Source organism: Salvia miltiorrhiza, chromosome 4, assembly GCF_028751815.1.
Source record: "Salvia miltiorrhiza cultivar Shanhuang (shh) chromosome 4, IMPLAD_Smil_shh, whole genome shotgun sequence".
NCBI lineage: Eukaryota > Viridiplantae > Streptophyta > Magnoliopsida > Lamiales > Lamiaceae > Salvia > Salvia miltiorrhiza.
Window position 1 is genome coordinate 20,056,019 of NC_080390.1, and position 144,179 is coordinate 20,200,197.

A 144,179-nucleotide genomic window follows, 5' to 3' on the forward strand; every position below is an offset into this window, starting at 1 on the left:
TCAAAATTTAGATTTTTTTTTATAAAATAAAAATAAATAATATTAAATTATGTTATTATTTCGGATATTTATATTGCTAAATTTTTTTTTATTTGTTACCACTAAGTTGTGTATTCAGCTAAAACTAATCTTAAATTTGTTTCCACTAATTTAGAGATTCTAATTCTGCTATAATTAATCCTAGATTTGTTTCCACTAATTTAGATATTCTAATTCTACAATAATTAATCGTAAATTTGTTTCCACTAATTTAGGGATTCTAATTCTCTCAAAACTAATCCTAGATTTGATTACCTAATTTAGAGATTCTCCTAAAAATAATCCTTTCAACATATATTTTATTTTTCGATAATTATTTTGTATTTTTTGAATTGTATGTACAATTATACATTTGTTCAGTTTGGAAACAATATAATGGGACATCGGTCGAAAAAATAAATAACATATACTAGGATTAAATGTATTATAATAATGCAGTAAACGCGATATAATAATAGGAAATAAATTTTAATTAATTAATATAAATAAATTAGTGAAGGTTGGAAAAAAAATGTGAATACGATGTGATTTTGGTTGGAAAACTATATACATTTTAGACAATGTATTATAATATAGTATTAAACGCGATATAATAATAACAAATAATTATACTCAATGAAATAGAGTTGAATTAATTAATTGAAATAAATTAGTGAATTTGAAAAAAAATAAAATTTAAAACTATATTACATATACTTTATTTTACTATATTATAATAAAGTATTGTAATCGATATGATGATAACAAATTGAACCACGATCGTGTGAGTAACGAAGTCGAAATAGTTATACTCAATGAAAAAAAATTAATTAATTAGTTGAAATTATATAACAATATACTTGAAGACCATATATTATAATATAATATTAAAGTCAAAATAATTAAACTCAACATTCATCAAATTTAATTATATAATTGAAATATTATTAAAGTTGGAATAAAAAATAAAGTATAGTCAATCGTATGCAAAGATTTTTATTGGAATCTATATAACATATAGTTGAATACAATGAATTATAATATAGTATTAAACGAGATAAAATAATAAGAAATAATTATAGTAAATGAAATTTAGTTGTATTAATTAATTGAAATAAATTAGTGAATTTGAAAAAATAAAATTGAATCATACGGTGGTATTTTGGTCGGAGAACTATATAACAAATATTTGAAGACACTGTATTATAATATAGTATTAAGCACGATATAATAATAATTTTTCGCAATGTAATAACTATATACAATGTAATAAAGTTGAATAATATAATTGAAATAAAGTTTTGAATTTTTTAAAAATAAAGTATACGCAATGAAATAAAGTTTAAAGAATTAGTGATTTTGAAAGAAAAGAAAAAGGGTTAATGGTTGAAAATACCCTTTTTCATAGATAAAACCTAAAATGTACCCACCTATTTTAAAACATACAAAATGTACCCACTTTGGACAATTTTGCCCTTCAGCTATTTCCACCCTTTGTTTTGCTATGTCCAAGAATTCTCTTTAATTCATTATATGCATTAAAATTGGGGTTTAAATGGTATATCGGCTGGAAACTTTCCTCGTGCCCTGATAGATTACCTGGTAATCTGGGTCTGGACTGTGAGACAACGCCACGTACCTTTAAGCAAAAAACAGTGTTAAAGATCCTTGTTTAAAATGGTATCAGAGCGGGTTTTTATAGAGGGATTATATAATTTTTAGTTTATTTTATTTTTAACCCATGTGGGAGGAGACTCCATTAAAAGTTTATGGATCCGGACGAGTGTCCGAGATGTGTACCATACAGGAATACTCTCCAACATTTGGAGAGCGAGATTACCCGTCTACTAGACGGACTCCACTGGAACAATCGAGCCCTCGTTACCAACGTACGACGAGGAGAAGCTGTCGAGATTATTCGTGATATTATCACGAGTATCCAATTCTACCATGAGAACCTCATGGGACTCGCCGCCACCAGAACGGCGATTGAACGAACCAGAGACGAGGCCCATCAATCACACGATTGATGGAACAAAAAGACAAGGCGGGAGTAGCTTATCCGAGCTACCACAAGATCGAGCCAGACTCTTCCGACAACGTCAACTTGCGGGAGATTCAGAAAACGGTGGAATATTACGGCAACAAGCTGTATGAACTACCGATGGAGATAAGCAGAATATCACTCAAACAAGAGGAAATCCTTACCCTCTTGCGTGATATCCAGAGAAGAATGGAGGAGATCGAAAGGCGAAAACCATGTTCCGGAAAAATTCGGAATCAATGGTCCAAAGACCCGACGTCTACATCTCTATTCGATGCAAAACCTAAGGAGTTGCAGCCGGAGGACATAATCCGAATCATGAAAGGCAAATATCATGAATAGCCTTGACAGAATCGGATTAGAAGATCTACAAGAGTTAGCAGAATCTTTTGCTAACCTCAATATGGTAGATCTAAAGATGAACCAAGGAGATGAAGGCCCCAAAATTGAGCCTCAAGAAGAAGAATCGTCAGGAAAAGGGTCAGCCCAAGACGATGCAAGCCAGTTCCAGCGAACCCGACGACGGAGGCCTCAGATGCAGAATACTCCAGTTGGAAAAGTCACGCTGGAACCAGTCCATCCATATGGATTGATCCTCAACCTTGACGAAGCCAGCTTCAAAGAATGGGAGGGTCTCATCGACGAATGGGCTTCATCATTGAAAGTCGTAATCGCCACAATTGATTACGATAAAAAAGAATTTGCCAGAGTCTTCGAAGCCAGTTTGGCAGGAATGGCAAAACAATACTGGGACAAACTTACGGTTCCAGTAAGGGAAGAAATGTTTAGTAGTACATCCATGTATGACATCATCAAGGAAATTACTAAACAGGTTAAAATCCATTTCTTAGGAATGGGTTTTTTCGAAGGATCCGCGGAGGAGAAGCGCAAGAAATATCAACAGGCACTTCACAATCTGAGATTGATGGTGCTGGAGCCAAAAGCTCTCGACGAATTTCTGCGCCTTTATACCCTATATGTCCATATGGGGGAAGTTGAAGATCAGACGGCCATGGACCTATTTTTCCCAAAATTTCCAAGTCCATGGAGGGAAATGCTCATCAAGGAGTATGTTTCACCTGGAACATATCCCCTCGATAGTGCTTCAAGGAGGATGTCTTATGTCCACAAAAAGCTGTCCGAATGGTGCCAGAAGGCAGCGGACCAGAGGAATCTCAAGAGATTGAGGAGACTCAACAAGAAATCCCCATTGATGTGCGACAACATTGATCTTCCAACAGAGATTGGTGCTGAGTTGTTATATCAAAAAAGGAGCCGAAAGAAACATAGGTATCAACCCTATGAAAGAAAGTCCAGAAGAAGTTCTTGGAAGCCAAGAACTATGTGGACCAGACAAAAGGCACGCTCCTACAAGTCAGGCCAACGGAGCGGACCATCCAGAAACCGATTCTCAAATCAAAAGAGAATCCCGGCGAGAAAAACTTTCAGGCGCACTCAAGCCAAAGCAAATGAAAGTTTCAAGGATTGCAACTGCTGGACGTGCGGTGCAAAATGGCATATCTCTACAAATTGCCCAGACAACAAGATGAGGAAATTCGAATCCACACCGGATATCGAAGACGCCATCTACCACCAGGATTTGATACCCGTGTATCAATTCGAAAATATATCCTCTGATGAGAGTATATATGAGCAAGAGGAAATCTTTAGTTCTGAAGATTCGGAGACGTCCGATGGATCAACCGGAGCCGAGTCAGACTAAAGAAGAGCACGAGGTTCACCACTCCCAGCAGGAGGATCAGAATGGATTTACTAGCCATTTCCTGATTCCACAAAAGGAAGTGGTGAAGCAGCTCGTGAAAAAACTCAAGAAGGAAACCGAAGAGGTTCAAACCTACCAAGGGTTTTCCAATGGAAGATTGAATCGAGTTTTAAATAGCTTGATTCCAACCAAGAGGAAGCATCATGTCTATTTTGGCGTCACAAGCCAAGAAACGGCGCTTCCAATTGAGATCACAAGCAACCAGGTGGAAATCCAGCTGGTTCCGGCCGAAGATATTAGGAAGGATCTCAGGAAAATGAAGCCAGAAGTCGCAAGTACGATGAAATGGATTCATATTGGAGCAATTCAATTGGTGCTCAAATCTTCCCTTCTCCCAGGGACAGACCAGCCAATTGACGCCGCACTTTGCGATAAAAGGGTCAGAGATGCCAGAGAATCAGTTATTGGAGCTTTTTCGGGCAATCTCTATGCCAAGAAGATTATAACCGAGTTTTATCCACAGATCGCTTATAATCTACAGGATTCATCCTTCAGCCGAGCCCTGACTCTCTATCAGGACTACAAAAAGAAGGAGTACATGATAGATGGAAACAGGCCATACTCATTGACTTATCAAGTCTCGTATGCCCTATCAAATTCCCATCATACGGAGTTATTTCTGGGAAAAGAATTTATTGAAATTCCAGAAATATTCAAAGAAGTTGCTAAGGCAGCCCCTCCAAACCGAGTGGAAATTCCCCAAGCCAGGGAAATTGATATCGATGTTGGAGACAAACCGGTACTTAGCCATACCCAGAGTCTCAGACTGGGAACACCCAGGCTATCATTTCAAGGAAATAGGCTAACTTCAGGGCCTATAACAAGAAGTTTCTCTCATTCCTATGAGAGAAAGGCGATCCAGGAAATACCAGTTCCAGACATAAGGGTCAAATTCAAATGTCCCGAAGGATGGAGGCAAGTTTCCACAAGAATTGATACAACAAGAATGGAAAATAAGTTTCCTTGCAGTATGTTGTATTATCTGGCGAATCCAGGCGATAACCGATATATCGGAACTCTGGAGGTTGGAGGTTTTGAAATTCAGACCGAAGGCCAAGCCGGACAAGAAGCAGACGTCCTGATCTTAGGACCCAATTTCCTTGACAAATATAAACCATGGTCATGGAAATCAGGAGGAATGGAGATCACCATTGGACACCAAAGAGTGACGATCCAATGACCAGCCCATTCTCGATATACATCTCTGTAGGGATGTTATACGAGAAATACAAAGCAGAATATTTTGCTGCTTATGTGGATTCAGGAGCAGGAATCTGTACAGCAAAGCGAGGAGTCTTTCCAATAGAAGTGGAAGAAGATCTACCTCGAATTGCAGGAAGGGATTTCTCCAAGAAGATTTTACTCTTATCAAAAGGAGTAAAACAGACGGAAATATTGATCGGCGGAGCAGGTCAGACACCTTGGTACAAGGTCAAGACTCCACCAATTTATTTCCATGATACCGGAGCAGATATATTATTCGGGAATAATTTTCTACAAAGCTTCAAGAGGTATATTCAAGACAATGAAGCCAGGAGACTAGTGTTCACAACCAATTGTGACCACAAAATCATTGTGCAAAGGCTCAAAGAAGCTTTTCATCGCTCGATGCCAATCAACTTTCGCAGCAAGCGTGGTGATGATGGCAGACTCCGGAGACCCCAAATGAAGGATCAAAGGAGATTCGGAGAAGTTTTGCTCAAATGCAGAACTGAGGGATTCCCAAATCTCTCTGAGGAAGAAACTCAAATCCTCAAAGCATCCTTGATATCACACAAAGATATCAAGGAAGAAGAACAGGTGTCCATTGCCGACGTCAAAAGGAGAATCCAGAAGTGTTACCACGAGGATCCTTTGGCATGGTGGGACAAGAACCAACTCAGAGCAACCTTGAAAGTTAAAGCTGGAAAGGAGTATGAGTTCGTAAGGTTCAAACCTATCCTGATGAATCCTCAAGATCAACAGGATATGACGAGTATAATCAAGGAACACCTTGATTTAAAGCTAATCGAAGGAGGAAGATCACCCTACAGCAGTCCGGGATTTCTGGTGAGAAATCATGGGGAGATCAAGCGAGGAAAACCAAGATTGGTCATTAATTACAAAGGGATTAATGACATTCTTGAGTTTGACGGATATTTCATCCCAAGCAGAGAACACCTCATTAACTGCATCCGAAGTGCAAGGGTATTCTCAAAGTTCGATTGCAAATCAGGTTTTTACCAGATTCGCATGGAGGAAGAGAGTAAGAAGTTCACAGCCTTCTCAACTCCACAAGGACATTATGTCTGGAATGTCATGCCAATGGGGCTAGCCAACGCGCCTCAGATATTCCAAAGAAAGATGGATAATCTCTTCAAAGATTATTCTTCGTTTATGTTTGTTTATATTGATGACATCCTTATTGCATCAAAAAACATTCATGAACATGTCAGGCATCTGGAGATCTTTGCGGATGTTTGTCAACAAGAAGGACTGGTACTGTCTGAAAAGAAGGCAGTCATTGCTACCCAGAAGATGTAATTTCTGGGAATTGAGATCGATGAAACTGGGATAATTCTACAAGATCATATTGTGGAAAAAGTCCAGGGATTTCCGGAAGATCTCAAAGAAAAGAAGCAACTCCAAAGCTTTCTCGGAGTTGTTAACTTTGCAGGAATGTTTATCAAAAATCTTGCAGAGCACCGGAAAGTCTTCAGTCCACTTCTGAAGAAAGATGTTCCGTTCATTTGGAAGGAGGAACATCGGGAGGGTATGAAAAAGTTAAAAGAGATTTACAAAAATCTCCCAAAGCTTTCAATACCACAAGACGAGGATGACTTGGTCCTCTATACAGATGCAAGTGATTTTTGGTGGGCAGCAGTGCTTACAAAGATCACTCCTTATGGAGAAGAACCTTGCAGATACTGTAGCGGTCTCTTTTCCGATGACGAAGCTGTGCGATGGCACATCAACGAGAAGGAATTCTTTGCAGTGCGAAAGGCGTTTAAAAAATGGCCGCTTTTCTTACTTGCTAAGAAATTTGTTTTGAAAGTAGATAACACTAACGTTAAAGCTTTCTTAACAAAAAAGATTGAATCTAAGCCTGAAAAATCTAGATTGCTTAGATGGCAAGCCGAATGTCAATATTATGATTATGATATTGTCGTTTTGAAATCTGATCAAAATGTTCTTGCAGATTTCCTTACAAGGGATGGAGCTCCCTGAAGTGGAGGCCATCGAAACAATACAAGGGCAGCTCTTTGCAAGTCTAGAGCTGCTACAACAAGAATGGCAGAAGTGTGTACTACACACTAAACAAGCTGGAAAGATACAAGCGGCTGACGAAGCCCAAGTATCCAACCAAATCGATGATTGCTTCATGAAGATGTTCAATCTTCAGGAAGTACTCAGCAAGCCGCTCTTGCGCGTTGTCCGTGAAAACCGGGCTAAAGCAATGCTTTCCGTACAGGGCGGATTACCTGTAGCAGGGGATTCAAGTACCCCTAGCACAAGTCCTGAGAGAATGGCTTTACAGCCGGACGCTCGAGGAAAAGATGTTGTTAAGGGGTCACTCCCTGAATCAACATGTCAACCCACCACCTCTGGGGTAAAAGAGGGAGAGATCAATCTTAGGCCGATGACTGGCCAACTTAAGGTTGATACTAATTTTGTTGACATTTCTCCTTCTTGGCAGATTTATCAAGACAGATGGGAGAAACTCATCACGAGAAAGGGCATTAATCCGGGAAATTGCCGGGTTGATGTTGCAGGGAGATACCCTAGGATTTGGACAACTCCGGGAGCCAATCCAAATCACATCAAGGAATGGTATGAGTTTGGGGCTTTGGCCTCAGTTTATACCACTGCTCCAGCCTTCAACGAAATCAAGGGTCTACCCAAGTGGATCCAGAGAACGGTGTTTGAAGCCTGGGAGAACAACGAGTCCCTTAAACGGGGAGACGTTCTGGAACTGTACTTCTTCAGCGCAGCACCAGAACCTGTCGGAAAAGGAGTCTATGAAGCTTTCCATTTCATCAAGCTTCGGAGACCAGATACAGGAGCCTTGAACCGGATAAAAGTTCCTGATTTTCAAGTCCCAATCGCCTCAACATTCACGGAGGATCAAATCTCCATGAGACGAGCATGGGGGCTATGGGTCTGTCTTACAGAGATGGACAAAATGAAGTCCAGATTCAAGTTCTTTCAAAGTTCTGATCTGGGAACGTTCCTGGTAAACACAATGACAGGGACAACAACCGAGTTTGCCGAAAAATCTTTCGAGAAAAAGAGGCAAACGATATGGGACAACAAGATTGCGGGGAGCAAAGAGACTCGTCGCAAATTCTGCAACATGGCTCATTCGGGCCAGTGGATCGAGAAAATCTGCGACCAATGTTCGTCGCAGAAGGAGCCAGAATTCGGCAAAGGTTTCTTTCCGAAACCCGATAGAAGGAGGTTCCGGTCTGATGAACACGACAAGCATCAGACTCCAAAGGGGAGAACCCCTCGGGCACCAAAAAAGTAAGGTGGCCGACAAAGCAAGGTGAATCATGTGATTCACAGCAAGGAACGCACCCACAAAAACGTCAAAAGTGGGTGGAATGACAGGAGGACCACTCAGCGCTCCAAGACAAATGTGAGTGGAAAGAAAGCAGCCGGCCCTACCAAGCATTATCACAAAGCGATAAAGCAAGGGCCCAGCACATGTGACAACACCAACAAGTGTCGGCAATAATGGCCTACAAAAGAAGGTGGCTGTCAATTTCAAGCAAGCTGGCCACGAAGAAAGCATCCGAGGCCAACTACCAAGCAATAATAGAGGATATCAGACCTCTATAAAACCACAAGTGCTGGAGAGAAGAAGGGCATCGGAAAATTCACAACATTTTCACACACCACTTCCTCTCTCTAGAAAATTATCTTTGTAAATTTTAATTTTGTTTTCAAAGTTTTTTTCATTTAAGTTTAGTTTCCTTTTTATTTTTATGTACACAAGAATTAGCTACTATGAGTAGCTAAAACAAGTTAGTCTCCTCCTTGGGGGATATTTTATGAAATAAAATTAATTATTATATAATTCCTCTATAAACGCTTTGTTTTTGTCCAACTATTCCGGGTTGAGTAAAAATATTTTCTTTATTTTTCCAACATATTATTTAGTCGGCACTTAGTGAAGGAGAAGGGTTGCAACCATCTCTTGCGAGTGTGTGGTTGGTGCGTGCCGGGGAGGCAGACGAGCCGTAAAACGCAACAAGACCGACTCCTGAAGAAGACCAGTCGACGAAGGTATAATGTTGGTTTAATTTAAGAATTATTTTGAAGTGTTTACGGAAGCATGTTGGGCCTGTTTACTGTTTAAAAACATAAATGATTATAATGAATTTTAGAGAATCATTTGTTCAAAGGTTGAAGTGTATATTGCTCGACGCACTCGACGTGCTCGTCTGTTTGTTGGCGAGCAATACACCAGAATGTGCATAGGGGTATTATTGTCTTAAATGGGTAGATTTTATATGTTTGGTAAAGGGTGGGTACATTTTTGTTTTTGTCTTTGAAAAGGGGTACTTTCCATTTTGCCTCAAAGAAAAAATAGGGAGGTTGCGCGGTAAACTTTATAACATACACTTGAAGACAAAGTAGTATGTTATAGTATTGTAATTGATACAATAACAAGAAAATTGACTACCATAGTGACAGTGTGAATAGAAAAGTCCAAATAGTTAATCTCAAAGAATCATATACTTGAATAATAATTTAGTATGAAACGCGATATAATAATAATGAATAATTATACTCAATATAATAAAGTTGAATTAATTAATTGAAATAAATTAGTTAATTTGGAAATAAAAAATTAAATAAAATCAACCATGAATCATAAAAAAAATAAGCTTATATGTCTTGCTTAATCGTAAAAAAAAAAAAAATGAACTACGATTGTGTGAGTAACGAAGTCAAAATACTCAATGCAAACAAGTTTAATTGATAGTTGAAATTAATTAGTGAATTTGTAATAAAAAAGAATGAATCATATGATGGGATTTTGCTCGAAAAAAGTATATATAACGTATACTTTATTAAAAGCGATATAATAATAAGAAAATGAAATATTATAGGGTGAGTAATGAGAAAAAATTAAATAAGATGAATCATATGCAGGGATTTTGATCGTAAACCTATATAGCATATTCTTTATTTGAATATAATATAAACAAGTATTGTAATCGATGTGGTAATAGCAAAATGAACCACAATTGTCTAAGTAACGAAGTCAAAATTATTATATTCAATGAAATCAAATTTAATTGATTAGTTGAAATTATATAACACTATAACAATATACTTAAAGACCATATATTATAATATAGTATTATAGTCGAAATAATTAAACTCAACATTCATCAAGTTTAATTATATAATTGAAATAATAAAAAATTATATTATTAATTAAATCCGATATAACAATAAGAAATAATTAAAACTCAATGAAATAAAGTTGAATTAATTAAATGAAATAATTTAGTGACTTTGAAATAAAAAATAATATTCATGAATCATACGATGGAATTTTGCTCGGAGAAATACTATAGTGTGTCTAATGAACTCGTTTAACTATACTCAATGTAATCAAGTTGCATAATATAATTGAAATAAATTAGTGTGAATAGCAAAGTAGAAATACAATTACTCAGTGATTCATACGTAGGGAAATCGCGTGAAAAAACTGTATAACATATACTCCCTCCGTCCATGAAAGAACTTCCTAGGAGGGAGTGACACGAGTTTTAAGAAAAAATATTGTTGAGTGTATTGAGAGTGAATAAAAGCTAGTTGAGTGTATTGGAAGTGGTGAAAGGTGTTATAATTAATATTGGGAGTTGTGAAAAGTGAAAAGTAAGAGGATTATAAGTGATGGGGTATAGTCCAAAAATAGGTAGGAAGTTCTTTTGTGGACGTCCCAAAAAGGAAAGATATGAAGTTCTTTCGTGGACGGAGGAAGTATATTTTTTGAATGTGTTACATTTTTTTGTGGAGAATGAGAATATCTAAATTAGTGAAAACAAATCTATGATTATTTTTAGAAGAATCACCAAATATATATTTTTTTTTAATTTGTTACAACTAAAGAAAGGAAAAAATCCACTCACACTCTAGCTCCTAAGGTGACTCGAACCCCCCGACCTATTGGTTGGAGGGGAAGCGTCTTACCAACAGACTGCGCTTCATCGTCAAGAATCACCAAATATATAGGAAACAATATATTGAGTATATTTATCAACGGATAATTAGTGGAAACAAATAAAAATAACAAAATTTATGCAATATAAATATCCGAAATAATAACATAACTTAAAAAATAAATATAGTACTTATTTTTATCCGAAATTTTATTTTTATCTTATAAAAAAAAATCTAATTTTCAAAAATTAAAAAATAATATCCGAAAACAAATATAGTACTTATTTTTTTAAGGAGAAACACAAAATCGGTTGAAACAATTTAATAAAAAACAAATAAACACAAAATTTAGGAGTAATAATTTTTGAAAATAAATAAATAATATTAATTTAGAAAAAAAAATATTCGAAAACAAATCTAGAATTATTATAACAAGAAACACTAAATTATTGGTAACAAATCAATAATAAATTTAAAAACAAATAAATCAATAACAAAACCGAAAAAAAAATATATTCGAATTATATAATTTATAAAATTTTCTGAAATAAAAACATAAAAATAAGGAAACAAAGTCTTCAAAAATTAAGGAAACAAAATGGAAGATTTTGTGAAAATTAGAAACAAATTAACTGAAAAAAACAGGAAAGAAAATGGACGAAAAATAAGAAAGAGAATGGACGAAAAAATCAAGGGAGAGAGACTAATTTCAGATATATATACATGGGAAAAATCAAGGAATAAAACAGTAAAACCAATAAACCCCTAAAATCGGCCCACTCGCTACCCACCAAAAAAATCGATTTTTTACCAGGTGTTCAGTACACCTGGTGTCCGTTTATCACTACTCATCTTATATTTATAGCAAGTTTATCACTACTCCTCTTATATTTATAGCAATTGGGTTGACCATCTTCAGCTTGAATATGTCGGGGTCCGGATCTGGATTTTGAATTGAACAATCATACCTCACAAATTCAAATATCCCCAGTTCCCTCCCATTCCCCAATCCCTAATTCTATCTCCCAATTCCCATTTCCGATGGCCGACCAGCCGCTCAAACCCCCAAAACGACCCCGACCGACCTCCGAAAGGCAATGGTCTCTCTCCGATTTCGACGTCGGCAAACCCCTCGGAAAAGGTAAATTCGGCAGAGTGTATGTCGCTCGCGAAATCAAGGTGAATTTTCCTGTCCCACTTTCACCTTTAACCATGACCATCACCTCATCGTGCGTGAGAATTTAGCTTCTGTGTTTGTTTTTTTGGGTAGAGCAAGTACATCGTGGCGTTAAAAGTGATATTCAAGGAGCAAATTCAGAAGTATAACTTGCAGCACCAGTTACGGAGGGAGATGGAGATCCAAACCGCCCTCCGCCACCCCAATGTGCTGAGGCTTCACGGATGGTTTCACGACGACGACCGGATTTTCTTGATTTTGGAGTACGCTCACGGCGGCGAGCTCTACAGAGAGCTTCGAAAATTGGGGCACCTCTCCGAGACACAGGCTGCTACGGTAAAACTATCGCTCCCTGCTCTGCTGTTTTTGTGCGCATCTGCATTTATGCTGTTCATATTCTATTACTGTTTTGAAGCTTTGTTGACTAATCTGCCTTTTGTTCTTGGTGTTTTAATTCTGTTAAATCAGTACATAGCTAGTCTCACAAACGCTCTGGCGTACTGTCATGAAAAGCATGTTATTCACAGAGACATCAAGCCAGAAAATTTGTTGCTTGATCATGAGGTATGGCTTGCTCTCAAAGATGGATGCATGAATTGGCATTTACTAAGCTAACTCATCACGATTATGTTAGTTAATCTATTTACTGTGAGTTTGTTTGTTACTTTACCACTTCACCCATTCGAAGCCGTGCCTTGCTTAGTTCTTAAACAAACTGATCATAATATTCTTATGTCTTTAAGCGCAATCCAGAGGTTATAATGAAAATCGGTTTTGGCTTGGTTGATTTTCTAGCTGCTTGTGAAGCTTTCTCATGGGTTGAATCATATTCTGAAGTCATATATACATAAAAGAGGATAATGTAGCCTTATACAGTGCAAGAAAATCATTATATCCTGCTTCATGGCTGTGAGAAAACTAGTAATCCAAGCAGCAAAAGTTGAGTTCTTTGAACTGCTCCTTCCTCTCTGTTCCATGTGGTGATGGAAAGTGTAGAGTTGCATGATATGTTTGTGAGAGAAGTAAAACAACTTGAAAAATGAGCTTATGAAAAAAATCTCAATAAACAAATTAAATTATGTCTTTGAAATTATACCAAATTCTGTATCACTTGTAGGGTCGGCTGAAAATAGCAGATTTTGGTTGGTCTGTACAGTCCAGAAGCAAAAGACACACTATGTGTGGAACCTTGGACTACTTAGCACCAGAAATGGTGGAGAACAAAGCGCATGATTATTCTGTTGATAACTGGACATTGGGCGTTCTCTGCTACGAGTTCTTATATGGTGTCCCTCCATTTGAGGCTGAAAGCCAGAGGGATACATTCAAAAGGTATGGAACAGTTTCTTACCCTCAGCAGGTTTCATTCAAAACTTAGTAATGAACTATATTCAACCCTGTAGGATATTGAAGGTTGATTTAACCTTTCCTTCCACCCCTGAGGTTTCAGAAGAAGCTAAAGATCTCATTAGCAAGGTAATATTGTTTCTCACTTTCACATAGGACGATGGTTTCTTTATTTTTCTTCGCTTCTTGATTGCGCAGCCTTTTCGTGCAGCTTCTTGTGAAGGATTCATCAAAAAGGCTGTCTCTTGAGAAGATCATGGAACATCCTTGGATCATGAAGAATGCCAATCCTTTGGGGATCTGCCCAAATTAGCATTATGCAATAATCTTTTTGCTATTTTGACTCAACTGACATAATTCCAAGTTCAATGAGAAGATATAAAATCACCAACCTGTCATCTTCGTACTCATTGAATTGAAGAGATAGGATATGACACTTTAATGTTTTGGCTTGTATTATCTATTTTGAATGTGCCATTGTAAAGTCTGGATTCAGTTTCACTTTTTGCTATGTACATAAAGCACTAGTCTTTGCCTTCAATACTTCAATACATCAGTTGCTACTAAAAGGTTTCATTAACTCTCTCTCTCTCTCTCTCTCTCTCTGTATTAAATCTATTGACAAGAGTTATGGAAATGAAATACTCCATGTAACAACCACAGGCCACAGTGCGTTTCTACTTATTCACAAAGTAACACAAAAAAACCCAGCAAGTCAGGTATAAGTTATCCTTGGATACCAATAAGCACTACCAAAATACATACACCAAAACCTTAATTCAATCTAAATCAGCCAGTTTCTCAAAACTAGGGTTGATATAATGTCCTGTTACTGCAAATTTTCCACTGATCTCTAGCCATGGTGAAGGGAGTTGTTGCTGAGACAATAGCTAATGTTTTCGTCTGTGATGGTCGTGGCGTCGCTGGTGCTGCTATTAGAATCATTGCTTGTGCCACGCTGAGGGCTTGCTGGTACTGTGTTCAAGTTGATGCCGCTGTCAAGATTTCTAGTTATGAGACAGGATGCTTGAGCTTTCGAAGCAGGAGTCGGTTTAGAACACCTCGAATATTCAGGCTTCACCACGAGCCTCTTCGCCCCTCTGTGCATGTGTGCCTCACAGTACTTCTGGTTGTGGAGGGCGTTTCGCCTGCATTGCCATTTCTTGCCATCTGTTCTCCGGCATCTCTGTACTCCTTCCATGGTTCCCGACCCCAGCCCGATTTTGCCTAGCAAGGAAAGGATCCCAAACTTAGCATGACTACAACAACCACCAACACAGTTTGTTTGTACAGACAACAAGAAGCCTAAGATTGGAGCAATCTTATGTGAAGTGTAAAGTGTGTAAGTATCTACTTCTCATTCTAAACAAACCTGCAGCATTAAGAACACTCTTGGGAGACAAACCATATCTCAGAGAATTGAAGCCCACGTAGTTGTTTCCGACTACATTCTGCTTCCTGCAACTCAAGTTTATAGGATTGGCATCATCAAGACTAAACTTGCCATCACCATGATCACCTCCACTGATCAAGCAGTTAGCCCTCGAACTAGAACAGGTGCTCGGGGCATAGTTGAGACCGATGCTATTGTTGGCTAATATTGCATCATGACTCCCATAAACAGCTGGGAAACCACTTCTATAGGTGTAACGGGGTTGGCTGGGACCGAGATCACTCTGGATAGAAACAGAAACTCTATCATCTACATCAGATGCAACTAAAGACAGTATTGGCATCCTAGTTTCATCCGAGGTTCGATGATTATTAGGAATCGGTACTCTCTGAACAGGTTCCACGTGCTTTCTTGAACATTGACGACCCCGGTGCATGTGCCGTTCGCAGTATTTCTGGAGTGGAACCACATTCTTGCTGCACCTCCACTTTCTTCCATCAGTTCTCCTACATCTTCCTGGTTCAGAATCCATCACACTGCTATGATCAGACTTCTCAGGGCTGAAACAGCTTACTGAAAACAATGCAACACAAGAAAGACGAATCAAAATCTTAAAAAATGGCCCTTTATCTTAGTTGATAGAATAAGAAAAGACATATAATGTAGCAAACCATGAAAGGAAAGACAGCATTAAAGATATACTACCAGCAAGATTCAGAAACTGCATTAATTGAAATTCCAAAATAGACAAAACCACTGCATTGAAAGACAGAAGCAAATCCAGATCTCCATTTAGAAATTCTGATGCAAAACTGCATAGCAAATTTGAAATCACTAATTCTTCTTTTCTCAGCCTCCTAACTTGTAACTGCAAAACCTATGAGGGTGCTTGTTGGAGAATTTGGAATTCTTGAATTGGATTCTGTGGTAACAATTAGCATTTGTCATAGAATTTGGGACAAAAAACTTTGTACATATCAGGAAGTATTCATTATAGAAAGATGAGTTTCACAGTGAGTCGGTACGATCATGCGTAAAAGGCGAGATACAGAATGTTGCTTTCCGAAATTTTGAAATTGGGAGTTCAAAGTGGCATTCCTTTTTTCACGAACCAAACACATTCATGGATATTTTGAGATCAAACAGGAATCAAAGTGAAGGCGATGAAAAAAGCCATCAAAGGAAGAAGCAGAGATTAGTAGTTATTCACAAAATAAACAATGAAAAAAATCACAAAAATCCCATATGCCCAAAGAAGAAGAAGCACTCACAGTGAGAGGTGTTGTAAATGGCAGGGCCTAAAGAATTAAAAACACTCATCCAAAGGTGAAAAGCCACCGGAAAACCATAGGCTATCGAATTATAAATACAAATTTGGTTGCACAGCTCATCAAACTGCTCACCGCTCAACAAACGCTCCCTTTTCAACTCTCCTTCACTTGCACTTGTACACCTCCCAATTTCGAGATCGAGATTAACCTTGTTCTCAGCTGCTAGCAATCCACCATTACTTTCACCTTCATACACACAAGCCCATCAACATTACAAACAACCCGAATCTCCCAATTTGTGTGTGTAGAGAGAGAGAGAGAGAGAGAGAGAGAAAGGAGGGAGGAGGAACCTGGAAATGCAATAGCAGTAGCAGTAGCAGTGAGTGGTTGAGAATACATGGACAATAAATTTCACATTTCCGGGAATTCCAAGAAAGGGAAAAGGGCAAAGATTTCAGGTCAATTCCAACAGTGGGAGCTCTGAATTGCTCTGAAACCTCAACTGTAGGGAACAGGTGTAAAGCAGCTCTGAACACACAGCACACGCCGTTTCACTCGCATACATATACATTATACACACACACACGCGTATAATAAATAAACACGAGCCAGAGAGAGGGGTGGATGTATGATGTGTGTGGGAATTGAATAGGGAAGAAAGAAATGCCAAATTGGAACCGCCTAAAATAAAGAATAGAGACAAGCACCACCCCTTCTGCGCGCGCGCGTGTCTGTGTTGTGTGTGAGAGAGATGCAGTAATGCTAGTAATTGTAAGAGTTTTGTCATGTCAGCTTTTTGGCAGGATTCAAATAATATAATAATTCTTTTTTTTCTAGAGATGGAACAAAGGCTTGTTTGGTATAGAGATAAAATAATACCAAAAACATACTATTTCCTTACCCTCTCCATCCTTTTGTACAAACAATGTCTTATTCAGACTAGACGATGTTTCCACAAATAAATTAGTTACGTAATTTCTCGCATTCGTATGAATGGATAACAAATAAATTAGAGCATCCCTATATCCAGTGTTCCATAATTTTATGTGTGTCATTATATCTCATTTTTATAGTTATTATTTTAAAAATATTTTTTATAAAAATAAAATTTATTATAATACTATAAATTATATTTAATTTTTATTTTAAAAAATAAAATTTTGAAAAGTATATACCATAATTTTGAATTTATCAACTTATTATTAACTAATAAAAGTGAAATTAAATGATAAAAAATAATTATATACCCTAGATTGATGGAATAAACCCTAATTAATAATCATAAAATTAAACTAAAGCATACATAGTTGAAATTGAAGAAAAAATATATAAAAAAATAAACAAAATTTAAAATGGGACACAAAGTGGAACATTAAGTGTGGTACACTGAATCTCAATCCTCCGTGCTAGGGGGCTCGGTGATCGGTACGCACCGAGCTCGGCCTAATCCCCCAAGTACAGCGCCTCACTGGCGCGCTCTCAGCGTGGGCGTGTGCCCCGGATACAGATAGCATTTTGATTGGACGTGTGCACGGATCGATTCAATTAAATTTTTTTAATATATTAAAAAAATATATAAATTGAAACATCTAAATTTTGAAATTTGACCGATTACTTTTTTTTGTGAACGGTTGTATTGATTTTAATTTTTTTATTCCTTTTTTTCTTTTATAAATATTACTCCCACCGTTCCAACGAAAGCGGTGCGCTTCTTTTTGGTACGGGATTTAAGGAGAATAAAATTATAGTGTAAAAGTGTGTAAGGTGTGTGGGACCACGTTGTTTGTAGTGTAAAATTATTACCAATAAAAGGAAATGCACCACTTTCGTTGGAACGGTTTAAAAAGGAATACACACCGTTTTCGTTGGGACGGAGGGAGTATAATTTTCTCACTCAATTTCACACAACATTCTTCTTTCTTTTAATATTTTTCGCGGACGGCAAGCATGGTGAAACGAGCTCTCGAGGCTATGGAAAATATGGTGAAAGTCATGGATATTTTCTCTCAAACTCAACGTGACCCCGTGAAAAGCATCATCATGGGCAAGGACACCTCGCAAATGAATCTCGACGAGTTGGAGTTGCACTTGATACAGGTTGAGGACATCAAACGTCATAATGACATAATTTAGATTTTTATTTTTAATGTTCTTTTATTTTTAATTAATTTAGAATTTTAATTTTATGTTAATGTAATTTTAACTTTTAATCAACGTTTTAATTTTAAGGAAATTTATGTTGTTAAATTTAATACTAATTTAATTAAAAATAATACTCCTTCTGTTCCACCAAAAGTGGATCGTATTCATTTTTGTGTCATACCAATGAAAATGAGTCGTTTCATTTTTTGATAAAAAAATAGAAAATTTAAGACTATTAATAAAATTAATTACACCTTTATTTTTCTTAATCACCCTAATTAATACTCATCCCTTATTTTGGAAATTATTTTTGAATTTTTTTTTGAAATCTTTAATTATCGATATAATTAAATATATTTAATACACTAATAATAGCTTCTCAAATTCCGTGCTAAAAAAAACTACTTCAGTTATGATGGGATGAAAGTATTAAAAAGAAAAATAAAATTTAAGAGCCGGATGAAGGCCCTGTAAGGGTAAATAACAGATGTTTTGGGCGTTATGCATTCACAACATTGCTAAGAGTTTTGTTAGGTAACTAACAATTTGCTCAAAAAAACTAAAATAGAGGAAACTTTTTTTAAGTTGTAAGAATTTATACAATCTTTTAAAGATAAGTCATATCTACTATTGCAAGCAAATCTTATATTCAAATATTGTAAAGGTATGAATCCCAATCTCTCTAGCCTCCCCCACTGAAAGAAAAACAAAACTTAAAATATCTTAATGTTGTTTTCTTTTTTTCTTTTTGTTGCTAAATGAGAAAGCACAAAAAGAAGTCACAAATCCTTGAAAAGGAAAATGAGAGAGAGACGTCTTACTGGGCTTCAAGTGGATCCTCTCTGTATTTAATTTCGAATCTATGAAGAAAAGGAAGTTTCAGTTTAGTCGTTTAGTTAGATTTAACTAAGATCTTTGAAATTTCGCGTTATTTTGCTCATTTGATTCGAATTTTATTCATAAATTGTAGTTGAAACAAACTGAAGGCTATGGGCCTTCTTTTTATTGGAATGAAATTGTATGAATGAATTCATTTGTACCATTAGTGCCAAGTGTTGGCGCGACAAATCTTGGAACAAATAAATTCATTTGTACTATTCGTTTCAAGGTTTATCGCACCAACAGTTGACACGAATGGTATAAATGAGTTCTCAAGGTCACTCACACCAACACTTGGCATGAATGGTACGAATGAGTTCTTTTGAACCATTCGTGCCAAGCACGTGATCAAATGGCATGTCAGGATGCTGCGTGTCAAGATTGGTACAAATAGTCCATGTTTGTATCAGATCTAAAATATAACTGAACAAAAGTATGCAAAATACAGTTGAACAAAATATCATGATTAGATATGATATAAAAAAAGTATTTTATTGGAGAAACACAAAAAAATATCTGGTTAACAAGTATTTGAATGAAGAAGATGATCGAAAAAGTATAATCAGAGATAATAACAGAGAAACTCACGTCGCCAAATTTAAATAGAGAACATGACCGAAAAAATATATATAAAGAAGAGAACAAATGTAATATAAATGTGACCAAATGAACGCTGCCTTCGCGAGAGAAAATCAATGTGTTGTCTTTGGAGAAAAGAACTGAGAGAAAAAGTAAATAATCTAGAGAGAGTTGCGTTTGAATAAAAAAGGGAAAGGGCGGGGGAGAGAGAGAGTAACATTCAGAGAAGAGAGAGAAAATCTATAATGTAACGTTGAAGGATAAATAATGATATTTTCATCCCTTTAACACAAAGTTGACTAAAATTAATTGAAATTAAGTAGATTGACAACTATTGATTTCCACTAATATCCCAAAAGGACATTTCACATCATTAACACTAATTATGACCCCGCCGTAGTTTATAACAACAATAATAAATGATTGACCTATTTAAAAATATTCGAGCCTGAGCTCTACTATCATATATCGGGTAACTAGCTTCGTAATAACCCTTTGTAATTTATGTTAACTAGTTTCTAACTCCTCTATTTTTCACGAAATATCACTTTACATTATAATTTATAAAAGAAATTATAATAATTATTATTATATATTTGAGTAAGGTTTTATTATCTTAAATCATTGGTCGTGATGTAGCATGATGATGAATTAAAATAGTGAGGTTAGTATAGTAATTTGGTCATCCACACTCGTATAAAATCAATGTACTCACAATTAAAATGTGATTTTATTATTCGTATTAGTCTTAAACATATATGACATACTCACTAATTACCCAAATCCATTTGAATGTATAAATATAATAGTTACAATAGTTAAATATTCATCGCCATAACAACCCGAATTTAATTATATGTCTCAATAAACTCAAATATTTTAATATTAATAATAAATAGTTAAATAAAAATACATGTGAGATTCAAATTTAATAATACTCTCCAATTTTTTATTTCATTCATGAAAGTATATGTAATATGCATCTAAAATTACATATTGCAATAAGAACTTTAATTTAATACGAGTCCCATTTTGAAATAGCCATTTTGAACACTAAAACACAATATTAGGCCACGCAGCTAGAAAACACAAAATTTGACCATTTTTTACGTTTTAAGACAATTTTGCCTTTAATTAGGGCGGATCAGATTCGGGTTTGCGCGTGGGCTAGGTACACTTGACACTATTAGTGCCAAATGTACCAACAGAAAAAAAAAACTAAAAAAAAACTAAGTAAATTGGTACTTTTGGCACAAATGACAATATTAGTGCCAAAAATACCGAGAAAAATTTAAAAATGAAGTAAATTGGTACACTTGACACTATTAGTGCCAAAAGTACCAACAGGAAAAAAAACTAAGTAAATTGGTACTTTTGGCACAAATGACAATATTAGTGCCAAAAATACCAACAAAAATTAAAAAACGATGTAAATTGGTACTTTTGGCCCAAGTGGTAATATTAGTGCCAAAAGTATCATTCGATGATTAAACCCTAAATGAGGAATCTGAACCCTAAATGGAGAATGTAAACCCTAAAGGGGAATCTAAACCCTGAATGAGGAATCTAAACCCTACGGGGAAAGTGTTCAAAATAGTCATATAACTGTAGTCATTTATATAAGACAAGACAATGTATCAGCACAAGTATATGACACTATTGACACTAATATAGTCACTAGTACCATTCGTGCAATTTACTTGAATTTTTTTTTTTTTTTGGGTACTTTTGGCACTAATAGTGTGTTAGGTCCTGGGGGGTCTCGAATAGGTGTATGGGGGGGGGGGGGAATACACCTATGGGCTATTTTCACAAAATCCTCAATCAGAGGGATCTCAAGATAGAGATCTAAACGAAACTTTACACGCAAACAAAGACACCTGTTGACTGAAAACAGTTTTGACCAAACAGGGTTGACGACTGATACTGAACGCTCTTCAGTAAGGAGTTATCAGTTAAGTTACTGGAACTTAACTGATGCACTTATGAGCTTCAGTCGAGTTTGCTAAAACAGAGATGATAACACTCTTCCTGACTATCAAAAGATAGATCAGTCAGACTGATATCATACGCAGCGGAAATTAAACTAAGTTTCGCAATAGCCTCGGTTGAGCACGTTGTTGGTCTTAGGTTTCTCTTTGCCGTTAATCAGTATTCAGTTTATCAATTGAAACAACACAAGTAGGAATGTAAAACTGAAAGCGATAAACAACACAGAGGCTTTTACGTGGTTCGGAAAAATCATTTCCTACATCCACGGTCGGTTGATCAGACCAACAATCCACTCCGCAAGTGCTTAACAGGTGCACTGCAAACCAAACCGTATGCTTGCCGGGTGCACACAACCGTACCACTGAAGAAAACCCTTCTTCAGTACCCACGCTTCACTCGCGTCGGATTTCTCTTGCTTAGCACAACCCGCACTAAGACTCTTAGAGACAGAAAACCCTTCTGACCTCCGAATCACTCAAAACACTCAAATCTTTCTTTTGGAAAGGTGGTTTGAACGAGTACCAACTATACTGCAAAGAACAAGTTCTTTGTAGCAAGTTTGATGGCTTCTGGGTAAACAGAGGTTTGCCTAAGGTCTAAGAGAATGTATGTAATCAGCAGTGACTGATTTTGGCTTTGGAATTCTCTTCTTCGATTCAAGCTTTGGGGAGGTTAAGCTTTAGGCTGAGTAGCAATTTTGGCAGAGCTTCAGCTTATGTCGTTGAAGCGGTGAAGATTGAAGTTGATCCTCGAGCGCTATTTGTTGGAGAACTCTTGAATAGATCCGTTGGTGTAGAACGTTCTCAAGATTTCTTCCGTTGGAGAGCAATTCGAATTTGGGCTGAGGCTTCAATCTTCGAGGTTCCTTGTCTGGTGGAAACGGCTCTCTTGAGGGACAGGAGATGTGACGTCTCTGAAAAAGTAACCACCAAATAGGAATGACCTCTGCAGAGATAAGATCCTGAGATATCTGCATTTAATGCGGCTGTACTCTTGTGAGTACGTGGCTTCCTTTGAACGTTGGAAGATCAGTCCGAGGAAGAATGATCAACTGATACTTGACTTTAGTATCAGTCTGTGGCACGCATTAAGTAATCAGTTCCAAACTGATTCTTCAACTGATACTTCAGTTGGTATCTTCAGTCTTCAGTCTTCAGTCCTTCGTCCTTCAGTCTTCAGTCTTTAGTCTTCAGTCTTCCGAACCGCATACTAAACTAGAAACGAACTCTAACACTTGAGTTTAAAACTGTTCTAGTCTATTACAATTAAGACCTATGAATTTTGGTATCATCAAAACAAGGATTAGGATATTCCATAAGATTTCCAACATAGTGCCAAGTGTACCTAACCCACACGCAAATCCGAATCTGGTCCGCCCTAATTAAGGGAAAAAAGTCCTACAACGTAAAAAAATGGCCTGATTTTGTGTTTTTCAAATTAGTGGCCAAAATTTGTTTTTCCTTCTTCAAAATGGTCACGCAGAAGTATTGTTTCTGTAAAAAATGTGTTAGAGTTATTGTAACTCTAAATAATTTACTAATTTTATGAATTAAAACCTTAGTTTTATCTTCTTCATTAAATACTTTTAAAAGAATTAATATAACTATATATATTGCATATTTTCAAATATTTCAAAAATAAGAGAGAAGAAGATTATTTATACTTGTCAAAGATTGGATCGAATATTTTTTGTCGACGTACTCTTTCTCTCTCTCTCTCTTACTGACGGCGTACTCTTTCTTTTTATCTCTGACAGTCTTTTTTTCGAATTTTTTGTCGTGTTCATCAACATTCTCATTTTATACATAATTCAGTGAAATATGAGTTCAAAGAGTTCCAGATCTATGAGCAAATCTAGATTCAAGAAAATATCGAGCGAAATTGTATGAATTCGTTCCATCCGGACCAATATCTGTCATGTTAGCCAGAGGAATGGATGATCCAAATCTATCCATCGATACCATCCATTCTTGGAATATAGAGATCCTTCGGGCATATGCACATCATGAATCGTATAAAATTTGTCATTTCATATCAATATCAAGTGTACCAAGTTGTACAAAAGTGGGTGGACTTTGTTGTCGTGCTCTCGAGGGATAAGTCATTTTTTTGTTTTTTAATGTCAAATTCACATGTCGACCATGTACTGACGGATAAATTTGTGAGATTTGATTTTATTTTATTTTGTGAGATTTGTACTTGTATTTGTAGTCGAATTTGTTATCAATTGAAGAAGATGGATAGAATTTTGTTTCGAATTTGTGCTATTTTTCAAATTAATGTCATATATTTCGTTTATTTCAATTTTATGTCGCGCAAGCATATGGGACGAATGATACGAATATTTCATTTCGCACATTCCGTCCTAAGGTCTGTTCTTGACAAGTGTTGGAACGAATTATACGAAATGACGTCGTATTCGAACCATTCATCCTAATTGTTGTTGTGCCAAATATTGAGACGAATAGTACGAAATTACCTATTTGCACTATTCATGCTAAGGTCTTTCTCGCTTGTGTTGGCACGAGTAGGCTATTTCGTATTTCGTATTTCGTATCATTCGTCCCAACATTTGTCACAATAAAAATAGTACTTGAGATTTGGAAGAATGGTACAAATATGCTATTTCGCACCATTAGTTCCAAACACTTGGCGCGGCAGAAAATGGGATGAATGGTACAAATGTGCTATTTTGTACCGTTCATCCCAATTTCATTCGCGCCAAGTGTTTGGTATGAATGATTCGAATATGTTGTTTCTTAATATTAATGCATGTTACGCCAAGTGTTGGAACGAATGGGTACAAAGTGCAATGCAATACAAAAAAATGCTAATAGACAACAGTCAGAAACCGTTGTCTATTAAGAAATCAACTATTGTAAATGAAAGTATAGTTTATTGAAGGGCGGTCATAGACAACGGTCGAAAAACCGTTGTCTATTCTCTGATAGACAACAGTCGGAAGACCGTTGTCTATCAGAGAATAGACAACAGCTGGGCGTCCATTGTCTATTCTCTTACAGACAACCATTGTCTATATTACAGTTTTTATTTTGTATTTATATTTAAATTTTTTTGCCTTCTCAATGATGCGAAATAACATATTCATCTCATTCGTATCAAGCAATTAGTGTGAAAGACATTATGATAAATGGTACGAATATGTCATTTTGTACTATTCATCCTACAAAAATAGCGGAATAAAAAACAATAGACTTATAGTTTGTTATAACAAATCCAACTATAATTGATGAACAAAATTCGAATCAACATTTTATTCATTTTCTTCAATTTTAAAAAAATATAGTTACAGATCGTATAAGCAAATTAACAAAAAATAACACAAAATCTAGCTAAAATTCTATTACGAATTGGTTCAATGGCGCAGATGAATTCTTCTCCGGTTAGACTATGTTTTATGTACCCTTTTTGCTATGAACGATATGAATTGGTCTTTTCTTATCACTTGATGAAAGAATAGGAATGCGTCACTCAACGGTGGAGGTAAATCCTAGGATGGTATGGGAGCATTTTCTTCTCCCTCGTAGCACGAATGGTGGTGCTTATGGCCGAATTGACGTCTTGATACAACAAATCCTAGAATGAATGGTACGAGAATTCGTAACATTTCAATCTACATCTTCTTAAATCTGAATTTGCATCTCATAACTATCATAGATCTGCAACTCCTTGAAGTGCTGAAGCTTATTGGGCAGAGAGGGGCTCGTAGGAGAGAGAGCAACGTAAGAGAGAGAAATTGAGAAAGAGAGATAGTAGCGGTTAAAAGAATGAGTACGAAAATAAGAAAAAAAGACAGTTTGTACCTCAAAGAGAGAAAAGGCAGGGATCAAACACTTAATTTTGGTTATAATTTATTAAAACTATGTTTGGAGACAAATGTTAATTTTCACTATTTTGTATGGCTAGTACTGTAGAAACCTCGCCTCTTGTAAATATCTCAATTTTTTTACTTAATTATCTGGCATAACTAGGTTTCAGAGAGAGAAGGAGTGCAAAAATAAGGAAAAGAGAGAGAACCAGTGTTTTTTGTACATACAAGAGAGAAAATGTAGAGATGATTCCGTTCAAAACACTTAATTTTTGTTATAATTTATTAAAATTATGTTTGTGAACAACTATGAGTTTAATTTTTTTTAAGTCCATTATCTTAAGGCGGTTTGTAAAAGTAGGCTAATATTTTTCGGACTTGCAAACATAAGCTAATTATTTTAAATTTCGGCATTCGTGAGCCACATTTGAACCCAATCGGGCTACTTTGAGCCACATTTTGACCCATAAAAGTGGCCTATAAATGCCGAATTGGGCCCAAATGTAGCCCAAGAACACAAAAAATTAAAATAATTGGCATATTTTTACAAATTAAAAAAATATTGACATTTTGTTCAAACCGCGCTAAGATAGTGGACTTAAATAATTTTAAACTCAACAACTATTAATTTTCACTATTTTGTATGAGTAGTGTAGAAATATCCGCTTAAAAATATCTCAAATTTTTCCTTAATTACCACATAAGGATAGATATGTACTATATATATTTATTAGGGTTAATTGCCCATAAAATACTGAACTTTCGTTCAATTCTGATTTTGCACACAAACTTTGAACTGTAGCGTGAAAATTACTAAACTTTAGATTTTATCTGTTTTTGTTACTAATTCAAATTCCCGTCAAATATCAGGCCAGTATGACGTGCCAATATTTGACGTGGCGTATTTATTGCTAATTTCTTATTAATAAAAAAAGAACACAAAGTAAATAACCAGAATTGTCAATAACTTAATATATCAAATCAAATAATAGTATTTTTTTTTTAATTCTCAAGTTTAAATCAATTTTTTTCTAATTCACTATTACACAACTGAGTACTCCAATATATAAAATAGAAGTCATTCAAATAGTATAAATATATATAGTTTATAAAAAATTAATCTTTAGATAATGAAAATTTAATAAACTTTATTACTTAGCTAAATAATTTTTTTTATATATTAAGTTATTGATAATTAAAATATTTTTTGGCTGACACACTAAATTCGAAGAATTCCCTTACTATTATTGAATTTATTCAATTAATTAATTAAACTAAAAAAACTACTATTATTTGATTTAATATATTAAATTATTGACAATTTGAGTTATCTACGTTGTGTTCTTTTTTTATTGATAAGAAATTAAATAAAAATAATTATTTTTCCAATTAATTGTCACGCAAGAATAAATACGCCACGTCAAAATTAGAACACCATATTATATATTAACTCGGTATTTGGCCAGAATTTGGACTTCCTTGCTGCAAGGGGAGTTCGAGCATGGGCATGAGCGCAGGTGTTCTCGGCTGGGGTTGACGTGATCTGAGTCCGAGTTCGTTAGGCATATAGAACGGCTGGTACGTTCTGCTGGGTTTTGGGTGGTTCTCTGTTTTTTGTTTCGGTTTTTTTGTTTGCTTTCGCTGCGTTTGGGAGCTGAGCGGCTTAGGGGTGATGGTTAGGCTGGAACTTCTGAAGCTGTCTCTTTTCCGCTCCCTCACAGTCTCTGTTAGACGAGCACTCTTTTTCCCTTTTAAGGATTTTCCCGTTTGGGTTTGCCTTAAAAGGGTTTTAATGAGGCTCGGCCCTTAGTTTACTCCTCTGTGTTCTCAAGGGTTTTAGGTCTGTTTTCTTTTCTTATCTTTTTTAATAAAATCTCATTTAATTAATCATGCCACAATTCAAAGTTTGTGTGCAAAATCAGAATTGGATGAAAGTTCAGTATTTTATGGGCAATTAACCCTATTTATTAATTGTGTATAATAAAAAATAACTAAAACATCTAATTATGTACTATATATATTATGTTAATTTATTTCTATTTACTGTTTATAATAAATTAAGTTGAAAAGAGAAAATGACTTTTGATGTACTTCTATCAAATCAAATAAGAAAACAATTGTATTTTTTTTTGTGAAAACATATGTAATTTATGAATTATATTAAGAATATCTCAAAATGAGACGAGACATGTTGAATGAAACAGCCAAAATTAAAAAGTAGGGCGTTTCATATATGAGGGAGATAATAATAGTAATAATAATAATAATAATAATAATAATAATAAATTCCTAGGGCAACAGCCGAAAGGCTTGTACTTCAACATATATGGTATTGTACTAGCTTTTGTAATGTGTTGTACTGAACTATTAACATAAACAAATTAAAATATGAACAAAGGTAATGACGCGATATACATTTTTTATTCATGTACTAAGAGGCAACATGTCGACATCATAAGATTAAATTTCTAATTTCTACTAATTATCCTCTTCCCAATTGACTTTTATATTTAATTTCATAATTTTTGTAAGAAAAAAAAAGCATACATAAACAGAGAGATGAAAGGGAAGTATGATTTTTTGATTTGGACATCTCTTCTCTCCTCTCTCATCTTCTCTAGACTGTGTGCATCATCCTCCATCCATTTAGACCTCCTTTCACGTTTATCAGCATTTTCCTGTCTTCATTTATCATAAGCCCTCCAGCTTTATTAGTTTTTTTGAGGTTAGTTATATATCTTGTTTTCCCTTTATAAACCTATACATACACACACGTATATATATATGTATATGCTTGTTGAACGGTGTTTGTTTTCTTAGATATGTCATCGATCATAACAAAAAGGAAAAAATAAATATCCGACTCTAGAGAAATTCCTCAACACAGTTGAAGATGAATCAAGTTGTGAGGAACATATATATAGCAGCTTCAGATATATAGCAGGGTTCAATTAGGGTTTTTTAATTTATTTTCTTTTACTTCTTTTTTTTTTTGCCCCCCCTCTTACTCAGAGGAAGTCTACTGCATCGGAGAAACACTGAGATCCGATAATAATCAACACATGGGGTGAGGAGGGCCAACCCAACTTTTAAATTTTTCTCTTTTTTCTCTCTTAATTATCAAATTTATTTAAAAGCCCTCATCATCAATGAACCAATTTACTTTGAAATATATATTGTCGAAGAAATAAAAAACATAACTTCCACCAGATATTTTTTTCCGTCCCGCTTCTAAATGCCTGCCATGTCCAGATCTGAAGAGTTGAAGTAAAGTGGAAAATAATCAAGACGTACAATATATAAACTATTGTTTTTATATGTGTTTTCTTATTCACATTCTCTCAGGAACCCTAGAGTGATTTTTGGGTGATAAATTAAATCGGAAACATTATGGAGGAGTGGAGGCATCTGGATGATTCATGGATACTAGAATCTGGTGTGGGCCCATCTCAGGCAAACAATAATGCAATTTCTAGTAGAAGTGGCTCAGGCTCAGCAGCAACACAAGAAAAGAAGAATTTGAAGAAGGCGAAAAGCAACTCAAAATGTAGAAAGAGATTTAGCAGTGGAATTGATGAGAGTGCAGAAGAAGGTGTGAAGAAGCTGGACCACAACGCAAAGGAGAGGATTCGAAGAATGAAGCTTAATGCATCTTACCTTGCTCTCAGAGCACTGCTTCCTGATTCCACAAGATCAAAGGTGACATTTATCAATTCAAATGCATTCATTTTATACATGCAATAACGTATTCTATTTATGATAGGTAGCCCTAAATTATACGGTGATTAATGCTTGAGATTGAGTTTTCACATACCACATAATATTTTCTACCTCTATATATGAACTCATTTAATATAAAAACTAACAACTTTGCACTTAATCGATAGAAATATTGCATATAAACTAACTGCATTTTCATGGTAATAAATTGTCATGTAATTGTAGTTTCTTTGGAATTCAAACCCAAGACTACTAAAGTGCAGATACTTTATAGGTAAAGTGCAGTTATTTTATAGGTTAAGTGTAAGAGATTTGTAGTTTGTATGTAATTAAGAGAGGATTTTAGTTGATCGAATCTTTTAGGGGACATTTATTTTGAATGATTGATAAGATGCATGATTTAGTATTTTTATACTAAAGAGTATGATTTCTCAAATTCCACCAAGAATAAAGAAAAACTGATAGAAATAATTAAGGGCCTTGGATATCTCCAAGTTTCAGTCCATCAAAGTAAATAAGTAAGAGATTAAAATCTTACTATTATTTTTTTTTTTATCTATTTAAGGCTAATCTTACAAAGTAAACGACCACTTATGGTTTAGTTTCAGTACAAACTCATTTAACATAAAAACTATATAAGTAAGAAAACAAGACGTACGGCAACGTGCAGAAGAAGTGGAGCGCACCCGCAATAGTAGATAGAGTGGTGAAATACATTCCGGAGCTGGAGAAAGAGATAGAAATACTGAGAAGCAACGTTAACGCCAAGGAGATGAATGCCAGTGTTTGTATGAGCCAAGTTAATCAACAAGAAGCAATTTTTCAAGTTTGTGTGGCCAGACAACATCAACAGCATTCACAACTCACCCATTTGTTGCAAAGACTTGAAGATGAGGGTATCTGCATCAACAGTGCTTCTGCACTTGACATTTCTCACACCAGAATTTGCCACCATTTGCACATCCAGGTAACCACACATCTTCATTTTATATATGATCATCATCGTGTCGTGTATGTTCTCACTCTGCCTCTCATTTTTTTTATCATTTAGTATAATTAATTTCAAGAAAATTAACTAAGACTCGATCACTAATTGAGTTTATAATTATTTTCTAATTTTTTATTTAATATTTGAATATATATTAAGGTTTGTTATTCCAAAGTTAGGGTATATAATTTTTTAAAATTTTGATTTTTAGTGGAAACTGGAAAGTAATAATTAGGGTTTTTTATGCAATAATATTTCCGACTGCCTCCAACACTGAAACTCACTTACGCTGTCATATAGTCACTAAATTAATAGGTTTAATTGAATAGTGTACTAATAGAACTTGGGACAAAAACTATCACTAAATCCCAAAACTAACACTAAATTAATTTATGGAGCTAAACAAGTGTATTTTCACTATTTGATTCCATCCTCAAAAGAACTTACGATAAAGTGGTTGCTGAGCTACATTAATTTTCGTGATTTTTCTATAAAACAGGAATAGTTGAAAAAGTTGATTCAAACCCTAAATCTTTGGATTCAAACATTACACATCCGACTTTAACCATTTTACCACCAGAACAACACATCCGCACAAAAAGTAGTTGAAACTTATAAATTGAATCACAACCATACGTTTTATTAGAAGTTCTCAAACATTTAACTGCACAATTTTTAAGTTTTTGGGACTGCAGCTGTTATCATATATACCCCTAAATTGTGGGACTAAATCTAGCTACCTCAAATAATTACTGCACTTCACATTTTACCCTGAAATTTATGATTAGAGCCAAGCTCTCAGTATACTCATTCATATATATATATGGAAGGGCTAAAATAAGAGCATTTTGTAAGATATAAAATAAGAATCATTTTCAGCCCTTAGATCATCAAGATCTATGGTTGATTCGTAATCCTGTTGGATGGATTTATGGTCCTGAGTTCGAATCTCAAAGGTAGCAAAAAATTATTTTTCACAATTCATATATTTATACAACGAATTCATACGTGTTCTACATAAAATTCATCCATTAAAAATTGCTCTTATTTCTTATTTTAAGATGTGCTCTCACGGTAGCCCACCCCTATATATATATATATATATATGTTTGCATGATATTCCACAGACAAACGATACTGCTTCTGAAGCGGGCAATCGCTTTGAAGAACTACGGGACAAGGTGATTTCTTGGTTGAGATAATTTGTTTGCTGTCAAAAGACAGCTAGTTCCATCATTATTTATATGTATATTCTCTAGCTAGAATTAGGGTCAAATAAAATTTTATTTTTCGTAAAAATTACGAACAGTTTAACTTATAAAGTAATTGTACTTTCGTGGTTTTGGGTTCATCAATTTTACACAAAAATTTGGGTACAACCAGATGTACCGTACAATCAAGTTGACCCGGATCTTGATTCAAACCCGTATTCTGACCCAAATCGTGTAAATGACACTATTCGGTTATACAAATGACACTGCCTATAATTGACATTGTTTGGTTATATAAATGGCGCTTTAACATTTTAAAATATTAACATTGTTCGGTTATACAAATGACACTGCCTATAATTGACATTGTTCGGTTATATAAATGACATTTTAACATTTTAAAATATTAGTGTCATTTTCAATCTTATAGTGTTATTTAAAATATTATAGTGTCATTTACAATTTTACAGTGTCAATTACATGAAGTGTCATTTATATTTCTGAATAATGTCAATTATACACAGTATCATTTACAATGTTATAGTGTCATTTATACGCAGTGTCATTTGTATAACATAATAGTGTCATTTACACAATTTGGGTTAGGATGCGGGTCGATCCAGTTGTAAGCAAGATCACTTCTTAATTTTATAGGGGGCGAAATTATTTGAATATCTCAAATAATGCAGTTACTTTATAAATTAAGATCAAAGTTCGTATTATTTACGCAAAATTAAGTTTTTATTATAGTCCAACCCCTCTAGCTACATACTTTTTGTTACAAACTATTCACACAAAGGGAATATTTTTTGCTTCAAAAGAACAAATATGAAAAGATCACACTCTCACAAAATCTCTCAAATTTACAGTAGAAGGAATAAAATATTTTGTTGTACAAAAATATGAGATGTTAGCAGAATGTTGAAACAATATTTTCAGCGACGACAAACTCTATTATATAGCTAACTTTGCTTTATTTGCTCTCTGCCTTCAAGTGTGAGACATAGCTCCTTTCATAGACATCTAACAACCTTGAAATACAAGTAGGGATGTCAATCTAACTCGAAATTTAAAAATTAGCTCGAATAGACTGACAATTCTATAAAGTTAGGGCTGAAAATTTATAGCTCAAAAAAGTTTCAACCACTACAAGAAAACACGCGTTTAATGATCGAAAAATTCGGTCGTTAATTTTGTGGCCTTAACGACCGATTTACGACCGTTTCACGATTGATTTTTTTATTTTTATTTTTTTTTAATTTTTTAACGACCGAAAATTTGGTCGCTAATTATTTTTTAATATTTTAATATTTCATTTTTTTTAACAACCGAATTTTCGGTCCTTAAAATTATTATTTTTTATATATTTTTATTTTTTTTTATATTTTAACGACCGAAAATTCGGTCGTTAATTTTTTTATTTTTTTAGTTTTTAAAAAAAATTATTTTTTTTAATTATTTATTAATGACCGAATAATCGATCGTTAATATTATTTTTTCAATTTTTAAAAATTTTAAATTTGTTTTTATTTTTTTTTATTTTTTATTTTTGATTATATATATTTAAATATTTAATTATTTTTAATTAATTTTCTATTTAATTCTTATTTTTAAATTACAGGGAATATTTTAAAAATGATTGTTATTTTCATAATATTATTCTAAAAAAATTTGATAATATTGATTATTAATAAAAATATGATATTATTTGCAAATAATAATAAATTATTAGATTTATTATAATAAATTATTAGACTTATTAGATTTACTAAATTATTTTCATTATTTTCAAAATATTAATAATTTTATTATTTTAATATAATAAAATTATTTTTTAAATATTAATTTATTAATATTGATTATTTGATTTAATATATTTTCATAATAAACTATTAGATTTATTATAATAAATTATTAGATTTACTAAATTATTAGATTCATTATTTTCAAAATATTAATAATTTTATTAAATTTATTTTTCAAATATTAATTTTAACAATATTGATTATTTTATTTAATTATTAAATTTATTAGATTTATTATCATAAATTATTATATTCATTATTTTCAAAATATTAATAATTTTATTAATTTAAAATCACAAAATTAATTTTCAAATATTAATTTTATTAATATTGATTATTTGATTTAATATTGATTTTATTGTATCTTTGATTGTTATTTTTCATACTCGTATTTTCTTTTTTTTTATTACGATAATATTAATTTTTTATGTTGATGATTACTACTTTGATGGAATATGGCATTTCACGGAAGACTTTGTGGTTCGGTTCCCCGTTGTGGTGGTGGACATGCTTCTCCTCCCGATTGGTAAGGATGAAGACGCACGATATTGGAAGCCTTCGGCTACGGGCAAGGTCACCTCGGCCTTAGCCTATGCTGAGATTAGTCAGTCTTTTCCCAAAGTTTGTTGGGGGTCGTGGCTTTGGGAGCGATTCATTCTAGATCGCAGATCTTTGATTTGTTGGAGAATTATTCACTCCAAAATGCCAACGTTGGATAGCCTTGGTAGAAGGGAGATTCAGGGCCCGAATCATTGTATTTTATGCGGTAAGGCTGAGGAGAATTTGACGCACCTGTTTTGGGATTGCTCGATCTGTTATTCATTCGTCTTGGATGGAGATTTTGACTTGGTTTGATAAACAAGATTTGGAGAAGTGTTCGGATATTCACAACTTTTTAGTTTCCTCGTGGAATGTGGAGTTTAGTCCCTTGGTATCGGCTTTTTGGAAAGCAGCGGTTATTAATATGGTTTGAAAAATTTGGGACTGCCGCAATCAAGCAACCTTCAATGAAAAGGAGTTTCATCTGAGGATGATTTTGAGTTTCCTTAAAGTCACTTTCAAAGAGATGGATTCTCAGTTTTCTCGTCTTGGTTATTCCAATAACTCTTGGAATGACTACCTTATTCTTCGTCGCATTGGGGTGGCGACTCGGGCTCGGCCACCCCCGATGATGATTGAAGTTCATTGGTTGCCACCGGTGGGCAGCTGGATTAAAGTAAACACTGATGGCTCGGCGATGGGTGCCTTGGGCATTATCGCTGCGGGCGGGGTGAAGGAATATTAAATTGAATTAACGTTCCGCTTTGCCCGATGATCGTTTCTTGGTTATTATTAATTTATCATACAACGATTAATCTTAAACATGCTCCTATGAATTTAACAGCTGCACATAGGTGTTAGGAATTACTTACTTGTGAAGCGGATGCAGATGTCGTTGATGATCGTGTCGAAAGACTCCAGTTCTGATCTTCTCGACTGTATCCCGCTCAGCTTTCACCGTTGGATGGACAACGAGCTATGAAAGTCCCAAGCTAGAAATCTCCCTACACGTTTCCTGTGCCTCCCTAGCTCTCAAAAACCCTAATAATTATCAGTGTGTGTTTCCTGAGAGCTGACAGCTGTATTTTATAATAAAAACACAGAGAGGGGGGCGCCAGTTTTAGGGTATAGGCGATTTCTAGCCCTTCTTGGGCTAGGAGACATTGGGCCAGTCCAGGGACCAGATACAAGGAATAAAGATGGGCCTTAAATAAATTAATTTATCTATGGTCAGCCCAGACCATAATTAATTTATAAATATCAGTTCATTCCAATAGAGAACCGATATTGACTTACCCCTTTATTGCCGGCATTTGAGTCAGGGCTTGTATTTAGACTTATTAAATCCTCGTATTTAAAATATCCGACATTCATTAATTAATTAGAGCTCTGACAGCTTAAATTAATTAATCTCTTTGTAATCCTTAAGCAGTACCACTCAAAACTTATTATTGCGCCTGAACTTAATCAACCAGCAGGGTTTAACGCAATAAACATTATTGAGCTCCTTAAGGGGATGTCATTAACCTCTATCGGATACGAGTACTAATACAGATAATCAAATATCATATATTAACCGCTATCACCCAAGATACGGAGTACTCAAGTTACTATATAACTCTCACTCATAGTAAATCAAAGTAATAAACGAATCAACATATATATCTGAAATCTTATTAGTATTAAGATCATATAAGTTACCGAGATCTTGATTCTTCACTTAAGTCAGATAGAAGAATACATCTCACTGTGGTCCTATCAATACGTTATGACGTACCAGTATAGATAAGTAGTCAAGACAAACTACTTCCATCTACACCGCAGCTTAAACCAATAACTTGTCCTAGAGTTATTTCGGCTGTGATTATATATTATATCTCTTAAGGTTATTCCAATTATACGGTCTTCTGTGATCTACAACACACCATATAATCTACTTATATAGACATAAAGAACATACATATGCAATCATGAACACAATCAGATAGGAGATAAAATAGTGAACACTAGAATCATTGTATACAAGCATAAAACGTTCTTGCTTTCAGTATACAAATCCAACAATCTCCCACTTATACTAAAGCAAAACTTTTAGTATACAATGTGTCTAAATACTAGCTATTACAACAAACACTTCACTTCTTCTCCCACTTATACTGAAAGTTTTTCTCTAAGTGGGTGGCATCACGCAATCCCATCCCTCGAGCATGCTTCTCGTAGGCCTTTTGCGGCAAGCTCTTCGTGAAAGGGTCAGCTAAGTTCTCCAATGTATCAATCTTCTCAACTAGCACATCTCATCTGCTTACGATTTCTCGTATGATATGGTACTTTCTCTCTATGTGTTTGGTCGCCTTGTGGCTCCTGGGTTTCTTAGAATTTGCCACTGCAGCCGAGTTATCACAATAAATTATGATACTCTTAGGCAAATTAGGCACCACTCCTAGATCCAAGAGGTAGTTCCGGAACCATACAGCCTCCTTAGCAGCTTCAGAAGCAGCTACATATTCGGCTTCCATGGTGGAGTCTGCAATACATTTCTACTTTGCACTCCGCCATGATACGGCTCCACCTCCCAAGGTAAACACATAGCCAGAGGTAGATCTCTTCTCATCCTGGTCAGCCTGGAAATCCGAATCGGTGTAACCCAAAGGAGATAGACTGTCTGATTGGTAAACTAGCCTATAATCTCGAGTCCTCTTGAGGTACTTGAGAATATGCTTTACCGCACTCCAGTGTCCTGGTCCAGGGTTCGACTGATATCTTGCAACCATGCCAACGACATAGCAAATATCAGGTCTCGTGCAAAGCATTGCATACATGAGGCTACCTACGGCGGAAGCATAAGGTACCTTCCTCATTTCTTCAACCTCACTGGGCGTCTTAGGACACATGTCCTTAGACAGAGGAATGCCATGTTTGAAAGGTAGCAAGCCTTTCTTGGCAGTTTGCATGCTAAAACGAGCAATCACAGTATCAATGTAGGACGCTTGAGATAAGCTCAACATCCTTTTCTGGCGAACACGAACAACCTTGATCCCCAGGATGTACGCTGCATCTCCTAAGTCCTTCATTTGAAACTGTTCGGATAACCATTTCTTTATGTCCGATAATAGCTCAACATTGTTGCCAATGAGGAGGATATCATCTACATAAAGTGCAAGGAAAACCACGTCGCCATTGGCATCTAAACGGTACACGCAACTTTCGTTTTCACAACGAGTAAATCCATAGGATTTAATGACCTCGTCAAAAAGCTTGTTCCATGACCTCGAAGCTTGCTTAAGTCCATAAATGGACTTCTTCAGCTTCCAAACAAGATGCTCTTCGCCCTTTTTCACAAACCCTTCGGGTTGCTGCATATAGATGTCCCTTCCTTCTTCAAGAAAACCGTTTAGAAAAGCGGTTTTGACATCCATTTGCCAAACCTTAAGGTTCATGTGGGCTGCTATGGCAAGGAGTATTCGGATAGATTTAAGCATGGCAACCGGCGAAAAGGTTTCATCATAATCTATACCCTGTTCCTGGGTATATCCTTTCGCCACCAGTCTAGCTTTAAAAGCTGCGACTTCGCCATCCGAATCTCACTTTCTCTTGTATACCCACCTACTACCTATAGCTTCGAAGCCATCAGGTAGTTCAGTTTTCTCGTATACATCCATAGCAGTCATGGATTCTATTTCAGAAACCATGGCGTCGTACCAAGAATCTGCATCTGTATCTTTCATCGCTTGTCTAAAGTTATCAGGGTCGATATCCTTTTGTTCATCAACAGGAAGAAGATCCGAAGACTCTCCCAAGAACATAAATCGATCGGGTTGAACTACAACCCTCCCACTACGACGAAGCGGTGGTGGTACAACTGTGACAATGGTTTGTGCAGTATCCTGCGGTGCATTCACTTGCACACTTGGCTGGGGTGATGGAATCGCCTGTCCATTGCCTTCGATTTTTTGAAGGACAATTTCGGACTTTGACTTGTGTTCATTTATATAATCCTGTTCCAAGAATCGTGCGTTGGTGCTAACAACCACTTTCTGATCCTTAGGATTATAAAAATAACCACCTCTCATTTCCTTAGGGTATCCTATAAACAGCATTAACTCGCATCTAGGCTCCAATTTCTTCGCTCCCTTGTCTAGCACGTATGCAGGACAACCCCATACCTTTATATGGTTCAAGCTAGGCTGACGCCCTGACCATAACTCGATAGGAGTTTTAGGAACCGATTTGGACGGTACCCGATTTAGCAAATAGACCACTGTTTCCAAGGCATATCCCCAAAACGAAATAGGCAATGATGCATAACTCATCATTGATCGTACCATTTCCATAAGAGTTCTGTTTCTTCTCTCTGCTACACCATTCTGATGGGGAGTACCCGGTGCAGTCAATTGGGATGTAATCCCAAAATCTGACAAGTATTGCAAGAAATCATTTCCGAGGTATTCGCCACCGCGATCAGACTGCAATGACTTGATAGATTTACCCGTTCTCTTCTCCACTTCTTCCTTGAATTCTTTGAATTTCTCAAAGCATTCAGACTTGCGTTGAAGTAGGTAAATGTACCCATATCTTGAATAATCGTCAATGAAAGTGACGAAATACTCATACCCTCCACGAGCTTTTGTGGACATCGGTCCACACAAGTCAGAGTGAATCAATTCTAACACATGCGAGGCCCTATTCCCCTTGGCCTTAAAAGGTCTTGCCGTCATCTTTCCTTCTATACAGGATTCGCAGGTTCTAAATGGAACAGCTTGAAAGTCTTTCAAGATTCCATTTGTAACGAGCCTTTGGATCCTATTTAGATTGATGTGGCCTAACCTTAGGTGCCACGCATGCGTATATTGTTCATGAGAAAAATATTTCCTCTTATTCGGATTAGGACAGATTTGTGATGTAGATGCAACATGGACATAATTTTTAATTGGACATGTAATAGTATAGAGAGAGTTATTCAAAATTCCAGAACAAATAGTCATGTTATTTTTCATGATAGAGACACCTCTATCAAAAGTAACAGAATATCCATCCAAAAACAATTTTGAAACAGAAATTATGTTCAGCCGAAACTCCGGCACATATAAAATATCTCTCAAAACTAAAATGTCATCACCAAAACATAAAGATAAATCTCCAATAGCAAAAGCTGCGACCTTCAACGCATTGCCCATGGAGATGGTGATCTCGTCACTTTCCAGCTGCCTTGTCGGCTTGAAGCCCTGCAAGGTGTAACAAACATGGTCAGTTGCCCCCGTATCCACTACCCATGAATGAGTAGAAAACGAAGCTAAACATGTCTCAGTTACTAGAACTTGTGACGTACCTTGTCCCTTTGCCTTGAGCATCGGACAATCTTTCTTCCAATGCCCAGTCTTGCCGCACTTGAAGCACTTTCCCTTTGCTGTCGGCTTCTTCACGCCGCAGGTAGGGCCGTCTACTTTGGCTTTGACACTCCCACTAGCTTCTTTGTCATTCTTGCCCTTTGGACCTTTCCACTTCTTTTTCCCGCCTTTCGACGAAGAAGCAGATCCCTTGGCAGCGACAAGAACCTCTTTCTCTTTCCGCGTGCCCATGACTCCCTCCGCCGTAACTAGAGCATTCAACAACTCGTTAAGAGTATAGTTGGCCTTGCTCATAACGACATTGAGACGAAAGTTCTCATAGGATTTGGGGAGAGTGTTGAGGATGATATCGACCTTGGCTTCGCCTTCGATACCCCCTCCTAGCAGATCAAGCCTGTCAAACAAATTTATCATATGCATGACATGATCGTGCACAGAACTGCCATCGCTCATCTTACATGCTAAGATTTCTCTCATTATGTTAAAGCGGACAGATCTTTCGGACTCCCCATAAACCTCAGAGAGATTTAACATGATGCCAGCCGCGTCATCCATGACCTGATGCTGGAGTTGCAAAGTTTGCGACCTAGTCATCATGATATAGCACTTGGCCATATTATTCGATTTGTGCCACCTCTTATGCGCCTCACGTTCCACATCAGTCGACTGATCAGTTAAGGGCGCGGGACGTGGAGTAGTAAGCACAAAACTGTGCTCGTCAGTGTCAAGAATATACATTATGTGGCGTTTCCATTCGGTATAGTTAGGACCGGTGAGAGGATTGTTTGCTAGAATACTAATGATCGGAGACATAGACATATCTGAAAGTAAACAATTTAAACATGTAAGAACATGAAGCACATAGTTCGTAACAATAATATTGTAACCTTTTGATAAAACAATATTAATGAAACCTCCAACGGCTCAAGGAATCCCATGTGCAAGCCATGTTGGGTGGACGTTTACACACGAACTCCTCAACCAGACTATTCACCTAGTCATTTAATTGCCATGTCAACTTAACCTTTTGACAAAAGAAATTAACAGTTGGCACCTTAACTAGACCATATCATCATCAAGAAGGGACTCCTTTGGGAGTTGTACATTGTACTTGATATGATATCTAAGCAATGACCACATTTTAACCTTGAAAATTAAATTCTCGAAATTGACATACTCACTCGGACCATGCCGCTTTCAATTTAATTTTCTTGGTTATCTTATTTAATTCCATTATCCAAAGTACTTGTGAAAATTACACAAGTAAGCCGCGTTGGGTAAAAGTTTACTGCATAACTCCCACTACTTTAATGGTTTAAATATTTTTATAGAAACCTCATCTGACAAACTTATGAAAGAACAAATATGAAGTAAGCCACGTTGGGTGGACGTTTACACATATTGTCAATCATTTTGTCTAGAGACCGCATGTGGAGGTCTATAAATAATTTTAATTGTTTAAAATTATTAAAAACTGCTTAGTCTTTTTAATTTCAAAAGGTTTGTTCATGCTCAAGCACATAATCCTAAACATGCTCTTCTAGAACGCAACATGTAAAACATGCTCGCATAATTCTAAAACATACTTAAGAAAATGATAAACCTACTATCATGCTTATCTAAGCACAGTTAATAAAGCATATTAACAAGTAGAGACGAACAAAAGCAGGTAAAGAGCATAAGGGATTAACACCACGACATGCAAAGAACATAATCAAAACAATAAAGTTCTTCGTGACCCATTCGTGGAATCCCAACATCTATTCTATTTTTTTTAAATAAAATAAAAAAAAGAAAACCCAAAAACTAAAACTTGGCCCGAACATTTTAGGCCCGTTGTTGGAATTAGGGTTTGGGCCACCTAGGGTTTGAAACACGTAGCTAGGGTTTGGAAACCCTAGCTGCCGCCGCCATCTTCTCGACAGCCCGGCGAGAGCTCGGCAGCAGTCGCCTCCCAGCAGCAACAGCCTTCCGGCAGCAGCAGCCTCCCAGCCTCGGCGTGCAGCAGGCCCCAGCGCGGGCGCAGCATCAGCAGCAGCAGCAGGCCCCGGCGCGGCAGGACAGCAGCGGCAGCGCGTCGCCCGCTGGGCGCACAGCGCGCAGGCGCTGCCCCGGGCGCGCACAGCCCCTGCCGGCCGCCTCCTTCTCGCCAGCCTGACCCGCACCAGCAGCAGCAGCAGGGCGCACGACGCTTGACCAGGCGCACGGCGCACAGCCCGCAAGCGCTCGTGCGCGCGCTGCCCTCGGCGCCGGCAGCCTTGCTCGCTCCGCACCCGGCACGCCTCCGGTACTCCAACTCCAAACACCGTTCTTTCGTTGTTGATTCGTCGTCGTCCTCGTCTCGCTCCTCAGTTTTTACAGATTACAAAGGAAAAACAAATACAATTTGAAATCCTAATCTAACCACTGATTTTCTCGCGGTGAAAAATGATTACAACGTCAAAACGACGTATCCCATGAATCAACAGACCACAAAGAACAACAGCAGTAAAAACAACGCACATTATTAAACGTACATAAATTAATAATAGAGCCAAGAAATTAATCCTGGGCTCTGATACCAATTGAAGGAATATTAAATTAAATTAACGTTCCGCTTTGCCCGATGATCGTTTCTTGGTTATTATTAATTTATCATACAACGATTAATCTTAAACATGCTCCTATGAATTTAACAGCTGCACATAGGTGTTAAGAATTACTTACTTGTGAAGCGGATGCAGATGTCGTTGATGATCGTGTCGAAAGACTCCAGTTCTGATCTTCTTGACTGTATCCCGCTCAGCTTTCACCGTTGGATGGACAACGAGCTATGAAAGTCCCAAGATAGAAATCACCCTACACGTTTCCTGCGCCTCCTTAGCTCTCAAAAACCCTAATAATTATCAGTGTGTGTTTCCTGAGACCTGACAACTGTATTTTATAATAAAAACACAGAGAGGGGGGCGCCAGTTTTAGGGTATAGGCGATTTCTAGCCCTTCTTGGGCTAGGAGACATTGGGCCAGTCCAGGGACCAGATACAAGGAATAACGATGGGCCTCAAATAAATTAATTTATCTATGGTCAGCCCAGACCATAATTAATTTATAAATATCAGTTCATTCCAATAGAGAACCGATATTGACTTACCCCTTTATTGCCAGCATTTGAGTCGGGGCTTGTATTTAGACTTATTAAATCCTCGTATTTAAAATATCCGACATCCATTAATTAATTAGAGCTCTGACAGCTTAAATTAATTAATCTCTTTGTAATCATTAAGCAGTACCACTCAAAACTTATTATTACGCCTGAACTTAATCAACCTGCAGGGTTTAACGCAATAAACATTATTGAGCTCCTTAAGGGGATGTCATTAACCTCTATCGGATACGAGTACTAATACAGATATTCAAATATCATATATTAACCGCTATCACCCAAGATACGGAGTACTCAAGTTACTATATAACTCTCACTCATAGTAAATCAAAGTGATAAACGAATCAACATATATATCTGAAATCTTATTAGTATTAAGATCATATAAGTTACCGAGATCTTGATTCTTCACTTAAGTCAGATAGAAGAATACATCTCACTGTGGTCCTATCAATACGTTATGACGTACCAGTATAGATAAGTAGTCAAGACAAACTACTTCCATCTATACCGCAGCTTAAACCAATAACTTGTCCTAGAGTTATTTCGGCTGTGATTATATATTATATCTCTTAAGGTTATTCCAATTGTACGGTCTTCTGTGATCTACAACACACCATATAATCTACTTATATAGAGATAAAGAACATACATATGCAATCATGAACACAATCAGATAGGAGATAAAACAGTGAACACAGGAATCATTGTATACAAGCATAAAGGGGCTGGGTTCGAGGTTGTTTCCACTTTAAAGGGGCCAATGGGTTTGCTTTTGAGGCTGAACTCCTCGCTGTTGTCCATGCTATTGATATAGCTCACCATCGCGGTTGGCGGCATCTCTGGCTCGAAGCTGATTCGACTTATATTGTGCGTCTTCTTCAGACTCGGTCGGTCGATGTGCCTTGGCACTTTCTGGCGGCCTGGAAGAATTCTTTAAGGCTTCTTGAAGACTTTCAATTTCAAGTCTCACATATTTATCGGGAAGGCAACAAGTCGGCTGATTTGATGGCCAACTTGGATCGTAACGAAGGTTGGTGGCCTTATGCCTTGGATGAGATTAAACATGCGGTGTCTCTTGACATGTCTACGCATAGCACTGTTCGTGTTAAGTTATGAGACTAGAGCAGAACTTTTCAATGGGCAGAGGCCAGAGCTTAACTACTCTGAGGACAGAGCAGCGACTAAGGCAGAGCAGTTTAGAGGGCAGAGAAGAGCAGCTAAGCGGCATAGCAGAGCAGCTCAGCGGCAGAGCCGAGACTGGAATAGAGCAGCTCATACGGGCAGAGCAGAGACCATGGCAGAGCAGCACAAACGATCAGAGCAGAGGGCTGAGCAGAGAATGGAGCAGAGTAGCTCACACAGACAGAACAGAGACTATGTCAGAGCAGCACAAAATGTCAGAGCAGAGACCGGAGCCACGTCTAAGTAGAGACCAGAGCAGAACACCCAAGAGGTCAGAGCAGAGTCTATGGCAGAGCAGCACAACGGACAGAGCAGAGTAGCTCGGGTGTTAGAACAGAGACCAGAGATGCGCAGCGCATTGGTCAGCGCTGATGCCAAAATGAAGAACACGAAGTTAATTGAAGAGTTTAGAGCAGAGCTGCTCAAATGCCAGAGCAGTGTCCCAATGCCTGAGCAGAGTCCAGATACTCATTGGTCAGATCTGAGCTCAGAGGTCTTGGCAGAGATCAGAGCTTTTGGTAGGTAGAGGGGGGGGCGGTTTGCGGCGACGGCATATATTCGGCCTGTAGCTACCCTTGTTGCTTACTCCTCTGTGACGTTTAGTTGGGTGGAACCTTTTGGCTTGGTTTAAGGCAGAGTGGTGCTTACGGCGACGGCGTATAACCGGCCGTGTACCTCCCTTCCTTCAGTCTTCTCTGTGGGGTTTGGTTGGGTTGTTGGTTGTGGGGGTACTTACGGCGACGGCGTATAACCGGCCGTGTACCCCCTTCTTTTGGTTGGGGCTCTTTTCTGGTTGGCATTGACGACGGCGTCTCACCGGCCTTTTTGCCTTCTGAGCTTTTTTGGGTTTTGGTTTTCGTGGGATTAGAGTCGGGATTGTTTGGGGACGATGGTTAGGCCGGAGTTCCGAAAACTTTCTCTTCCGCTCTTTCCTTTGCTCTTTTTTCGTCTTATAGACGAGTACTCTTTTTCCTTTTTACGGTTTTTCCCTTTGGGTTTTTCGTAAAAAAGTTTTAATGAGGCTCGGCCCTTAATCTGCTTTTCTTGTGCTTTCAAGGAGTTTTTTAGGTTTCTTTTTTTTATATAAAATCGCAGTTTAATGTAATAATATTAATTTTTTATTATTTTAAATTCGATCGTATATTTACCGTCATTGTTTCGCCGGCACCACAAGTTTTAGATATCATCTAGACATATTATAAGGTTATGAATGATTAATGATATTGTATATTGAAACAGAGTTTAAATGAATTAATAGGTACTATATATATCAATAATACGAGTGTTCTATACTGGTGACCACTCGAAAGAAACTTCAAGGTTAAGCGTGCTTGACTCGCACAACTAAGATGGGTGACCCATTGGGATGTTCGTCAAATGATATGCAATTAAAGTCAAAATACATTAGAAATAAACTAAAATACTTGTGGGATACAGAGATAAAATAAAAAAGGGTTAAGTATCAGATTGCCCCCTTTCGATGGCGTCCCTATGGCTTTTAGCCCCCTAAAGTCGGAGGGAAAGCTGCCCACTACCTTAACGTGACTCTTTGGCACCAATTTCCCCCCCAGCCTTTTGAAGGAGGCAGCTCTCCCCCCTGACTTTAGGGGGCTAAACGTGAGGAGGACCCCTATCGATAGGGGGGAAATTGGTGCCAAAAAGCCACGTTGAGGTAGTGGGCAACTCCCCCCCCCCCCCCCCCCCGACTTTAGGGGGCTAAAAGCCATAGGGACGCCATCGATAGGGCGCAATTTGATACTTAACCCAATAAAAAATAAAAAAAATTTATTTTTCGAAAAAAAAATATTTTTTATTTATTTTTAACTACTGAAAATTCGGTCGTTAATAATAAAAAATTCGGTCGTTATTAAAAAAATAAAAAATAAATAATTATTTTTTATTTTTTTTCTCTTTTTAATGATCGAAAATTATATCGTTAAAAATAAAAAATCGGTCGTTAAGACTCGGAACGACGATGCAAACAACGACCAAAAAAATGATCGTTAACAATTTTATCGACCGATTTTTGGGTTTTAACGACCGAATTTTCGGTCGTTAGAGCCGCATTTTCTTGTAGTGAACTCGAATGACTCGTAACAAAATAACCCGACAACCTGATAGCTAGGTTGGCCCAAAAATAGCCCGCGGCCTCCATAGGGTTGATCCGAAAATTAGTGAATTGTTTGATTAATTGAAATTTCTTGTTATTTGGTTTCTCAACTTTATTACTTTATTCTTGAAAATTAGTTTTCTTAAGTTTTTTTTCCCTTTATATGTTTCTTAAATATATTTTAATTCAATATTCGAAAGTTATACTCATCATTTTACTTTCTAATGTTTTTATTTTAATGCTTAATATAAAACATTTAGATGTAAAAGTTAGAAAACGATAGTTATTTATGAAAAATATATTTATCCCAATCTCTCTAGTAATTACATACTCCATCCGTCACATAAAAACATGCATAATTTTCTTTTTTCGTCTATCCCATAAAAACATGCATAACTCATTTATAGTAATAATTCTCACATTAAACATTACAATCAATGTGGGACCCTTTTCTCCACTCACACTGCACTTTATAAGATTTTTTAAAACTCGTGTCGTCTCATACTATGCATATTATGTAAGTCGATGCTCAAATGACACTTATTCATGTGTGTATTGGTTTTTTACAAATATAGAATTATCAAGATAAATATATAAATTTAATATCTCTTTTCATAAACTTTTGAGCTCGAGAGTTTAAATGGATTAGCCCGAAACCTAAAAATTTAAGGTTAGAATTAAAAAATTATAGTTCAAATTTTTTTTATCCCAAATACTCAGTAACTGAATAGCCCGCAACTCAATAAGGTGAGCTCGAAACTCTGTGAGTTGGCCGATATCCCTAGTGACAAGTCATACAATTCCATTAAAAATGCTTATAGCTTCCTAAAAGCATGATCGTCAACTACTCCATTATCTTTTTACTTAAAAGACAACTCTAACCTAGTCTTTATATATACCTCAGTATTTAACGGCCAGATATCCTGCGTCAATAGTTCGTGTCAACGACTCCTAACCATTGTTAGATAACCGAACTATAAAGGAGAATAAATGTTGAGGTTTATTATTATAGAAGTTGGATGAAGTAAAGTATGAACCATTGCAATTGAGGGTGGCAAAAATGCATGAAGCTAACTCCCAATTTCAAAGGCCAACTAGAAATTGGATGAATTGTAGTTTATGGCCCGGACTTAGGAATTATTTATAAAAATAGCTCAAATTTTAAAATATATACAAAAATAACTTAAGGTTTGAGGGTTTTCGTAATTTTGGAATCATTTGTAAAAATTGCATAAACTTTAAAACACAGAAAAATGACCTAAACTTTGGAGTCGTTTTTAAAATGGTCTGAACTTTGAAATCATTTGTAAAAACTTTAAAAAATATAGAAAAATAGTTTGAATTTTGAAGTTATTTTTAAAAATGGCCCGAAGTATAAATAATCTAAAATAGCCCGAACTTTCATAAATACAAAAAATGGCTTGAATTATGACAACGTAGAACGGCCAAAATTGACATGAAAATTATGTAAAACTTTTGAGTTCACTTGGTGCATTTTCAGAGTGCAAACAAAATATAAGAATATTGCCTTTTCATATGAACCCTAACCTCACAAAAATAATTTTATTTTCTCTCACAAAAGAAATTGTGTTGTCATATGCTCGTGATAATCCAATGAATAATTTATAAAATATTGGTTGATTGGCTGATCTTCCTTGTTGAGGAATGTATTCAACACAAATTTTCCTTCTTTGTCAATATGTAATTAAGATTTTATGAACTTAAAGTTTAAAATATTCGTGTTGTTAAGAATTTTTTGTCAGAGAAAACTTTGTTATAATTAATATTGGGAGTATTGAAAATGTGAAAAGTATAAATAAATGGAATATTAATAGTGATAGGGTAGTGTCCCAAAATAAAAAGAATATTATTTGGGGGACGATAAAAAAAAATAGAAAATTATTTAGAGGACAAAGGAAGTATTATTAACAAGACTATTTAACAAAGAGAAGGCAAATAAAAGGTTATGATTATTTAAAATTTAAAATTTTAAAAAGAATCACTCACCTCTCCTCTTTTCTAATAATCGATTCTGTAATTCTTTTGTTAATTTTATTTTTTTCGACTTTTTTATCTACTTTTTTTAATTCACTTTTTTATATGGAATTTTGTTTATCAACTATTTTTTTTCTTTTTTTTTGTGCGTGTAATTTTTATTAGGGGTAATTGCCCCTGAATACATTACCTTTCTCTATTTTCTGGAATTGCACATCACCTTTGAAATCCGCCTCATAATACATCATTTTTCTGGAATTTCACATGGTCAACCAACTACCAAACGTGAAAATGACGCGGACGCCGGAAACGCCACATATACACGCCGGAAAAAAAAATTAATTGATGTGGCAGCCATGTAGTGAATTACAATTTTTTTTTTTGCTATTAAATTCGAATTTTTAGAATATAGAATTAAGGCATTAATTTCCAAAATCTCCAATTTTCCCCTAAATTCCCTAATTTTACAATTTTCCCCATTTTACAATTGCCCTAGCTTCCAGACTTTTGATTACACCAGTCGATTACGGAGGAACTCTCGTCTCCTACTTGAAAACCAACTTATCAATATTCAGAACCAGGAGAACCATCTCTTTCGCAAACATCCTCATCTTCATCTCCATCGCCTTCACCATCTTCCTCGCCTTCACCCCCTCCTCTCCATGGTTTTCGATTATCATTAAAACAAAGTGATGATATATTAATTTTTGTGATTTTCAGTGGACATCATGACATCCTAAAGCTGCGGCCAAATCCTCCCCTGCTCCCAACTAGCTCCCTCAACGAATGCAGGCTAAACAGGAGAAATTGTAAAATTAGGGAATTTAGAGGAAAATTTAGGATTTCAGAGATTAATGCCTGAATTCTATATTCTGGAAATTCGAATTTATTAGCAAAAAAACAAAAATTATAATTCACTACATTGCTGCCACATCAATTAATATTTTTTCCGGCATGTATATATGGCGTTTCCGGCGTCTACATCATTTTCACGTTTGGTGGTTGGTTGACCATGTGAAATTTCAGAAAGAAAAAAAGGTGATGTATTATGAGGCGGATTTCAAAGGTGATGTGCAATTCCAGAAAATGGGGAAATGTAATGTATTTAGGGGCGATTACCCCTTTTTATTATAATAATTAATCTTTTTTTTTCGTGCTAATATTAATTATTTTATTTCGCTTTTTTAATTATGTAATACCAATTACAAAATTATATATTTTATTTTATTAAATTACAAAGTGGAGGCGATCTTTGTGTATTAGTCAATATTAGTATAAATCAATAGTTGTCTCTCAGCATAGTTATAATAAATTATAGTAAAATTATGCAAGCAACGTAGTGTAATATATTATACAATTCAAATCAAAAAACAAAATTGGTAATATAATTTTAACAGAATTCCTAGGAGAAACAATTTATTCTCTTAAGTTAAGGCAGTGCAGAAAGAGTGAATTGAATAAGAATTTGATTTTGAGATGAGATAGAAGTTAAATAATAGTACGAAATATGTGGCTTTGTGATAATAAAATGAGCCTATATATGAGATATGAGACGAAAAGAATCACCCCTAAAATTTTTGAGAAGTGGCTGAATATATGCCAAGGGAAGGGGGTAGATTTTGATTTTTCTTGAATCATTTGAACCCGTAGTTGTGCTCTTGTGTATTCTGTAAGCTTAAAACGGATTTATGAGAATTTTCCAACAATGAAATCTCAAGTTTAGTTTGTTAAAAATATTATAAAATGAGATTATTTAGTTATGTGAGTTATTTTTGAAAAATTCCTTTCATATCCCCCGGAAATTGAGGTCCCACACGGTGAGTGTTTGGTACATTATTAGTTCTAGTTGTCCTGGCTCCCGCCGGGAGGATAACCACAGTATTCTTGAGCAGCCCTGTCGGGTGTTCAGCCTTGGTGTTTCCTGGTAGAACCTGCGGGGGGCGAGAAAGCCCCAAAATTTCCAGCCCTGCCTCCGGCGCCACACTAGAACCCAGATTTAGGAAAGATGCAGAGGTTCCCATCATTTGTTTCGCGTAATTAAGCATAGCTCATAAAAAGACAGCATTTGTTCAGTCATAGTAACGTTCACCATCCCTGTTCTCGCAGTTCCTGATCCCTGAATGGCTGAAGTAGCTTGACATAGAATTCCAGAAATCCCCAGAAAAACCCAGCCTCGCATAATATTGAAGCCATGCAAAGGTGACAACCAAAGAAAAAACCCAGATCCGCCAAAAACCCATAGATCGATCCGACCCCCACCACAAATAAAGCGGCATGAGGCAATTTTTCCTGTTTACACGTTAGATCGGTAAACAAAAATCGTAAATTCACAGAAACAACAAAGCTATAAAGCACACAACAAGGCACACAAAAGAAGAACAAAATAAGAAGGAAAGTAGCCTATGAAAGCCCCCGATCCCCATTTTCCCATGCACTTCCTCCCGATAGATTGTGGAGATTTTCCCCCCATGAAACTCCTGACGTCTTAAACTCCAGATTTCCCAAAGACGGCGCCAGTTGATGGGTCCAAATTTGGTGGATGATTTTCGAGAGATTTACCTGTTGTGCGTTGAATGTAAGTTGAGAGTAATTAGTAAGGAAAACAAGGATTGTAATATTCAATATCACGTAACCTTACACGGGTGTACAATGGTTCTATTTATAGAGGTAAACAGGGATAAAATAGTAAAGTTAGGGACGCATCCTTGCCCTACATTAAGTGAGAGAGGATCCTAAGCATGCCTGAATCCAGCCCTGCTCCCCGCCATTCGCTCTTCATGGTAGGTATTGTTCTTTAGCTCGGTGGATCCCAGTCCTGCCATCTTGGTTTCAGCCCTGCCAAGTGGCTCCAGCCCTGCCCAGTGGTTCCAGCCCTGCCCTGTGGGTTCCAACCCTGCCAGGTGGTTTCAACCCTGCCCTGTTGATTCCAGCCCTGCCATGTTGAGTTCAGCCCTTTCCTTATTCTCAATGCTTCTCTCATGTCGTTGTAGAATCAGCCCAGCCGCGATCCTATCAACTTTATCGCGCGGTCTCCCTTCGACGTCCTTGATTGACTTGATCTCTCTATTCCGAAATTGGCAGCGCTGATTAATTTAAACACAGCACCGAGGAGTTCAAAAATACCTGAAGAATTCCTAAGAATTCATCAATTCGCCACTGAACAGGTCAGTCAACTTCAACGCTCCGTTTGACCCCTCAAACGACCTCCAATCATATTTTTCATAGAAATACGACTTCTTCGTCTTCGAAAGAGATTTCCATGGCTATATGTTTCACCTCAATCTGAGTTCTAAAGAGGAAGTTATGACTATTTTTCGGAGACTGCCAGAACTTGGTTTCCTGCGAAAATCTTACTCCAGCTCAGATCTTCTGAACTGTATCCCGCTCAGTTCCCAACGTTGGATGGACAACGAACTATGAGAACTCCCAGAGAATTTGACCCTACATTTGGCGCCTCATTATTGCTCTGCTTTCTAAAACCCTAATTTTTGTGTGTCTTATTCTAAGAGCAGATATCTGTATTTAAAGACAAAACATAGACCTAGGGCCTTAATAACTGTAGTAGGCGACTCCTACTGGGCTCAGGAGACTTTGGGCCGGTCCAGGGATAAGATACAAGGAATAAAGATGGGCCTCAAATGAATTAATTCTTATGATCAGCCCAGATCACAATTAATTCATAAATATTAATTCATTCCACTAGAGAATCAATATTGACTTACCCCTTTATTCCCGATGATGAGTCGATGCTTGTATTTAGACTTATCGAATCCCCGTATTTAAGATATCCATTAATTAATTAAAGCTTATGTCAGCTTATATTAATTAATTTCTTATTAATCCTTAAGTAGTACCACTCAACCTTATTATTGCACCTGAACTTAATCAACCTGCAGGGTTTAGTGAAATAAACCTTTTGAGCTCCTTAAGGGGATGTTATCATCCTATACCGGATACGGTCACCTAATACAGATTACCAAATGTCATATATAAATTGCTATCACCCAAGATACAGAGTACTCAAGTTAATATGTAACTCTCACCCATAGTAAGTCAAAGTGATACACAAATTCATATATACACCTGAAATCTTATTAGGATTTAGGTCTCATTAAGTCACCGAGATTTTGATTCTTCACTTAGGTCAGACAGAAGAATACATCTCGCTGTGATCCTATCAATGCGTTTACATGCACCAGTATAGACAAGTAGCCAAGATAAACTACTTCCTTCTATACTGCAGCCTAGACCAACAACTCGTCCTAGAGTCATCTCGGTTGTGATCAATTTTATATCTCATAAGGTTATTCCAATTATATGATCTTCTGTGATCTACAACACACCATATAATCTACTTATATAGAGATAATTGGACATACATATGCAATTATGAGCAATTCAGATAGAAGATTAGGTAGTGAACTCAAGAATCATCGTATACAAGCATAAAAGTTCTTGCTTTCAGTATACAAATCCAACACTCAGGGTATAAAATCATGAAGAATATAGAAATTCCCTAGAATGAAGTGCACGAACCTACACAGTGAGCAACAGAAAACAAAACACAAAAATAACAAAAAGAGACAAAGCAAACAGAAATAAAGAGGAAAACAAAATATGTACAAGGAGAAGGGAAAGAAAGTCGCTCACTGTAGCCCCGAAGATGGGGTGGGGGGTGGTGGAACTGGTCACGATGTTGCAATTAGAATGCAGACCACTGCGCCTCGAGCGCCTGAAGACTGGTATCGTTGTCAGCCAGATGCTGGTTGTAGGAGGCAAAGCAGGCATCATACGCCGACACTTGCTCCCGCAGACGCGTCATGTCCCCAGCCATGGTGTTCACCTGGCCATACATGTGGCCCATCTGCTGCTGCATCGGATTGACATGACCCTCCAATGTATCAAGGTGCCGTAAAATTCGTCCATCCGGCTGTAAATCCCAGTCATGGTGTCCTGTACCTCATCAAAGCGCTGATAGACATCTTGGCGAAATTGGCCAAATGACTCATCAGAGTGAGCCTGAAACTGTGCAAAGGCGTCAGAGGGCCCAGCGTGTGGATCATACATGAAAGAGGGCGGTGGCATGGGCTCATCCTCAGCGTCTTCCTCCTCCTCATCCTCATCATCGGACACAGCGCGAGATCTAGAAGAGCTTGCCCTAAGAGTGCGGGTCTGCAGGTATGTGCGGACAAGGGGGCGCTGGGACTGGAGGATGATGGTAGAATCGAAGGCCATAAACACCTAGAGCTCAGCTCGATCAATAGGTGATGTGCTGAGATATCGGAACAGCTGTCGCAGGGAAAACTCGAAGTGTAAGGCCACGACTATAACAATGGAACCGAGAGAGGGCATGAAGCTATCGCGCTGGGCCATGGGGTCCATCTGGTTCCAAATAAAGGTGGTCGCGTCAATCTTCTTCTTGTGCAAGGCACACCACAACAGGTAGACCTCAGATGAGTTGACCTTGTTTGCTTGCTTCTTCCCAAAGATGCAAAATGCTAAGAACTTGTGCAAAATGTCAAGCTCGGCATCCTTGATGTACCCACTGCGACCGCCCTAGGCGGTCCAATTGTCGAACCCAATGACCTCGCGCCATACTTCCTGAGCGACCCAACTCGCGGACTTATTCTTCAGCGGTGCATGATGAAACCCAAAGATCTCCTTCATCACCCGGTAAGTGAGGATGATGGGTCTATCAAGAAGGCGACAATGGAGCTCCGTTTTGTCTGCAGTGAGTAACATGGTGCTTAAGAACTCCAAAGTCAAAGGCTCCAGTCTGAGATGAGACGTTTGGGCGTACTTAAAAATGCCTAAAAGTTGAAGATACGTTTCAAGTTCCTTGTCCATCTCAAAAGTACGCAATAAAGACCATTACAAAAAGCGGGGTTGTACAACTGTCTTGTTCTTGAGTTCCTTGTATCGTGTACCTTCCCACGCTTCAAAGATGGCAAAAGGTGTGCCATTAAGGTGCCAGAAGTCTTCCCGTGGTGTAGGAGGACGAGGAATGGGACTTGAGTGGTCGTCGTCATCGGTGTCGGAATCATTGGTGATGACGACTTTACGTTTAGTGCAGCGGGACATGGCGGCAATGGTAGGACGGTGGCGGCGAGGCAGATGCAGCGGCGCCTACTGCTGAGGTGGAGGCGGTGGCCGTAGTGAGCAGGCGACGACTGCAGTTGGGCGGCGGTGGCCGTGGAGGTCGAGGCGGCGGAGGTGCGAGGAAGATGGTGGATCTGGAGCAGTAGGACTCGACGGTGGAGATGGTGGTGGTGGCAGGTGGAGAGGGATGAGGTAGCGGTGGGGAAAGGTGGTAGTGGTGAGAGGTGGTGGTGGTGGTGGTAGTGAGGCAAGGGATGGAGATGGCCGGTGGTGGTGGTGAACGGTGGCTGGAGAGGATGGTGGTTGGAGATGGTTGGAAAAGGGTGGAGGCGGCGGTGGATAGGCAGTCGGCGGTGGCGTTGGGTGGAGGATGAAGTAAGGTGATGGAGAGGAGAGAGAAAGGTAGGAAGGGAGAGAGGAGGGGGAGGGAGGTGCAGGTGGGAAATGAAAATTAGGGTTTGGCGGGTGGGGTTTAAAAAGGGAAGGAGCGGGCCGGGCTGGGCTTTGGGCTGGAGGCAGGTGGCGGCTCCCATTCGCACAGAGGAAAACGACGAGCGGCGTCTGGCTGCGAGCGCCGGCTATTAGGAGGCAGCGGGCACCGCCTGCCAGCGGTGGCGGCCTCTAGGCATCTAGAAAATGCTCCACTTCTTCGTTCCTTCGTTTCGCTCCATTTTTGGCCTATTGAGAATCGCCCTAGCGCAAACACCTGCACCAAACATCACAACAAGGCCAAACCAACTACAACAAGGGATTAAACACCCCAACAACAAACAACCTCCAAGATAAAAAGAAAAACAAGAAGAAAAATGGCATGATAGAGTCGTGGGTTGGCTCCCACGAAGCGCTCTAGTTATGGTCGAGAGCTCGACACACGGTGGCTCATTTAAGAAGCCGGATCATGGAGTGCTTGAGACTCCACCACAACAGGAGAAGAACCATGCTCCAGGTAGGGCTTCTATGCCCATTCACCGTGAATTGCTCATCGGCATTCTCCTTTCTTAAAACCACGGCGCCATGAGGAAGAATCTCCCTAAGGATGAAAGGACCACTCCAACGAGACTTGAGCTTTCCCGGGAAGAGTTTCAACCTTGAGTTGAACAAGAGAACCTTCATTCCAGGTCGAAGATTCTTGGGTACAATACGGCTATCGTGCAACCGCTTCACCTTGTCCTTGTAAATCCGTGCATTATCATACGCCTCATTTTGCAATTATCTAATTCTTCCATTTGCAAGGTTCGATGCTTCCCCGCGGTCTCAAGGTCATAATTGGTTTCCTTGATGGCTGATGCGTCTTCGACTTTTGGGCCATTTGGCCCTATTTTTCTCTTTCTTTTATTTTGTTTGAGTCGTCTAGGGGAGAAAACAGGTATTCAGGAGGAGGAAGCTCGGAAAAGGGCATATGCACGAAATATGGTCAGAATGGGCATTACCGGAACAAAACTATCCAAACTTCCATAAGTGAAACTTACCAGGAAGAGAGCTCGGCGAAGTACCCCTCAGAACCATTCGAGACGCGGGAATCTCCGAAGCGTACCACCTGGTGTAAGCCTAACCGAAGGAAGCAGTTGGTAAGGCCATAACAACAGTCGCAGTCAGCATAGATGAGCTATATATGAACCAGGAAGAGAGCTCGACGAAGTACCCCTCAGAACCATTCGAGGCGCGGGAACGTTCGAAGTGTACCACCTGGTATGAGGCCAACCGAAGAAAGCAGCTAGTATGACCATTCCCGTCAACAGCAGTCAGCAGCTGGAGCTATATATGGAAAGACGTGTGGAGGAGATTGCCCGGAAGATTCTGGCGAATTCTAGCAATGGAAGGATCTGGAATAATGTGGAATCAACCCCAAATCCGCTGGAGATCCATTATCTATCAAATCAAATCAAGGATCAAGCTAAATATGGAAGAAAATAATCTGCCAGATTTGGTCTGCCGGCTAGGGTTTACCGAATTGCTATATAAACTTCAGCATGTGTGGCTGGCAGAGGGCAGTTTGATAGGAGTGACAGGGCAGTTTTGACAGCAGTAAGGCAGTTTCGACAGCAGTTTTAGGAGTTTTACATTCAGTTTTCACAACTCATAGATGAATTTTTAGTGCTCTTCTAGACTTAGATTTTAGTTAGTTCACCAAGAAAATAATTTACTTTTAGTTCTTTTACATTTTTTGCACCAAACAATTTAGTTGCTTTTCGTATTTCAATTCCGTTGTGACGAACAAAGCCAAGGTTGTTGCCTTAGGTATTTTTATATCAAGTATTTCGAATTTCCTTTCATTCATGTGTTTATTTTATTTTGCATTTATGTTTTTCAATATGTGTGAGTAGTTCCCTTGGTGCGGTTTAAGGGGTGGAAATAATTGTTGTCAATATGTAAACATTCGTGAGGCATTTGTTCTTTCGGTTGAGTCTCGTGGTTCCAGACGGATCTGTGCCAAGCCATGGACAGTAGAGTCCTAACGGGTGATCTCTGCTCGGTAAAACACTGTCCGTGTCAAGCAAAGGCTAGGGTATACCAGGGCGTGACAACCGGTAAACCCACGACTGAGTAGCTGAGCAGCGTCAACAAAAGGCGATATAGATCCGGAAGGTGGGGAAAGGATTGATGGCATACATTGTCCTTCCTCAGTCTTGGGCTTCTCTAGAGACTATCCATCAACTGTGACGAGGCATAAAGCCATGGTTATCAAACGAGGAAGGTAACTTCTGCGCCGTAGCATGTCTATGACTGGTCGGCTGACAAGCCGGAAATGGTTGTGTCCAGGAGGCATGTATCACTCAAAGTGCAGAGTTGGGGACCTCGGGAGAGAAGGTTGGTGAGGGTCATACTTGGTGAGTAATGGGTATGACTACTATCTAAGGAGGAGTGAAGCACTGCCTTGTGACCGTGGATTGTGTGACCTTCGGACCAAGTGATCACAATGGACTCAACCATCCTAAATGTGAAGTATAGCCTCTTGAAACGCCTCAATGTCTTTGGGCCATGCCTTGAGTCTATACGGATCATGGACGGATCATCAGTATGTCTATGACCGAAATAAATATTGACAATAGTTATGACCTAACCGTAAACCTTACCCCTTGTTATATTTGATCTTTGTTTAAATTTACTGGTGCAGATAAACAGGTTGAGACTGTGACAACTCAATTTGTGCACCCGAAGAGTAAAGTAGTTCCTCACTCTCCGTGGGATCGACCCTATACTTGCTGCTAAGACTGTTCTTTGGTTGCGAGCAATAGGAGCGTGTACTGTCCGTTTGGGGCATACACAAATTATTTTGATACCGCGCGTCGGGCGACGGGCGCGCGTGTTCCATCAAATTGGCGTCGTTGTCGGGGAGTGACGCGCAACAATTTTACTCTTCACTTTTCATCTTCCGCTTACTGTGTGACGCGGTATGGCGAGACGCAGGATGGTAGTTGCTACCCCGCAGACCATGCGTCAACTGGCATTCCCGGCTGACCTGAACCTGAAGCCCAGCGGTATAACCTTACTGACCATCGATGGCCGGTATGAGCTGAGACCAGACCTGATCCAACTGATGTCCAAATTCTATGGCATGCTTGAAGATGATCCAATCACACATCTCCAAGACTTCGAGATGATATGCTCTACGGAGGATAATCAGGCGTCCATGGGAGAATACATCAGGTTGCTCTTGTTTCCTTTCACACTACAAGGTAGTGCAAGGAAATGGTATTATGGCTTGTCCGCTGGCAGTGTGACCACGTGGGCTGAGATGCAACAAAAGTTCCTGGAGAGGTATTACTCAGCAGCAAAGGTCTTCAGTATGAGGAGGACCATACAGAACATCAAACAAGGAGAGCTAGAATCATTGAATGAGTATTGGAGCCGATTCAAAGGGTTATTGGAAGAATGCCCACACCATCAAATTCCTGAATATAATTTGGTGGAGCACTTGATAACGGGACTCAAGAAGTACGAGAGAAAACTCGTTATTGCGGCATGTGGAGGTTCGATGTTTGACAAGACGTCCAAAGATGTTTTGCAAGTCATTGAATGTATGGCCACGGAGTTGGGAGCATATGAATGCAATCTGGAAGTACCAAAGAATGTGGAGAATGGCAACCTCAACGAGTTGAAGAATGAGATCATGGAGCTCAAACAACTCGTAGCAGTATTGATCACACCAGAGAATGTTCGTCAGTGTGGCCCAGACCACATGACCGAGCATCAGACTGATGGATACCCTCTCTCCCAAGGGGGTGGACCAATTGAAGATGTTGTCATGGGAGAAAATGATGACCAGCACGAGAAGTATGATCCATTCTTTCACTCTTACAACGTTGAATGGAGTGAAGATCCAAGTTTTCAATGGGGATATGGAGAAAAGAAGAATCAGCAATTGCTTCCAGTACAGGGCATACCGCAGACACCCCCGTCCCAACTAGAACCACAAAAAGAACCAACTTGGAAGGAGTTAATGGAAGCTATCGCTAAGGATGCTGAACTCTTCGAGTCTGAAATAAAGGCCGGGATTGATCTGACCGAAGAAGCTGATGTAGCAATGCTGCAAGAGAAGAATAGTTCAGAAAAGCGACATGTCAGTATGCCCACAACGCCAGGTATTGAAGTTGAATTCACCGGAAAAGGCATACCGGCGTCTGAAGAATCTATCAGAAAATCCCATACAGAGGAGATTACCCAGAAACTGCCAACTACCGCACCGCCTTGGCCGAATATCTTGGAGAAAGCAAATAATCAAAAACAGCCACTAACCCAAAATGCCAGCCATTTGGAGAAGAAAGCAAGAATGGAAAAGGCTGAAAAGTCAGAATCTGTGGCGGCGGTCATACTGGAGAAGGAGCTGCTGAAAGATCTTACTGACAGTGATGCTGCCAAAGAAGAAGAGTTTGGGAAAACAAGTCTAGAGTCGTACTTTTTTGGAGGAACTTAGCCAGGAAACCCCAAGAAATGAGGCTGCACCATCTCGATCAAAAGATGAAGTTGAGCAAAAGATGCAACAAGACCATGAGGATTGGAGCAAGGCATACGGTAGTGCTGGAGTGAGCAAGGAAATTGGAAAGCGAGTCTTTGATCCAGGCATACCGATGATGGAGAAAGGTTTTCTCGTAGAACCTTATTTTGCATGAAGGAATGGACAACGTCGAGCTCGAGACAATAAACAAGAGCGCTGACTGGGAGGCAACCCAGAATAAGGTCGCTGGTATGACCATTACTGCTTTAGTTTCATGTTTCTTTTGTTTTCCTTGTGTTTTGTGTTTCTTGGAGGACTAACCATGCAGAAGAGTTGAGCTGGACCCTATGCATTGAAGATCAAAACTCACTTTGCGAACCAAAGTGTGTAGGTGGGGTCGGTGGAGATACAGTAGGTGGTCAAGGGATTACCGCATCAGCAGTATGATTGGGCAGGGTCTGCCCGACTGGCTAGACCATTACATTTTGAAGGATCGGAAAATTCATTTGCCTACTCTCCGCCACTCCATAGCTGCTACACATGATCTCTACTCCATACTGATGTCAAGGAAATTTTGTTGGACATTTGGGATGCATTCCACCGAGTCCTCACACTCCATGAATAAGTTTTCTCTCCCTAGTAGTCTTTGTTTTTTCTTTTGAGTCTTGAGTTAGAGTCTGTCTGCACATGTTGTTGGTATTAGTGATTCATGCATGCTATTTGGTTTGACTGGTTTGTTAGTATGATGAGCATGATCACATGATAGCAGTAGAGAGCATACTGAATATTCTCACCTGTGAGATCTGAGCCAAAATTGCATTTATTTTCTGTGTGACTATGCTGCTTGGTAATCCTGGAACTTGTTTATGGATTTTAGCTAGTTGGTATAATTTATATGATTAGGGCAATTTTCTTCAAATTAGAGCCCCATAATTATTTCCTTGAGCTTTAAATGATAAACCTTTGCTAAACCACTTTGAGCCGAATGAAATTCTTTTGTAAGCCTTTGAATTGAAATGGATGAAAAGGTGTGTCTTCCACACATGCAAAAGATAAAGGGAAGTTTATTGCTCTAAGTGAAAAAGCATAACTTGAGAAAGGAAGGTTTGGGCACAAAAATGAAATAATAAATTTGCTTGAATTGAAGAAGTTAAATCAATCCCTACTGAAAATAAAGGGAGAAAATGAAGTGGGTGTGCCATTACTAAAGAAGATAGGTTGGTATGACTGGAACCAAGTTTTAAGCTACTTATCCAGAATTCCTTACCTTCACTCCGTATGCCCCACTACATCCTTTAAAAGACCCTTTGATAAATTATACCAATTTGAACACTTGTTATGAATCCGTGATCAAGCCTATAGGTGAGCTAATGCAGCATAGTATGAGAGTATACACTTAGCCATACACTTGAGTGTGTGAGAGAAACTGCTATCTCTACATGTGATTTTCCTGCTCAATGGTTTGTGGTATGATATTACGGATGATGCATGCATGTTTGATCTGAACTGATAACTGTGCAGTTTCATGTCTTGAGTCTTTATTTCTTTTCTTTATTCTCTTTTCGTCGGAGTCTTTTGTGAATTCATCTGCATACTTGAGGGCAAGTATGGTTTAAGTGTGTAGATGTGATGCGTCTTCGACTTTTGGGCCATTTGGCCCTATTTTTCTCTTTCTTTTGTTTTGTTTGAGTCGTCTAGGGGAGAAAACAGGTATTCAGGAGGAGGAAGCTCGGAAAAGGGCATATGCACGAAATATGGCCAGAATGGGCATTACCGGAACAAAACTATCCAAACTTCCAGAAGTGAAACTTACCAGGAAGAGAGCTCGGCGAAGTACCCCTCAGAACCATTCGAGGCGCGGGATTCTCCGAAGCGTACCACCTGGTGTAAGGCTAACTGAAGGAAGCAGTTGGTAAGGCCATAACAACAGTCGCAGTCAGCACAGATGAGCTATATATGAACCAGGAAGAGAGCTCGACGAAGTGCCCCTCAGAACCATTCGAGGCGCGGGAACGTTCGAAGTGTACCACCTGGTATGAGGCCAATCGAGGAAAGCAGCTAGTATGACCATTCCCGTCAACAGCAGTCAGCAGCTGGAGCTATATATGGAAAGACGTGTGGAGGAGATTGCTCGGAAGATTCTGGCGAATTCTAGCAATGGAAGGATCTGGAATAATGTGGAATCAACCTCAAATCCGCTGGAGATCCATTATCTATCAAATCAAATCAAGGATCAAGCTAAATATGGAAGGAAATAATCTGCCAGATTTGGTCTGCCGGCTAGGGTTTACCGAATTGCTATATAAACTTCAGCATGTGTGGCTGGCAGAGGGCAGTTTGATAGGAGTGACAGGGCAGTTTTGACAGCAGTTTTAGGAGTTTTACATTCAGTTTTCACAACTCATAGATGAATTTTTAGTGCTCTTCTAGACTTAGATTTTAGTTAGTTCACCAAGAAAATAATTTACTTTTAGTTCTTTTACATTTTTTGCACCAAACAATTTAGTTGCTTTTCGTATTTCAATTCCGTTGTGACGAACAAAGCCAAGGTTGTAGCCTTAGGTATTTTTATATCAAGTATTTCGAATTTCCTTTCATTCATGTGTTTATTTTATTTTGCATTTATATTTTTCAATATGTGTGAGTAGTTCCCTTGGTGAGATTTAAGGGGTGGAAATAATTGTTGTCAATATGAAAACATTCGTGAGGCATTTGTTCTTTCGGTTGAGTCTCGTGGTTCCAGACGGATCTGTGCCAAGCCATGGACTGTAGGGGCCTAACGGGTGATCTCCGTTCGGTAAAACGATGTCCATGTCAAGCAAAGGCCAGGGTATACCAGGGCGTGACAACCGGTAAACCCACGACCGAGTAGCTGAGCAGCGTCAACAAAAGGCGTTGTAGATTCGGAAGGTGGGGAAAGTATTGATGGGATACACTGTCCTTTCTCAGTCTTGGGCTTCTCTAGAGACTATCCATCAACTGTGACGAGACATAAAACCATGGTTATCAAACGAGGAAGGTAACTTCTGCGTCGTAGCAAGTCTATGACTGGTCGGCTGACAAGCCGGAAATAGTTGTGTCCAGGAGGCATGTGTCACTCAAAGTGCAGAGTTGGGGACCTCGGGAGAGAAGGTTGGTGAGGGTCATACTTGGTGAGTAATGGGTATGACTACTATCTAAGGAGGAGTGAAGCACTGCCTTGTGACCGGGGATTGTGTGACCTTCGGAGCAAGTGATCACAATGGACTCAACCATCCTAAATGTGAAGTATAGCCTCTTGAAACACCCCAATGTCTTTGGGCCACGCCTTGAGTCTATACGGATCATGGACGGATCATCAGTATGCCTATGACCGAAATAAATATTGACAACAGTTATGACCTAACCGTAAACCTTACCCCTTGTTATATTTGATATTTGTTTAAGTTTACTTGTGCAGATAAACAGGTTGAGACCGTGACAACTCAATTTGTGCACCCGAAGAGTAAAGTAGTTCCTCACTCTCCGTGGGATCGACCCTATACTTGCTGCTAAGACTGTTCTTTGGTTGCGAGCAATAGGAGCGTGTACTGTCCGTCTGGGGCATACACAAATTATTTTGATACCGCGCGCCGGGCGACGGGCGCGCGCGTTCCATCAATGGCCCAATAGGCTCGGTGCTCAACCTCCACCGGGAAATGACATGCCTTGCCATACACAAGGTGGTAGGGGCTCATCCCTATGACTCCCTTGAAGGCGGTGCGATACGCCCACAAGGCATGAGTGAGCTTCAAAGACCAATCTTTGCGGGATGGCTGAACCGTCTTCTCGAGGATGCCCTTTATTTGCCAATTACCTGTTTCGGCTTGGCCCAAAGTCTATGGATGATAAGGCGTGACAACCTTGTGTGCGATGCCATTTTTTCTCATAAGCTTATCAAAAAGCATGTTGCAAACGTGGTTTCCTCTGTCACTAATGATAGCCTTGGGAAATCCAAACCTACACAAAATATTCTCCTGCACAAACTTCAAGACTACGTTAGCATCACATGTCCTTGTGGGGATAGCCTCAACCCACTTGGACACATAATCTACGGCAAGCAAGATGTACTCAAAACCATAGGACATAGGAAATGGGCTCATGAAATCTATGCCCCACACATCAAATATCTCAACAATAAGGATGCTAGTGAGGGGCATTTCATTCTTGCGCCCAATATTCTCAACCCTTTGACACCGATCACAAGCGAGATAAAAATTATGAGCATCTTTGAAAAGACTTGGCCAAAACAAACTGGATTGGAGGACCTTGTGAGCCGTCTTTTGTCCACCAGAATGCCCACCACAAGGGGCATCATGGCAAAACTTCAATACTTGTTGTTGCTCCACATCAGGAATGCATCTCCTAATCACCTCGTCCTTACCCAACTTGAAGAGGTAAGGGTCTTCCCAATAGTATTGCCTACAAGTAGCCAAAAACCTTTTCCTCTCTTGGGATGTTAGATTGGGTTTTAACTCCCCACAAGCAAGATAATTAACAATGTCGGCGAACCAAGGCACAGAGGCAAGTTCATATGCATGCTCAAAAGGAAAGGACTCATGAATGACTTCGTGACCCAACTCAACCACATTATGCTCAAGTCTAGACAAATGATCGGTCACGGAGTTCTCACTCCCCTTCCTAACCTTAATTTCAAGATCAAATTCTTGCAACAACAAAATCCAACGGATAAGACGTGGTTTGGCTTGGGACTTGGTCAACAAATACCTCAAAGCTGCATGATCACTATGGACAATAACATTAGAACCAATGATGTAAGCACGAAACTTATCTAAAGCAAAAACCACAGCAAACAACTCTTTTTTAGTGGTGGTGTAACACTTGTGCACTATTCAAGGTTAAGCTAGCATAGTAAATCACACGCAACATCTTATCAACACGTTGACCAAGTACCGCACCCACGGCGGAGTTTGATGCATCACACATAATTTCAAATGGCAAAGACCAATTGGGTGCAACCACAACCGGTGTCGCGCTCAATTTCAGCTTTAATAACTCAAAGACATGCATGCACGAATCATCAAAATTAAAAGACACATCTTGGGCAAGTAAATGACATAGAGGTAGGGATGTCAAAATAGCCCGAAACCGATGGGTCAACCCGAATGAACCGAAAAACCAAGCGGGTTAGGGCCGATTTTTAATGACCCATATTAAATTCGGGCTTTTCGGGCCTAACTGAGTGGGCTACCGGGTAAATCGGGCTGGCCCGGTCGGTTCGCGGGTCAGCCCGTTGGTCTGCAGCTAATATCAGAAAAAGGAATTAAGAATATGTATATCAGTATTATATCTTCTATTTACATACGTGATTCTCGTTAAAACTTGGAAATTTTCGCAAACCCTACCAAACTCTACATTGTGCGGCTGTGCCTGTGCCTAACCCTCTACAAACCTTATTCTAATTCTACTATCTCTGTCAGAACACAAAGCTATATATTAATAGCCAACAATCAACACTCAACAACACGAAAGAAGCAATTAAGATTGTTCAGGTATCTATTTTTCTAAACTAATCTTATACGTTAGTTTTAATATATATTACAAATTTGAATATAATCAAATATTGAACAAACATGTATATTTATTGTTAGTTTATTACTTAGCAATGCAACATTAAAAATTGTTATTATCATTATTAGAAATTGTATATAATTAATGTTGTTATAGGCTTACAGCTTATTAGCTTGTTAGTGTAGTATTTGTATACATTGGATAAAGATAACTAAAGTCAAACAAACACAAATCATGGCTATTGGCAGACGAAATTAATTTAGTTCAGGATGGTGTGATAAATCAAATTTGATTATTTAATATTTGGGTGGAGTTTTGCTCTCATGGCTTTGCATGCAAAAGCTTTATAGCCTTTATTTAATAAGTAAATGTGAAACAGCAATTAAACTTGATATAGCTTGGTTTTTTAATAAAAACATATTTTAAGAAATTAGTCGAAATAATACATTTTTTAATCTCTCATATAATCCCAAAACGGGTAAAAGATTGTTCAAATTGTTGAAGTACATAGCTTATTAAATTAGATAATAAAATTTAATTTGTTTCGAAATAAATTAAATGCTAAATTTGCATTTTGTACTGCCTAAGGTTCTAATTCATTTTCTTGCCAATTTTATCATATATGTTCATCAGAAGACTTTTATTTTAACAGATAGCGAAGATGAAGAAGTTGAAGATGGTGATGGAGCTTAAGAAGCTTCACGAGTTGGCAGAATTCATTTAGAGATATATGATGATTCGATTTTACTTAGTTCAATTATTATATGTGAATTACAATTTCTCTACAGTACATGCAACAAAAGTTTGAACATGGATATCATTTATTCATTTAAATAGGGATAATTGCGTGAAAATACACAAACTTTGCCAAAAATCCACATTTGACGCGAAGTTAGGATTTTACATTTTAATACACCAACTTTCTTTGTTGTCCAAATTTGACACGACTTAATTCTTAAAAATTCAAAAAACAACCTCTTTTTGTAAATAATTATACAAAGACCCACTTATGTTATTATTTGGGACATTTAAACCAAAACAAGATACTTCCTTATGATGTTTTCTTTTAATCTTTGATCCGCGCCTAAAATGGTTTAAAAGAAAACATCATAAGGAAATATCTTGTTTTGGTTTAAATGTCCCAAATTATAACATAAGTGGGTCTTTGTATAATTATTTACAAAAAATGGATGTTTTTTGAATTTTTAAGAATTAAGTCGTGTCAAATTTGGACAACAACGAAAGTTGGTGCATTAAAATGTAAAATCCTAACTTCGCGTCAAATATGGATTTTTAGCAAAGTTTGTGTATTTAGGTGCAATTTTCCCATTTAAATACTTAGTTCAATTGGTGATTTGCTATGACGTAGTTTGACTTATTTTAAACTTCAACAAATTATGGTTGGACATTTATATTTCTCATGTCATGTAAGTAAGCTTAGTTTTTAAATACTTTCTTAGGTGATTGTTTTATATTTGATGATGAATGCATATATATTTGCTATATTGACAGTCTGACAGGATAAAAGAACTTAGGAAAATTCTACATATATTTTATGAGTTCTCTGACCCGATGGGTTAGCCCGAAACCGAGTAGGTTAAGGTTAGGGTCGAAATATTTTAGCCCGAAAAAAAAAAAGCTTGATCAACCCGAACGAATAACCCGATGACCCAAGTGGGTTGATCCGAAGCCGAGCGGGCCGATCCGATTGACATCCCTACATAGAAGTTGGCTAATTTTTGAAAAATCCTTAATGAAATGACGGTAAAATCCAGCATGACCTAGGAAGCTTCTAATTCCCTTCACATCAATGGGTGGAGGCAATTTTTCAATAACCTCAACCTTAGCCCTATCGACCTCTATACCATTTTTCGATACCACATTGCCAAGCACGATGCCACTAGTCACCATGAAATGACTCTTCTCCCAACTCAAAGTCAAACCACTTTCAATGCATCGTTGTAGCACCAAATCAGTTTTAGCCAAGCAATCAGTAAAGGAGCTACCAAGCACAGAAAAGTCATCCATAAAAATTTCCACAAATTCACCTATCATTTCTGTGAAGATCGACATCATGCACCGTTGGAAGGTCCCGGATGCATTGCACAATCCAAAAGGCATTCTCTTCCATGCAAAGGTTCCAAAAGGGGTGGTGAAGGCCGTCTTATCTTGGTCCTCGGGAGCAATGGCAATTTGATAGTAACCTGACAAGCCATCAAGAAAACAATAAAAATCATGCCCAGCAAGACGATCTAACATTTGATCAATAAAGGGAAGAGGAAAATGATCATTCTTGGTGACGGCATTCAACTTCCTATAGTCGATGCACATGCGCCAACCCGTGACGGGACGAGTTGGCACCAACTCCTTATTGTCATTAAGAATAACCGTGATCCCTCCTTTCTTGGGCACTACATGCACCGGGCTCACCCACTCACTATCGGCAATGGGGTAAATGATCCCCTCCGCCAATAGCTTAAGAATTTCTTTGCGCACCACCTCCATGAGAATGGGGTTCAATCTCTGTTGGCCGTCTCGCTTAGGCCTTGCTCCCGTCTCGAGGTGTATCCTATGCATGCATGTGGCGGGGCTAATGCCACGAATGTCAGCAAGCCCCCATCCAAAAGCCTCCTTGTTTCTCTTCAATACCTCCATCAACGCCATTTCTTGCCCATGCGTGAGCTCGGCGGAAGTGATCACGGGCTTCTCCTCACCCTCCTCTAAATACACATACTTGAGGTTTTTAGGGAGCTCCTTGAGCTCCAACTTCGGCTTCTTACTCTTCGTGGCATCTTCGGGAACCACGGGCTCATCAATGGGAAGTTTGTCCCTTCGTTCTCTCTCACTTTCCTCGGCTTCCCGAGCAAACTCCTCCATGTCCGCCGATCCAGCAAAAACCTCAACCATCTCTTGCTCCTGCATAAAAACCATCTTAGCCAAGCCATCAATAGCATCTATGTAAGAACATTCATTAGTAAAAGTAGATGATGGCATAGCACGACCATGGTGCACGAAAAAGGACACGGACTCTCCTAACACGGTCATTTTTATTGTTCCATTTTTAACATCAATCAATGTGTTAGTCATGGCCATGAATGGTCTTCCTAGCAATAACGTATATTCCTTGCCATTCTCATGCACTTCTCCTATCTCTAACACAACAAAGTCCACATGCACAATCAATCCACCCACTCTAACAAGGATATCCTCAATTACCCCATGAGGATACCTCACTGATCTATCTGCTAATTGCAAGCACATTCGAGTGGGTTTTAAATCGCCTAACTCTAGTTGTTTAAAAATAGAATATGGCATCAAGTTCATCCCGACCCCCAAGTCAAGCATCCCCGATGCTTCCTGTAATACCCCACCCATTTCTATTAAGTTTAGAATTTATTTTAAGCTTAGATTAAGATGATTCACGCCGGATAAAAGAAAAATGATTTATTTAATTCCAACAAAAATGAATTTCAAAAGCTTCCGTATATATTTAAGTTATTTAAATTTTTGTGCATTCCATATTAATTTAAATATGAGCATGTGTATATGTGAAATATCATACATAATTAATATTGATTTCTACTAGATTTAAATTAAAGTCTGTGTTGGACTTTAATTATTTATATGTGTTGGGTTTTTGATTTTATAATTTTAGCATTTAGTTTTAATGTGTTTTGAATAGTGTAAATGAAAGTCCATTCATAATCTAGCCCACACCTCATTGAGCTCAATCTCATGCATTAAGCCCAATTCATCCACTAATCTTTAGATATTTTATTAATTATGATTAGATTTTTATTAATTGTAATTATCAAATTATGGAGAGAGTGCATCCACGTAGTCTTCACTATTCACATTTCTTCTTTAAGAAGCCTCATTCACTATTTGCATTTCTTCTTAAAGAAGCCCCGTACACCAAAAGTTTCATCCAAGCACACCAAATCCTCCATAGCCAGCTTCGATTAGTGTATGCCGTTCTCAGTTTTTTTTTCTTTCTTTCGGTCTTGTTCTCATGAAGATAATCTTCTAACCTCCCAAAATTCAATTCCTCAAGGTTTTACCTTTCACCTCCTCTACTTGTTTCTTTATATTCAACATCACAGTAGGATAAATTCACAAACGAATACACACACATTCATTAAAGCACCAATAAATCCATCACATCATTTTTTTTTGTAAAGATTGTAAAAATACGAACTTTTTAAGTTGTGTATACAAATGAAAATACAAGTTATTGAATATTAAGAAAGCATGAAAAATTTGAACTTGAGCTTGGATTGTTGACTGTTGATTGTTGGGGGTATGCTTGCTGTGTTGAGAGTCGAGTCAAGAGGAAAGGGCAGCGGCGGCATTCCGCTGAAGTTCGCCGGAAATAGAGGGAGTCAGGGGAAGGAGGGCAGGCGGCGGTAGGCGGTGGCTCCGCGCTACTGTCGGCCAGAGTGCGCAGAGAGAGAGGGCCGTGAGACAGAGGGAGGCGCAGCACGGCGGCTCCGCCCGCTGCTGTCGGGCTAAGGACGGAGAGAGAGAGAGGGAGGCAGGAGCTAGGGTTTTTCAGAGAGGGGGAGAAGGCGGCGTCCCTCCAGCCGTCAAGAGAGCCGGGCATGCGGCGGCGGCTATGGTGGTGGAGGCTGTTGCTGGAATTTTGAGAGAGAGGGTGCTGACAGTGGTGGCGTGAAGCCGTTGTTGCCTTTTGCCAGAGCTTTAAAGGTGGCAGCGGGATTTCGAGGGAGGAGGCGGTGGCCTTTCAGTTCGTGTGTGTTAGAAAATGGAGGTAATTATAGAGTGGTTTGAGTGTGGTGAGTGATTGTTGTGAAGTGGTGTAGAGAATATTGTGAGTGTAGTGTGTGTAGAAGATAGAGAGAATGATTTTAGAGTGGAGCTCTTGTCTCCAAAGAACTTAGATAATATTAGATAGAGTGATGTTTTTGAGATATTTGAGATTGGTTACAAATGGCTTACAAGAGCTCTATTTATAGGTGTGGGAAGATCTCTCTAGATCCCACTACATTAGCTTGTATCTAGAATTCTCTACTAGTATCTACTTAAGGAATTCTCTAGATACTCTATTTTAAATATCTAATCTCTAGAATACTCATACTTCTCCTAGGTATTATTTAGAATACTCTAGATTAATCTAGCTAGTGGTGAATTCTCTAGAATATTCTAGATAAATGCATCACACTTCAATACTCCTCCTTGATGCATTTATCGGTTACTCCAAGCATTCTTCGTAGAAACTGGAATCTATCCCTTGGTAGTGCTTTTGTGAAGATGTCCGCCAATTGCTCTTCTGTTGGGCAATACTTCATCTCGATAAGTTTCTTTGCTTCAACATCTCTCAAGAAGTGATACTTGATGTCGATGTGCTTGGTGCGATTGTGTTGAACTGGATTCTTAGCCATTGCTATAGCTGACTTGTTATCGCAGTAGATCTCTGTCGATGAGTCTTGCGATTCGCCCATATCCGCTAGTATTCTTCTAAGCCATATAGCTTGGCATGCTGCTTCGGCTGCTGCAACATACTCAGCTTCTACTGTTGATAGTGCAACTGAGTCTTGCTTCTTTGATCCCCAAGAAAAAATTCCTGAGCCAAGCTTGAAAGTATAGCCTGAGGTGCTTTTCATGTCATCTTGAGATCCAGCCCAATCACTATCGCTATATCCACTGATCTGTGAGTCAGACTTTGGTTTGTACTAGATACCATAGTTGAGCGTACCTTGCAGGTATCTGAGAAGTCTCTTTGCTGCTCCATAGTGGGTCTCCTTCGGACTTTCCATGAATCTGGATAGAAGGCTTGTTGCATACTTGATGTCAGGCCTTGTTGCCGTCAAATATAGTAGACTCCCAATCAAACGTCGATAGTTTGTAGAATCCGTCGGTTTTGACCCATCTTCTTTCTTCAACTTCTCATTTGGAATGAGAGGTGTAACCACTGGCTTGCAGTCTTGCATCTTGAACTTCTTGAGCATATCTTCAATATACTTCTTTTGTGATAGGAAGATGCCTTCTTCCTCTTGACTTATCTCCATTCCGAGAAAATAGTGCATTAATCCTAAGTCCGTCATCTCAAAGGTGCTCATCATGTCTCTCTTGAAATCCTCGATCAATTTTGTGTTATTTCCTGTGACAATTAAGTCATCAACATAAAGAGAGACAATCAGGATGTCCGTACCTAGAGTTTTGATGTATAGAGTGGCCTCGTTCTTGCTTCTCATGAATCCTTGACTGGTGAAATATCCATCTATTTTGCTGTACCAGGCTCGTGGCGCTTGTTTGAGCCCATAGAGTGCTTTCTTGAGACGAAGAACTTTGTCTTCTTGCTTTGTGAATCCTTCTGGCTGCTCCACATATATCTTGTCTATTAGATCTCCATTGAGAAAGGCTGACTTAACATCAAGCTGATAGATTTTCCATTTCTTCTGAGCCGCTAGAGCTATAAGTGCTCGAATTGTGTCCATCCGGGCTACTGGAGCAAACGTTTCTGTGTAGTCAACTCCTGGTACTTGAGCATATTCTTTTGCGACAAGTCTTGCCTTATGCTTCTGGATCGAACCATCAGGATTTAGCTTTGTCTTGAACACCCATTTGACTCCAATGACTTCCTTGTCACTTGGAAGATCCACCAACTCCCAAGTATCATTCTTTTCTATCATTTGTATCTCCTCCTCCATTGCTTTAATCCAAACTTTCTCTTTGGATGCTTCTGCATAGTTACTTGGCTCCAAAGAACAAAAGTTGCATGTCTCATATATATCAGTGGATTCATATAAATCTGCTAGAGTTCTTACCCGAAAAGGTGGAAAGTCTGGTGAGGAGTCTGAGTCGGATCCACTTGAGGTATTGGCTTCTGAAGAGGACCTTGGTGGGCTTTGTTGATCTTGTTCTCCATGTTTTGTGACTTCTTTTAGGAGTGTAGTTGTTGTCTGCCTTTCAACACTTTCTGTCTCCCAATTCCAAGAGGCTTGTTCGTCAAATTCCACGTCTCGACTTGTCACCAGCTTCTTGGTCTCAAGATTGTAGATTCTATACCCCTTGGATTTAGAGCTATAGCCGAGGAAGATTCCCTTCTCCGCCTTGTCCTCCAGTTTGTCTTTTTACTGAGGGAATGTGGATGTAGCAGATACTTCCAAAGACCCTCAAATGTTTGGCTGAAGGCTTTTGCCCTGACCAAGCTTCGATCGGCGTCTTGTTTAGCACGGCCTTTGTTGGACATCGGTTGAGTAGGTAGACTGATGTATACACTGCCTCCGCCCAGAACTTCTTTGGCAATCCTTTCTCCGCTAGCATGGATCTCGCCATCTCCATGACTGTTCGATTCTTTCTTTCTGACACGCCATTTTGTTGTGGAGTGTAGGCCACGGTTAGTTGATGCTCCACACCTTCATCTTCACAAAACTTGTCGAACTCTTTCGAGTTGTATTCGGTACCTCGATCGCTTCTTAGCTTCTTTATTTTGCGACCACTTTGTTTCTCCACAAAGTTCTTAAATCTCTTGAAGATTCTAAAGAATTCTGATTTTTCTTGGAGGAAATATACCCAAGTCATTCTAGAGTAGTCATCAATAAAGAGTATGAAGTACCTATTTTGGTTTACTGAAGGTGTGCGCATTGGACCGCAAACGTCGGTGTGGACAAGCTCTAGTATCTCCTTGGCTCGCCATGTTTTCTCCGTTGGAAATGGTTGTCTGTGTTGCTTTCCGATCATGCATCCTTCGCATACACCTTCTCTTTCATTTAGAAGAGGCATGTCTCTCATCATATTTTTCTGATGAAGTAGCCTTAAGGCATTTAGGTTGAAATGCCCAAATCTCCGGTGCCATAGACTCGTATCGTCGAGTTGAGCCACCATTGCCTTTTGTGGATATTGCCATTGAATGGGAAAGTTTCTATTTTTTCCTATTTTTACTACTGCAATATCTTGGTTATTTTTCTTGTCGTAAATTCGACAAGAATCTTTCTCAAAGTGGAGGGCATATCCACTTTCCATCATTTGGCCAACACTTAATAGACTTTGTGCAAGACGAGGTACTAGGAGAACATTTCTAATAAATCGCGTACCTTTATTAGTTTCTATGGCAATTGTACCTTTCCCTTTCGTCTCCACCAGTTCTCCATTGCCCATCTTCACCTTCGTCTTGACTGAAGTATCTAACTCACGGAAGATGGTCTCGTTGGATGTCATGTGGTTGCTGCATCCGCTATCGATGTACCATTCTTCTTCTCGTGCTTCTGTTGCCGAGTGACATGCATAGAACATGTACTCCTTCTCATTTTGATTTTCTGAATAGTTGGCTTGATGATTTCTTCTATCTCTGCAATCTTTTTCCACGTGCCCGAACCTTTTGTAGTTTTTGCACTGTGGCTTTCCTCGATGATAGCAATCCTTCTCCAAGTGATTTGTCTTCTTGCAAATTCCGCATGGTGGAAAATTTGCCTTGCTCTCCTTGTTGCTGGAACTTTCTTCGTTGTGATTGCTTTTAAAATTTCCGCCGCTCCTTGACTTATTGCCTCTAACGTTGAGTTTGGACTGAAAGGCACTCTCAAGTGAACTTTCATGTCGCCTACTCAATCGTTGCTCGTGTGCTTCCAAGGAACCCATCAGCTCCGCGACAGGCATTTTTGACAAATCTTTTGATTCTTCAATCGCCGCCACTACTGGATCATACTTCTCGGTAAGGCTGATTAAGACCTTTTGTACGATCCTTTCATCGGAGACGTTATCTCCGTATGACCGCATTTGATTGATTATTTCCATTATTCTTGAGAAATAATCTTTTGCGGCTTCCGAATCTTTCATTTTAAGATTCTCTAGTTCTCGCCTTAAACTTTGTAGTTTAATGGTTCGAACTTTAACATTTCCTTGGAACTCCTCCTTAAGGATATCCCAAGCTTCTTTTGCAGTAGTGGCTCGAATAATTCTTGCCATGATAGAATCACTAACAGATTGTTGGAAAAGATAAAGAGCTTTAGCATTTTGTTGCTTTAATTTCTTACGTACCTCGGATGAGGATGTCTTGTCGATATCTTCTCCCGGCATGGTGATTCCTTCTTCAATGACATCCCAAAGATCATGGGATTCAAGGCAAGTCTTCATACGAACACTCCAATAGTCATAATTTTCTCCATTGAATATTGGAGTCGTGATGGAGAGACTTGACGACGCCATAACGCCCGCTTATGATCGAACAAGCTCTGATACCACTTGTTAGAAAATGGAGGTAATTATAGAGTGGTTTGAGTGTGGTGAGTGATTGTTGTGAAGTGGTGTAGAGAATATTGTGAGTGTAGTGTGTATAGAAGATAGAGAGAATGATTTTAGAGTGGAGCTCTTGTCTCCAAAGAACTTAGATAATATTAGATAGAGTTATGTTTTTGAGATATTTGAGATTGGTTACAAATGGCTTACAAGAGCTCTATTTATAGGTGTGGGAAGATCTCTCTAGATCCCACTACATTAGCTTGTATCTAGAATTCTCTACTAGTATCTACTTAAGGAATTCTCTAGATACTCTATTTTAAATATCTAATCTCTAGAATACTCATACTTCTCCTAGGTATTATTTAGAATACTCTAGATTAATCTAGCTAGTGGTGAATTCTCTAGAATATTCTAGATAAATGCATCACACTTCAATAGTGTGGGTGTGTGAGTTGTCGTGAGAAAGAGAGACAGAGGGAGATGGAGCTCAGGGGGCGGCGGCGGCGGCCGGAGGCCGGCTGCAGTAGTCTGCCGGAAGGGGAGAAAGGGGGGAGCTGGGTGACTGAGTGTGTGTGCGTGTGTTAGTGTTAGTGTTAGTGTTAGTGTTAGTGTTAGTGTTAGTGTTAGTGTTAGTGTGTGTGTGTGTGTGTGTGTTTAAAGGGATAGGCCCTTGCCCTAATTAGTTTGGGCCCAATTTTGGGCTGCAAACTTATTTAATTAAGTTGGACCTTTTATTTTAAAGAGTATGGATTGCCCTTATTTAATTATTGGGCTTGACTTTTATTTTAAGAATAATGTGCATAATATTATTATATTATTATATGCACATTTTAAGTAATTACTTATTATATGTTTAAGTATGGAATGAGCTATGCATTGCATCATGGTTTAAATTAGTTTTCATAAATCCAATTAATAAAGGAAAAACGAGTAAGGATATTGTTGGTGTCCTTAACTCAAAAAATTTAGTTTTCAATTATTTATTCATTAAATTTTGAAAACCCGGCTAAGTGAATTATAGAATGTTAAGCACTTTACTATGACTTAAGATTAGATTCAGGAGACCTATTAAGAGTATAGATTTCTTGTAGGCTTCGTGGATCGTGAGGATTAGCACTGCTTTTCCGATTCAGAGATAAGATTAAACGACAGGCATTGCCTTTACAGGTGGGCTTATTTTTTTTAAATGTATGCTTGAGTTATTAAGCTCTAAATGTTTCATGAATTGAAAACTGTTTATCCAATAAATATTTTTGTGCGCTCTGTTATGTTTAAGGCTCGCAATTCATGGATCGATCGAGGTTCTCTTATGACCTAACACGTTATTTGATAATTGTGTACACTTGTTAGTTGTTTCGGTGGGTTGATCTCCATCGGGCACTAATTCATGTAAGAGGCGTTATAAGGGTGCTTGGCTAGATGTGTTCCAGAGCATGTATCATGTAAGGCCTGCCTGGGTAGCGTCCCGAAGTCAATTCAACTTGTCTGAGTTACGTCCTCGGGGCAAGTGTTATGGGAGAAAGTGATACGTCGGTGGCTAAAAGGTCCGGTATCACAGCGAGTAACTAAACAGAGTGTGACAATGGCGCGCTAATAAAATGAAATATTTTAACATGCTTAGAAGTTCTTTTACTTTAAAACCTTCTAAGTTATGTCATGAATGATTGGATAAACTGCTCTTACGAATTGTGAAATGTTTTAAAAGTTGCAGCCCACTAAGTACATTAGTACTTAGCCCAAATATTTTCAAATATTTTTCAGGTTGATGGCTGGTGTTGACGGGGTGAGCTGAGGCTGGGGTTCAACTCCGTGTTTTGATTTCTGCTGTAGTACTAGCCTTTATTTGTTTTTCGTTTCCTTGACTTAAGACTTTTATGTTATGACTCTAAATGATATCTTTTGGTAAGATTAGACTCTTGACTCTTAAGTATTTCGATTAATGAATTTTGGTTATCTGAAGCATGAAACTAAACTTGCGATCCTAAAGTTGTAATGTTTGTCGATGGATTAGTACGTTTGGATATCTGCCTTTCTTCATCCAAAGGGGCGAATCCCGATTTATCATCCCATTATTCGTATTTTACAAGGTTTTTCCCTTGTTCATTTCAATGATTTAGTTGCACCTCAGTTATAGTTTTTCCTTCAGAAATTGGGGTGTGACACTTCCTTACCATTCCCTAAAGCAATATTGATAACAAAACTACCTGAATCACGTTGCTTTGGCGGCAAGGGCTGTTGCATGATGGAATTTGCAACCTCGGACACAAGAATTTTCTCGTTGTCCACGAACTTCCTCTTCTTGGAGGCCAACTCTTTAAAGAACTTCACATAGGCCTGGACGTTTCTGATCACGTCCAAAAGGGGTAAGTTGATATTCACCTTCGCCAGCATGCTGTAGAAGTCGGTGAATTGTTGGTCTTGCTTTTCATTCCTCAACCGACTAGGGTAAGGGATCGGCGGTCTATAGGGCTTAGTGGCCTTGTGAAGCTTCACCTCGGGCTCTTCTTCCTCTCTTCTTCTCTTGGTGGGGGCAACTCCTTCACAATCTCCTCCTCACGGGTTTCCTTAGGAAGCTCATCAGTAGGGCCTCCACCTTGTTGTCCACCACCTTTCCACTACGTAGGACTGTAACAGCTTGAGCTTGGTGGGGCTGCAATCCCTGGCCATGAAGCTTCCCTGGCTATTGTTGCTGCTAAATCTGGTTCAAGGTACCAGAAAGTTTCCCAACAGTTGTCTCAAGGCGCTTGATAGTAGCGGGCTGAGACTCCATGTTCTGCTTGGTCATCTCCATGAAGGATTGCATGGTATCCTCAAGAGACAACTGCTGAGGTAGAGCATGCTTCTGAAACTACTGGGGAGCATTCTGGTACTGTTGCGGCTGCTAAAAATTCCCTTGTTGCATGGAAAACAGCTGGTACTGCTGAGGATACTGCTGCTGATATTGCTGAGGAAAGTACTACGAGGTGGATAAAACTGATGTTGGCTCTGATAGCCCATCTGTTGTGGAGGTCAGGAGAATTGGTTGTTTTAATTTAATCCTGACCCTTGGCCAGGAGCTTGATTTCTTCATCCCGAGTTCTGTTGAATCCTCCATCCCGTACTTGAGACCTGTTGCCCTTGATTGTACATAGGGCGTTGCTCAAATGGCGGTCTTCCCTGGTACTCTTGGGCTGCATAAACCTCGGCCTCTCCTTCAGGTGTGTACTCTCCCATCCTGTGGCATTCATTGACTCCATGACCAAACTCGCCACAAATGCCACAACTCTCGGCATTAGGCTCACGGGTGGGGGGTGGTTCCACCCTATTTATCTTCAACTGCTGCATCCCCTTCATCATCTCTGCCATCTGTTTCTGCAGCTCATACTAGGGTGCCACTGCACTGGCCTCAACCTTCCTTCCATGGACTGATTTCTATTGCGAGCTCTCAGCTAGGGTCTTGAAAATCTCTTTGAGCTCGTCGGTGTAGCAATGTTACTTCTTGCTGTGCTATCCACCGTCAATTGAGCAGTCTACAACAACCCGTCATAAAATAATTGCATCAACATCACTGGGGCTAGCTGGTGCTGCGGGCACTATCGGAGGAGCTCTTGAAATCTCTCCCAAGCCTCATGAAAAGGCTCATCAGCTCTTTGAATGAAGTTCATGATTTGAGCTCTGATCTCCTGTGTCTTATGATTTGGGTAGTACTTTAGCATGAACCTCTCACAAGCTTCCCCCCAAGTGGTGATGGAGTTAGGCGGTAGAGATAGCAGCCAGGACCTCGCAGCCAGGTCCTCGCCCGATCCTTAAGTGCATAAGGGAGACACTTAAGCTTCAACTGCTCTTCCGTTAGATCCAACAGCGAGAAGGTTTGCACTTGGGTGCAGAAATCACGAATGAACTGCAAGGCATCTTCATTCGGCATCCCATAGAAAAGAGGTAGCAAGCTTGAATCATTTGGCTTCAAGTTGTAATTTCTGACGGTAGTGGGGAGTACTATGGCCGAGGTGTTCGTGGCCCCAATGACGGGCCGAGTGAAGTCTCCCATATACTGCACATTTCTGTCTGCCATGTCTTCTTGGTCGTGAGTTGGTTGTACTTCTTTCTCTTCTTATTTACGATCTTCACCGTTCTCTAACGACTCTTCTAAATTAACCGAACTTGAGTCCTCAAAGTCCTTCGGAGTGGAGTTGGATGCAACTTTCTCCTCACAGACTTGCTCTTGAGTCACCGTTTCCACAACTTCTCTCGAACTGAACTCGGACTCCTCTCCAAGCTAGACAAGATCTCTCGAGGTCGGTGGATGTTGTCATAGTAAGGTGCTAACTTTCTCTTCAAGCTTCTGCGACCTTGGATACACAACACTAACAAACAAATCAAATGCACCGGAGGGAGAAAATAACCGAGTTAAAAGAAAGAAACAAAATAAACACGAAAAATAAATATAACACAATCAAACGCTTAAAGCCTTCCCCGGCAACGGTGCCAAAATTTGACTCAACCCAAAACACCTAAGGGATTGACCCACAATCGTACGAGGTCGTCCTAGTATGATAAGCTAACCTAAGTCGTCTCACAAGGAAGGCTAATCAGGGCTTTAATCATGCTACGCACAGAAACAGAAAATATACCTAAACACTCTAATTAGAAAATGGGTCTATCGTACTCTCCCTTTCTCTAAGCAGGAAATAAACAACAATAAAGAAATTACGCTAAAATGAAACAACTCCTAACTTAAAGCAAAAAAGAATTATCTAACACACCAACAAAATGGGACGCTAATGAGCAAACGAACATGATTCAACAAACAAAAAGAGTTTTCACAACTAAGCATTACAATCTTAAATAGAGCGTAATTGACCTATGAAAGTACCTAGGGTTTAAACAATAATCTCAAGGTAAAAGTAATCTAAATCACGAATGAAGACGAATACTGAATCACAATAATAAAAAACCATAAGAACATGAATTGCAATAATAAATACTAACCAACAACGCATTCATCAAAGTAAGCAAATAAGAAATCATAAGAACTAGCAATAGAATTCAAGATTGTTCTTACAATAACCAAAGACAACTTCAATCCAAATAAACATAAACCAAAGCGATCTTCAATCTGAGGGTTCCAAAATGATGTTTAATTAGATGTGTTCGTATACTCAAAAACTAGGGGAAAATGATAGAAATCGCCTAAGGAGGCTGCTGGGTCGGAAGTAGGGGCTGAAACCCTAGAAAATGGGTTTAAAAACCCAAAAAATGTAACTGCCGGTTTTTACGCGAGCGGCGGCTACCGCCTACCCCATTCGCGACTTGTCACCAAATGCAAGCGGGCGGGCGGCGAGCGGCGTCGAGGCGGCGGTGGCTGCTCCAAAATCCTCAAAAAAGGCCTCAAACACTTCCCGAAACGTCCGAGAACACCGACAACCTGCAAGGACAGCCCAAGCGCACGAAAAATAATCGAGCAAGTATAAAATGATACTAAAAGGCACAGAGCATTTAAAGGCGGATTCACACCCCCCCCAAAGACCTTGATGAAGTCTTCTCAATGGTAAGGCATCACTGACTCATGTTCAACTATGCTAAGTGTGCATTCAGCGTCAAAATTGGGAAATTTCTAGGTTACCGGGTTAATAGGATCACAGAGAGATGTACTCTTCACAGTCGAGACGACTCTATGACAAGTTGTTGGCTTAGGCTACATTATAGATGGAAGTAATTTGATTGGCTACTTGTCTATAATGCAGCATAAGCCAACAACTCAAGTTATATAGATCATCAAATGTATGTATAGACTATGGTTCTAACTTCCTGCACTATTGTTGGGAGGCCTGACAGCGTTGTTGAGAAATGTTGGCACTTTATCCCCTCTGTTTATTGGTGGAGCATCATTAGTCCTTTGAATCGAGCCATATGAACTTCACAATCCTTCTTTCCATCGTATTCCAAGCTTATAGGTTTGTAATTTAGGGTAAAACATCCGCCAAAATCTCCTTTGAAAACGGGCTTCGATTTCCCCGCAATCCTGAAGCAGCAGTAATACCGAGCCGTTTTGTAATGGTTATATCTCTGTCGGCATTCTCCACTATGTAGATGTTTTTTTTTAATGGCACCTTCTTTTAAACTCCTCTAACACCTTCAACATATGTTTGTTTCTTCTTTTCAGACTTACGTTTTAGCGTTACCTGAAACTCATGAACCTGTTGTTGCATGAAGGCTAGCTATGCTTGTAAGTCTTGACCCTCATTATCTGGGTATGCATGTTGCAAGGCTCTTTCCGTTGACTCTGTTTCATCTTCAATTATCACCCAATCTCGTTGATTGTCGTAAGGTCCCCGTGTTGGTTCCTCATTATCCTTGGAAAGTTTCGTCATGTTTCGAACTGTCTCCTAGACTTGCTTATCCTGACCATTGTGATTTGGTGCAGATGGAAATTTTCCTAGGGCTGTCAGAGCTGGTATTGGGGTAATGAGTGATGATCCATGCATGTTCCTCATCTGTCGCATGAGCATGATGTCAAAGTTTGAAGCATTTGGTCAGTCATCACCACATGTGTGCTTGTCCTTCTAGTGTGGATATGGTAGCATTGATTGGCGAGGCTGATTTTGGGTTGGTAGCCCCACCCACTTCATTTAGTAGTCCTACTGCCAATTCCTTCGCCCTGGCAAGGGCGGCAGCGTCCCCTAGGTCGTATTCCACACTAAGAACTCAGTTGACGTTAGTGCTATGTTTCTCCATTGTAGTAGTGCTTTCAACGAGAAAATCTTGTGAGTGTTGTAAATATAAACGTCAATGCCTTAGCTTGAGTTTCAATTTTTCACAGACGGTGCCAATTGCAATGCTCAAAATAAACGATATTGAAATAAAGCAATAAAAGACAATAAAACCTGAAGTGGCAAAAAGTCCAAATATTTGGAGCATTGTAAATATCTCTTGCAAATATATTGTGTGTTTTTACAATGGATATATACATGTATTTATAGGCCAAAAATAATACTCATCCCGAATAATCAGGACTCTCGGATATCTCGCACTCCAAATTATCAGCCTCCGACCAAACAGCGATACGCAAGATTGTCGACCATCATATCAGCTTAAGCACATCCCCCATCAATTTATTTCTTTCTCCAATTGCTTAAGCAAATTGAAATAGAAAAGCAGAAATAAGAAAAGTCACCAAAAATAGGAATCCTAAAATTTCTTAGCGTTAGTCTCCACTCGATGTTCTTATCAAACGCTGATGCAGCAGACTCAACAGATAATCAGTCAATATTTCAAATGATTGATGCGAGAATTTACTATGATGTTATAATTGTTGAGTGTTAGGGATTTATTCCAAAATTGCGGTTGAAAAAGAGTCGTATAGCCAAAGGGTATATTAGGAAACTTATAATATTATTTGTATTTAATTTTAAAGTGGTGGCTATGAAGAGTAAAACGGGGGCTACGAATAGAACCACCCTAAACTTAACTCTATCTCTGACAACTCATCCATAGGCCCATTAGGCCCACTTAACCCAAATATTTTCATTCTTTACAGGCCTATTTTACGAAAGCCCAAGTTGCACGAAACTATCCTTGTTAAATCTCATTTAGTCTTTCTTTATTATTTAATTATATTTATTACCATGCATCAAAGGACTATTCTAGTTATATCTATAAATTAAAATGAGTTCAGATAATTAACAAATTATTCTACTTTCGTCTCAATCACTACATTGGGACATCCCACTATTAATGTCTCACTCTTTTTAGTAAAAAATTTATAATTTAATATATTATTAATGGTGAACCCAACTCATCTTATACACCAACTCAATTAAAATAATCTTTAAATATTTTTTACCAACTCACTTTATACATTAATTACACTTTTTTTAATTATTGTGCCTAAAAGTAATGGGAGATTACTGATAAAACGAAGAGAGTAATATACATATTTAGAACTAGAATAAATAATAAAATCATTTATAATAGTGTTTTGCATGGCTAAATCGTACTAGAAGTATTAGTTTCATTGTTTTAATTCATTGTCATTCTCCACCATGATTAACTATTTCAAATGATTGAACTCTAGCCAAATTGAAACACAAGTGGAATTGACATTTATAGAAACCATAAGTCACAATTTTCAAAAATCCTAGCACCACCATTTAAAAATTATAATGGCAGATAAATTTCAATTCAAACCAAATCTTAATTTTGAAGAAATTTAAAAATGATCAATGTTTGTATATTACTAACCAACTTTATAATTTTTTATTAGAAAACCCAGAATTTACTAGTAATTTATGGATTTATTGAAAATTAACCCCAAATCAAAATCAAGTTGCAGGGATCCGCAGTCCAAAAATCAGCAGGTTTTGAGGCAGCAACAGTAGGGCATCCATAGTGGTAGGAACTAGAAAGTCACAAAAAATTTGATGATGTGTGGGTGAGAAAAAACACAAAATCTTGGGTACACCTGGGTGTACCGTACAACCGGGTTGACCCGTACCCAAAATAGTGTTATTTATATAAGTTGGGTCAGGATATGGATTCAAATCAGAGTGCGGGTCAAAGTTTAAGTGAAGGTGTGACCCGGTTGTACGGTACACCCGGGTGTACCCAAGACCACCTCTTTAAATTACTATGGAGAAAGTTTGCTGGAGGAAATTGAGGAGGAGAGAGGAGAGAGGGAAAGCTGCAGTGCTTCCAAAGAAGCACCTGCAAAGCCGGGTTTTCTGGTTCTGGATGGGGAGAGCGAGGGTTAGGGAGTTGGAAGAGGGCGGTGGGGCGGCAGCGACGGTGAAGGCGATCCACCCGTTGGGTGCGGGGGAAGGCTGGGACTGGATTTCATCGTCGTCTTCGATAGGCTGGTCCTAGAATTGTGTGATTGAATCGAGATTGTAGAGAGAGAGAAATGGATGTATAGTCAATATTTTTCTTTATTTTTTTATTTTTTTATTTTTTCTCCTTATCAAAACGACGTCGTTTTGAACGCGTGGCTTGCCACCGTGTAATAAATGCCACGCGTAATACCATGTAATTTAAAATAGTGTCCACGTCATCGCCGGTCAAACATAAGAGTGATCGGAATTTTCGCCGGGTGCAAATTGCAACTAAATCAAAAGGTCATGTATTTTGGAGCTATTTTTAAAGGTCGTGTGCAATATGCAAATCCGAAAATAGTTGGTGTATTTTCCGGCTATTAACCCTATATTTTTATACTCCCTCCGTCCATGAATCATCTTTCTGTTTGAGGTTCGGCACGAGTTTTAAGAAAGCTGAAAATGTGGTGTAAAGGTGGTGTAAAAGACTAAAAGGGTAGTGATAATGTATTGTGATTACTTTTAGTAATCTTTCACTAACTATTTGGCATTATTTTATTAGGTTAATTAGATGAAAGCATTTAAATGAGAAAACATTAAACAAAAGTGTCGATTCAATAAATAAATAAACTTGAAATTCAGAAAATAAATAAATAAATAAATAAATAAACTAAAAATTCAGAAAATAAATATATAAATACATAAATAAACTGGAAATAAATTTTTCAGAAAATAAATAAACTGAAAATTCAAAAAAAAATAAATAAATAAACTGAAAATTCAGAAAATAAATAAACTGAAAATTCAAAAATAAATAAATAAACAAACTTGAAATTTAGAAAATAAATAAATAAATAAACTGAAAATTCAAAAAATAAGTAAACTGAAAATTCGAAAATAAATAAACTGAAAATTCAGAAAATAAATAAATAAACTGGAAATAAATAAATAAACTGGAAAATAAATAAACTGAAAATTCAAAAATAACTAAATAAATAAACTTGAAATTCAGAAAATAAATAAATAAACTGAAAATTCAAAAATAAATAAATAAATAAACTTGAAATTCAGAAAATAAATAAATAAATAAACTGAAAATTCAGAAAATAAATAAATACATAAATAAACTGGAAATAAATAAACTGAAAATTCAAAAATAAATAAATAAATAAATAAACTTGAAATTCTGAAAATAAATAAATAAATCAACTGAAAATTCAGAAAATAAATAAACTGGAAATAAATTTTTCAGAATATAAATAAACTGAAAATTCGAAAATAAATAAATAAATAAACTGCAAATTTAGAAAATAAATAAATAAACTGGAAAATAAATAAACTAAAAATTCAGAAAATAAATAAATAAATTGAAAATTCAGAAAATAAATAAATAAACTAGAAAATTCGAAATATCCTACTCCATTTAATTAACTTCAAAATTGGATTAATTAGACAAGTAATGGTAAAATGTTGTGGGTCCAATTGATAAAATGTAGTAATTTAAAAAGTAAGGGATGATATATATGTCCAAAAAGCAGAGTAGGAAGTTAATTGGTGGACAAAATTTTAGAGGCAATCAGGAAGTTGATTCGTGGACAGAGGGAGTATCATTTTTGTATTCAACTATTTTGCTTTTCTATTTATTTTATTTTGTTTGTTTTTATCATAGATAATATTTTGGACAGATTTTATTTTTTTCTTTTTAATTTGAATTTGAATTTAAATTTAATCTCTTCCTTCAATTTAATCTCGATATGATTTTAGTTTTTTAAGAGTATTTATTTTAATATAAGTATTAATTGATTGACATAAATTAATTTTATTAAAGTAAAATATAATTGCAAAAATTAAGATATGTATATAAATAATAATGTGTAAAATAATAGATATTATGACAATGGGGTCCATGAATAATTATATTTAAGAACGTATGATTGTGGAGGAAGTTTAAAATTGAGAAAGATGATGTGGCGATGAACCATTGTGGATGCCCGTAGCAGAAATAAATATATTGCGATTAGCATCTCTGTATGAACACAAACCCAAATGCAAATAAAGATTTCAGAGAAATCAAAAACACTATACACACATGATGGCGCAAAGACACTAAACGTAATACAACCACTCAACATGACAACTTCAACCTATTTGTGCTCACTTCTGACTCAAATAATGAACACAGCAGGCCAGCCCTTACAAACAATTGAAGAATAAAGAGATCTGAATACACACCAAAATTGGGAGGATGGAAGCATCCCCAAACTGGAAATCGGAGAAATCACCTCAACGGACCAAAAATTGAGGGAATGATACAATCCTGAAACCGGAATACCAGAGACAGCAGCAGCAACAGATCAAAAAATAGTTTAGATGTACCTGTGATGCAACATAAAACTTAATAATTAAAGATTGATTTTCATGATCTAAAAATAAGATATGAGAAAACAACCCACCTTGGGTTTCAATCAAAGATCCAGATTCTTGAAACAATTAAACTTTCCAGTATACCATCCATGAGAGAGAAATTACATTGAGCAGTGATAATTTAAGGTCATTAAAATAATTCATTAGACAGGAAGGAATTTAAGGTCTTGCAGAGACATCACAATTAAATAGACATCGTGCAGTCTTTAATAAACGAATTTAAACTCACAAAACATATAATATAACACTAGATTTACTCTACGAATCATTATATTCTTTTTTCGAATAATGAATTGATAATGACGTACCTTGTTTTCAAATATAATACTCGGCCATCAACGACTCTAGAAGCATACTTGTGTAGAAAGAAGCTTAGAATTAAAACAAGCGCCGCCGTATATCAGCTCTTAGGTGCAATTGCGGCTAGAGCATTAGCGTGGGCAGGTGATAGATTACCCAAAAGAGGCTGTATTTGATGGCCATAAATTGATATTAGATGGGAGAATGCCTGGCCTATGTGCACCTTGACTTCAGGAGCTTCAGCAGGTGATAAAGCAACTTCAGCAAATATGCTAACCAGCTGAGGGACAAAAGAAAGTATCTGCATATAAAGAAAGAAACAATATCTCTCATAGTGAAAAGGGAAGAAACGCCACCAAAAAAAAAAAAAAGCTAACTCAAACCAAAATCAAGTTAAAAGGATCTCCGACTCAAAGTAAACAATACTGAAGAAATTACCTGAGAATTAGATGATAAAACTAGATTGCAGATGCATCCATAGACAACTGTAGATTCTTCGTAGTCCTCTTTCAAAGGAAGCACTTGCAGAAAGATGGGTAGGACCTGATAAAATGCGGGAAAATATAATCATGGAAAAAATAGAAAGTAGTCTGCAAGAAGAACTTGCAGAAAGATAGGTAGGACCTGATCAAATGGGGGAAATAGAATCATGAAGAAGAAGAACCTGATTCAGTGGAATGGCCTCTGGGTGAGACATTATCATCCTTGCCACTGCACCAGCAGCATTGTCCTTTACTGCATTGTCTGGCTCAGATTCCCCAAATAATGGATAAAGGCGACTCAGAACATCAGTGTTATATCTATTTCAAATATAACAAGCAAAAGTAATTGATGAGAATAAGATAAAATATCAATATCCAACATCAGCCTAGGCCTAGTACCTATTTTAAATATAATGTCTATGAAAGAGAATAAGAACAGAAAAAGAAAAATAATATCAGGTGATGAGCAGAAGAAGCTTCAGAGCACTCAAAGTAAACCTAACAAAAGATGCAGAGACCCATAAGACCATAGATAAGCATGACAGTCTAAAATGGAATTAAACGAACTGAAGACTATCTCTGATACAGATCATTATTTAGTTATAGTTATATATTGTTTCTTTAATTTATTTAGTTATTTAGGGCTAGAATAAAGTAATGGGTCAGGCTTTTGTGTGGGCTCCAAGATATTCTTGGGCCTCAAGTTTCTGTAGGTCTTTAAATAAGTTAATAGTGAGTTAGGGTTAGGATTATCGTTGCAGTATTATTCTGGACAGCTTCTCGTTGTAGGCCTCGCAAGAGGAGTTTGGAACAGCGTTCTCACTGTAGGCCTCGCAAGAGGAGGGTTACTCTCTGTTTTCCTTGTTCAGTATTTATTTCAATTTATTTCTCTTTTCAGCTCTCCTGTTTCCTGTTTATCTCAATCCCTTTACTCTATCAATCTCTCTGATTGGAAAGAAACAGGTGATCAAGTTTTGGAGACAAAATTGCAATTAGAGGATTGTTCCAACTTAAGCTGGAATCCCTATAATATTTTTTTTAAGTAAGATACTAATATTATCTCAAAAGTAACAGAGCAAACAAGTATTTGAGTAAGTAGAAGAATACTTCAAAACCGAGTTGCCACCATTTTTGCACAGCTCACCCACACAAAACGCTGCATTTCTCCTATTCGTTGCCTCGGGTGATCCCAATTCTTTGAGCACAAGATGCATTACAGCCTGCAAACACGATGCTATCTTTAGTAAATCGATAAATTTGAAGTAAAAAAAGAAAAGCTTTGTCATTTTTAGGAAATTACATCAATATAGCCAGCAATTGGAGGACCCATATGCTGGGCAACTTCAGCAAGGGTTGCAACAACCATTGTCCTGTCCTGTGGTGGGCGTGACTGTTTCTGCATTAGAAAATTATAAAAACATTAGGATTGAACAAGAAAGTCTCTGGACTAATATGCTAAGGGGTTAATAGCTTCCCACACTAACCGAAAATTTCATTAGAGGCTCAAACAGCTGTGAGAAAATTGGAGCAAATTGAGCACCCAACGCCTTGGCAAAAGCTGGAAGGAGGTCAGAAACTGCATCCATGAGTACTTCATCGTGTTCGGTATCATCGTCATCAATCTCACTGTCTGACTCTATCTGCTGACAGGTAGACTCCTCCCGAAGTAGTGCCAAAGTTGCCTCAATAAGGTGAGGTATATCTAAAGTTGGTATGTAGAGAAGAGGGAAAACAGATTATAAACTTCTTTAGGCCAGAGTCATGTCCACAAGATTTCTAAAAGGAGGCAGTTGAATTTCACAACTTACAAGGCTCAACAGCCATGTATCCAAAATCCTTCATGATGTCAGCAACACTCATGCAAGCCTTGAGCTACAACTTCTTTATCATCATCTTCAGTCATTGTCTTTATATATATATTCAGCACAGCATCTGTGGACGAATAATTCATAAATATTGTTTTCCTAAGAGAGATAGAAAAATTCCTGAATACAACAAATGATTCTCACCAAGAACCTCTTTTATCTTCATAATTCCCTCCTGCAAAATAATTATATTCAAGATTGTGTCAGAAAAATCTGGAAGCAGGCAATGGAGATTCACCATAATGACATCACCGAACCTCATAAAAATGAAGATAAATAAACAATTTAAGTTACCGAACCTCATAAAAATGAAGATAAATAAATAAACAATTTAAGTTACTGGTTACACCAAGAGGTAACCAGTCAACTAAATATTCAGTGCAAATAGGAAAAAAATCACTAGCGAGTCATTGGAAAAATTTGAAAATGGAAATAATTAAAAAAAAAAGATAAAGAACACAAAAAATCAAACGGTGTATCAGAATGGTTATTCTGCACTCACATTGTGATTCTGAAAAACTGCTTGTACTGCGTCGAGAATATCTGGCAATGACAAACAAATTCGGAAAGTAAGAGTAGATATGGTAGTAGAATACACTATTTGATACCTAAATACAATCAGATGAGCATCAAACCAAGAACATAGAGAAAGCAAAAGGCAAGTTTCTAGTTCAAAATACCAGTGGAAAAACTAATACTCCCTCCCGTCCACGATAAGGGCGGTCTTTTTGTCATTTTCATCTGTCCACAATAATTGTGGTCTTTTCATTTTAGGACATATACCTTTAGGGTGCGTTCACTTTGATGGATGGGAAAAGGAGGGATAACAAAAATTTATGCCTTTAAATGTCTCCTTTCTTTTCCCACATTTTACACAAAAGAGAAGTCCACCATTTTTCCTTCCTTATTTTCACTTCAAGGAGGGATAATATCATAATATTATCCCACCATTTATACTTTTACCCCATTCATACACAATATTTACACAAAGCCCATCTCACAAACCATTTGTTAATTACCTAACAAATCAACTTTGGTGGAACCTCTTCTCCACTTTATACACCTCTCCTAATATATTTTCTTAAAGCGCGTGCCCTCTCATTCACACCACACTTATTGTGGACGGAGGGAGTACTTTTTTTCAAATATTAACTTGAATTACAAATTTCAGATAGCATACAATCTCACACTTGACAGATCAGAACTAGGTAAAGAACAAGGTCTACTAGGATGCTATGGCAACTGAAAGCGTATTATCATCACAACTGAAGCATTCACGGAATACATTTCCAATGGAACTGAGAGGTTTGCAGCTCAACAAATATCCATGCAACATTTGGTGAATTTATTACAAAACCAATCAGTACATATCAGAAAGCACTGCAGTAACCTTCAAGGAGACTTGTGTAAAAAGCATTTTCTGGAATCCAGCTGAGTTCTAAAGAAATGTAATTCTACTGTCCTGTTGTTACATAATAAGCACAAACAAAATGCAACAGACAGTAAAATCAAACATATTATCAACACAAAAAAAAACTAAAAAAATCTGCAGAGACAGGTATATCAAGCACAAATATCTTCATAAGAAACCTATGAAAGATCATTGTCTGTATAGCAATTCAAGTAAATGAGCATTATTACTCACATTTCAGTGAAGTTATTGCCTGAAGACGAACATCCTCATGGAAGTATGTCGAATGTCTAACTAAAATCTTCAGGGTCTCCTCTATGTACCTTTAATTGAAATTAAGGTAACAAATTATCGTTTTATGCCCTTGATGCAGCCATACAAAGAAAACTACATATACAAACACATATATATAGAACAAAAGGATACGGTGAATAGGAACTCTTTGTATGCAGAGCAAACAAGCCAAGAGCTTGGGTAGCAGCTGCTTTTTCATCCAAAACGCCTGTTCTTACACTAATATTACGAACTCTAGGTTCATCATGTGCTTCATCATCAGAAGAGACTCCACCAAATCCATTGACATTGTCATCCTCGTCAGATTCATCAACAGTCCACAGCAGAACCGTCATCAAGGTTGCAGGAGGAAAGGGCCAGAGGAACTACATGTGGAAGGTACTGTTCCAACATGCAATGGATGCTTTAGATATGAGATCTCTTCACACATGTGTTAAAGAATTGTGGAAGAAAACCTACCTGAGAAAACCCATCTTCTAAAAGTTCTGCAACATTGCTGAAGAATCCATGAGTGTACTCCCGGAGTTCACTGAACTCCAGCCTGAAACCCTGTTCATATCCCTCTATAAGCAATATAAAGTGAATACTACAGGACAACAGATGAAAAGCTTCATACGGATATTGCAGCTTCAATGAAGGCAGGCAAAATTGGTTCCATCCTAGCCCTCCCAACAGACATCGCAACTATACCAGCCAACTCAGTAGCCCTTGCTCTTGCCCGCAGGTCCTCGTCATTTGTAAGCACCATAAAGATTTTCATCAACTCAAGCACCCTTTCAGCATATGGAAGGAAAGCTTGTTCTGAAGCAGATGCAACTGAACCTATTGCAGACTACAATACCAGCAAACAAAATGTTGAGAATGATGAAAATTTAACAATTTGGAACATTAGATTGCCAATGCACAAGCAGGGTACCATGCACGTCTCCTGCAAATTACGGGGACTATTTTGGAGAGCGCCAAGTAACTTTCCCATTAAAGGATCCAGAAAAGGAAGAATTTCTTCACCCATGTTCTCACAAAATGCTGCCAGTGCATAATATGATTTCTCCTGTTATGTGACAAATTATCTATTATGAGATAAAGTAAAGAAATTATAAAACAAAAGCCTCTTTAAAGTTATATATACATCTACCTTGACTTCATCAGATGAATCCTCTAGGGCATTCAAAATACAAGGAAGGACAATTTCATGGTGAGATACTATCTCAGGCTGCAGATGCTCAGCAAACTGACCAAGTGCAAAAGACGCAGCCCCGCGCACCATTTGCTCAGGATCTCTAAGAGCTCCCAAGACAATACGAAGCACCGGTTCCAGTTTACCCTTCATCAACTCCAAGCACCCCTCAGATATAACACCTAGAGCTGTAACTGAAGCCTCCCTGAACTTTGGATTTGCATTCTGACTGCTCAAAGAAGAAAATTCAAGAACAGGAGGAAATACTTGCTTTGAAAGATTTATGGCCATAGTGTCAATAACTTCTGCTGCAGCTCGATCAGGTGCCAGATCATCATCATCATCCCTGTCTGTTGACTCCGCAAGTAAAGGGCACATGATTTGCAGGATTGGTCCAACCAACTTGTACTTTTTCAGAGGAACTTGATTTATATCGTGCAAGCCATGAAATTATTTGAATAGCCTAACACAGATGAAGCAATGAGAAGTCAAGCCATCTTTCAAGTATAGAATGCTAAAACTGGAAGGAAATATCATGTTCGGTGCTGTAAACCTGATGACGTGTATTAGGTTCCAAAGTTAGGGCTTGAACAGACTTCAAGAGAGAACTGAACGATGGTTTTTACAGAATCCCCAAGGAGAGGAGCAGGAGACTCGATTAACTCATCAAAAATCTCAAAAGCAATCACTGCAACATCCTCCTCACCAGAAGCAAGGCATTGCCTCGATACATTCAAAATGCTCGGAATAAACTCCCGGAACTTGATCTACATGATACAAGCATTGGCCTTACGAATGCATCCAGAAAGCAACATAATCTCAAATAGGAAATTCAAAGAACCAGGTCATTCATCAATTTGCAGTACTAAAATGACTGGCATGAGAATAGCACTCTTGGGCCTTCGCCAAAGAAAATAGATCTCACGAAATAGAGAATGACCTAATTTATCAAGGGTGTTTATGTCCAAATGGCACAAAATAATATGAGTTTACCACCATTACACATGACATTATATAAGTATCTATATAGAACTTCTGTAGTAAAAAAGTATTTCGCAATGAGCAGCTAGATCCAGAGAAAGCCAATAAAGCACAGAAATTAGAACTCACCACTTCTGTCTCGTCATGAGTATAAGTATCTATACATAGAATGTTTGTAGTATAACAGAATATAGCTATAGTAGCTTGATCCAGAGATAGCGAATAGAGCAGAGATATAAAAACTCACCACTTCTGTCTCATCATGAGTGAACTCCAGGAAAGAGCCAACCGCCCTGATATAGCAAAACACAAATATATGTAAACGCCTTCTGCAGATATATCATCAAGTATTATCATTCCCCACAAATCCTCAAGCAACATCTTACTTGAGAGCAGCAACTCTAACGCGATTACTGGTCTCGTCCTGAAGGCACTTAAGTAGGAGAGCCTGCAAATCTGCAAAATATGGTCGAAACGAATTTCCAATAGTCTCTGTCAAGGAGCTGAAAAGTATCAACGCCACCTAGAGAAAAAATAAAATTATTTATGCAAGTACATTTAAAAAAAAATGAACAGCCAAAAAGGAGAAAATGCAAAACAAGTCAACATTAAGTTCATGTCAGTCTACAATGAAAGTTTAAATTCATGTAGTTCCTTAAGAAAACAAAATAGGGAAGCGTTCACATCAGCACATGCGAGATGTTTTCCTACTAAATGCAGAGTGGACTATAGAGGTTCAATCTGAACTGTAGAATTGTTTAATCAACTTCCAACAGTTACCATAGAAGAAGGCCAAAGTGTTATGCTTCTGTTAGGATAAGTTAGGAAAAGGTAAGGATAAATACAATGAAACGATATAAGTTAACAGAGATATGGCGATCTGAGAAGTTGGAAATCCAGTTAACCATAATAGCGAGAGATGGGGAAAGAGATGCTTTTAGTTTCATTTCTGTAGTTTTCAATTATAGTTTGAATATTTTAAATTATGGCTTGAACATCTGTTTATACATGCACCTCATGAAAAATGTCCAAAATACACATATGTAGGGAATGATTCAGTGGATAATGGAGTAACTCGTCCAAAAGTTACAATGGAACAATAATCCTGCACAGTCCGACAACACACCTCTCTATGTTCTTCCTGTGCACTTTGACTGCATTGGAATAGAAATGGCAACAAATCAGACCACTCTCCAGCTGGGACAGCATACTTTGCAATGATGCTAACCACATTTGCACTAGCACGCCTCACCGGTGGACTGCCACAAAAAGAACATAACGACATGAGATTCTGATTACCATTGTCCAATTTAAGTATAAGGAACACAGCATGGAAATTTAAAGTTATTTGAACCCAATGACATTAAAAATCAAGAATGTGAAAATATGTTCAATAAAAGGGCCAAGCTGATGGCATTGCATGATATTCAATAGACATAACTAATATCAGTTCATCAATAAAATCAATAAAATTGTATTTAATTTCGCACATGAAGCACCCTAAGCTGATGACATTGCATGTATTCAATACTGGCATAACTATATCAGTTCTTCAATAACACCAACTTAATTTCGCACATGAAGCACGCTAAAAGTACATATCAAACCAAGCTCGAAATTAAAACTGAATGTAGAAATAAAACGATGAAGGTTCAGACGGACTCAATTCGCAATTAGTTGATCAAGGAACGCTTCCAACGAAAATAATTATAAAAAAAAAAAGGACAGAATTTCATCCACCAACACTGCATGCATAGTTCTTCAAAATGAAATTGAATCAATAAAATATGAGCGGAGGCGAAACCTATGCTCGACGGTGATGCTCTCGATGAGAGATTGTTTGACTAGCTGGCGGAGCTGCGGCGACAGCTTGCCCCAATGGCCGGTAATCTTCTTGCGGAGGAGAACGGCGGCGAGCTGGCGGACGTTGGGGGTCTTGGCGGTGCGAAGGTGGTGGACGAGCGCCGGCACCACCTGCGGGTCCTTGGCCAACCGCTTAATCTGATCCTCAGGCCTGGCGCCGGGCGTCGTTGTCCGGCATCAGGAACTGGATCAGCAGAAGCTCCAGGGACTGCGCCATTGGTCGACTGCGTGTTTGGTGCGTGAGAGAGAGGAAGGGGGCTAGGGTTCCCTAACTTCCTTTGTTTTTCCCTTTCCTTTATATACAAGGAAGGAGCAACGGCGGCGGGTGTCTGTTTTAGCTTTTCGCTGACAAGTGAGAATTGGGGCTGTTACTGTGTGGGCAATTTTGTTGCCACGCGCTTTTCACGTGCGTTTTGTCTTTTCATTTTGAAAATGTATATCGTTTCAATTTATGGACTATACGAATTATAAGAAAGTCGGTAATAGTGAATACTCCCTCCGTCCACCAAAGATATGCCACAATTTTCGTTTTTGTCCGTTCACAAAAAATATACCACATTCATTTTTAGTAGTAGGGTCCACACCATTTCACTCACATTTAAATTGGACCCTTGCTCCACTACCAACTTCACTCACATTTTATTAAAACCTGTGCCGAAAGTAAAGTGGCATATCTTTGGTGGACGGAGGGAGTATTATTTTGGGTGAAGTTTGGATTCTATTATAATTAGGACGTATTTGATACAGTGGAATACGTTGAATTAGTAAATGTATATTGCATTAATACAACTCAATATGATGTCACAGACCCACAATACCTATCTTGGCTTGCTCGACAAAGAAGACGTAATATTTTGACAAGAAAAAGAAATCAAACTCACTTCAAAAACGCATCATACGAAGCTAGGTAAAGAAGACGTGAAATACTTTCACGAAAAAGAAAAATACCTCCACGAAACGTTAGTGCTTTGCATGTTAACCCAGGTATAATATGATGCATTGTTAAATGCATCTTTAATAAGCTTTACTAAAAAGTTCATATACAAATAGTTATTTGAATAGTTTTATATTTAATCTTATTGAGATCATTATCCATGCAGATGCTATGAATAACAATGCATCGATGGCTCGAGCTAAAAGACAATTGCTAAGGAAAAATAAAAGTCCTACAAAAAAATTGGTAAGGATCCATTGCAATTATATTTGTTGTGTAAATTTTGTAACTTAAATAACACTTATTTTAAATTAAAATGATCTACCTTTAAACTACTAAATATTTATTATTTATATTTTTTTATTCTAACAAATATTATTTAAATCTTAACAGAGTATTTTGATGTTGGTGACCCGATCTATGAGTGTGAATATTGTAAGGCACAAATGTGGGTCGGAGAAAATGTTGAGCAATCCAAATCCAAGCCCCCAAAGTTCTCACTATGTTGTTTGAAGGGGAGAGTCGTTATTCCATTGTTGCAAAAACCTCCTAAATTGTTGAGCAATCTTTTAAAGAATAGACACCACAAGAGCACAAAATTTATCGAAGATATTCGTGCTTACAATATGATGTTCTCATTTACTTCAATGGGTGGAAAATTAGATTATTCCATTAATAAAGGTGCAGGTCCATATACATATCGCCTGGGAGGTCAAAATATTCACCGCATCGGTAAGTTTGTTGCCAACAGAAGGGAACTCTCCTAAGTTTTCACAGCTCTATATTTTCGATCCAAATTCAGAAGTAGAACATCGCAAGAACGCTGTCAGGTTTGTCTTTTTAATATTTCACTTATTTTTTTATTAAGTATATTTATTTCATATTAGATAAAAAAAATCCTCATAATTTTATGAATTGTTAAATAGAATATTAGGTTAAAGCTTATGGCATGTAAAACTCTTCTTAGTTTAGTTTTTTAACACTATTAATGTTTTTAACATAATAGTTTTAATATTACACTTCTACAATTTTACAGTAACAAGAAATCGAAGGATTTGGATGACTCGATCGTGATTGCCCTTAAACAAATGATTGATGACAACAGTCCCTATGCAAAGGTTTACCGAATGACTGCTGATCATATTTCACGTGATAGCTCAATTGATGTGAAGCTACGACTCATAGGAAAGAGATCAAAGGATGGTAGGGCATATAATATGCCGACTGCACCAGAGGTAGCTGCTCTTATTGTTGGAGATTTTGAGTCAATGCCTGACAAGAGAGATATAATTGTTCAAAAGTGTTGTGGCAAACTTCAGCGCATTTCAGAATTTCATCCTTCTTACCTTCCATTGCAATATCCGCTTATATTCATTTATGGAGAAGATGGGTATTATCTAGATATTCCACATGCTGAAACTGACACCAGTAAGAGAAACAAACTCACGCTAAGAGAGTTCTTAGCATTCAGGATGCAAGACAGAGAAAATGAAGGACAACAACTTCTTCTTGCAAGGAGGTTACTTCAACAATTTATTGTTGATGGTTACACCATGATGGAAACGCAGAGGCTGCAGTGGCATCGTTACAATCAGCCATCCCTTAGGTGCGAAAAATATAGTAACCTGAGAGATTTCAAAACCAAAGGGAATGACGCCAGTTCATCTATTGGTAAACCAGTCATACTACCATCATCATTCACTGGAGGAAAGCGGTATATGATTCAGAATTATCAAGATGCCATGGCTATTTGTAGGTGGACTGGATATCCGTCGTTGTTTATTACTTTTACTTGCAACCCGAAATGGCCAGAAATCACAAGGTTTGTTAGTAAAAGGGGACTACGACCAGAAGATAGGCAAGACATATTCGTTCGAGTATTTAAGTTGAAACTTGAAGAACTTCTAACTGATTTGAAGCAGGGAAAAGTATTTGGCGAACACACTGCACGTAAGCTCCTCTTATTAATTAATTTATTAAAACTTTTAAATAATTGATTACATCACTTACTTATTATTATTATTATTATTATTATTATTATTATTATTATTATTATTATTATTATTATTATTATTATTATGTTATTTATACTTTTAAACAGTTGTCTCAACCAGTAATAATGCAGGCAAAAAGTTTCCCATTGCAAGAATGATTATGAGCCCCTCGGACTTCACAAAATTTCCGATTCGATTTCAAAGGAGGCAGTTCCCACTAAGTCTTTATTTTGCAATGACAATAAACAAAAGTCAGGGTCAGTCTCTTGCAAATGTAGGTCTATACCTACCGAAGCCTGTGTTTACCCACGGCCAATTGTACGTTGCAGTCTCAAGAGTTACTAGCAAAAAAGGCCTCAAAATTTTAACATGTGATGCAGAAGGACAAACGCACAACACAACTACTAACGTTGTGTACAATGAAATTTTTGATAAACTGTGAGGTAATTTTGAATATCATTTTTTATTTTATTTTTTATGTCATGCTATAGAGATTTAATAAACTTTCTATGTATTATTCAAATAACTTTATTATTAATTTTTTAAATAAAATGTTCATTTTTATGGATTTTTTGCAGGTAAAATTGGTGGAATTAAAGAGTGGTGGAAGTTCTTTTTAAGAAATATTCTATTTTAGTTTTACACGGAGACCTTTTTTATTATAATAGTTTGACATGACATATAAACAGTTTTTTTAGTAAATGATCTCCATAATTTATAAATATATTGTGAAATAATTTTTACGTCCTTTTTTTTATAAATTATACTAACATTAAATGATACCCGTCGAAATTCGACGGGTTACACACTAGTTTATGGACTATACGAATTATAAGAAAGTCGATAATAGTGAATACTCCCTCCGTCCACCAAAGATATGCCACAATTTTCTTTTTCGTCCGTTCACAAAAAATATGCCACGTCCATTTTTAGTAGTAGGGTCCACACCATTCCACTCACATTTAAATTGGACCCTTGCTCCACTACCAACTTCACTCACATTTTATTAAAATCCGTGCCGAAAGTAAAGTGTCATATCTTTGGTGGACGGAGGGAGTATTATTTTGAGTGAAGTTTGGATTCTATTATTATTATGACGTATTTGATACAGTGGAATACGTTGAATTAGTAAATGTATACTGCATTAACCCTTTGTTTGGTGTGTAAGATGCGCATCAAGGATGGCCCGGAGATAAGGCTCGGCCCGGGGCTACCTCACTGTTTCATCTTGAATACCCAACCGGCACCCCCCCTTCAGTTACCTTTACCCATTTTGAACAGTGATCCATATTAAATTTTGCTTTACCTTAATTGCCCTCAATTATTTTAACAGAATTCAGTTCATCCCACCGCACCATCGCTTCTCTTTCCTTTAACATCTCTTCATCTTCCGGTCAACGACAACGGCAATTGTCGCAGCCCGACATCTAGCCAGTGATAGCGTAGATCAGGTATCGATACGACTAATAAAATGATAAGATAAAATAACGGAAACTAGATGACTCATCAAGCGGAAGCTAATAATAATTCATGCTAAAGCGAATAAAATATCATCAACCTTAATAGAAATATTGTCGGCTTCATACATCCACAAGTATCAGGATTCTAGTCAACAAAAGGAGTATAGCTAAATATATACAAGGATTCATATTGTTCAGGGTAGCACAGCAAAACGTGATCAGACTATATGTATGAAGACATATAGCTGAGAGTGACAATCCTAATTAAGTTCAAAGAACATAGTCTTCAACTATTCATACTACCGTACTCAAAAGTCGTCTAAAACAACAAACCCTCCAGCGGCCCTCCAATCTCTCTCCATGCTCATCCTGTACATTTAGAAATACATGCAGGGCTGAGTATAAAATACTCAGTGGACATAAGCCGAAAATAAACAATCTCGCTCTTAGAGCTATAAATTTAACTTGCCATTTATACTTTACACAGGGGTTTTACTCAAAAGAACCCGTGTAAGCAATTGATAAATTATAAACATCATAAACAATGAATGATATACTGCAGTAAAAAATACTTAGCATGTAGTACCACTTCTACAACTCATCATCATCAAGGTACTGAGAAGTAGGCCTCCTTCTCAAGCACCGTAACCGACCGACCAGACAGTCGGCTCACAATCATTTCTGACCGGCCAACCCGGTATACAGCTCACGGTTACCTCCGTGTACACAATCCCGCCTTTGGCAGGACCCGAAATCGTTTCATCCGTAGAGGGTAACGTACAGGCTCGTTGTCATCAAAATTCGGCAAGTTAATTACTTCAAACATCAATTTATCTCAAATCATTTTTAAAACTCATAAACATCATCATAATCATCATTTAAAAAGTCAGTAATAGGGGTATTAGAAAGTAATGCCCACCTGGAAATCCTAGCTTTGGCTCTCGTACTTCGGAGTGATCTCACTTGCGCCCTCGACTCGTATCTTCAGATATTATCATTAGCGTAGACGGTTCATGTAATAAAATAAACGTCGATCAGACAATTCCTCACTAGGTTCATTGTTCTCATCTTAGTACTACTCTTCGTTTCTCATTGGTACCTTTTAACTAATCACTCTTATAATAATAGTACTTCCTAATTATTCACTGTTTCTACTCTCAACTCATCACCAAATTTTTAAGTCTAAACAGTCCATTAAGGAACAAACTCCTAGATACTCAAACCCAGATAGCATCTAACAATCACATACTAAAGTTATGGCATTATAACACATTCTTTAATACATTCTCGATAATTCACATAATACTAAATGACACAATTATGTGATTAAATATCTCAAGAAAAACCAAATTCGGTTAAGTAAATTAAACTCGGAAAAAGTTTCATATATATATATATATATATATATATATAGGGTTGAGTTCAACAGAGAATTATCCTTTTATTCATCATGAACAAATCTATATATTTTACGAACAGATCAACATAACTAATGAACAGACGTATTTAGTAAAAATATAGAAAAACTCACCACCAGCAAGATTTGAACCCGGGGCAAATTGCTGTTCATGCGGTACATTGATCTGTTCATTAAAATTATAGATCTGTTCGTTTTTATTTTACGACTTCTCTATTCTCCACAATATTTAGCTTCTCTGTTGAACTCTTCTCTCTCTCTCTCTCTCTCTATATATATATATATATATATACTCCATTAGCATTTTTATGAATTAATACGGTGTATAGTTATCGCCATTAACACATGAAATTATAATAAATCAAAAGTAGGTGTGTTGTGAATGCCTATACTTGACCTCATACCCTCTGTTTTAACTTCAAGAAATAAACTGTTTCACCTCGGAACTCCCCTGGGTTTGGGATTCATACCATTTGAAACCTCTTGAAGTTTAGTTTCATTTAAAAAAAATAGGTTGCAAAACTCTAAGTGGTTTAGGAGATATGACCCTTTCCCCACAGCCTACCATATTCGGCAGTTTTGTGCAATTGGAAGTTATGATTTTTGAAAAATAGTAGATCTTGTAGAAATAACTTGAATTTTTGTGGATATCTAGATAACATGTGCATCTCGTTCATATAAAAAGTTGGAAACCAAACACTCAGGGGAAGATACTGAAAAGGGTGGCTCTAGTATTTGTTTCTTCCAAACTTTCGGTAGAAAGTTGCAGTTGGAGATTTATATTTTAAAAGGGTATCAAACGATGTCCAAATGACTTCAAATTTTACATGAACGTTCCTAACACTTATATATACCTACCATAAAAGTTTCAAGAGTTTTGGGTATCAATAACCTCATCGAATTACATCAAGTCAGTAGCTTTTTAAGCTAGCCATATTAACTTATCAATTAGTCAATCTTAAGCATATAGCCATGTATACCCTATTTCCCATCAAACCAATTCATCATAATCTTTATCAATCATATCTAATCATCATTCTAACCCATCAACTATCATACCTACAATCTCATAGGCTCATATTCATACTCAAATCCTCACTTACTTCATGAACTTCAAATTTCCAAACACCACACAAACTAACACCTTCAATAATCCATATACCAAAATAAATCCATGATTTTCATGCAAAAGATAAATAAATAACATCTCAATAGCATGAATACACTCTCCAAGGTTAGAAGATGAAAAAATTTAGAAGACTTCCAACCCTTTTTTTTTCGAAAATTTAGAAGAGAAGAAAAAGGTGATGTTTTCATGCTTTAATCCTCCATCTACAAGTTTATCAAGCTTAATTATAAGTAGATTCATGTGATTAGAAGCTTACTCTATGATTATTGAAGAGGAAAGTATAGCTCCTCCTTCTTGAACCAAGCTTTCAACCTCAATCAAGCTTTTGATATAAAAATATATATGTAGATTTTGAGCTTGATTTGGTAGATGATTATGGTGTAGAATTAGCTTGTGCAGCTTTTTACTTACTCACTAATGGCGGTGGATGAATAAAGTTGGCAGAGAAGAGAGAGGGAGGGGACGACTACTATGGGGGATGAATGAGGAATGATATGTTTTATTTAAAAGCAAATACTTAGCCTCCAAGCAAAAATATTATAATTTAATCTTGCATCTTATCCACTTGCTTTGTCTTATCCACTTGTTTTGACTCCCTTCTCTAAGTCAGTCTCGCACACTAATCTTGGTGGCCAGAGCTGCTTTAGCTCGGACGCCAGAGCAGGATGAGCTCGGTAGCCAGAGCTGATTCAGCTCTGGTTCAGCTCTGGGACCAGAGCAGAGACCGCTCAACTTCAGCTCTGGAACCGGAGCAGAGACCGCTCAACTTCAGCTCTGGAACCGGAGCAGAGACCACTCAACTTTAGCTCTGGAACCGGAGCAGAGACCATTCAACTTCAGCTCTGTTACCAGAGCAGAGCTCGGTTTCAGCTCTGCTACCAGAGCATAGCAGAGCTCGGTTTCAGCTCTGATATCAGAGCAGAGACAACTCGATTTCAGCTCTGCTACCAGAGCAGAGCATAGCTCGGTTTCAGCTCTGCTACCAGAGCAGAGCACAACTCGACTTCAGCTCTGCTACCAGAGCAGAGCTCGGTTTTAGCTCTGCTACCAGAGCAGAGCACAACTCAATTTCAGCTCTGCTACCAGAGCAGAGCACAGCTCGACTTCAGTTCTGCTACCAGAGCAGAGCTCGATTTCAGCTCTACTACCAGAGCAGAGCAGAGCTCGACTTCAGCTCTGCTACCAGAGCAGAGCTCGGTTTTAGCTCTGCTACCAGAGCATAGCAGAGCTCGATTTCAGCTCTGATATCAAAGCAGAGACAACTATGATGCCAGAGCAGACTCGACTCTAATTCAGCTCTAGGTCCAGAGTAGAGACAGCTCGGACGCCAGAGCAGAATCGACTCTGATTCAGCTCTGGGACCAGAGCAGAGATAGCTCGGACGCTAGAGCAGAATCAACTCTGATTTAGCTCTGGGACCAGAGCAGATACAGCTCGGTCGCTAGAGCAGAATCACTCAGAGGGCAGAGCAGCTGGATACTAGAGCAGCTTCAGCTCGGTGGCCAAAGTATCCTTCAGCTCAGGGCCAGAGCAGAGACTGCTCGGTTGCCAGTGCTGCTAAAAACTATCGAAAAGAAAAAAATTATAACTTTATCTTTGTTCAACCAGCATCTCTATAAACCCTTATTCTCTCAAATTATTTCATTCACTAGTTCATCATCGAAAATATAATAACTCAATCTATTGGGATATCTCATCTCGTCATATGCTATTGCTTATATCTCAGTGCTTTTAATAATAAACCTCAAAATAATTATATTGAGGAAAAAATGCGGGGTGTTACATCCTACCCCCCTTAAAAAAAATTCATCCCGAAATTTACGTTATTTACCTTCGGGAAAAAGCTCGGGGTACTTCTCTTTCATCTTTTCCTCAAGTTCCCAAGTTGCTTCTTCTTGGCCGTGATGTTTCCATTGGATCTTCACCAAAGCAATTGATTTGTTTCGCAACTGTTGTATCTTCCTGTCCAGAATAACTTCCGATCTCTCCTCATAGCTCAAGTCTGGTTACAGGGATACTTCTTCTTGGTGAATGACGTGTTTTGGATCAAACACGTACTTCCTCAGTTGAGATACATGAAAAAACGTCGTGGACGTTAACGAAGTTTGGTGGCAACGCAAGTCTGTAAGCAACAGGGCCTACTTTCTCTAGTATATCATACGATCCTATGTATCTCGGTTTAAGCTTTCCTTTCACTCCAAATCGATGCACTCCTCGAGATGGGGAAACTTTCAGAAAAACTTTATTTCCCACATCAAAATGAATCTCTGTTCTTCGGGTATCTGCGTAGGACTTTTGACGATCTTGGGCCTCTTTGATTCTCTGACGAATCTATCGCACGTTAGAAATCATTTCTTCTATTGCTTCAGGTCCAAGTACCTTTCTCTCTCCTACCTCGTCCCAATAGAGTGGAGACCTACACTTCTTCCCATACAAGGCTTCATATGGAGCCATGTTAATAGTTTACTGGAAACTATTATTATATGCAAACTCAATTAGGGGCAAAACTTGTTTCCATTGGGTTCCTCTATCTAGCACAACAGTTAGAATCATATCTTCCAGAACTTGTATAGTCCTCTCAGACTGTCCGTCTGTCTGAGGATGAAAAGCTGTAGTAAAGTTCAATTTAGTACCAAACTCCTTCTGCATGCTTATCCAAAACCGTGAGGTAAATTTGGAATCTCTGTTGGATGTAATCGTCATCGATACTCCATGCAGTCGTACTATCTCCCTATCATAGATCTGAGCTAGCTTGTCAGATCCATAAGTAATTGGAATAGGTATAAAATGGGCACTCTTCGTCAATCTATCAACGACTACCCAAATGGTTGTGTTTCCTCTTTTCGACTTTGGCAACCCAGTGACAAAGTCCATAGCTATGTGATCCCACTTCCACTCTGGAATCTCTAACGGTTGTAGTTTACCATAGGGTCGTTGGTGTAGTGCTTTTACTTGTTGACATGCCAAACATCTTTCTACGAAAGCTGCTATTTCTCTCTTCATTCCTTCCCACCAAAACCTAGTTTTCAGATCTTGGTACATCTTCGTGCTTCCTGGGTGTGCGGTGTAGGGAGTGTCATGAGCTTCGCTCATAATTTCATTCTTCAACTCTTCCTTATCAGGCACACACAATCTTCTTTCGTATAAAATGGCATTGTCCGCCGCTTCTTGATAACCTTCCATTTTCTCAGTTCGAATCTTCACACGCAACTTCTCCATCTTCTCATCTTCTCGTTGCGCCGCGATAATCCTTAATCGCAAATCAGGTGTAATACTCAATGTGGCAATAACGATCTCTGTCGTTTGTGGTGGTAATATAACTTCTATTTTCATCCTCTCAAATTCTTTGATCAAGTCCTTCTCTTAGGTAAGGAGAAATCCCAATTCTACTTGATTCTTTCTGCTCAAAGCGTCAGCTACAACATTAGCTTTTCCCGGGTGATAATTGATTCCACAATCATAATATTTTACTAACTCGAGCCATCTTCTTTGTCGCATATTGAGATCTTTTTGCTCAAAGAAATATTTGAGACTCTTGTGATCGGTGTATATCTCGCACCGTACTCCATTAAGATGGTGTCTCCACATCTTCAATGCGTGTACCACTGCTGCTAATTCTAAATTATACGTCGGGTAATTCATCTCGTGTGGTCTAAGTTGTCGTGAAGCATAAGCTATCACTTTCCCGTCTTGCATAAGTACACATCCTAGACCATTTTTTGACGCATCCGTATAGACAGCGTACTCTTTATCTGCCTTTGGAACAGCTAGCACTGGGGCAGTGGTGAGGTCTCTTCTTTAATTCTTGAAAACTTCGCTCACATACGTCAGTCCACTCATACTTGACATCCTTCTTTAGCAGGTGCATTATTGGCTTAGCAATTTTTGAAAAGCCCTCGGCAATAACCTGCTAATCCTAGAAAACTGCGTATTTTGTGCGGCGTAGTTGGTGATCTCCATTCTTGTACAGCCTGCACTTTCGCTGGATCTACCTCAATTCCTCTTGCAGAAACGATATGGCCCAGAAAATTGACTTCCTTAAGCTAAAACTCGCATTTGCTAAACTTGGCGTAAAGTTTCTCAGCTCGCAACTTCTCTAACACGATCCTTAGATGTTCTTCATGTTCTCGTTTATTTCTCGAGTAAATCAAAATATCATCGATGAAGACTAACACGAACTTATCTAAGTATTCATGAAAAACTCGGTTCATGAGATCCATGAACACAGCAGGGGCATTCGTTAGTCCAAAAGGCATCACTATAAACTCATAGTGTCCATATCTTGTACGAAATGCCGTTTTCGGAATATCTTCTGACCGTATCTTCAATTGATGGTATCCCGATCTTAAATCAATCTTCGAAAAAGTGTTCGCTCCCTGAAGTTGGCCGAACAGGTCATCAATCCGGGGCAACGGATACTTGTTCTTCAACGTCACCTTATTCAGCTCACGATAATCGATGCATAACCTCAAGCTGCCATATTTTTTCTTAACAAAAAGAACTGGTGCTCCCCTTGGGGAAACAATGGGTCGAATGAAACTCATGTCCAATAATTCTTGTAGTTGCAGCTTCTACTCTTGTAACTCTGCCGGTGCCATCCTATAAGGTGCTTTTGACATCGGTGCGGCTCCGAGCTCAAGGTCGATCGTAAACTCAAGTTGTCGATCTGGTGGTAATCCTGGCAAAGCTTCAGGAAAAACGTCCTTGTACTCCCGCACGACTGGCACGTCGTCTATGTTTACCTTGGATTCCTCACTCTGGTTTAAGTATACAACATAAGCAGTTGTATCATTTCTTTTCAAAAGCTTTTTGGCTTGTAGCGCTGAGATGATTGGCGTCTTTTTCCATTTTCTCTCAATGCCAATAAAAGAAGTAGACTCTTGGCCGGGAGGTTGAAATGATATTTGTCTCTCCTTGCATTGTATCGTCGCATAGTTTTCCTCTAACCAATCCATTCCCAATATAATGTCCAAATGCCACATAGGCATTACCCTCAGGTTTCTAGCCTTAAGCTTGATTGATCCTAACTCAAATTCTAAGTCAGAACACACGTGTGAAACCGTAGTAGTAATGCCTATGGGAGTGGTTACCCTTAGATGTTGCGGACCAGGTTCTACGTTCAGTTCTAATGTATCCACACACGAAATGGAGATAAAATAATGCGATGCTCCAGTATCGAACAATATTACTATGGGTACTCCTTTTAACTCACTCATACCTGCTAAATTTCCTTGATTCCCATCCTTCGCTTTCTGATCAATGGCAAACACTCTCTAGTGATGTCGCTGAGTTGCCTGCGGGGCTAGTGGTCGTCTTCCCGGCTGATGTGGTCGGTAAGCTTGTTGTTGGCGCTGTGGCGGCGGTAACGGTAGATGTCCCTCCATAGCCCTAAGCTATGGCTGGAACTGATTTGGTCGCCCTTCGCTTCCACGTTGTTGACAATTGGGACATTGATTTGAATAATGTCCAGCCCTTCCACAGGTATAGCAGTTGTTCGTTCCGATCTTGCATTCTCCCAGATGTAGCTTGTTACATTTAGGACAAGGTGGTATCCCTCGAGGTCCGTGTGGTGTTGCTGGGGCTACCGGAGGTCCAGCATAAGGTCGCTTGTCTCTGTTTTGAAAATGTGGTGGTGCATTGACTCAACTAGAAACACCTCTAAGTTGACTTGCAATAGAACAAGGACATCCTAGCAGTGATAAGTTGACCCAGTGTCATCTCTCAAGGAAGATCTTAAAGGGCAATTAATTATGTCACGCGAAAACAGTAAACTTAAGATTATTAAACTAAAACATGGAAAGTAAATTAACGTGAATTTAAACTTAACTAGGCAAAAAGGAATTCTTAACTAATGCTTGTAATTTAAACTTAACTAAAAACTTAATCTTAAAATTATCTAGGCGAATTAAACTATTAAACCCTAGGCAAGAATTTAAAGAACTTAAATTAAAGAATTAACTAGACAAATCAAATTTAAATAACTTTAATTAAAATCTTCTAATCTAATCTAACTAGGCAGAAACTCAATTGCATGATTTAAAGTGCATAATTTAAATTGCAGAATTTAAAGGAAACGCAGGTAAAAACAAATAAATAAACTTGATTAAAGAAATACCGTAAATCGTCTCGAGAAGTAATATGTCACGTAATTACAACTCTAAACGGAAATCTAATCTAAAACATGAATTAAAAGAACTATAAACTAAACTAACTAGAACAGAAATCGAAACTAACACTAGAAGCAATAAACCTAAGCTTTAGCTAACTTGGCGGAAACTAAAGATTAGGGCAAAAGGGTTTTATCTAACTACACGCCTGGAGGCAGAAGGATTGATTTTACAATGAAAACTAAGCCCTATTTATAGACCTCAAATTTCCCTAGATCACCATGGAAGTTGCCATGCAAAGCCGGACTCTAAAAGGAATAGAATCGTGCAAATGAAGGTAAGTCCAGCTGTGACGCGCGCTCTACAAGTCATCTCCACCTTGGCGGAAATCGCGGCTCTCGCCAGCGGAATGGCTTCCGCACTGGCTCTCTCCAGCGGAATGGGTCGCCAGCGGAATGGTGATTTCTCTGGCTATCGCCAGAGGGACGGTGATTTCTCTGACTCCAGAGAAATGGTGATTTCTCTGGCGTTTCCGATTCCTCTGGCGCTTCCCGCTCGCTTCGATTCCTCTGGTGCTTCCCATTTCGCTGCTCTGGCAAGCGGGGCTTTGCTTCTCTTACATGCCAGAGTATGCACAAAAACACGATTCTTAACCCAAACTCTCCAACATTTGCACTCTTCATCTCGAAAACCTAAATCTTCTGCAAAGCATAAAATAGACCATAAAACGCACCAATTTCCAGAAGATTTAACTTAAAATGTGCACATGCAAACCCCTAAAATTAGAACAATTAGGCATAAATCATGTATTCTGATGCTACCATGGCTTTTTAAATTCTTGACTTCGGTCTTCCCATTTCCTCTTACCTTTCTGTCCCTGTCCCGAAAAAGGATGATTTCCCCTTTGAGGGTTCGGGTTTGACTGGGGTACAGAAGTTTGACTCGTCTTTTCTGGCTGCATTGCCAGTTCCATATCCAGTGCTCGATTTAATGCTTCAGCATATGACAGCGCACTCTGACTCGCCAAGACAACTCGTAAATCTGGCTTTAGTCCAGAGCAAAACAGCTCTGACATCTTCTCGTCCATATCTACTCGATATGGTGCATATCGAGCCAAATCACAAAACAGACGATCGTACTCAGCTACTATTTTGTTTCCTTGTCTCAGATTTACAAATTCCATCTCCTTCTTCTTTCGATAACTTCGCGGTACATAATTTTCACACAGAGCTATCTTAAATTGCTCCCAAGTTAGAGCAGCCATCTGTTCTGAGGTCAAGGTTTTCTATTTCGCTTCCCACCAAAAATCTGCTGACCCCTTAAGCTGATATGACATACACATAAGACGCTCGGGATCATCACATCGAATAAATCTAAAGATTCGCTCCATACTTCTTATCCATTCTTCAGTTTCAGCAGGATCTCCAGACCCATTGAAGGTAGGTGGATTCTGCCTCAAAAAGAGTTCTTCTATCCTCCTTTCTGGTTGTGGAGGAGGTGGTGGTGGCGTAGGTTCTCTTTGTTCTTCTTCTTCCTCTTCTTGATTTCTATATCTCCTTCTCGGTGGCATTCTAAAAAGAAAACATATGTCAGCTCTTAAAACTAGTTCTTATAAATCATAAATCTTAGGATTCTTACTCAACATCATACTATTTCTATAACATTACATCTCTAGTTAAAATCTCCGTTCATGTCTTACGTCATGATATGGAAGCATAAATCAAAACTCTATTAATATAAGAACCCTCGGGTCATCATCATATATATATAGGAAAATTGCCTCTTACGAGGACTTTTTACAAAAATGGGGTATATACAGCAAAATGTCCCCTAATACATACTATGACGCTCTATCAAGACGGTTGTCATACGTACTAGGCATCTATATATGTCAGCTACTGATATACACACTACACTATGCATCTCTAACTATATACATCTATCTACATATAAACATTAATATCCCAGCATCAGATGTAGTTTCTCTCACTCAGATCCATCCAGTCCCACCGAAGCCATCTCCTGATACTCTACTTTCTGCATCATCTACTGTCATCTTCTCACTGGGCTCGGTCTCCTCATCCTCACTAGGCTCGGTCTCGTTATCCTCACCTCCATCAGTCAAGCGGTTTCCACTGTCATCGTCATCCTCTATCTCATCTTCAACATCTGTGTCCGCCATCGGGCCGAAAACAGGTGGCTCTGGAATAGGCTCCCAAACATCGACTCCATCAGCAATGGTCCGACGCCGTAGTGGTCGGGTCTGTCCATGCCCAACTGTCATCTCTGGTGTCTCCTTGATTGGGTCCTCGTCATCACTATCAATCTGAATCGGATGAGACGGTCCTTCCTGTGCATCTCGGGATGGCGGGTATAGAATAGGATGCATATAAAGCTGGAACTCAAGTGTGCCGGGTTCAGGTAGAGGAGCAACCCTCGGGTAAGGATCAAAAGGCACATGCTCGGTCCAGGGCATCGTAGGTGGAATGGGTGGTATAATCTCCGAAGGAGGCAGTGATAACAGCTCGGTCATTGGGGTCGGCTCCCAGGGCGGCAGATCAGCACTGGAGAACGGTATCAGTGTCAAATAATGAAATGGATCAAAGTCCATGAATGACGATCCAGTCTGAGGAATACCCGATTCAGGAACAGTAGAATCTGGGATAATGGGCTCAAATGCAACGGCCTCAACAGGCACAACTGGCTCAGGAACATACGGAACCTCATCAGCTGGGGGTGCGGGTATGATCAGAAAAGGATCTGTCGGAAGAGGGGATGCATCATATGGTGGTAGTGGGGGCTCATCAAATGCAAAGTAGCGGTGACTAATCGTTGCAACAAAACCCCTAAAATCCCCGTACTCTACTTTCCCAATCCACGTCGTGTCGACGTATCGTGGCTTCAAAGAATATGCCCACTCCTGCCATTCTGGTGGTAGCTGCGGTATCAAATGGGTAATGGCCTCAACACCAGTAATCCCATATGGAGTATCCTCTAGCCAGCGTCTATGATAGTGTGCTAAGAACTCTCCAAGTGTATCCCCTTCTTGGGGTCCATAATCCCAAAACCATCGTCTCATCGGTCCATCCAGTTGTCTCTCCATCCTGGCATAAAAACATAACATCTATCATATCCAGGATATAGAACTTACTTGGTATATCTCAAACAACGACATACTCAATCTCATTTGGTACGGTGGTGCATTGGCTATTCTAGCCTCAATATTTCTCCATTTATTCCAAAACCACTGGCTCACATCATATTCCATCACCTCAAGCAGTTCCATCCATCAAAACATTACACATCTCGTTAGTACATCAAAATCAACCTTCAACATCAAAACAGTACAAAAATAATAACTCTTACCTCGATAAGCCGGAGGAGATGGGGCGCTGAGGTGTTGTTTCAGACTTACTCTAAATCTTAATCTCACTCTAGCCTAAGAATTCAAGGTAGGCTAGACTCAATCTCAAGGACTTGGTCTCATAAATAAATGAGATCAAGAAGATTTACTCAACTCAACGATATTTGAAATCAAACATTTGACTTAATCGAGGAGTTTTAACTCAATGAAGGAGTTTGAACTCAATCAAGGATGAAACTCAGAGCAGACGACCTGCTCTGATACCACTCTGTCGCAGCCCGACATCTAGCCAGTGATAGCGTAGATCAGGTATCGATACGACTAATAAAATGATAAGGTAAAATAACGGAAACTAGATGACTCATCAAGCGGAAGCTAATAATAATTCATGCTAAAGCGAATAAAATATCATCTACCTTAATAGAAATATTGTCAGCTTCATACATCCACAAGTATCAGGATTCTAGTCAACAAAAGGAGTATAGCTAAATATATACAATGATTCATATTGTTCAGGGTAGCACAGCAAAACGTGATCAGACTATATGTATGAAGACATATAGCTGAGAGTGACAATCCTAATTAAGTTCAAAGAACATAGTCTTCAACTATTCATACTACCGTACTCAAAAGTCGTCTGAAACAACAAACCCTCCAGCGGCCCTCCAATCTCTCTCCATGCTCATCCTGTACATTTAGAAATACATGCAGGGCTGAGTATAAAATACTCAGTGGACATAAGCCGAAAATAAACAATCTCGCTCTTAGAGCTATAAATTTAACTTGCCATTTATACTTTACACATGGGTTTTACTCAAAAGAACCTGTGTAAGCAATTGATAAATTATAAACATCATAAACAATGAATGATAGACTGCAGTAAAAAATACTTAGCATGTAGTACCACTTCTACAACTCATCATCATCAAGGTACTGAGAAGTAGGCCTCCTTCTCAAGCACCGTAACCGGCCGACCAGACAGTCGGCTCACAATCATTTCTGACCGGCCAACCCGGTATACAGCTCACGGTTACCTCCGTGTACACAATCCCGCCTTTGGCAGGACCCGAAATCGTTTCATCCGTAGAGGGTAACGTACAGGCTCGTTGTCATCAAAACTCGGCAAGTTAATTAGTTCAAACATCAATTTATCTCAAATCATTTTTAAAACTCATAAACATCATCATAATCATCATTTAAAAAGCCAGTAATAGGGGTATTAGAAAGTAATGCCCACCTGGAAATCCTAGCTTTGGCTCTCGTACTTCGGAGTGATCTCACTTGCGCCCTCGACTCGTATCTTCAGATATCATCATTGGCGTAGACGGTTCATGTAATAAAATAAACGTCGATAAGACAATTCCTCACTAGGTTCACTGTTCTCATCTTAGTACTCTTCGTTTCTCATTGGTACCTTTTAACTAATCACTCTTATAATAATAGTACTTCCTAATTATTCACCGTTTCTACTCTTAACTCATCACCAAATTTTTAAGTCTAAACAGTCCATGAAGGAACAAACTCCTAGATACTCAAACCCAGATAGCATCTAACAATCACATACGTACTAAAGTTATGGCATTATAACACATTCTTTAATACATTCTCGATAATTCACATAATACTAAATGACACAATTATGTGATTAAATATCTCAAGAAAAATCAAATTCGGTTAAGTAAATTAAACTCGGAAAAAGTTTCATATATATATATATATATATATATATATATACTCCATTAGCATTTTTATGAATTAATACGGTGTATAGTTATCGCCATTAACACATGAAATTATAATAAATCAAAAGTAGGTGTGTTGTGAATGCCTATACTTGACCTCATACCCTCTGTTTTAACTTCAAGAAATAAACTGTTTCACCTCGGTACTCCCCTGGGTTTGGGATTCATACCATTTGAAACCTCTTGAAGTCTAGTTTCATTTAAAAAATAATAGGCTGCAAAACTCTAAGTGGTTTAGGAGATATGACCATTTTCCAACAGCCTACCATATTCGGCAGTTTTGTGCAATTGGAAGTTTTGATTTTTGAAAAATAGTACATCTTGTCGAAATGACTTGAATTTTTGTGGATAGCTAGATAACATGTGCATATCGTTCATATAAACATTTGGAAACCAAACACTCAGGGGAAGCTACTGAAAAGGGTGGCTCTAGTATCTGTTTCTTCCAAACTTTCGGTAGAAAGTTGCAGTTGGAGATTTATATTTTAAAAGGGTATCGAACGATGTCCAAATGACTTCAAATTTTACATGAACGTTCCTAACACTTATATCAGAGCAGAGACAACTCGGTTTCAGCTCTGCTACCAGAGTAGAGCACAACTCGGTTTTAGCTCTGCTACCAGAGCAGAGCACAACTCGACTTCAGCTCTGCTACCAGAGCATAGCAGAGCTCGGTTTCAGCTCTGCTACCAGAGCAGAGCACAACTCGATTTCAGCTCTGCTACCAGAGCAGAGCACAGCTCGACTTCAGTTCTGCTACCAGAGCAGAGCTCAGTTTCAGCTCTGCTACCAGAGCATAGCAGAGCTCGATTTCAGCTCTACTACCAGAGCAGAGCACAGCTCGACTTGAGCTCTGCTAGCAGAGCATAGCTCGGTTTCAGCTCTGCTACCAGAGCATAGCAGAGCTTGGTTTTAGCTCTGATATCAGAGCAGAGACAACTGTGATGCCAGAGCAGACTCGACTCTAATTCAGCTATGGGTCCAGAGCAGAGACAGGTCGGACGCCAGAGTAGAGACAACTCAGTCACCAGAGCAGAATCACTTAGAGGGCAGAGTAGTTGGATACCAGAGCGGCTTCAGCTCGGTGGCCAAAGTATCCTTCAGCTCAGGGCCAGAGCAGAGACTGCTCGATTGCCAGAGCTGCTAAAAACTATCGAAAAGAAAGAAATTATAACTTCATCCTTGTTCAACCAGCATCTCTATAAACCCTTATTCTCTCAAAGAATTTCATTCACTAGTTCATCATCGAAAATATAATAACTCAATCTATTGGGATATCTCATCTCGTCATATACTATTGTTTATATCTCAGTGCTCTTAATAATAAACCTCAAAATAATTATAATAAGGAAAAAATACGGGGTGTTACAGCAACGGCCTCCATCGCCGCCCCCTCGTCGACAGCAGCACAGCCCAGCCACCGCCTCCCCTTTCCAGATCTGGTGTCGACCGCTCATTCTCTCTCTGCGTCAGTCACCTTGGTGTAGGCAGCGTCGAGGGCAGTTGGTGTTTTCCGATGGGAAAGGGCGGTCGGTGTGGTGCTGGGGGAGGGGAAAGAATGTTTTGGGGGGAGGGGTTGGGGACTGGTGGGTGTGCAACGGGGAGATGGGGGTTTGGGGGGCTGCATTGGACGGTTGGGAGGGAAGATCTTTTATTTTGTGGGGGGAGATAAATTGAATTGTTTTTTTCCTTTTGTTTTTCTAATTTAAGTTTAAGGATAAAATGGTAATTTACTTATTTAATCTGAATTTTAATTTAACTCTATCTATCTTGATTTATCCCAACATGGCTATCAAACATGCCCTTATGAGTGGAGTTTATGGATGTTACTATTATAAAGAGGCGTTTACTTTGCATGATTGATTATTTTTTATCTTCAAGACTAGGATATCTCCAATCCCACCCTTTTCATGGAACAAGAATCAAACAAAACTAGGGTTGTATACGAATCGAGTCGAACCGAATACCTTTAGTCTCAGGCTCGAGTCGCGAAAATTTTGCTAGGCTCGAGTTCGGCTCGAGCTCAAATTCGAGCTTTAAAATGAGCTCGAGCTCGATTCGACTATATAATATTAAGCTCGAATTTGGTTCGAATCTGGTTCGTTAATTATTCGCTTATCTCGAATTCAAACTCGAACTCGATTTCAAAGTTAGGCCCGAATTCGAGCTTGGTTCGTGAATTGATAATAAATAAAACCTATTATGTAGTTCATTCCACAAGTTTCAATCCATAAAACAAAATTACAAAATAAATCCACATAAGTATCAAAATTACACAATAAACTTAATTTCATAAAACATGGCATTTGAAATTGAAGCTCCTTGCAAATCTCATCCTACAAATACCAAAAATATTCAAATTGCATAAAAAATATCACAAATGAGTAATACCAAAAATTAGACAAATTCAAAAGAAATAACTTTACCAATGTGTTCTTCACAAAACTCTTAAGACATTTTGAATTCTGTGATGTCTTGAGTGTCATCCTTTAGAAAGACATATAGAAAAATTTCAACATAACAATATACGAATAAATGTAAGAAAAAACATGAAAATAAGTAATATACCTTATTTTTCCCCTTAATCCCATAAATATCAACTACTAGAGAGGCTCGATGTGGTTCTATAACTCGACCACCCGCAATAGTAGTGATTGGAATCGACAACACATCACAAGTCATCCTTGATAATATTCTAAATTTTTGACTATTCAACTTCCACCACATAATCACATCTGATCAAAATGACGGGCTCTTTCCATTTCATGACTTTTTCTTCAAAATATGTATCCAAATCAGATTTCAAGTCTTCAACATCATCAAGAGTATGAAGGTAACCGACATAGTTACTTGCATGCATTAGATCCAATCAAAACACTAGGATTGCCACTTTCACTAGCACTAACATCAATTTCAGTATTGCTACTCCTTCCAATACTATAACTATGACTGCTAGCAGCTCTATATTCCTCAACATACTCAGCATAAAGATAATTTGTCATAGATATAAAATAAATACATTGTTTAATTAGTTAATTTATTAATCAAGCTATATGTATCTTACATAACAAGAACTCCCTCCGTCATAACGAAAGTGGTGCGTATTCATTTTTTATTTATCCCAACGAAGGTGATGCATTTTTTTTTTAGAAATAATTAGGGATACTGAAGAGGTTAATTACATTAATTAAAAAAACCCTGATGTTACTTATTTGTCGGTTAGGCCATCTCCAACCATTTACACCAAACCCAAACCCATTTTACAGTATATGTCACATCCAACAGTAATTCTTCTCCAACCATTTACACCAAACTCAAACCCAAAAGAATATTCTTTAAATATTCTCTTTCCACCTACTTTTTATACCTTTTCAATCATACCTATGTATTTCTTTTAAATTATACATTTGCCCCAATTTTTTAATTAACAATTTCAAATTAAAATAAATATTATACGAAAATGAATTTTATTATTATTATTATTATTATTATTATTATATTAATTTCGTATTTCTCGTGTAGTTTATTTAGTTGCGTCTGCTTGATTTTCGAATTATGTTGTGTAATTTTAATTATGTTGTTTTTATGTGATGTGGTATTTATATTATTAATATTATTTTAAATATTCTTGTAATTAAAAATTGATCTATTTTATTGTTGCAAATTAAAACTCTATTTTCAACTAAATTATTCTCAACCAAATTATTATTATTATTATTATTATTATTATTATTATTATTATTATTATTATTATTATTATTATTATTATTATTATTATTATTATTATTATTATTATTATTATTATTATTATTATTATTATTATAACTTTCATTCCTTTCTTATAAACCTACGAAATTAACAAAAAAAATTAACTTTCATTCTAATAATTTAAACCTACTAAATTAACAAAACAATATCTAACAAGAAGAGAGGTTAATCTGCAATTCTTAAAATTATATAAAGTGTTTTGGTGTAGTGAATAGTGTTACACCAAATTTGGTGTAACACGATTCAAATAGTGGCCCCAAACCCATTTTGGGTTTGAGTTTGGTGTAGCATTGGAGAGGTTTTGGTACACTAAAATGGGATTTGGTGTACCATTGGAGATGGTCTTAGTAGGTAATTAGGGACAAAAAATTTCGGCCCCTCTCATTTCACACAACCATCTCTCTCTCTCTCTCTTATGTTTCCGGTAGAAGTTCTCCGATGATTTCTCATCGGCGTCCCCCTCGTCTCTATCTCTGATTCTCCACTCTCTCTCTTGCACTCACGGAGGGCGGCGCTCGGGTCTTTGTGCCGCGACTGCAGATTTTGGGGGTGGGAGGAAGAAGACAAGTCTCCGGACATTGAATAGAGAGGAGAGGCACGAGAGAGATTTGGTTCTTCGATTTGGGTGAGAGATTTGGGTCCTCGATTTGGGTTGAATGGAGGTCTCCAGCCCTATGGTCTCGATTTAGGGTTCTGCGATTGTTGTTGCGAACCTGGGGAGTTTTTGGGGGAGGTGGCGCTAGGGCAGAGGAAAGCGTTGATGTCTGGATCTGACGGGTTGGGAGGCGCCGGTGTCTATATCTGAGGGGTTGGGGGGCGCCGGTATCTGGTTCTAGGGGAGGCGTCGCCGTTTTGATGTGAGGGCGCCAATGTGGTTCTGGGGGATGCGTCGATGTCTGGTTCTGTGGGATGAGCCGGTGTCTGGTTCTGGGGGGTGCGCCAGATGGGTTTGGGAGGCGCCGATGGTTCTGGGGAAGGGAAAGCACCGGCGGCGGCGGTTCAAGTGGTGGCCGGCGAATCGGCGATTGGGGGGGGAAGAAGGTGGTGGTTGAGGGTTTTGGGGGGTGGGGCTCTAGGGTGTTTGGGGATAGGGATGTCAATGCAGCCCGAAACCCGTGGGCCGACCCGAATAACCCGACAAAATTAGAGGGTTAGGGTTAAAAAATCGCAACCCGAAAAAACCTCCAGCCCGATTAGCCCGCACCCGACTAACCCGGAACCCGATAGGGTTAGCCCGAAAACCCGATGGGCTGGCCCGGTGGGCTGACGAAATTGTGACTGATGCATCCAGTTACAACTTCTGCTATGTTTAGATCTATGGTATTTGCTTAAATATATATATGTAGTCTCATTAAAAAAAGTGAAATTAATTAGTTAGAATATATATATGTGTGTGTGCAATCTCATTAAAAAAGTGAAATTAATTACAGATTGTTTTTGTAGAAATTGATTATTAGTATCTCATTAGTTAGAAATTACTAATTATTAGTATCTCATTTTAAAGTGATACCATTTTTTTTTTCTGTCAATAAGACGTGCATGGCAAATTCACTAATTATTCAGTAATAATCCAGATTGATTCTAGTGCATTGATACATGTTAAATTTTACTATCTCATTTTAATATAATTTTGTTTATGTAATCTTGAATATCTTATATTTTTGCATTTCATGCTTTATTATATACTCCCTTCGTCCACGAATTAAAGCCCCGTTTGAAGGTGGGCACGGAGACTAAGAAAGTTGAAAAAGGTGTTGTGGATGAAATATAAGGGTAGTTGACTAAAGTGATAAAGTAGTTGACTAAAGTGTTAAAGGTGTTGTGTGGTGGGTCCACTAGTGATAAAGTGTAATAAATATAGAATATAAAAATGATAAAGTTGTTGTAAGGTGGGTCCATTAGTGGCAAAAGGTAGTAAATATAGGAAAAGAAGAAGAGTAAAAAGGTACATAAAGCACAATAGGGCTTTAATTGGTGGACAAAAATTTAAGTGCAAGTAGGGCTTTAATTCGTGGACGGAGGGAGTAATTTATATCTTTAATATCTATGTATATTTTATACATTAGATCATTAGGAATAATAAAATACAAATGATAATTTTATTTTTACACCTTTAACATGATTAGCCCGATGGACTAGCCCGAAACCCGAAAGTTTAGGGTTAGGGTTGAAGATTTACAATCCGAAAAAAATCTCCAACTCGATTAGCCCGCACCCGACTAACCCGGAACCCGATAGGGCTAGCCCGAAAACCCGGTGGGCTGGCCCGATTGACGTCCCTATTTGGGGAGGGGGAGGGGGTGTTTTTTCAATTATTTTTAAATTAATTATTAAAAAATCAAATTATTTAAAAAAATAAATCTGATCTTAAAATTATTTCTAATTATTAATTCATTAAATTAGAAATACACTTAATACACTAAACAACAACTCCTAAAATCTCGTGTAAAAAAAAAGTGCACCGTTTATATTGGGACGGAGGGAGTATTAAACTATTATGGAATGGTTGGATTTGGGGGGTGGAATTGTTCATATGAGAGAGAAAAAATAGTGGGGGAGAGGGGGGTTGGGTGGTGTTGCTGGAAGTTTTTGATGTTGGGGTAGTGGAAGAGGGTAGTGTAATTTGCTAGAAAGAAGATGGAGTTGGGCGGCGGGGCCGGTGGTCAATGGTAGATAAGATGTTTTTTTTTCTTTTTTAGTTTTTTTATTTAATTTATACTCTCTCCGTCCACGAAAGAACTTCCTATCTTTCCTTTTTGGGACGTCCACAAAAGAACTTCCTACCTATTTTTGGACTATACCCCACCACTTATAATCCTCTTATTTTTCACTTTTCACAACTCCCAATATTAATTATAACACCTTTTCACCACTCCCAATACACTCAATTACCTTTTATTCACTCTCAATATACTCAATAATATTTTCTCTTAAAACCCGTGCCACTCCCTCCTAGGAAGTTCTTTCATGGACGGAGGGAGTATAAGATTAAAATTGTAATTTGTTCATTTAATCCATGATAGTATCTTTTCTATCAGATAAGAATGATAATTGTCTTAAGATTATATCTTACCTACTGTTACCTAAATAGATAAAATATCTCACTTTTCTATATTATTTATCTTGATTTTATTAATCGCACCATTTTCAAACATGGATACAAAATACGCACCAAGTTAGTACAAATTAAATCATATTCAAATTGATAATCATATTCAAGTTAGTATAAACTAAATCATATTACACTTTAATGGGAACTTGAACCAAAATCGAGTGACTTGCTTAGGGATGACAATCTACCTGCGGGTAATGGATATCCGCGAAAACCCGAACCTATTAGGGTGGGTTTGGATACCATTTGATATCCACGGATAGTTTCGTGATTGCAATTCACTATCCATTTAGTTCGTGGGTATGGGTTTGGATACTTACTATCCATACCTGCGAAACCCGTTTACCCGCGAAAAATACCCGCCAATTACCCGTCAATTATCCGTGAATTACCCATCAAATATTCACAAAATATTTCATAAAATATGGGCTTTGAATATATATTTTGAGATTATGGGCTAGCATATCATATCTTAAAATAGGCCCAAACAGAAAACTGAACTAAAGCCCAAATTCTAATAGTCTAATTTAAATTTGAATTTTGTTGAGAAATTATAGAATTTTGTTGGATTTTATATTTTAGTTGATGAATTTGAATTTAAACATTGTTATTTGTGGATTTCAACATATGGATTTGAACTATGTTATTTGTGTTGATTTTTTTTTCTATTAAATTTGTTGTAAATTTATATTTAAATTTTGTTTCGTGAGTATCTGGCGGATAGTAGGTGGCGGGTATCTGGCGGATAGTGGGTATCCGGCAAATAGCGGGTGACGGATACCCACTGAATAGCGGGTTCGTGGATACCCGACGGGTAGCGGGTATCCGCGGGTAGCGGGTTTGGATACCATTTGATATCTATGGATAGTTTCGTGGTTAAAAATCACTATCCATTTAGTTCGTGGGTATGGGTTTGGATAGTCACTATCCGTACCCGTCGTACCCGATTGCCATCCCTAGACTTGCTGTCTCTTGCCCTCGAAAAATCAGAACACGCGGGTTGCGTGCGCTTTTGGGGCCGGCGTGAAACCTAGAGCATTCTTTGAATCTACTAGAGAAAAGAGACAAGCAGTTGATGACAAATCAGAAGCTTCCCTTTCTAAATTGGAATAAGAAGAAAAAAATAGAAGAACACGATGGAAAGATATGAAGGAACCATATTTTGATATATGATCCACGTGCCCGTGACCAATTTCGGATACCAAACGAATACATACAAAAATCACAAGTGCCTATTGCAAGAGAATCGAAGCTTACTTGCAAATCCGGTGATGAGAGACTCCAGTGTTGATCTTCCAACTTGTTCCCACGGTAGAACTTGACGTTGGGTGGCAACAAGCTTCAAGTCCTCTCCCTCAAAGTTGGCGTCTCCTCTTCTCCCTTTCTGCTCTCACGTGTGTGTGAATAATTAATTAGGTTTAAGGTTTTCTTATTACTTATACTAGGTATTAGACATACCTAAATAATAAGCCCAAAACATAATTAAATCTGACCAAGCCCAAAGGTTTAAGAGAGGAAAAGGAACGCTTACTTAAGGAGTACAACCTTTATTGGGCCAAGCGGGATCTACTAGCTTGAATAAAGTTTGGCCTCCCAGTGCTCGAATTCTTATTCAGCCCAGAATAAAATCGAGACACAAGTATTAATTTATTCCACTGGAAAATTAATACTGATTTACCTCTTTATTCTTTAGGTGAGTCGGGGCTAGTATTAGACTTAATTAATCTCCGTGTTTAAGATATCCAATATCCATGAATTAATTAATTCCTCTGACGATCAATTAATTAATTAATTAGTCGTTTAATTATAAACAACATCTCGAGTGCTACCACTTAAACTTATTATCGTATCGGAACTAATTCCACCTGCAGGGTTTAATACGATAAACTTATTAAGTTCCTCGAGAGGATATTATCATCCTGTTATTAGCAGGACACGGATCCTTATTGCAATACAATCGCATGTCAAATAATAATTGCTATCACCCAAAGTATCGAGTATATTGAGCTTCAAAAGAACCCTCACCCATGATAAATCAAAGCAATAGTTAATATATTATTCACACCGATTAATCCAACTAAGGTTAAGACTATTTAAGTCGCCGAGATCTTGATTCTTAAATAGTCAGAATATAAGAATTCATCTCACTGTGATCTTGTTCAATACACAAAGGTACTAGCATAAATAAATAGCCAAGACAAACTATTTATCCATTTATGCTACAATCTAAACCAGCAACTCGTCCATAGTTGCCTCGATTGTGAACTGAATTTATATCTCAACCTTTTCCAATTATATGAGCTTCTGTGATCTACAACACACCATATAATCTATAGTATGAGATAAATTGGACTATAATAGGATTATGCAATAACAATATTTCAGATAGAAGAATCACAGTGAACAAAAGAATCAATGTATACAAGCATAAAGTCTTGCTTTCAACATACAACCCTTCAAGATGTATGTTTTAGATAAAGTCATCTACAAGTTGGTCAGTACAATTGAAAAACTAGAAGCAAAGGTGGGTGACAAAGATGAAAGATGACAAGTCCGAAGGTTTGGCTAATTGTTCGGTGATAAACATTCAACTCAAAATAAGGATGACGACGATGTTGAATTGATTGAGAAATCAGATGAGTTACAAGTATTAATCATAGATTTTAAAATATTTTTGGTACTTTCTTTAACTCTCAATCACTCATTTATTTCCTGTAAATCAACTAGCATTCCACTCATCTATTTCCTTTAACTCGAATACTGTCAAATTACTTGAAGACATCTCCAAGAAAGTTGTAGCTATGGAACGATGTTCATTGCGGGTGGTGATATCTTACACAGTTTGCGTATGCCTGAAGATTCTTATCGGGTGTTCGTTCATAAGGTTGTAGATGATAATCCAAGGTTGCCCTTTCGTGTTTCTGATGAGATGGAGACGGTAGGATCTGCATTAGGAAGTCATGTGGCAGGGCCAAGGCATTTGGTGGTAGAAAGATCAAATGAGGTAATTTTAGTGATAAAAATTATTGTCTATCCTTTTAGTTTAGGAATTATTAATACATCTAACATATAATGTATAACAAATTAGACACGTTATAAGGAGAAACTTGGCAAAAAGCTCTTTACTAAAGGTGTGATCAAGAACTTGTCCTCGTTGCCTTCATCGTTGCTAGTGCTTTTCTGTGTCATGGAGAAGTCATTCAAGGACAAAGGAATACATGTTACAGTAGATGTTGAAGTGTTTGGGCACAAGATCAATGTTTGGATTCTGAAGGAGCCTGATGTCCTTCATTTTTGTAACCTAAAATCGATTTCTGGAAATTGCATTGTCGCATATATGACGTAAAGCTATACACTTGTTTGATTTTCATTTATAATGATAAGTTAATGTTTTTTGTAACTATATTGAAATTTATCGACACGTATCTTTATGGAGTTATTAAGGAAAATGAAACTGGTGGCAAGTTTCTATTTGTAAATCCATTTACCATATCATATGCTCGAAGGTTCTCGCACGTGCTCTCCCGAGGATAGAGCACGTGTATTAGCTGAAAGGTTGCTCGATGCAACCTCAAATTAGATTGTTTTTGTTCCTTGCAACGTGGGGTAAGTGAACAATCCTGAGTATTTTAATTTAGTAGTTAGTATGTTTTTGCCTAGTAATTAAATACTTTTATAAAATAATGAGCATCGGATTATGATGATATTTGAATTTGAGAACAATCGTTCTATCTGATGGATCCACTAAGTCATCGAAATCGCGATAACACATGAAAATTTGCTGTTGACACGTAAGTTTTAGACGTTAATTGATATTTTCTTTCATTGGTTTGTATAGCTAATGTTAACTTCCTCATTAGCTTTGTTTTTCAGAGCGATGAGTATTGTTAATGCAAGAAAGGGAAATTTTTTCAAGAAATCAACAAATTGAGAAGTTATTAAGGTATGCGAATTTTGGCCAATCATACTTCTCTACATTATCTCTGCTTTTAACTTGAAATTTTTTACTTGTATTATAGGGTCCTGTAAAGTCTGACAGTGAGCAATGTGGGTATTATGTGATGCGTTTCATGAAGGATATCATCATTAGGGTTGGCAAATCGTGCGTGTCGGATCGTTATCGGGTAGACCTGATATCGACACGGCCTGATAAGGCCAAACCTGAATACGACCTGTTAAGGAAGTGCTCAATACGAACACAAACCCATCACGATTCACTCAAACCTGAACCCGACACGAATACGATAACAACACGATTTAAATCGTGTTGACATGATACGATAACGACACGATCTGATTAAAACCTAATTAAACACGAAACCATAAAGGCTAAAGTTTAAAAATTTAAAATAAATATTTAGTAAAAATAATAATATTAACTCTATCAGGTGACACGAACCCGACACGAAATTATCAGGTCCTTATTAGGTTGACACGATAAGGACACGAACCTGATAAGGCTTGACACTAACCCATTAATTTCATGCGGTTTCATATTGTGCTTTCGTGTCGAAAATTATCAGCCCTAATCATCATAACATTTCAAATGACACATCTACCTCTTTGTCATTGATGGTAACAAAAATATATTCTCGATCATTTTGTAATAAAGCATTTGTAGTTATTAATAAAATTATATTTATGTACTTGTTTTTGTACACACTTTAAGAATACTATAACGTATTCTCAAGTTGAGATCAATGAATTTCGCGAGGAATGAGCAAGTTGCGTGATAAAGAATGTGCTCGTTTAATTTTTAGGTACCAATGGTTAATATATACTCTACCGTGAATTTTTATTAAAAGCTATACATATGAAAATTGAGATACCGTGGAATTTGATGTTGTACTGCATGTGCCGCATGAATATAAGTCTTTGTTGTGTGGTGTTGTTAGTTGTGATGATGTATTATTGAAATAGGACATATGATTATGTATTTTGAATATTTGAATATTCTGTATTTTATGATAATTTGGTGTTGAAACTCAAGATTATGTATTTTGAATGTTTGGATGCTATGTAACATATATTATGGATTTTAATATTGATAAAACATATATCAACAACCTATAAAGATTCTAAAGGATTAAGATAAAAGGTAACCTGAGTATCGTTTATCAGCTGGAAAATAGAGAAAACTTGAAGATTTTGAAGAACACAAAAATTGCCAAGATAAGTTCCTTGTATTAGATCTTACAAATGATAGAAATGATTATTTATAAAGAGATACACAGGGGCAAGATGGTAAACTTCTCGAATTCACGTACACTGCATGGCAACTTCCGAATCACTTTCATTTTTATTGCGGATATTGTTAATTAGTTATTAACAACTTTTTGTCAGTTACTTTGTCAAGGTTGACTTCTTATTGTCGGGTCTTGGTTCTTCAACTCTGACTTCAGTTGACTCCATTTACATTTTCTTAAGTTCTCGTGTCTTGTTATGTGCCACTTTCTTTTGCCCTGGTTAACTATATTTTATTCTCTTCATTGTCACCTCTGACATGGCATCTAGTTTCTTTGATACTATCAGCTCTGACAGCTTCACAAAATATTATTGATTCCAAGCATCTTCCGGCTCTAATTATCAGTATTTTGTTCCCCGCGTCTTTATTTACTCATTTTGCTAATACAATAAATAAATAAATTATCAGCATTAATGCATGATTTACTCTTCATCAAATATTATTTTGGTTATTTTAAATTTATTTATTAATTTTTTGGACATGGATATTAGGAAATTCAGAAAAAATAGAAAATATATCGAACATTGTTATCTATCCATATTGGGAATACACAACGATTTTCATTTGTTATGTATAATAGAGATAACGTAATATAACCGTTATATATGGAACAATACAACGTTACCTATGATAAAAATTACAATGGTTTTATGAATCTTTAATAACGATAACAAATGTTATGCATAATCGTTATAGATAACGGTCTATACTGTTATTTATGAGAATAAAAAATCGTTACGTATTACGACAAAGATAACGATATAAACCGTTATGTATTGAAAAAAGATCCATTAAATATGATAAAAAATAAAAAATAAAATACATTATATAACGGTTGATATATTCATGACAATGGTCACAATCATTGTCTATAAGTGGTACACAAGTGATACGTATCAGCGCATGCATGAAGTTGTTATGTACTCCATCTGTCCACGAAAGAACTTTCACCTTTTTTCTTTTTAGGATGTCCACAAAAGAACTTTCTACCTATTTTTGAACTATACCCCATCACTTATAAATATCACATTTACCCTTACTTTTCACATTTTCACCACTATCAATACTAATTAAAACACATTTCACTATTTCCAATACACTCAACAACCTTTTCTCCACTCTCAATACATTCAACAACTTTTTTCTTAAAACTCATGTCACTCCCTCCTATGAGGTTCTTTCATGGACGGAGGGAGCATAATACGTTAGGTAACAATAATTCAGCCTTACGTATGAGTGCATCGTACTGTAATCTATTATACTCCCTCTGTCCCAATAAATGTGGCCACTTTCTTTTCGGCACGGAGATTAAGAAAGTGATAGTTAAGTTTTAATTGAGTGTGGTCCACCAAAATTAGTGAGTTAATTAGTCCTTTCTCCAATCTATCTTCTTCAACCTATCTTCTTCTCAAGTTACACCGCTCAGCCCCATTCCTTCGATTCCGGCGAGCAACAGCAGGAGCCACCACCACCGGTCTCCCTCAATTCTCCGTCGCCGGAGAAACTCGCTTTTTTCTCCGGCGAACTCCAAAATCAAAACTAAATCCCTAAATCAAAATCAAACCAAATCCCAAAAGCAAAACTAAATCTCTAAATCAAAACCAAACCAAACCCCAAAATCAAACGAACTCCAAAACCAAATCCATAAACCCTCAAATTGTTACAGTCGGTGACTTCCTGGAGTGGTGGTGGGCCTCATCGATGACGCCGCCGTCGAGGCGACGGCGGAAAATAGAAAATGGCGGAAGACAGGAAGCGGTAGAGAACGAGAGGGAGAGGGTAAGATGGTCGACGATGACTGTGGCGTTGAACGGCGCTGGCCGTGGTCTTGAGGCGGCGGCGGATCTGCCGCGAGGATGAAGAAGGCGGCAGCGGGGCGTTTGCGTGTTGTTTTCGGCAACAGAGGGTGTGAACGGTTAAGAGGGTGAGAGGAGAGGGATGAGACAGGGAAGAGGAGGTAGTAGCCGCGCCGGCGGCAGCAGGTGCCGAGAGAGAGGGTCGGTCGAGAGAAAGAGTGGCGAGATGGGTTTGTGTGTGTGCTGAAAATGTATTTTGTGTGTGTGTATTTAATTAGGGTTTAGGATTAATTAGAACTTTTAATTAGATTAATTAATTAGACTTAATTAAAGTAAATATTTCCATTTTAAGAAAGTGGCCACTTTTAGTGGGACAAACTAAAATGGGAAGGTGGCCACATTTATTGGGATGGAGGGAGTAATATATAACGATTTTTTTTTTGTTACGTATGAGCGCATCATACACAATACCACTATATACAATGGTTTTTTGGGGGTATAGATAACGGAGAAAATCTGGTAGTGAAAGTCTTTTACTAGAGAGAGATTTATAATGCTTCAACATAGTTAATTGAACTACACTTCATCAGTGTATTTTTGTTATTTGTTAATCTTTTACTATACACTAGTATTGCATCCGTGCGATGCACGATATGTACATTTATCAATATTATATGACACAATATTTTAATTAATCCACACACATACATGTAGGGGATGTCAATTGTCAATGCAGATAGAAATTTCTAGATTGACTAGAATAAATTGAAAAATTAGACGGCTAAAGCTAAATTTTTATAACTTGGAATAAAAAGTGGGCTAGATCGATTAGGTGACACGTGAGTCTTGCTAATCCGATGGATTTATAGTTTGACCCGATTGGCTGGTACCGGTAAGTAAAGCAATATTCCATTGTGATAACATCTCTTATACACGAACAATCTATAATATAATATTATTATATTTGCATATATTATATGTACACACATAAATATATATATATATATATATATGCATTTTTAAATAGGTATGTATGGAATTTTTCCTAAATTCTCAAATTTGCAAAAAGTAAAACTAAAAATAAAATCAATATAATTAAGTGGCATACAAACAATTACAAAAAAAAAAAAATCACTTAAATAAAGAGTTTACTTAATATTAATGAATAAAGTTAATATTCCTTGAACAACAATCTTAGGATAATGTAATCCATTAAGGCTGCGTTTACTTTGATGGACAAATTTATCCATGGAAAATGATGGATAACAAAAAATTATGTCTTTAAATATCTCATTTCTTTTCCAACATTTTACACAAAAGAGAAGTTCCACCATTTTTCCTTCCTTATTTTCACTTCAAGGATTATCCATCCTTGAAGTGAAAATAAGAAAGGAAAAATAATTTTGTGTCAAATATTGGAAAAGAAATGAGACATTTAAAGGCATAAATTTTTTTTATCCATCATTTTCCATGGATAAATTTATCTATCAAAGTAAACGCAATCTAATTGTATAGAGAATAACAATATTGTAATTTTGTAAATAAAATTGTAGAGAACATATCACTTAAAATCTAGTACAAAAAAAAAAAAAATCAATGGTACAAAATTCATTCAATTTTTGTTGCTAAACATTAGGGCTGAGCAAAACCGGACTAAAACCGTCGAACCATTTTGGTATGGGGCGATTCCAAATTTAAGGACCGAAATATTTTCGGTTCGATTTCGGTTCTGGGTGGCCTAGGCCCGCCGAAAACTGGACCGAACCGAATATATATATTTTTTATTTTTATTCATATTTTATAATTTTATTACATGATTCAATTAAGGGGGTGTATTAGTTCAAGATTTATGTAGATTTTAAAAGTCTGTGGATTTTAAAAGTCTATAGAATTCTCACGGATTTTTCATGATTTTGAATGAATTCTTGGTCGGATTTTAAATGAATTAACAAGAATTTGGCGTGATATTTTCGAACTTGAAATCCACAAACCCAACGAGCGTGGAAATTGAACGAGCGCTAGACCCACTTCCAATGATCGCTAGGGGTCCATGAGTGCTGGAACCCAGTGCGCTCCCAGCGACCGCTGGGTTCCAGCGAGTATATTTGAAGGTTGTTTACATTTTTAACTCATACTTTCCGTATCCATTATGAAAGGTGTTCAATGTGGGAACTTCAATTGGAAAAGTGGGATTCTGGGCCCAGGCAAATGATAAATTGTGGTGCTTAACGCATATTGAAACTTTGAGGTATATGCTATGCAATGGCCTTATGTCCCCCACACTCGCTGGGGTAATGACCTTATGTCTCCCACGCTCGCTGGCTTCGTTGGCACGAGCGTTAGGGTCCAGCTCTGAAACATCTGGTCAGCTATGAAAATGACAGCTCTAAGTCTCTGCTCCTCTAGTTTAACTATGAGCATGAGAAATCACGTGAAAAGACTTTGGATTACATCCAAATGGTTTTATTTTCATGAATTATGGCTCAACTGTCGAAAACTTAAGCACACAAAGTGTGAAAAATGGAGATATTGATTATAAAGGTGATCACATTAGGGAATTCACTTCTAGTGGAGAATTGGGTCTGATCGAATTACTCGCATTACTATTTTGTTGCTTCGTAAACTTTAAGTTACTTGCATGATCCGAGAGATGTGTATTGATGGGAAAATTTGAATTGACTTGTTGAATGTTTGGATGGAAATAAGCATCGTTGAAACGCTCTCTTCCTAGGATTCATACTGATTTTGCTCGAGGACAAGCAAAAGGCTAAGTGTGGGGGGGGTTGATTTATGCTTAATTGTTCGTAATTTGGAGGTTTGCATGTGCTTATTTTGAGTTAAATATCCTGGAAATTGGTGCGTTTATGGGTTTGTTTTATGCTTTGCAGGAGATTTTGATTTTATAGATGGAAGAGTGTGATGTTGGAGATTTTGGGTTAGAATTGCATACTTAGGCGCAATCTGGTGTCCAGAGCTGAAAAGCCCGCGCCAGAGCGGAAAAGCCCGCGTCAGAGCTAAAAAGGCCGAGCCAGAGCAGAGCTGAAAAGGCGCATGATAGAGCAGAGCTCACCATCTCCAGATCTAAACATTCCAGAGTTCGCTAAGTCTCTAAAGCAGAACAAACTTGTCAGAGCAGAGCTAAAAGTCGACAGAGCTGTAGATCAATTCCAGAGCTGACTTTACTCTGCTATGTCTATCCAGAGCGTACTTATCCAGAGCTGACTTCCAGCTCTGGCATACCTTACCAGAGCTGAACTTCCAGAGCTGGCGATTTCTCGCCAAAGCTACCGCGTTACTTGCAGAGCACGCGGCCTAATGGACTTTCCTTCCCTGTTACGATTCTATTTCCTTAAGAGTCCAATTTTGCAAGGCCGAGTTTGATGGTAATTAGCCAAAGACTTAGGTTTACATGTTTTCTTAGTTCTTCTAGTTTTCGTTTCTTCTTGTTCTAGTTTACTTTCAAGTTTAGTTTTGCTTTAGCTTTCTTTTCGAATTTGTAATCAAGTAACAGTGGTTGCACCTTCGAGAAGTTTATGGTATTCCGTATTTATTTTAATTTACTTGTTACGTTTATGCTTTACTTTCAATTATGCAATGTTAATTCTTCACTTTCAATTACGCTATTTCAATTATGCAATTTCAATTCTGCACTTTAGTTTCATGCCTAGTAGATTAGAAGCTTTAATTTACAAGTCTTTAAATCCTTAGTTTAGTCGCATTTAAATTCTTAAGTTGCTTTTACTTTAATCGTTTAATTCTTGTATAGGTTTAATAGTTTATTTATGCTTTCGTTCTTTCATGCCTAGTTAATTACAAGTTTAAATTCACGTTAAAGTTTACTTTACAAGTTTTTAAATCAAGTTTACCGCTTTCTCGTGTCATAATTAAAAGCCCTTAAAGATCTTCCTTGAGAGACGACATTGAGTTAACTTACCACTGCTAGAGTGTCCTTGTCCTATTGCAAGTCAATCTAGAGGTGTTTCTAGTTGAGTCAACACCCCCCTAAAACTAAAAACCCTACATTACACAGTTACACCCACCCGCTGCTCATCTCTTGTCGCAGCCCGATATAGCCAGTGATAGCGTATACCAAGTATCGTACGACTAATAAAAGAAATAGTGAAAGAAATAGGAATACATCTTGTTTTAGCGGAAGCAATTGCAAACTTTACTCATTTTAAAGAAGGATTTCAAGACCAAAATAATTACTAGCTTGGGTAAACATGATTAAGCCATTGAAACTTAGCAAGGGTCTGAGAAGTATTTCCCTTAAGGGATATTACAGACATAAGCAAATTAAATAAAGAGTTTCATCAGAGTTATGCAGCGAGATGCGTTACTATATGTGTGAAGACATATAGCAGGGAGTTCAAATTCTTATAGAGTCAAAGCTTATAAAGATAAATATGAGACATAGGAAAGACACAGCCAACTGACAATTCCAACAGCTTTCACCCATCCTCGCGCCAAGCCAGACCTGCACATTTAGAAATACATGCAGGGCTGAGTACCAAAAAGCACTCAGTGGACTCATGCCGGAAATAATTGAAATGTTGCTCTTAGAGCTATATGTCAATCTTGCCCTTTTCAATGCATCAACAGGATTTAACTGAGATTAAAAATACCTGTTCATGTTTTTCTGTCATAAACTCATTTGCATCATCATAATAATATCATTAGTCTGCAGACATTATATATTCACGGTATGTGCCAACTATGAGAACTCATATAATATATATATAAGGTGAAGAGAAGGAGGCCTCCTTCAAATCACCGTGACCGGCCGACTAGAGACGGCTCACGGTCACCTCTGCGCACAAAACCTTTACTGTCATATAAATCAGTCAAAGGCCGATATCTTGCATCATGATCATAATCATGTCTTTCATAGAGGCAACATACCATATCTCATTCTCATCAATAATAAATATGGCAAGTTGACAATTTTCATAATACTCATCAATAATGCTTCAACATGCTTCATTTTCATAAGATTCATCAATAATGCTTCAACATGCTTCATTTTCATAAGAATTTGCATTTGAACTCATTATCATGGTAGCTAGCCATAATAGAGTTAGAATAAAGCCCACCTGTCTCAGGGGTCGATGACGTAACGCTCAGAGTCGTACTAACGCCGGCCGTCACTCGAACCTTTGGTGGCGCACGTGGTTTAGATTGTCATGTGACAAAATAAACTCTAGTTAGAATTTCATCTAACTAATATCTCAATACTTATGCTTTCATCATATGCTTAATCTCATCTTATAACCTATCTACTATTTACCCAATTGGACCTCTCAATTTAATTAGATATCTTATCCAATTAAAAGACTCTCAATCCTAGGTAAATAGCATTCATAAACATCAAATAGTCATTCATACTTTGCAATAATCAATTTCCACATAATACATTTTCACGATTTATCACAATAGTCAAATGACTTAAAAAAAAAATAATCCTATGAACTCGAAATCTTTTTCCTTGTAAGTAAATTCCCAAATATTCACGTAAGCTTGGAAATAAATATAAAATTTTCTAGTAGTATTTTCATGACATAACATGGTGTATTAATCCACCAAAACTTTAAAATCCTCAAAACAATTACAAAGTAGAAATTTTCAGACTCCTACAGTTTATCATTCTGCTCTGCCTCAACTTTAACGAATAAACTGTTTTGACTCAGAAATCTCCTAGATTCGAGACTTACACTGTTGAAAACCTTTCTGCGTCTAGTTTTATTTAAAAAAAAGTAGAGTGAAAAACTCCAAGTGGTTTACGAGATATGGGTGTTTTCCCACAGTCTACCAGATTCGGCAGTTTTGCACGACTGGAAGCTATGATTTTTGAAAAATAGTAAACGTTGGCCAAATGGTTTGAAATTTGGTGTAAATCAGTATAATACATGTATCTTTCTACCATAAAAATTTGGGAGGCTGAATGTTTTTGAAAGTTACTGAAAAGTGTGACTCTAGGGACTGCCTTTCTAAATTTCCGGTGGACATGCGCAGTAAAAGTTTTGCATTTTAAAAAGGTAGTAAAAGAAGTCCAAATGACTTGAAATTTTACCAGCGTCCTCAAGACACATATATCGACACACTGTAAAAGTTTGAAGAGTTTTAGACGAGGGAAACCTCGTCGACTGATCAGTCCAGAACGTAAGAAAACTTCTCAAAATGGTTGAAACAACAACATATACACATATCATCATAGATCTATACTTTCATCACCATTCTCATGCATTTTCACACTAATAACTCATCATGCTTCAATTATGCATCAATATACATGCTTATACCACAAGAAAATATATATATAACATAAGAGGAGGATTGAGGTTGCTACCAACAAGATCAATGGAGGTGGAGTAGAAGATGATGCGTAGTATGCTTGGAGCTTGAGCTTGAAGATGAACACTTTAAGAAACCTTAGTTCTTACTATATTTGGTGGAACAAGAAAAAGAAGTGTGGTGGAGTGAGGAGGAGGAGGAGGGCTGCTGAAAATAAAGAAGAATAAGAGAGGGAGGGAGATGAGAGAGAGGTGTGCATGTGCTTGTGAGCTTAAAGTGTGGAGGAATGAGTTGGCTAGTTAGATTAGCTTTTTAGGGGCTCTTTAATGGTGCATGTGATTTCCATTGATGGGAAAGAGAAGAATAATGTGGGAGAGTGGGGAGGGAGCTAGTGCTGCGTAAGGGTGAGAGAGTGAGAGAGAAAGAGTGAGAGAGATTGAGAGAGATAGAGAGAGTGAGAGAGAAAGAGAGATAGGTGTGTATATATATATATATATATATATATATATATATATATATATATACTTGAATAATTATAACTCTTATTTAGTATGTGGGAAAAATATATCTCATGAAAATATATTTATTCATGTGAGGAAAAATTATCTCTATTATGATATATCTAATATCATAATAACAATGCATCAATAAATCATATGTGAATATTCTACCAAGTAAAATATTTATATCACATAGACATTTTAATAAAAATATAGGGCGAAGATAGGTTTCTCAATAAGAGAATTTATAAGACTCGAGAAAATAATATCGCCTCCTATTAAACTCTAAAAATTTCTTATCTCATTTATTCGCCCACGTGCATAATTCCTCTAGCTACTATTTAAAACTCAATTTAAATTCGAGCTAGGGCACAAATAGCTTCTCAAAACACGGGGTGTTACATCCTTACCCCCTTAAAAAAAATTTCGTCCCGAAATTTGAAATCTCACCTTCGGGAAACAATTCTGGATATTTTCCCTTCATTTTATCCTCCAATTCCCAAGTTGCTTCTTCTTGCCCGTGATGTCTCCATTGTATTTTGACTAAGGCAAGTGACTTATTTCTCAATTGTTGGATCTTTCTATCCAACACAGCTTCGGGTCTTTCTTCATATTTCAGGTCTGGTTCAAGAGATATATCCTCTCGATGAATAACATGCTTCGGGTCAAACACGTATTTTCTCAACTGCGACACGTGAAAGACATTGTGAACATTCGCGAAATTTGGAGGTAACGCGAGTCTATAGGCAACAGGGCCTACTTTTTCCAATATGTCGTATGGGCCTATAAATCTAGGCTTGAGCTTTCCTTTTATACCAAATCGGTGAATCCCTCGAGAAGGGGAAACTTTCAAAAAGACTTTACTTCCCACTTCAAACTGAATCTCTGTGCGTCTAGTGTCGGCATAAGATTTTTGGCGATCTTGAGCTTCTTTAATTCGTTGCCGAATTTGTCTCACAGTTGTGATCATTTCTTCCACTGCGTCAGGACCTAACACTTTTCTTTCTCCTACTTCATCCCAATAAAGCGGAGATCTACATTTTCTTCCATAGAGGGCTTCATATGGTGCCATATTAATAGTCGTTTGGAAACTATTATTGTAGGCAAATTCAATCAGGGGTAACACTTGTTCCCATTGAGCTCCTCTATCTAACACTACAGTCCGAATCATATCTTCCAAAACTTGTATAGTTCTTTCAGACTGTCCATCCGTCTGTGGATGAAAAGCTGTGCTAAAATTCAACTTAGTACCCAATTCCCTGTGTAAGCTCATCCAAAAACGTGAGGTGAATTTTGTATCTCTATCGGAGGTAATCGTCATTGGAACTCCGTGTAAACGTACTATCTCACGAATGTATATTTGAGCTAACTTTTCAGAACCACTTGTGACAGGAATCGGTATGAAGTGAGCACTTTTCGTCAATCTATCTATGATCACCCAAACGGCGGTATTCCCTCTATTCGACTTTGGCAAGGCAGTGACAAAGTCCATGGCAATGTGGTCCCATTTCCACTCTGGGATTTCTAACGGTTGTAATTTGCCATAAGGTCGTTGGTGTAATGCCTTCACTTGCTGACAAGCTAAACATCGTTCTACAAACGAAGCTATGTCTCGCTTCATGCCTTCCCACCAAAATCTTGCTTTTAAATCTTGGTACATCTTTGTACCTCCCGGATGTGCTGCGTAAGGCGTGTCATGAGCTTCGCTCATGATTTCATTTCTTAATTTCTCATCATTGGGTACACAGATTCTTCCCTCAAACATCAATGCATTATCTGCTGCTTCTTGGTATGACTCAAGCTTCTCGGTACGGATTTTCACTCGCAATCTTTCCAATTTCTCATCCTCTCTTTGCATACTAACAATCCTTGATCTTAGATCGGGGGTAACACTGAGTGTCGCCATGATCAAATCTGTGGTTTGCGGTGGAAATACCACTTCCAACCTTAACCTTTCGAATTCCCTTACCAAGTCATTCTCCTTGGTTAGGATACATCCTAACTTGGCTCGTTCCATTCTGCTCAAGGCATCTGCCACGACGTTGGCTTTGCCTGGATGATAATTGATTCCACAATCGTAGTCCTTGACCAATTCTAGCCATCTTCTTTGTCTCATATTCAGATCCTTCTGTTCAAAGAAATATTTGAGACTCTTATGGTCGGTGTAAATTTCACATCTTACTCCATAAAGGTGGTGTCTCCAAATTTTCAATGCGTGCACTACTGCTGCTAGCTCTAGGTCATGTGTCGGGTAATTTGCTTCATGTGGCCTAAGCTGTCGCGAGGCATAAGCTATTACCTTTCCCTCTTGCATCAGTACACAACCTAGTCCTTTCTTTGATGCGTCTGTATATATGGTATATTCCTTGTTTGCTTCTGGAACGGCTAGTACTGGGGCGGTGGTCAACCTCTTCTTCAATTCTTGAAAGCTTTGTTCGCATTCGTCTGTCCACAAGAATTTGACTTCTTTCTTGAGCAGATGAGTTATAGGCTTGGCTATTTTGGAGAAATCTTGTATAAAACGACGGTAGTAGCCTGCTAATCCTAGGAAGCTACGAATCTCGTGAGGTGTCGTTGGTGATCTCCATTCTTGCACTGCTTGAACTTTGGCAGGATCCACTTTGATTCCTGCAGCTGAAATGACGTGGCCTAAGAAATTGACTTCTCGTAGCCAAAACTCACATTTGCTATACTTAGCATAAAGCTTTTCAGCTCTTAGCTTCTCTAGCACGGTTCTAAGGTGCTCTTCATGATCCTTCTCATTCTTCGAGTAAATCAAGATGTCGTCTATGAATACCAACACGAATTGATCCAAATATTCGTGAAACACTCGATTCATGAGATCCATGAATACGGCGGGGGCATTTGTTAATCCAAAAGGCATCACTATGAACTCATAGTGTCCGTATCTCGTGCGGAATGCTGTCTTTGGAATATCCTCAGGTCGTATCCTCAATTGGTGATACCCTGTCCTTAAATCTATCTTTGAGAAAGCGCGTGCTCCTCGAAGTTGATCAAACAAATCGTCTATACGTGGCAAAGGATACTTATTCTTTAGGGTCACCTTGTTTAATTCCCGGTAATCGATACACAATCTTAAACTTCCGTCTTTCTTTTTGACAAACAGGACCGGTGCTCCCCAAGGCGAAACACTGGGTCGAATGAATCCCATGTCCAACAATTCTTGTAGTTGCAACTTCAGTTCTTGCAATTCTGCTGGTGCCATCCTATATGGTGCTTTGGATATTGGTGCTGCTCCAGGTTCCAAGTCGATTGTGAATTCCAATTGTCGGTTCGGGGGTAGACCTGGTAGAATATCAGGGAAAACGTCTTGATACTCCCGCACTATAGGTACATCTTCAATCTTTATTTGTGCTTCCTCTTCTTGGCTCAAGTATACTAAATATGCTGTCGCGCCTTTTTCCTTTAGTATCTTGTTCGCTTGCACTGCAGAGATGATAGGTGTCTTCTTCCATTTCCTATTGATGGCATAAAAACATGTAGGTTCCAGGCCAGGTGGCTGGAATGATATCCGTCTCTGCTCGCATTGTATCACCGCATGGTGTTCTGCTAACCAGTCCATTCCCAAAATGATGTCTGTGGTCCACATGCGCAGAAGTCTCAACGTCTTAGCCTTAAGCTTAAGAGGTCCTAATTCAAATTCTAAGTTAGGACACACATGTGTCACGGTGGTGATCTTCCCTAAGGGAGTGGCTACCCTTAAGTGTAGCTGGGCTGGTTCTACATTCAGCTCTAACGTATCCACACAAGTATATGAGATGAAAGAATGTGATGCTCCAGTATCAAAGAGAATAACAATGGGTACACCTTTCAGTTCCCCAATACCTGTTAAGTTTCCTTGGTTCTTATCCTGATTCTTCTTATTGATAGCATACATCCTTTGATATTGCGGTGGTATTCCTGCTTGCGGTGCAGGTAGCTGCTTATGAGGCTGGTTTGGACGGCGAAAAGGTTGTTGCTGTAGTGGTTGAGGTAGAGGAAGAATTCCTTCCATTGCTCTGAGTTGTGGGGTTGGAAACTGATTGGGTCTTCCTCCACTCATCCCTTGCTGTCGGTTGGGGCACTGGCTCGAGTAATGCCCTGGTTTCCCACAAGTGAAACAATTTGGGTTTCCAGCTCTGCACACTCCTGTGTGTAACTTGTTGCACTTAGGACAAGGGGGTATCCCTTGGTGTCCGGGGTGTGAGGTTGCTGGTCCACCATAAAATAATTTATCGCCTTTCACGAATGGAGCCTGGACATTCTGACCTTGCCATGGCTTTTTACCCTCATTTCCACGATTTTCCCATTTGCGTTTTCCTTTCTGTCCTTGGTTAGAGTAGGGAGTGTTTGATACTTGCGTATATTGAGCTGATGGAGGCGTTGGTGTGTGTGTTGTTTTCTCTGGTTGCATTGCTAGCTCCATATCTAGAGCTCTGTTCAAGGCCTCGGCGTAGGAAAGTGCCGTTTGACTTGCCAATACAACTCTTATCTCTTGTCGCAGTCCAGCGCAAAACAACTCGGACATCTTCTCATCCGTATCCACTCTATACGGTGCATATCGGGCCAGATCGCAGAATAGTCGATCGTACTCCACTACAGTTTTATTCCCTTGCTTTAAGGTGGTAAACTCCATCTCCTTCTTTTTCCTATAGCTTCTGGGTATGAACTTCTCACACAGAGCAGTCTTAAAAAGCTCCCAAGTGAGTTCATCTAACTGCTCCGGGGTCATAGTTTTCTGCTTTGCTTCCCACCAATAGTCGGCGGTTCCTTTCAGCTGGTAAGACACGCACATAAGACGTTGTGCGTCGTTGCATCTCAAAAATCGAAAGATTCGTTCCATAGCACGAATCCATTCTTCCGTTTCAGCAGGGTCTCCCGTGCCTGCGAAAGTCGGTGGGTTTTGTCTTAGGAAAAGTTCTTCCACTCTCCTATCTTGAGGTGGAGGCGGCGGTGTAGGTTCTCTGGGTTCTTCCTCATTCCCGGGTGTATCTCTGTTCACTCTTCGTGGAGGCATTATGACAATCTACAAGTTTGGGTTAAAAGATAAGTTCCTCTATGTGACAAGGATCATCTTACTCTAGTCTTATAGCTGAGTAATTCACAACATACCATGCGTCTCATATATATATATATATATGTATATACATACATTATCACATAGAGTATACTCAATGCATCAAGTACTCGGTTCTCAATCAATGTATACAAATTGACAACTACATCATAACAATGCATCAAAAAAAAAATAATCACATTTCTCATTTAGTCAAAAATGGCCACTTTGGCCCATCATGTATATACCGTGAAAATTGCCTCAGCGAGGGCTTCTTTTGTACAAAATGATCTATAAACTGCTATAGGTCAGTACAAAGTACTACTCTGCTAAAGACCTAGCTACTGCATCAATACTGCGTCTATGTACAAGCAGCCCTACAATTGGGTACAGATACTATCCGTTACCCGTGTACTATAGGGGCCTAAAATAAGTACAAGCCCTGGTCTGGGATGGAAGTATCCATTGTTAGCCAAATCTAGGGGCTATCTAAACAAAGCTACCATATATATACATCTCTATTCAAATACCATCATATCAAAACCATATCCACCCATGACCTCTACCATCACCCCGGCTACTATCGTCACTCCCATCCTCCGTAGCATCATCACCGACATCTGCTCGAGCGTCACCCAATCGGGGCACATACGGCACACCATCCTCACTGTCAGAGTCGGCACGGTGAAAAGGGTCGAAGGTGGCTCTCTCTCGAATCGGATCTCCTCGAGGGACGTCCGTCTCGAAGGCCTGGCCCATGTTAGGAAGATCCAAGGGCTGTGAGATGAGAGTCCCAACAACCGGGACTGATCCTGTGTCGTCCTCCATGTCTCTAGCTGTCCCCTGGGGTCGTGAAGGTCCTGGTGCGAATGGATCAACATCAGCCATAGCAATCTCGCCCTCTCCAACCGTAGGGAGGGGAGGAACAGAGAGGGTCTCACGGATGGGGCTCATCAGCTGCTCGGTGGTATCGATGGCCTCAGTGGTGTCTATGGTCATAGGGGTAACCAAGATATCAATAGGAGAAATCTCCTCCTCGGGCAGAGTGCCCTGAGAAAGTGAAGGAATAGGGTCATCAATCGGCTGGGAGCTAAGGAGGTCTAGTCCCAATGCCATAAAAGGATCCTCAGTCTCAGAAAGACCCTGAGGCTGACTATCTGCCTCACCCTCTCGGGTGTCACTCTCCGTCAGGTAAAAGTAGGGTGGGTTTGCATACATCACGAACCGGCTCAACAGAATGGTTAGGTACTCCGGGAATCGCACCTCAAATCCTCCCGGTGCCAACGGGCTATAGAAGTCTGGGGCGATAAAATGACACCAAGCCTGCCAGTGGGGTGGCATCCTATGTGGTAGTATCTGCATGGCCTGCTGGGCCGTGACTCCATGCTCTACGGCGTCAATCCACCTGTGGTGGAAGCGTGCTAAGAACTCTCCAATAGTCTCGTGGTGCTCCAAAGTACAGTCATAGAAAGCCTGTACTATGTCGAATCCGTCTGCCATGCTAGAATAACAACTCGTGTTACTAAGTCAAGAATGACTTACTCGTTTATTACTCAATAACATACTCGTTTGTCGGTGTTCCTCTAGGATTCTCGTAGTGCATCGGTATCAATATTGATTCCAATAAAAATTTTCCACCATCTTACTTATCCAGTCAATCAAAACCAGATATCAATAATATTGCATCATGTACTAATCATGCTTCTTTCTCAACTTATAAATATCATCAACTTATCAATTGCATATCTCATGCTCATAAGTAACTTTAAACTTTAACTTGCATACCTCGTCAAGCTGGCGGAGATGGGGTGTTGGCTCTTGTCAGTGACATAGCTCTTTTAGTCTAAGACTCTAGCTTAGACTCAATAAAAAAAAAAAAAGACTCTATAAGAGATTATACTCAGAGCAGACGAGCTGCTCTGATACCACTCTGTCGCAGCCCGATATAGCCAGTGATAGCGTATACCAAGTATCGTACGACTAATAAAAGAAATAGTGAAAGAAATAGGAATACATCTTGTTTTAGCGGAAGCAATTGCAAACTTTACTCATTTTAAAGAAGGATTTCAAGACCAAAATAATTACTAGCTTGGGTAAACATGATTAAGCCATTGAAACTTAGCAAGGGTCTGAGAAGTATTTCCCTTAAGGGATATTACAGACATAAGCAAATTAAATAAAGAGTTTCATCAGAGTTATGCAGCGAGATGCGTTACTATATGTGTGAAGACATATAGCAGGGAGTTCAAATTCTTATAGAGTCAAAGCTTATAAAGATAAATATGAGACATAGGAAAGACACAGCCAACTGACAATTCCAACAGCTTTCACCCATCCTCGCGCCAAGCCAGACCTGCACATTTAGAAATACATGCAGGGCTGAGTACCAAAAAGCACTCAGTGGACTCATGCCGGAAATAATTGAAATGTTGCTCTTAGAGCTATATGTCAATCTTGCCCTTTTCAATGCATCAACAGGATTTAACTGAGATTAAAAATACCTGTTCATGTTTTTCTGTCATAAACTCATTTGCATCATCATAATAATATCATTAGTCTGCAGACATTATATATTCACGGTATGTGCCAACTATGAGAACTCATATAATATATATATAAGGTGAAGAGAAGGAGGCCTCCTTCAAATCACCGTGACCGGCCGACTAGAGACGGCTCACGGTCACCTCTGCGCACAAAACCTTTACTGTCATATAAATCAGTCAAAGGCCGATATCTTGCATCATGATCATAATCATGTCTTTCATAGAGGCAACATACCATATCTCATTCTCATCAATAATAAATATGGCAAGTTGACAATTTTCATAATACTCATCAATAATGCTTCAACATGCTTCATTTTCATAAGATTCATCAATAATGCTTCAACATGCTTCATTTTCATAAGAATTTGCATTTGAACTCATTATCATGGTAGCTAGCCATAATAGAGTTAGAATAAAGCCCACCTGTCTCAGGGGTCGATGACGTAACGCTCAGAGTCGTACTAACGCCGGCCGTCACTCGAACCTTTGGTGGCGCACGTGGTTTAGATTGTCATGTGACAAAATAAACTCTAGTTAGAATTTCATCTAACTAATATCTCAATACTTATGCTTTCATCATATGCTTAATCTCATCTTATAACCTATCTACTATTTACCCAATTGGACCTCTCAATTTAATTAGATATCTTATCCAATTAAAAGACTCTCAATCCTAGGTAAATAGCATTCATAAACATCAAATAGTCATTCATACTTTGCAATAATCAATTTCCACATAATACATTTTCACGATTTATCACAATAGTCAAATGACTTAAAAAAAAAATAATCCTATGAACTCGAAATCTTTTTCCTTGTAAGTAAATTCCCAAATATTCACGTAAGCTTGGAAATAAATATAAAATTTTCTAGTAGTATTTTCATGACATAACATGGTGTATTAATCCACCAAAACTTTAAAATCCTCAAAACAATTACAAAGTAGAAATTTTCAGACTCCTACAGTTTATCATTCTGCTCTGCCTCAACTTTAACGAATAAACTGTTTTGACTCAGAAATCTCCTAGATTCGAGACTTACACTGTTGAAAACCTTTCTGCGTCTAGTTTTATTTAAAAAAAAGTAGAGTGAAAAACTCCAAGTGGTTTACGAGATATGGGTGTTTTCCCACAGTCTACCAGATTCGGCAGTTTTGCACGACTGGAAGCTATGATTTTTGAAAAATAGTAAACGTTGGCCAAATGGTTTGAAATTTGGTGTAAATCAGTATAATACATGTATCTTTCTACCATAAAAATTTGGGAGGCTGAATGTGTTTGAAAGTTACTGAAAAGTGTGACTCTAGGGACTGCCTTTCTAAATTTCCGGTGGACATGCGCAGTAAAAGTTTTGCATTTTAAAAAGGTAGTAAAAGAAGTCCAAATGACTTGAAATTTTACCAGCGTCCTCAAGACACATATATCGACACACTGTAAAAGTTTGAAGAGTTTTAGACGAGGGAAACCTCGTCGACTGATCAGTCCAGAACGTAAGAAAACTTCTCAAAATGGTTGAAACAACAACATATACACATATCATCATAGATCTATACTTTCATCACCATTCTCATGCATTTTCACACTAATAACTCATCATGCTTCAATTATGCATCAATATACATGCTTATACCACAAGAAAATATATATATAACATAAGAGGAGGATTGAGGTTGCTACCAACAAGATCAATGGAGGTGGAGTAGAAGATGATGCGTAGTATGCTTGGAGCTTGAGCTTGAAGATGAACACTTTAAGAAACCTTAGTTCTTACTATATTTGGTGGAACAAGAAAAAGAAGTGTGGTGGAGTGAGGAGGAGGAGGAGGGCTGCTGAAAATAAAGAAGAATAAGAGAGGGAGGGAGATGAGAGAGAGGTGTGCATGTGCTTGTGAGCTTAAAGTGTGGAGGAATGAGTTGGCTAGTTAGATTAGCTTTTTAGGGGCTCTTTAATGGTGCATGTGATTTCCATTGATGGGAAAGAGAAGAATAATGTGGGAGAGTGGGGAGGGAGCTAGTGCTGCGTAAGGGTGAGAGAGTGAGAGAGAAAGAGTGAGAGAGATTGAGAGAGATAGAGAGAGTGAGAGAGAAAGAGAGATAGGTGTGTATATATATATATATATATATATATATATATATATATATATATATACTTGAATAATTATAACTCTTATTTAGTATGTGGGAAAAATATATCTCATGAAAATATATTTATTCATGTGAGGAAAAATTATCTCTATTATGATATATCTAATATCATAATAACAATGCATCAATAAATCATATGTGAATATTCTACCAAGTAAAATATTTATATCACATAGACATTTTAATAAAAATATAGGGCGAAGATAGGTTTCTCAATAAGAGAATTTATAAGACTCGAGAAAATAATATCGCCTCCTATTAAACTCTAAAAATTTCTTATCTCATTTATTCGCCCACGTGCATAATTCCTCTAGCTACTATTTAAAACTCAATTTAAATTCGAGCTAGGGCACAAATAGCTTCTCAAAACACGGGGTGTTACATCTCTCTTGTCTGAAACTCCAACACTCGATCGTTAATCTCACGCCAGTCGCCGCCCCCAATTCACATTCGCCACCCGCTACCGATCGTCCAGCATCGACAGTCGGCTCATCCATAGTCCAAATGCTAGGCAGTAGCGAGTCGCCCCGACCCTCCAGCTGCGATTCACCTCCGGTCCTCCAGTCGCAAGTTGCCGCTCTTCTCCGGTAGTCGCACCAACGACGTCGACCACCAACCCTTGCTCTCTCTTGCCGTTGACAACCAAGGCAAGGCTAGATTTAGGATGAATTCTGGTAGATTTAGGAAGAGACAGAGAAAGAATTGCAGATTTGTTTCAAGACGGATTTGTTTATTGGATCCCGTCATAATTACAAAGTAATAAGGCAGCCTTGTTTCAAAGCTAATGGACAACAGAGGATATATGGAACGACTTCCTCTTCTCGTTTCTGTTTAAACTTAAATAAATCTATCATCACTTTCTAACTAGTGACTTCCTTTCTCATTACTGTAAATAACTTCTTATTTTTATCTTGCCCTTTTTAATCGGTTTTAGACCGAAACTGACCTAAACTGATGGTCGGTTTCGGTCGGTTTTGGTTCGGTTCTCACAATTAAATTGGTTTGAGTCGGTCCTTCAATCTCCATGTCGTTAGTTTTTCGATTTTCTCGATCTAGTCCGGGTCGGTCCGGTACGGACGGAATGCACAATCTTACTAAACATGGCTAACAATACAATACTAATGAGCAGATTCTGAATATAAATAATGTCATTGAATAATTTAACAAATGATTTACGTTTGCTGCTAATTTTAATGATGGGAAACGATGTCGTCAAACACTTGTTGTGTTAATTTTAGCAACAAATTTTGTTATATCGCAACATTGTGTTATTGTAAGACTGTCATTGTCCGTCACATATTTGTCATTAACGTTGAATGAACTTTTTGCGATTTGTGATGGAATGTGTATGCTGTTAAAATTTCTCGTTAAAGAAGACTCAAGACAGTTAAATTCATCGCTAATCTCTTTTTCTTTTTTGTTATCTTTTTAAAATCAATTAAATCATTTTTAAACACCACTAAAAGAATTACATTAATATTCCTCAAAATTCAATAAAGAAAGCAATCTCTTAAAATTCAAGAAAACACCAATATTCATAGATATCCAACAAGAAACCAACTACTAACATATTGTCTCAAAAAAAAAAAAAAAAAACTTATTACATATCCAACAAACTTACTTCAAAATAAAATCCAACAAATCTCAAACAAAAAACATTATATAACAACAAATCCCAAAATAAAAGTTACTGATAATAAAGATGAAGACAATGACGGATGTCATGTACCATTTGTCGAGCTTGATAGAAATCAATCGCGGACCTCTTGCTGATTTTGTAACTGAGTCTGCACATGAATCTGCACATTATCTCGTCTCGCAACATCAACATACTTGAATTTTCTCCTCATATTTTCAATGTTGTTGTCTCTTCGGTGTAGCCCTTTTCAAATATAGCTGCTTTTCTATGTCCATCAAATTCTGGTGATAGGATATGCAATCGACTTGGGAGATCACTATAGACGCAACATCCACTAAGAATAGTCATGTAGCTCTGTGCCAGAGAATCAACACCATATCTCTTTATTTCTTTGACATCTTGAATAGCACATATAAATGAGCAACATCATACTCTACCATCCATTTATCTCTTTAACATATTTTCTGAAGGCCATCCAAATTGCTTGAAGAGTGAAAGTATATCTAGACAAGTCTTCATACCAAATCTTGCCCCAACCATCATAATCATGATACATGTCATCTCCTTATGCTTTGTTCTTACGTGATCCTTAAATAATAATAGCATAATGTAAATGCTTCTTCCACTTAATAAGCATTGCAAATAGAGCCCTCAACTCTGACTCTATTTCTTATACTCCCTCCATCCCACTAAAAGTGGCCTATATTCCATTTTGGGTCGTCAAACTATAATTAACATGTTTTCATAAATGAAAAAATTTAACCCTTAAAAAAGTGTAGGCCTACCACTTTTAACCAATTTACATCTTCTCTTTAATTCCCGTGCCTGAAATGTTTTGAGCCACTTATAGTGGGACGGATAGAGTATTATTTTTTAACTTATGTAAATATTTATCAATGAATACAAAGCAAATG

General features: G+C 38.1%; 5 protein-coding genes and 2 long non-coding RNA genes across 10 annotated transcripts; 2 read left to right on the forward strand and 5 right to left on the reverse strand.

Moving 5' to 3' along the window:
• The first annotated feature begins 11,898 nt into the window (after window positions 1-11,898).
• Window positions 11,899-14,071, forward strand: LOC131023690 (serine/threonine-protein kinase Aurora-3). Its single transcript, XM_057953257.1, has 6 exons — window positions 11,899-12,185; window positions 12,277-12,519; window positions 12,652-12,747; window positions 13,301-13,515; window positions 13,587-13,659; window positions 13,742-14,071. Exons 1-6 carry the CDS (start codon window positions 12,048-12,050, stop codon window positions 13,841-13,843), a joined length of 867 nt encoding a protein of 288 aa, XP_057809240.1. The 5' UTR covers window positions 11,899-12,047; the 3' UTR covers window positions 13,844-14,071.
• Window positions 14,072-14,158: 87 nt separating this feature from the next.
• LOC131023688 (growth-regulating factor 9) lies at window positions 14,159-16,981 on the reverse strand. Of its 3 annotated transcripts, none has more exons than XM_057953254.1 (4): window positions 16,545-16,981; window positions 16,327-16,440; window positions 14,903-15,496; window positions 14,159-14,757 (listed from the first exon to the last, which is right to left on the reverse strand). In XM_057953254.1, exons 1-4 carry the CDS (start codon window positions 16,591-16,593, stop codon window positions 14,384-14,386), a joined length of 1,131 nt encoding a protein of 376 aa, XP_057809237.1. In that variant the 5' UTR covers window positions 16,594-16,981; the 3' UTR covers window positions 14,159-14,383. The 3 variants fall into 3 exon arrangements, with proteins under 3 accessions (XP_057809237.1, XP_057809236.1, XP_057809238.1); XM_057953253.1 differs by having other exon boundaries at window positions 16,195-16,440; XM_057953255.1 differs by lacking the exon at window positions 16,545-16,981 and having other exon boundaries at window positions 15,629-16,535.
• An 11,045-nt stretch (window positions 16,982-28,026) lies between these two features.
• On the forward strand, window positions 28,027-31,674 carry LOC131023698 (transcription factor bHLH160). Of its 2 annotated transcripts, XM_057953269.1 has the most exons (4): window positions 28,127-28,340; window positions 28,961-29,314; window positions 30,006-30,302; window positions 31,451-31,674. In XM_057953269.1, the coding sequence occupies exons 2-4, from the start codon at window positions 29,006-29,008 to the stop codon at window positions 31,523-31,525; spliced, it is 681 nt and encodes a 226-aa protein (XP_057809252.1). In that variant the 5' UTR covers window positions 28,127-28,340; window positions 28,961-29,005; the 3' UTR covers window positions 31,526-31,674. The 2 variants fall into 2 exon arrangements, with proteins under 2 accessions (XP_057809251.1, XP_057809252.1); XM_057953268.1 differs by having other exon boundaries at window positions 28,027-28,340; window positions 30,006-31,674.
• Window positions 31,675-62,548: 30,874 nt separating this feature from the next.
• LOC131023122 (uncharacterized) lies at window positions 62,549-67,616 on the reverse strand. The gene is made up of 4 exons (XM_057952664.1): window positions 66,581-67,616; window positions 66,023-66,445; window positions 62,748-63,558; window positions 62,549-62,669 (listed from the first exon to the last, which is right to left on the reverse strand). Exons 1-4 carry the CDS (start codon window positions 67,614-67,616, stop codon window positions 62,549-62,551), a joined length of 2,391 nt encoding a protein of 796 aa, XP_057808647.1.
• Window positions 67,617-84,219: 16,603 nt separating this feature from the next.
• LOC131023719 (uncharacterized) lies at window positions 84,220-93,384 on the reverse strand. The gene is given in 25 exon segments (XM_057953279.1): window positions 84,220-85,250; window positions 85,388-85,492; window positions 85,614-85,749; window positions 86,539-86,651; window positions 86,732-86,827; window positions 86,916-87,133; window positions 87,240-87,297; window positions 87,299-87,363; window positions 87,441-87,471; window positions 87,799-87,839; window positions 88,942-89,030; window positions 89,134-89,315; window positions 89,317-89,382; window positions 89,461-89,550; window positions 89,618-89,833; window positions 89,918-90,052; window positions 90,137-90,595; window positions 90,597-90,641; window positions 90,732-90,755; window positions 90,757-90,945; window positions 91,407-91,452; window positions 91,546-91,682; window positions 92,286-92,418; window positions 92,964-93,169; window positions 93,171-93,384. Coding segments are annotated over 25 exon segments (3,150 nt in total). The 5' UTR covers window positions 93,240-93,384; the 3' UTR covers window positions 84,220-85,049.
• A 35,924-nt stretch (window positions 93,385-129,308) lies between these two features.
• Window positions 129,309-131,828, reverse strand: LOC131023721 (uncharacterized). Its single transcript, XR_009101510.1, has 3 exons — window positions 131,437-131,828; window positions 130,184-130,244; window positions 129,309-129,567 (listed from the first exon to the last, which is right to left on the reverse strand). It is a non-coding gene; the product is annotated as an uncharacterized LOC131023721 (long non-coding RNA).
• Window positions 131,829-139,026: 7,198 nt separating this feature from the next.
• On the reverse strand, window positions 139,027-141,551 carry LOC131023720 (uncharacterized). The gene is made up of 3 exons (XR_009101509.1): window positions 141,160-141,551; window positions 139,907-139,967; window positions 139,027-139,290 (listed from the first exon to the last, which is right to left on the reverse strand). It is a non-coding gene; the product is annotated as an uncharacterized LOC131023720 (long non-coding RNA).
• Between the last annotated feature and the right edge of the window lie 2,628 nt (window positions 141,552-144,179).

What these genes read in the sequence shown, in the direction of transcription:
- LOC131023690 (XM_057953257.1), top strand. Translation starts at nt 12,048, where the DNA reads ATGGCCGACCAGCCGCTCAAACCCCCAAAACGACCCCGACCGACCTCC. An exon ending in CCGAGACACAGGCTGCTACG is followed by an intron (nt 12,520 to 12,651) that starts GTAAAACTATCG and finishes CTGTTAAATCAG; the next exon opens with TACATAGCTAGTCTCACAAA. An exon ending in ATTTGTTGCTTGATCATGAG is followed by an intron (nt 12,748 to 13,300) that starts GTATGGCTTGCT and finishes TATCACTTGTAG; the next exon opens with GGTCGGCTGAAAATAGCAGA.
- LOC131023688 (XM_057953253.1), bottom strand. Translation starts at nt 16,593, where the DNA reads ATGTATTCTCAACCACTCACTGCTACTGCTACTGCTATTGCATTTCCA. An exon ending in CATTTACAACACCTCTCACT is followed by an intron (nt 15,497 to 16,194) that starts GTGAGTGCTTCT and finishes CATTGTTTTCAG; the next exon opens with TAAGCTGTTTCAGCCCTGAG. An exon ending in GAGTGTTCTTAATGCTGCAG is followed by an intron (nt 14,758 to 14,902) that starts GTTTGTTTAGAA and finishes TTTCCTTGCTAG; the next exon opens with GCAAAATCGGGCTGGGGTCG.
- LOC131023698 (XM_057953268.1), top strand. Translation starts at nt 29,006, where the DNA reads ATGGAGGAGTGGAGGCATCTGGATGATTCATGGATACTAGAATCTGGT. An exon ending in CTGATTCCACAAGATCAAAG is followed by an intron (nt 29,315 to 30,005) that starts GTGACATTTATC and finishes GGCAACGTGCAG; the next exon opens with AAGAAGTGGAGCGCACCCGC.
- LOC131023122 (XM_057952664.1), bottom strand. Translation starts at nt 67,616, where the DNA reads ATGGGTGGGGTATTACAGGAAGCATCGGGGATGCTTGACTTGGGGGTC. An exon ending in GGGAATTAGAAGCTTCCTAG is followed by an intron (nt 63,559 to 66,022) that starts GTCATGCTGGAT and finishes AACCTTGAATAG; the next exon opens with TGCACAAGTGTTACACCACC. An exon ending in GCCGTAGATTATGTGTCCAA is followed by an intron (nt 62,670 to 62,747) that starts GTGGGTTGAGGC and finishes TATTTTGTGTAG; the next exon opens with GTTTGGATTTCCCAAGGCTA.